Raw genomic sequence first — 144179 nt, 5'->3', positions numbered from 1 at the left:
CACAACAATGCAATAACTGTCAGCTCATTACAGAGAATAATAAAATTCACATCACAGTGTCACTCTCACAAATGCCAACTTCAGGCGCCAACTGTGATCATGCAGCCAATCCTTCCCTCTTTAACAAAGAAATTACAATGGAGCTTTGGGCAGAGGCCCATCTGCTTCGACTTCTTATCCCTCAGTCCTCTCTGTTCTATATGAGGGTTGGGTTAGATGAGAGGATGAGGTGGTGTTAAGTTGGTATCCAGACTGTAATTAAAAGCATCCAAAAATATGAATAAAGGCAGGGTTTTTGTGCGCGCTTTTGTATATGTGTCTTTATGAGATTTAATTGTTTTTTACTCATTTGTATTTTGAGGGGTTTTTTTCTTGTCATAATGGGGTTTTTTTAATACTTTTTTGTCAGATTAAATAGATGTGATAGTGTGTGTGACTTTTGGATGTGTCGCATCAGTGTTTGTGTTGTTGAAAACCTTTAAAAAATATATTTTTACGAATTCTACAAAAAAAAAAAAAAACATTGTCAACAAATCCCATGAAAGACTAAAACCAACAATGAATTCATCCCACTAACCAGTACAGTGTGTGTAGCTCATAGACTGTATACAAATAATGGACGTAGTCACCGTGACGTCACCCATTGGTTTGTGGCGATCGATTTCAGCGTTACACTCGCCACCATCTTGTGTCGCCATCTTGTTTCCGATACGGGGAGCAGACCATATCTGGACTGTGGAGGAGGAGAGGGATCTGATCACTGACTACAGCCTCTCTACACCTCAACCTGACTGAGAGAAGCTGCTGCTAATTCATGTTAGCATTAACTGGAGCATTAACTGGGATGTTAGTTTTGGCTAGCAAAAAACAAAAAACAAAATGTGTGTTACTGACCTCAGAAAACTGAGCAGCGACTCCTTGGAGTGTCTGTTAGTCCAACCAAACACTGAACAAGACATTTAATGAACAAAACGTTTTCGAAAGAATTACACTGGACAACATGTTTCTTCATTATGATCAACATAGGCATCATACTCAACTTTCCTGGTCCTGGAAAAACACAGTAAATTATTAAATATGTAAGGCAGAAAATAGTCCTCAACAAATGCAACATTTAATCATGTTTGATAATGTTTGCCATTTGTAAAATATGCCTATTGCACGTAACATCCGGTGCAGGCTGCAGCAGTTTAGCAAGGCAGCCATCACGTGCTGCTCATGTAGGCACTGTAGCCCAGTTGTTTGTAAATTATTTCAGGATTTGCAAATTGAGCAGAACTGAATTGGCCTCAAGCGGAATAACCTTATTCTTTAAACTGATTTCCATGAGTTATGCATCACATAATCTATTTAAATGTAGAATCTGTATGCCAAAAAACAAACAGATTTTAGTACCGGAAGCTTTCTGGTTTCCGTTTGGACTTTGAACTAGAGTTCCTTTTTTTTGCAGAACAGATGAGAGGAGAGTAAAATCCTTTTGACTATTTATTTAAGACAATAATGAAAGAGTGAGTCATGGTCATGGACCTTCTCTGTTCAGAAATCACAGGCTGCTAAGCAGTTAACCACCTCATAGAAAAGGATGCCTAACTTAGGCTGCGTTTACATGATGACAGTTTGAACAGAAGACGCAAAAGTGTCTTTACTTTTTGTTCCGCGTTTAGACGAGCATTTTCAGGAGGAAATCTGCTGCATACGGTGACGCTAAAGTGTGTGAATTGGATTGGGTATGCAGCCAGACGGTATCACTTAAAGCGATAAGAGCATCTTTGGGCATGCAGAAGTTTTCACACCACGCATTTTCATCAGCTACTCCTTCCACAAAGTTCTCCACCATCACTAGATCTCCCAGGTCTCGTCCAAAGCCTTCTGACTCGCCTCCGACCAATTGGTGCATCCAAAATGTGATAGAGGTAATTCCAGATCCTTCTCTGTTCACTAATACTATCTGTACATATCCTGTACATTTGGTGGAAAGACTCCTGTAAGTTTATTAGAGCTGCCAGAGCAGCTTGAAGGTCCGAAGCATGGAAATAATCCCACATGTTTCTTTATTTCCCTGTACTGGAGCATGTATGTGACGTAAACGCGTACGCGACGTGAGCAGATCTGAGCAGAGTTTTGTGTCTTGGCAGTGTAGACGACACGCTACGGAGGAGCGGATTACAGTTTTACACTCTGGAGGGTGGGTTCAGATTTTTGCGTTTTTAAGGCCCAAAAACACCGTCACCGTCTAAACGAAAGGCACTTTAAATAAAATATTTTGTCGTTTTTACCCGCAAGCATCCTTGTGTAAACGGGGCCTTAGTTTTACACAGATTTTTGTGAATGTGCGACTATCTGATTGGTCAAAAACTGTTGGGGCAGCACTATGGTTTAGACTTGGCCCGCCCGTTTTGTTGGCACGCAGGCTAGTCCTAGCCTCTTGGTGCTTCGGCTTCTGGACACGGCCCTGTGGAAGGAAAAAGCTAACAGCACACTTCTGTATCTTGCCTTGTGTTCTCCACCTGGGCCCGAGACCTTGAATTGTGTTGTTGTGTGCTTCAGTGTTTAATCTGCCTTCAAATATGTGCTCATGTGCAAAGTGTTATCAGCATGTCCTTCTGTTGATACTCTTTATTTCTGTGTGCTGTGCCTGGCATATGAAATGTGTTTTATGCTTTGCTAAATACATTTCTAAGCAGCATTTTACTAAAGGTCATAATGCAGATTATTGCTAATTTTATTAATCTCTAACAGACTATAGACATCTAGTTCTATATTTTTATACTTAATACATCTGACATTATCTCCGGTTTTATTTGGCCTATCATCATCAAACATAAACTGGCATGGAGTTTCTAGTCTGTACTTTAGAGGGAACCTGACAGCAGGAAACACGCTGCTTTGTTTTTATGTTATGACGTCATGAAGAAGTAATGCGCTGACCTTTTCGTGGACTCCAGAGGGTTTTAACCAATGAGCACACAGACGAGTTCATCTTGGCCTGGATACCTGTTATCCAGATGGTTACACAAAAACCCCTAGTAATATTTTCTGATGAATCCTCATCAGAACAATGACCAATGGGTGGGCCAATGGGTTCTGAGAGTGTGCATCATAGAACAGTACCACATTGTGATTGGAGTCTATTAATGGCAAAAGTATGAAATCTCTGCAAATGGTATTTTCATAATGATATTTTCTAGTACAAGTTCTGTTATTATCTCCCTGACTGTCCTTTTTTTCCTCAATTAAATCTGAACTAAATGAACCCAATAATACACTGGTTGAGTGCAGAACAACATCCTGTAGCCCAACTTAGACGATGCAGTGTGGTTCAAATGAATCTGTGGAGGCAAGTAGAAAATAATCTTGAGAATGATACACCAGCAGCATGGCCATCTCACACATACCGTAAAGAAGACAGAGAGAGAGAGAGAGAGAGAATAAGGGGCAGAGGGAGAGAGGGAGACAGGATCTCTGGGAGCACATACAATTTAATTATAGCTGCAATCAATCTGATTTACAGGCACACACACACACACACACACACACACACACACACACACATACACACACACACACCACAACAGCAAGTCTCTCTTTTCTTTAGCAATCTCAGACTTTCTCACTTTGCCTTTGGTCTTTTTGGGGTCTGCACACACACACACACACACACACACACACACACACACACACAGACAGACAGAGAAGACACCAGAATGTTTCTCCTTTATGAGCAGACTGGGGATGGACATATACAAACACTCTCACATACATACATGTGCATACATCTCTCCCAAGGGACCAAAAGCAAATAAAAATGTCTTGATTGATTGACACACAGACACACACACACAGACACACACATACACACAAGTATTGTTCTCAGCAGTAATGTAATCTTGCCTCAGCTGCTGGCTTCATCAGACTGATGTAATAGGAAACTGGTATTTATGTTTTTCAGAAAAGATGGATTGAGTGGAGGGAGAGAGGAGGTTACAGCCCTGAACTGACTCCACTCAGCCTAGCAGGCCTGAGGGGGGGGGTGACAGGGGTGAAGGAAAGAGGGAGGAAAAGGGGGAGATTGGATGAGAAGTGGAGAATGGGTAAAGAGTTGTTAAATGAAGGGAAGAGGAGAGAGAAAGGGTTTGAGAGAAAGATGAATAAATAACAGGAGGAAAGGTGGATGAAGATGATGAAAAAAGAGATTGGAGGAGGTGCAGATTAAACAGATTAGAGCGCGAAGGATTGTTTTTTCTACTCATTTCATGTTGGTTTTACTTGCAGTGTGTGTGTGTGTTCTTGTACTTCCTACATAGTGAGGGCCGGAACACGTTTTTAATCGACAGAGTGAGGACATTTTTGCAAAGTGAGGACATTTCGGCCTCTAAAGGCTTTTTTGAGCTTTTTTGAGATTTCAGACTTTGTTTTAGGGTTAAGGTTACATCAGGTTTATGTTAGGGTTGGGGTTGGGTATTTAGTGGTGATGGTGAAGCTTAGGTTAAGGGTTAGGGTAAGGGGCTAGGGAACAACGAAACTAAATAACGAAAACTAGAATTGAAAAAACATTTTCCTTAGCTAAAATAAAAATGAGAGTTTTAAAAAAAAATGTTAATTAACTGAAACTGTATTTTGTGGATACAAAACTAACTAAAATTATTGTGAAAATGTCCTTTGTTTTCGTCTTTATCAACTTTTTTCATACATCATGAAGATGGATAAGACAAAGGAAATAAAAGCAAAATTTACTGTGACCCCTTTTATCTCCCACCCAACCAATACCCCATTACAAACTAACACTAAAACTAATAAAAACTAAACTAAAACTAAAACATTTTCAAAAAATAAATGCTAAACTAAAACTAGCAAACTCACTGTTAAAACTAATTAAAACTAACTGAATTTGAAGAAAAAAAATTCACAATGAAATTAAAACTAAAACTAATGAAAAATCCAAAACTATTATAACCTTGCTAAAGAATTCACTGTTCCAATGAGGGTCCTCACAAAGATAGAAGTACAAGAATGTGTGTGTGTGTGTGTGTGTGTGTGTGTGTGTGTGTGTGTGTGTGCAGTCATGAGTGCAGTGTAGGAGCAGGGCTATTACATGGAGGAAATCCCCCCCGGAGGGAATTGTAATGTGTAAAGAAATGTAATACTATGTCAATAGATACAGCGTGAATGGGACTATTTGTGTTACACAGATGTAATAATGATAATGAATACAGGGAGTGCACCGCCCGGATCAGCCAGCTGTGTGTCTTCACGTATGTGTGATGTGTGTGTAAGTTCGTGCTAGGGGGATCGTCAATGGTTCCTCGGTTTGGTTGGCCAGTGTACAGATGGGATGATTCCAAAAGATCTTTAATTTATTCCAATAAATTAAATTGGCAAAGCATGATAATGTAATTAGTGTGGTTCTTATTTTATTACTGCTGATTTGGACCACATGATACGGCACTTAATGGTAATTATTATACTGTAAAACAATCTCAAGGGTTTGGATGCTTGGAAGTCTATCTAAATACAATATGAACATGCTAAATGTACTTTCAAGAGAGCGAAATATCACACAACATTTCCTAAATGTAATATCTGTGAATTTGACTTGATTTTTATTCTCTACATTTGTTTCCATGGATCTTGATTTTTCTTAAGCTGGTTAAGTAGTTTTGATTTGCTTGGTTCAGATTCCCCACACATGGTATTAGTAAAATTGGAAAGGAGCAATCCCTGCAGAACACTGAAAACGGAGAGAGGAGCTGGGCAGAAAAGAGTGAGACGTAACCACCAACCAGAGGTTTTGGTGACCAAATATTTTCAGTCATTGACAGATTTTTTTTAACCCTATAAAGCCTGAACCATGAAATAACTGCCAGGAATTCTATCTTTTTAAAATTGGAACGTTTATTTCACCTGCTGACAATTAAAAAAAAAAATTTGCATATATGAATTCTAATTTGTATCATATTTAATATATCAGGTCTTTATGTGCAATTTGTTGCTCACAGATTGTTTTGTTTTTTAACTAACAAAAACAAATAAAACCTAACATTTTTATCCTATTAAGACTTTGACTTTCCTTTTAACATTTTCCTCAAACATGCAAAATAACAACATCATACATCTGCTGATATGAAGTTTTCATGCAGCAATGACAGATCCACCAGTGGAACCTGCGTATCATTTTTGCTCAGTTTTTTTTAATCTTCAACACATGTATACATCAGGTTTTTCAGGGAAAAAAAATCACACTGATGATGTAGAGATCCCAAAAACGTATATGATACACTTGGCTTTATAGGGTTAATAATGAGAGCAAACTCTTGACCCTTGGGTGATCAACTATACTTAAAGTAATTCACACCCTTGTCCATCTGGTGGTGTGTGCATATCAAGTACCAACATCTATTTATTTTTTTTAATGCTGTCTCATATGTTTTTATGTATGTCACCTTGTTTTTCACCTTAAAATCTACAGACATTTTTCACAGTGTATTGCAGGTAAGCGCTGTGTTGAATCAGACAAACAAATGGCACAAGAAAAGATATCAGGAACTGCCCTTTAAAAGATGTTCTGCTGTGCTGTCATTTAGGTAATAGAAGATCTTCTTCCCAATGGCATCCACTTTCTCCCATTTACTTTTCAAGCTATTTCCCCTTAAATAAATCAAAGTATGGCTGAATGGTGCCAGTTTGGATAATTTGCTCCTCTTTCTGGTCGCTGCCTTCTCAACAGCTGGGCTCCAGGGCCATTTCTGTTTAAATAGTTGTATCTTTGTTCAACACAGTCAGCATTTTCTCTTTTCATGCTCTTATCTTTGGAGTGGCGTTGCCCCTGGCCTTGTTTCATATAGTCTGTTCATTACACCATGTACTGCTATCGACTGGCTGCCTCGAACGCCACTGGCAGGAGGAAACCCATTCAGCAAAACGTGGCAGCAAAAGCCAGGTGGGTTGCCATGGACACTGCAACGTCCACTGTTAGTTGTGCTTGTGTTGAACCAATGAAAGTGCATTTTCCAGCCACTTTTTTTGGAAGAGGGGGTGGTAAATCTGTTTTTTGAGATAAAGAGTCTTTAGGGTTTTTACAAACGCATTATCTCATTTTTACCGTTTGTTGTTTGACCAGCTTCACTCCCTGTCCCCCAGTTTTCCCCGTGTCCGTCATGGGACAACAAAACCTGCATGTCGGAGCCGTGATTTATAACACTGAGGGCACGAGATGCTTTTGTGTGCCTACAAGATAGGTTTGTGTTGACATTTTAAGTGAAAAAACTGACACCTGACGGCAATGTGTTGTTTTGTTTGATTGTGGAAGGCTTTAAATAAATGATTAGGTCTTGTTAATGAAGTTTTACCTGCAGTAAACAAAGTACAAGTTATAACTGTTGCAAATCTTTATTATTATTAGATACACCTGTTCAACTGCATGTTAATGTAAATCTCTAACCAGCCAATCAAATGGCAGCAACTCAATGCATTTAGACATGTAGACCTGGTGAAGACGAGCTGCAGAAGATCAGAACGAGCATCAGAATGAGGAAGAAAGATGATTTAGTGACTTTAAACGTGGCATGGTTGTTGGTCTTGGTCTTCATGGACAGGATCTCAAGGCGCAGCCGGGGGGAGGAAGGGATCCGGTTTGGTGACCTAAGAATTGCATCTCTGCTTTTTGCAGATGACGTGTTTTTTTTGGCTTCATCAGACCGGGACCTCCAGCACTCGTCGGGGTGGTTTTCAGCCAAGTGTGAAGCGGTAGGGATGAGAGTCAGCACCTCCAAGTCTGAGGCCATGGTTCTCTGCCGGAAAACGGTGGACTGCACCCCTCTGGGTGGAGAGAGGTACTGCCTCAAGTGAAGGAGTTCAAGTATCTCGGGGTCTTGTTCACGAGTGAAGGTAGAACGGAGCAAGAGATGGACAGGTGGTTTGGTGTGGTGTCAGCAGTGATGCGGGCGTTGTACCGGACCGTCGTGGTGAAGAAGGAGCTGAGCCGGAAGGCAAAGCTCTCGATTTACCGGTCCATCTATGTTACAACCCTCACCTATGGTCATGAGCTTTGGGTAGTGACCAAAAGAACAAGATTGTGGATACAAGCGGGTGAAATGAGCTTCCTCTGTAGGGCGGCTGGGCTCAGCCTTAGAGATAGGGTGAGGAGCTCAGACATCCGGAGGGAGCTCGGAGTAGAGCCGCTGCTCCTTCACTTCGAAAGGAGTCAGCTGAGGTGGTTTAGGCATCTGACGGTGCGTTCAGACCGGACGCGTAGCGAATATTTCGTGCGACAAGATTACATACAAAGTCAATGCAAACACGCGAATAGAATTTTTGCCGGCGGCGCGAATCGCGGGTTTCGCGCGAATGCCGCGATTGACGCGAATGTCGCGGCGCGAATGAAACAATGCGAATTCGCGTGAGTTCAATAAATTCAACTTTGGCGAAATATTCGCGTGACGCTGTGTCGGGACAGCCTATCAGCGTTGAGATTCTGGACGACAGTGTCCGAGATACATACATGAGAGAGAGGAGAAAAGAGGCAGGAAGGAGGAGTGGGTCGACAGGAGGGACAGGAAAAAGGTGGAAGTACTCTGCGGTCCTCTCTCCGTGCTGAGTGCGCCTCCGGATGATGTCACTCACCCAGACACGACGGCGTGTTTTCCGACGTATCTCGGACTTCCAAAGCAGGTACAGGGACGCTATGCTTGTCATGGTTGATGACAGAATGAAATGGAGGGAATTATTTGGCGCTAAATAGTCTCTTGGGCGAAAATTCGCGAGTTATTTACTTGCGCGAATGACGCAAATTAAATTCAATTCTCGCGCGAATCAACTCGCGCGAGTAACGCGACGCGAAAATTCGCTACGCGTCCGGTCTGAACACACGGTGATAAGGATGCCCCCCGGGCGCCTCCCAAGCTGTTGGGTTAGCTCTCTTAAAGTCTGGTTAGTGACATGCTGGCTCCACAAGATGCCTTCAATCCTTCTGAGGGCTCTGGAATCAAAGCCATCTAGCCTGGTCGCCAGTGTGTTATTGAGCAGCCAAGTTTCTGAGCCATACAGGAGTACACAGATGACAGAGGCTTTGTAGACTCAGAGCTTTGTCTCCCTCGATATGTGCCGGTGTCGCCACAACGGCCTCCACAAAGACTGCATCACAGAGGCTGCTAGGGCACCACGTCTGTTCACCTCTATTTTGAGGTCATCGGTGTTGGACACTGTCGAGCCGAGGTATTTGAAGGTGGGGACAAAGTGGACAGGGGTACCATCAAACAGGAAGGGTGGTGGGTCTGGTCCATCACCTACATGCATAAGTTCAGTCTTGGACCAGCTTATCTTCAGGCCGAGCTTTTTGGTCTCCTCGACAAACACACTGAGGGTTTCACTGAGCTGCTCTGCAGTCTCTCCAAACAGGGTGGTGTCATCCTGTAAACACAAAAGTTTATTTCCAAAAGCCATGTAACTAGAAAAACTGACTCAGCAACCCTGATAAGATGCAAAAATCGTGTCGGTGTCAGACAGTGACAAAGCTTTAAGTTGGGATGAGAATGTATTGATGACCTGGATGGAAAGCACTCCTTTTTTAATGTAGTAGTTAATATAAAGTGACTATAGAGTTACAGCTGTGTGTAATAAGTCCAACCCTCTGTATTGAGAAAGATCAATGATGGAAAGATAAAAATAAAAAAGACTAATTGCTGCCACTTGCACTCCACCAGAACGACCAAATGATGAGAACTCAAAAGGCTGAGTACCATGCTGTTTGTTGACGAGACAAAATAACAATGAATAAACACATTAGCATAAATGTCATATTAGATGGGAAGCAGCAATAAAATGCCATGAGTCTGCAATCTTGTCACACAATCTTGAGGATATTTGCAGTAGTTTATAAAGATGATTGACTATTGTCAACCCTTCAACAAATTGTGTAACATTCGAGTAGAAAGGACATTAAATGGGTTTGACTGGTGCATATTAATGTTGCACTAAACTTTGAAAAAAAATATATTAATAAACCTTGAAACTTGAAAGCTTAGGGTTTATGCTTTTAGTTTGTTTTGTTTCAAACCCAGCTGTCTTGGCCCATTTCCAACAGCAGGCAGCTGTCAGTAAAAAAGCTCTGATAAACCAAATACATGTCACCTGCCAACGACGAACAGCAAACAGACAAAGTTACCAACTAGCCATTGAACACAGTGGAGCATGTGGCAGCTAAAGAGACACATGATTCTTTTGCAGCGTGTATGATTTAGGGGGATCTATAAGTAGAAATTAATTATAATATTCATAACTATATTTTCATTAGAGTATATTCACCTGAATCTAAGAATCACTCTGTTTTCATTAGCTGCGAATGAGCCCTTCATACCTACACTAGAGCTGTATCTCAATGTCAAGGAAGGATTACTTCATCGACATCCACAGAAGGACTGTCCCAATGTCCAGGATCCTCCATCCTTCTTCTGCCCAAATTACAAGGATGCATGAGTTTATCCTCCGTGCGCTCCGACTACCCATAATGCCTTGTGCACACTGGTCTACTGGGAAATTTAAAAATGGCGAGCGTAGAAACAGCGGCGGCACGATATGCATTTAAATATAAAAGTATTTTCAGTTTACACTGAATATTTGTTATCACATAACTTACAAAACTTGTGTTCAAAGTCAAGCAAAACATATGCATGAACAAATGCCAGAATATTTAGCTAAAAGATGATAAGCATCATCTTGATACATTGCCAGTTAAGTTAATTAATGCCATCTCAGTCGCTAAAGTTATTGTTAATTCATTTCTATGCGTCAGATAATGTTGTACTATGTGCAAAGTATATTTCACTATCCCATTCAGAAAATTGTACATTTGTTTATTGTGTTAACAGGGACAGACAGTCCGCTATAATCCTTCATTGTTATTTATAAATAACTGTTTTTAAACTGCAGCGCTGAATTTAAGCAGGATATCCAATCACGCAATGACGTACTCCTGCACACTAGGAAGGCTGTTCCTCTTGTGCATTACACCAGTGATAGGAAGGACTCTGGCTTCGTCTCTGGAAGACCCAACTCTGAAGGAAGGATCCCACCAAGGAAGGATCCTTGACTTTGGGATACAGTCAGAGAGCGGTCCTCTTCATGGAGTCCGCCATGTTTCTACAGAGGGTGGACAAACCACAGACTGGCTCTAGAGAGGACCTGAAGGCTTTAGCTTCTCTACACACTTGGAATAGGAGGGGTGAAAGAGGTAGTCATTGGTTTGCAATCTGCAACCTCACGGCTAAATGGCACTAAATCATGCACCCTGCTCCTTTAACATTTGTCAAGTGGCCTGAAATCTGACTCCAACAGTTTGTTATGCTGCTCTACCTTGATAACTAGGCTTAGTTGCCATTTTGTTTCACTTCATTACTCTGATATCCTGTTCATGTTAGCCATTTTCACTTTGGGAGTGGTTGTTAACCAGTCAGTAAAGAGTGACGTATCCATTACAAATGTCATGTGAGGTGGTGTTTTATTTTGTGTTCTGGTATCGTTATTTCCTGTTTTATTTTGAAATAGTAACTCTCCTCTCGTTTCAGGTCACTTGCCCTTCCCCGTGTGTCATCTGTCTGATTGTCTCCCCTAATTACTGATTGTGTTCACCTGGTGCTCCCTTCCCTCCATGTGTTCCAGTAGTCTGTGTTCACCTGGTGCTCCCTTCCCTCCATGTGTTCCAATAGTCTGTGTTCACCTGGTGCTCCCTTCCCTCCATGTGTTCCAATAGTCTGTGTTTTCCTTTGTCTTGGTCCAGTGTGTTTGACCCCGTCACCATACCAGCCACTTATCTCCTTCTTGCCACAGCTTGTCTTGTTTTCCCCCTTTTGGATTCCTTGCAAGAGTGATTTTTCTTTGTAATTTATTAGTTAAGTGCAGTTCTTAGTTTCATAACTTTTTGATTCAGCCGGGTTTTTTTTCCTCCTTTTGGAGTGATTTTGTGTTCTTTATTATTTTCCCCCTTTAGTCCTGATCCAGTTTTTCATAGTATTTTAGTAGAATCTTTTTTTTTTCCGCTTTGGAGCGCTTTTAGTTTGTAGGTGTTATTATTTAATAGATTATTTTAGATTAGGTTTTTTATTTCTAGTTTGTAGTGTAGATAGATTCAGTGTTTTTCCTCCTTTTGAGCAACTTTTCTTTGTCTAGTTTTTACTCAGACTCAGATGTTTCATAGCCCTTTTCTTTCACTCTGTGAGGACTTACCTGCTGCATTCTTTGAATAAAGAAACTTTTAAATTCAACTGCTCTGCATCTGAGTCCTGACTTGAGCCCGGCCTGACACCAAATAGGTCATATTCAGTCAACAAAGAAGACTTCTAGAAGCAGAGACAGTTTACTTGTTGATAAGTAGCTAGGAAGTAATTTAAGAAGTTGACATCCCACATACAAGACTTTGTCAACTGACCTTTTGCTAATTCCCGCCCCGCCATCCGCCCACCCAGGATGTGGATAGCTGTAGCCCAACTAGCGCTGCCCAAGAAAAATCAATAGGCGCAGTGTTAAAGTTTTTATAAGGGATCGTTCTAAAGCATAGTGTTCTATTACCGTTTTTTACACAGGTGTACGGACTGTATGTTAACATATAATAGGCACAAGTTCTTGCTTCTTACGGCCACTTTCTTTCCACTTTGCTGTGTAATGTGTGAGTGTGGCGCAGAGGGGAGGAGGTGTCAGGGGGAGCAGAGCAGGTTAAACCCCTCGCTCTGGTTCCTCTACTTGTCCCACTGGGCTCTTTAAGAAGCTCAAGGCTTACACAGCCACAAGCCAGAGAGGAAAACTCACACACTCACACAATCATCCACACACACACACACACATTCTCAAGGTGGTGATAAGGAGCTACTTAAGGGCACTTGAGCTTTCCCACTTGAACACTTGTTTATAGGCTGTAAGCACACCGAGTCCTGCAGCTGGGCTCACTGTGTATTCTTCAGAGCAAACAACGCAGGAGGAAACAGAGAGGTGTAAACAAATACACACATGACCGATTCTTACATACACATATGCTTACATGCGTTTTGTCAGAGAGAGAAATTCCTTTGCTGGCAACACTTTTCCCTCTTCCTTGTCTTCGTCCCTTAATGAGGCAGTGAGCAGTGATCTGGTCAGGCTTTTGTCAGCGGGTGGCTGGAGCTCCACAGACAAATTAAAACTCAATTATGTTTTCATTTCACGCTCTTTTATTGGGCCCGATAATAAAAAATTTGGAATAGCGCCTCAAGAGGGATGAGGGAAAGAGGACGGAAGGAGGAGGCTGAGGGGAGGAGAATACAGGGGGGGCTATAACTGTTAACTCCTCCCTTATGATTTTCTTCTATATTATACAGTCTGTTTCTATCTCTGTGTGTCTCATTCTCTCCTTGACAATAGCCACGAAGCCTGGAAGGACATTCATAAATATAAAGGCCATGCAGTCCTACATACCTATTATAAATGTAATAGTACTTCATGTGACCTTCATTCGTACATATACATGTAACCCTTTCAACAACAGCTTGTAAAGTAAACACTTTATGTAAATAAAACCTTCAAACCCTTTTAAACCCAAATACCTATGTTGGCATATGACGAAAGAGACATCTCATTGTAAAAAAAGTCTATTCAAATGGCAGCCCATGGGCCCCATGCACTCCAGGATCAACCCCAGGGGACCAGGTTGTGGTCCTGCCAGAAAACCATAAAAAGAAAGAGAAAACACACATTTTTGTGAGCCTTTAGAAATTCCTAGACCATGAATGCAACATTCATAGCCTAGCAATATTTATCCCACAATACTGCGCTTAATTGTGAAACTAAAACTCTATTATCTCAAAATAAAATAAAAGATTATTCCTACTACCTCAGATCCTAATTAATTGTATCCCCTTTTTACATTTAGATGTGCCTCTGTCTGATGTGACACAATTAATAAACATTACTTGTTTTTCATTACATTCATTAGTGTTGGTTTAAAATTTGTCATTCTCCGCTGCTTACTAATAACTGCAATGTCTGGCCCAACTAAATATCTTGCTTTTCAAATTTGGGCCCATTCCATTTATAATGGAATAGCCCTGATCCAGGCCAAGACATAACATCACTCTTAAATAATTAAAGGCTGAGACAAATACTTCTAGTTAATAAAACCTTAACATCATATAAACACAATTATATTAATTGACTGTTTAACTAAAACACCACAAAGTAACCCACAAGCACAATATATCTGGTGTTGAATTTGTAATAACTACTTGCAATAACTTCTGTTTGACCTGAGTGCACTCTCCTTTCAGATTTTTGTTTTTTATTTTAGCAAGCTTGCATTTTGGGTCTGGAGCTAGTGGAGAGACTGAACCAGTGCTGGAATGTAACAAAGTTCATTTTCTTAAGTATTGTGTTTGTGGCGTGGTTTGAGCCACCGTGAGTTCTCCTCAGCAGGTAGGACACGGAGTATAATCAACGTTCAGGATACTTTTATTTAATGCAGTTTATCAACAGGTTACCAACAGTGTACAGAGCCGTTCACAGGCTTTATGCTGCCGTGCTCTGTCTCCTTGTCTGGTCCAGACTGTGTGTGTGCTCCAGTCATTCCGCCTCCCAGGTCCAGCACGCTACTGTGTTTTAAAAGGGAGAGAGTGATTAGCTAATGCTGTGCAGTTGTGTTAATCACTCTCACCTGGCGCTGCTCTCCTGAGCCCTCTCCACACCTCTCTCCTGCAGCTGATGCACCACGCCCCCTCCACATACCTCCACCGCCCGACTTAGGCCGGGGAGCCGTCCGGCCTAACCTACTCCCCCCCCCCCCCTCCCCATGGGAGCGGGAAAGGAAGTCGGCCACAACCATCTGCGCCCCCGGCCTATGGATCACCTTGAACTTAAACGGCTGTAGTGCCAGATACCAACGGGTGATCCGGGCGTTGGCATCCTTCATGCGGTGGAGCCACTGGAGGGGAGCATGGTCCGAGCAGAGGGTGAATGGGCGCCCCAGCAGGTAGTACCGCAGAGCATCGACCGCCCACCGGATGGCCAGGCACTCCCTCTCCACTGTGCTGTACCTGGCCTCCCTTTCGGACAGCTTCCGGCTGATGTAGAGCACCGGGCGGTCAACGCCCTGCACCTGCTGAGACAGAACGGCCCCCAGCCCTCTGCCCGATGCATCAGTCTGCAGGACAAAAGGGAAAGAGAAGTTAGGTGTGTGGAGAAGAGGCTCCCCACAGAGGGTCTGTTTAACCCTCTCAAGCGACACCTGGCACTGCTCCGTCCACTGGACCGGATCTGAGGCACCCTTTCGGGTGAGGTCAGTCAAGGGGCTGGTCAGCTCCGCGAAATTGGGGATAAATCTCCGGTAATAGCCTGCCAGCCCCAAGAACCGCCGCACCTCTTTTTTGGTCTTGGGCCTTGGGCAGGCTGCAATAGCAGCTGTCTTATCTACCTGTGGACGCACCTGCCCGCCGCCCAAGTGGTACCCCAGATACCGTACCTCCCTCCGTCCAACTGCACACTTCTTCGGGTTGGCCGTGAGCCCCGCCTGCCTCAATGAACCCAGCACTGCAGCCACCTGCCGCACATGCTCCGCCCAGGTGGTGCTATGGATGATTACATCATCCAGGTAGGCGGCAGCATATGCAACATGTGGACGCAGCACGCGGTCCATGAGGCGCTGAAATGTGGCTGGGGCCCCGAACAACCCGAACGGAAGTGTAACAAATTGGTACAAACCGTACGGAGTGGAGAAGGCCGTTTTCTCCCTGGACTCTGGAGATAGGGGAATCTGCCAGTAGCCCTTGGTTAAATCCAGTGTCGTGAAAAAACGAGCAGTGCCCAGGCGATCCAGGAGCTCGTCGACCCGAGGCATTGGATAGGCATCAAACCGTGAAACATCATTCACCCTGCGATAGTCCACACAGAACCGGATGGACCCATCCTTCTTGCTTACAAGAACGATGGGGCTACACCAGGCACTGTTGGACTCTTCTATTACCCCCATCTCCAGCATCGCTTTCAATTCTGCCTGAACCACTTTTCTCTTGTGTTCAGGTAACCTATAGGGCCGTGAACGCACCGTCACGCCCGGGTGAGTCTCAACGTTGTGTTGAATAAGACTTGTGCGTCCTGGCAGGGGGGAGAACACGTCAGCGTAACTCTGTTGCAACCTGGCAATATCTGTTCTCTGGGACGGTGAGAGATGGTTTTCACAAAGGAGCGAGGCAGGATTGGCCGATTTTGGAACCTCTGGCCCCAACTCATCTCTCTCTGTAATTGCCGTCACCAGGGAAACAGACTCAGCCTCTCTCCAAGCTTTGAGGAGGTTGAGGTGATAAATCTGCGTAGCCCCTCCCCTGTCAGATCGCACAAGCTCATAATCGACATCACCACTCGTCGTGTGACCACAAAGGGTCCTTGCCACTTGGCGAGTAATTTGGAGGTGGAAGATGGGAGTAATACAAGCACTTTATCTCCCGGTGAAAATTGTCTTAGCTTAGATCCTCTGTTGTACAGCCGCTGCTGACGTTCCTGGGCCCGGAGCAAATTCTCCCGTGATAACCGCCCCAATGTGTGGAGTTTTGCTCTCAGGTCCAGGACGTATTGCACTTCATTTTTACTGGGGCTTGGACCTTCCTCCCAGCTTTCTTTAACAAGGTCCAAAACCCCCCGTGGTTTCCTGCCAAACAGCAGTTCAAAGGGAGAAAATCCCGTGGAGGCCTGGGGTACCTCGCGCACTGCAAACAGCAGAGGATCTAGCCACTTATCCCAATTAGGACTATCATCGTGCACAAACTTACGGATCATGGACTTCAAAGTCTTATTCAGGCGCTCAACGAGGCCGTCAGTTTGCGGGTGGTAAACACTGGTTCGAATAGACTTGATGCCCAATAATCCGTACAGTTCTCTCAGTGTTCGTGACATAAACTGGGTGCCTTGGTCAGTCAGGATCTCTTTCGGGATCCCGACTCGGGAGATAACTTGAAACAGTGCCTGCGCCACACTCTTTGCAGAGATGGTGCGCAGCGGAACTGCCTCTGGATATCGCGTTGCGTAATCCACAAGAACTAACACAAAGCGATATCCCCGTGCGCTCCGGTGAAATGGCCCGATGAGATCCATCCCAATACGCTCAAACGGGATCTCAATCAGTGGTAATGAGCGCAAGGGCGCTCTCGGGACGGCCGGTTGGTTAACCAACTGGCATTCAGGGCAAGACGCACACCAGCGGCGCACGTCTGCCCGAATGCCTGGCCAATAGAATCGGGCCATTACACGGTTCAGTGTCTTTTCATACCCCATATGCCCAGCCATCGGGTTAAAATGAGCCGCCTGGAAAACCATTTCCCGGCGGCTTTTTGGTACCAACAACTGGGTAATTATGTCATTTGTCTGAGTGTCACGACTCACTCTGTATAATCTGTCCCTGCGCAGTGAGAAGTGGGGATACGTTAACGCTGCGTTAGGGCGCACCATGTGACCATCAATTTTTATCACTTGGTCAAAGGCAAAGCGTAGAGTATCATCACGAGACTGCTCGAGTGGAAAATCTTCCATGGAGGCAAACACGGGCACCGGTGGAGCCTCCGGTGGAGGCACCACCGGCTCCCCCTCCCCGTCTGCAGTGTCGGACAACCTCGCGTCACCACTGAGCACAGCGCACATATCCCATGTCCCTGTCGGTCGTGAACGCACCCCCACACACTGTCCCACTAATCTGTCAAACCCCGGCCAATCAGTACCCAGAATCAGGGGGTGCGTCAGGCGGGAACTAACCGCAGCCTTAACACTATGCTTTTTTCCCTTAAACCGAATTTCCACTGGTACTACAGGGTATCTGTGGATGTCCCCATGCACACACCTAATATCCACCCAGCCCGCCTCCATCAATGCCCCGGGTCGAATCAGACTCTGGTGGACTATGGACTGCGTGCAGCCAGAGTCCACCATTGCCCGATGTGTACCACCCTGGATCCTTACCGGAACGCTGTACGTCCCTCCTAGACCGGGGGAGGGTGCTGGAGGTCCGACAACCCGGACCACTTGACCGACCTCCATGAGTGGACACTCTCGGCGGAAGTGTCCGGGCTGTCCACACCTCCAGCACTCCTGCCCTGCCGCCTGAGGAACCCTCTGTGGGTCGAGAGCAGCGCCCGTAGCGGCTGGAGCCTGGGAAGGATAAAAAAGAGAGGGAGGATTAGTGCGCGGGCGAGGAGAGGGTCTAGCCGGCGTGGAGGGCTGGGGACCCGGCACCGGTCTCCTGCGGGGCGCCGGTATGGGACGGACGGGAGAGACTGGCCGACCCTCATGTGCCCGGCCCCAGGAGAGAACAGCCAGATGGTCCTCCGCCAGGGTTATGGCAGCCGCCAGATCCGCCGGGCGGTGGCAGCGCACCCAGTCCGAGGTGGCCGTTGGGAGCCCCTCCACGAACTGCTCCAAAACCACGGTTTCCAGCAGCCGCGCCTCGCCCGCAGAGCTCCCCGGCTGAAGCCACCTGGTCGCCGCATCCTTCAGCTGTTGCGCGTAGACAAATGGCCGATCCGCGGGACCCAGCTTGGTCCCCCGGAACCTGCGCCGCTGGTCTTCTGTGGAGAACCCCAACCTGTCCAGAACTGCCCGCTTGATGTCCCTGAACCGACACCGGGAGGGTCCGGGTAGGCCGAATGCCGCCGTCTGCGCCTCTCCCGACAGCAGAGGAAGCAGGCGCACAGCCCACTCTTCCTCCGGCCAGTTGCATGCCGTCGCCGTCGCCTCGAACATGTCCAGGTACGTCTGGGGGTCATCATGGGCCGCCATCCTCTGGATCGTGACACCAGCGAACGAGGGGGCTGACGACGCCCCCCCAACCCGGTTAACCATCACCTCCAGAAGCTCAGCTTGTTTCTCTGCCTGGAACTGGAGAGCGGCCAGTTGTTGTCTGTTGAGCGCTGCCTGGTCCCGGCTCATAGCTGCAACCTCCGCCAGCATCTGCGCCAGCGTGGTCACCGGCGTTTGTGGCTCCGACATCTCTACCTGCTGAGTCCCTGTTCAGGCGCCAATGTGGCGTGGTTTGAGCCACCGTGAGTTCTCCTCAGCAGGTAGGACACGGAGTATAATCAACGTTCAGGATACTTTTATTTAATGCAGTTTATCAACAGGTTACCAACAGTGTACAGAGCCGTTCACAGGCTTTATGCTGCCGTGCTCTGTCTCCTTGTCTGGTCCAGACTGTGTGTGTGCTCCAGTCATTCCGCCTCCCAGGTCCAGCACGCTACTGTGTTTTAAAAGGGAGAGAGTGATTAGCTAATGCTGTGCAGTTGTGTTAATCACTCTCACCTGGCGCTGCTCTCCTGAGCCCTCTCCACACCTCTCTCCTGCAGCTGATGCACCACGCCCCCTCCACAGTATTTAAGTATGATTTTGAGGTATTTGATTTGTGTGTTTTCCATTTTATGTAGCTTTTACTTCACTTTATTGAGGCAAATATTATACTTTTTATTCCACTAGATTTAGCTGCCAGCTTAAGTTACTTTTTTAGACCAGATTTAACATAAAAACATTATCTTTTTTTTTTTTTTTTAAATTAAACCTCATAACTGTATATTAAGCCATTAAAATGAGCTCTATCTTTACAAAATGAAAACACTGCTTACAGGAACCCATCAATCTAAATAATCTATTTAGAATATAGAACAATCTGAATAGGGTCACTCTGCAGTACTTAGTAAGTTTTGAATGCTGAACTTTGACTTGTAGTGGAGTAATTTCACAGTGTGGTATTAGTACTTTTACTTAAGTAAGGGATCTGAATACTGTTTCCAACACTGTGATCAGATCCCTCTCCAACGAGAGGGATCTGATCACTGACTACAGCCTCTCTACACCTCAACCTGACTGAGAGAAGCTGCTGCTAATTCATGTTAGCATTAACTGAAGCATTAACTGGGATGTTAGTTTTGGCTAGCAACAAACAAAAACAAAATGTTACCTGAAAACTGTCTATTAGTCCAACCAAATAGTGAACAAGACATTTTAATAAACAAAATGTTGAAATAAACTGTAATTATTTAAAAAATATAGTAAAAGGGTCAAAGTTATGAGACCAAACCGGTAAACAGCTTTTTTTTTTTTTAAACTTTATTGACACGTTGCCAGTAAAAAATACAAAATCTGTTACGCTTCCCCTAGTGGAATGGCGCTGAACTTCATTTACTCTATTTAATTTTTTTAGGTACCTCCCCATAAACACTCTTATGTACCATACATAACTGCCAATTGAGCCGACACAACTGTTGACATCATGTGATAGGATGGTCTCACCAGGTTATCTCCACGTACTCCCCAGCAGAAACACCCCTGGCTTGGATTCACTACTCTACATTACACTGATGACTGGGATAAATAAGCAGACATACACATGCACATGCACACTGCATAACACATACTGTACTATCATCATGCATTGTCATGAATTGGTGTCCTATGAGGGAAAACCATCTCACACACACACACACACACACACACACACACACACACTCCTTTTGCCCTGCAGTAGACTGTCTGCAGTAATTGATTGATTGAACAAGAGAACACAACAGACACAATTAGTTCACCCCGGTCATCTCGTTAGTTATTCCCTGGGGACCCTGTTGACATGTTAGACACCCACTTTACACACACACACACACACACACACACACACACACACACACACACACACACACACAATTCCTTTCCTCTATCTTCCCATTTCCCCATTTTTATTCCTCCTCCACATTCCTCTTTCCAATCAAACTCAAGGCTCTGACTTCTGCCCTTCCCCTGCTTTTCCTCCCGCACGCCCCCTCCACCTCCCACCCCACACCCACCTTCGCCCTGCCCGTCAATCAATCACCCCGCGCATCGTCACCCGGCACCTTCCCATCCTTGCGTCCCTCCCGCTGCTGTCGCTGCAACACTTTTAATTACGGCGAGTTAAAAATTACGAGCCCGGAACACCGAGTCGCTGGCAGGTTGGCTTTAATTACCTTGTGTTGTAATTCCGGACAGAGGAAAGGGGAGGCCGGGGAGGGGGGGGGAGGGGTGGGGGTGGGTCACACTTGGGTGGCAGTGAGAGAAAGTGAGAGAGAGAGAGAGAGAGAGAGAGACATTGACTTTCAGATGACCTCCTTGATCAATCGACAGCCAATAGTGTAGTCGAGCGCTGCGGTTGCTTCCTCCCTCTCACTCAGTCTCCCCCACCCTTTATCCACTAATATCCCCCCCCCCCACACACACACTCCCACAACCCCACATCTAAATATTGGCGATGCAGTATATGACGCCTGTATTGAATCTGACGGAAATTTTCTCCATCTGATGTGAATAACCGTCAGATTTCCCCAAGTAAGCCCGAGCCCCGGCCCTGTTGTTGGTTGACTGTGCCTCGCAGCTTGAAGCTAGTGTTATTATGAAAAAATCTTTTCAGCAGTTACTAACTGGCACCTCTCTTGGTGGTCTGCTCGGTAATTAAAATGAAATCTCGGTGGCAGGCGCCTTTGGCCACCTTCCCTTTCTGATTCAGAACAAAGCAACAAACACACACACAGCAGCCTGGACTACCAACCATGAATGCATTATGATTTGAAAAAAAATTCTGAGGAAATAAATCGAGTGAGAAGTTTTCTCATTTTGTATTGAAATGAATGGACCCAAATGCTTCTGCAGGCACTTCCTGGTTTGCCTCACTACTCAGACCTGGAGGTTGCTGCTTGCGCCCAAGAGGCTGCTGTTGCTCCTCTGATGGTCGGACGTTGGTTCAATGCAGGCAACGTTTCTCCTTCGATTATCGGCTAAGCTAACTCTGCTAGCTCACTTATCGAGAAAAAGAACAAGCTCTCTATCTCCAGTAAATAGTCCCAAACATACTCACTTCTTCTTTTTGATGTCCTAGGTTATTTATGTATATATTTGTACCAGAAAAGGTTTGGACACACCTTAAGTTTTTTCTATATTTTTATTATTTTCTACATTGTAAATTTTTACTGAAGACATCAAAACTATGAACAAACACACATGGAATTATGTCGCGCCTTTGGCCACCTTCCCTTTCTGATTCAAAACAAAGCAACAAACACACACACAGCAGCCTGGACTCCCAACCATGAATTCATTATGATTTGAAATGATTTACTGCTCCACCCTCCCTCACGTGGAACCACTCTGATATATTAAAATGGAGCGCACCCCTCCACCATGGTCTTAAGTGGCATGGTTGGCCAACCTAAACAAGCCATAAAGCTCTTCTAGCTTCAGTAGCTGGTGGTCTATCTGCAGCTGGATGACCACTCCACTCTGGCCTGTTCTCTGCGGACTCCACCCATCTAATGATCAAGATATATTTGTGTCCTTTGCTGCAAATGTGCATTAAGATGTAGGTCGCTGTGGGGCTAAGTGAATGTGTGTGTGTGCAGATGGTGACAGTGACAGAGATGTAAGCGGCGGTGGCATCTGACCAAAAGATCCATATAGGGATGACATCACCCCTGGAAGAAAAAAAGAGGAGGAGGAAGAGGAGGAGGAGGGGTTTTTAGCAAACTATGAGCTCAGAATATCAATGTAGGAGGGACGGCTCAAAGCACTCCTGGCACTGAAGCTGCAGCCCTCTCCTCCCTCCAGCCTCCCACCCCTCACTGTCTATAACTCCTCTATTGCCAGCCTTTTATCATGGGGCCCTGACACCTGTCCTTTTCCCACCCTACCTCATGTTCACGCATCTTTCCCTCCAAATTCAGGTTGTTGGCTGCTGCTCTGATCTGTGCCTGACCCTCGCCGACTCCTCGACACTGAGCTCAGTACACCTAATCAACAGTGTCGAACAATGTTACGCAAAATTAAATTCATGGTTATTATCATGTTTCCATAATTCCTCCCCTGGGACTGTTGGCAAATTATCAGACAATGGGCCCCTTTCCACAGACATGCAAAAGGCCCCGTCGACGTTTTTTTTTTTTAGGGTTTTTTTCTTTGTTATTTTGTTTTTGGTCTGTGGTCATTTTTCATTTCTTTGTACTTGTTTTGTGTGTCTTTGTGGTTGTTTTACCTCTTTTTGTAGTCATTTTCATCTGTTTGTAGTTGTTTAGTGTCATTTTGTAATTTTGTCTTTCTGCAGTTTGTGTAACTTTGTAATTTTGTCTTTTTGTGGTTGGTATTGTGTTTTTTTTTGCCCTGTTTGTTACTTGTTACTTTGTTGTCATTGGGATTCTCTCTGTGGCTCTTTGCAGATTTCCATAGCTTTTGTTTTGTTACCTTTGTCGAACAATGTTACACAAAATTATATTCATGGTTATTATCATGTTTCCATAATTCCTCCCTTGGGACTATTGGCAAATTATCAGACAATGGGCCCCTTTCCACAGACATGCAAAAGGCCCCGTCAACTTTCTACGGAGCGAGATACCCACAATCTATGTTTGTAGTTGTTTAGTGTCTCTTTGTAGTTGTTTTGTGACACTGTCATTTTCTCTGTCTTTTGTAGGGTTTTTTTTTTTTGGGGGGGGGGGGGGGGGGGGGGGGGGGGTTTCTTTGTTATTTTGTTTTTGGTCTGTGGTCATTTTTCATTTCTTTGTACTTGTTTTGTGTGTCTTTGTGGTTGTTTTGCCTCTTTTTGTAGTCATTTTTCATCTGTTTGTAGTTGTTTAGTGTCTCTTTGTAGTTGTTTTGTGCCACTGTCATTTCTCTGTCTTTTGTAGGTTTTTTAAAACTTTTTTTTTTAGTTATTTTGAGTCTCTTCATAATTTTGTCTATTTGTTGTTTTTGGTCTGTGGTCATTTTGTCATTTTCCATTTCTTTGTACTTGTTTTGTGTCTTTGTGGTTGTTTTGCCTCTTTTTGTAATCCTTTTTCATCTGTTTGTAGTTGTTTTGTGTCACTTTGTAATTTTGTCTTTTTGTAGTTATTTTGTGTCCCTTGGTTATTTATAGTTGGTTGGTATTGTGGTTGTTTTCTCCTGTTTGTTACTTGTTACTTTGTTGTCATTGGGATTCTCTCTGTGGCTCTTTGCAGATTTCCATAGTCTTTTTGTTTTGTTACCTTTGTCGAACAATGTTACACAAAATTAAATTCATGGTTATTATCATGTTTCCATAATTCCTCCCCTGGGACTATTGGCAAATTATCAGACAATGGGCCCCTTTCCACAGACATGCAAAAGGCCCCGTCGACTTTCTACGGAGCAAGATACCCACATTCTATGTTTGTAGTTGTTTAGTGTCTCTTTGTATTTGTTTTGTGCCACTGTCATTTTCTCTGTCTTTGGTAGGGTTTTTTTTTTTTAGTTTTTTTTTCTTTGTTATTTTGTTTTTGGTCTTTTCATTTCTTTGTACTTGTTTTGTGTGTCTTTGTGGTTGTTTTACCTCTTTTTGTAGTCATTTTTCATCTGTTTGTAGTTGTTTAGTGTCTCTTTGTAGTTATTTTGTGCCAGTGTCATTTCTCTGTCTTTTGTAGGTTTTTTTAAAACTTTTTTTGTAGTTATTTTGAGTCTCTTCATTATTTTGTCTATTTGTTGTTTTTGGTCTGTGGTCATTTTGTAATTTTCCATTTCTTTGTACTTGTTTTGTGTGTCTTTGTGGTTGTTTTGCCTCTTTTTGTAATCAGTTTTCATCTGTTTGTAGTTGTTTTGTGTCACTTTGTAATTTTGTCTTTCTGCAGTTTGTGTCACTTTGTAATTTTGTCTTTTTGTAGTTATTTTGTGTCCCTTGGTTATTTATAGTTGATTGGTATTGTGGTTGTTTGCCCCTGTTTATTACTTGTTACTTTGTTGTCATGGGACTATCTCTGTGGCTCTTTGCAGATTTCCTTAGTCTTTGTTTTGTTACCTTTATCGTTTATTTGTGTCCCCCTGTAGTCCTTTTATGTTTTGGTTATTTTGAGTCTTCCTGGTTGGTATGTGTCTCTTTGTAGGTGACGGCCAGGGCGGCCCCTGACACTTTTGGCCCCTGGCCATGTGCCCGTTAGGCCCGTTCAGTAATCCATCCATGCTTGGGACAGTTATATGTTACATAGACCGTCTTCTCTTCAGAACCCGGTAACCTCACCTATGAATGATTGTAAAAACGAAATTGAATGTACGCTCAATCATCTTTTTAAATAATAAAATAAAATCTGCAAAACTGCGAAGGACATCAATCTGCCAGAACCTTTCCACATGCTGATAAACGTCCTCTACTGCTGACCTCAAAGATGACGTGAAGGAACATGTTCGAGTCTGTGTAGCCTTCAGGTGTGTGGCAATCTGGACCCTGTAAAGCCCACCCCTCAATCCAGAGAATAGGGTGAACCCCATTATTATTAAAGAGCTGCACTGCAAAAAAGGTGTGTCTAAAAACAAGATAAAAACACTAAATCTGAGGGAAATGATCTTGCTGCATGGACAGATAATTTCACTTGACAATATTTCTTAAATTAAGATTGTTAAATCTAGAAATAAGCATTTTGAATGCTTCTTTCCTTTCTTTTCTCTCTTTTGTGACTGCTTATTTCTTTTTTTGATAAATAACAGATTGTACATTTTTAATTTTTAAATTAACTTAGTATAACTCTATTATCAATTTTCTTTCTTTCTTTACTTATTGTTTACTTTGATCAATGTTTTTTTTCTGATTCGTTACTTCTGTTTTAATGACATGTATTGACCGAAATAAACAGAAAATGGAACGGCAAATAAGAAATTAACTCTTAAAATAAGATAAATTATCCAACACTTCTAAATCTAAAGTTTTTTTTATCTTGGTAAGAAACAAATAATTCACAGTGCACTCTGCTCGGGCCAGTTCATCGCTGCTTGCAGCTTTGATTTATCTTTTTTAAAGAGTTAATTACTTATTTTAAGCGTGCAACATGCTTATTTCTAGATTTAATAATCAATTTAAGAAATCTTGTCAAGTGAAATTATCTGTCCAAGATAGCAAGCAAGATAATTCCCTCAGATTTAGTGTTTTTATCTTGTTTTTAGACACACCTTTTTTGCACTGTGGACTCTTAGTCACCTGGGGAGGCTCTAGCTGAAGGATGAGATGCTCCTGAAGCTGGCTGGGAGGTGACATGAAGAACTTTGAGATGTCTTTGAAGATAGCCTGTGGGCTTTCTCTCCTTAAAAAAAAAGAAAGAAAAATGACAATATGAGCTAGAAGCTATCTAATATTAAATGAAACATAGCAAAGCATATATAGCTTTTGGATGATTGATTTTTTTTTTTTTTAAAGTTATTATGCAAGTGCAACACCAAAGTGGCAGGTCTATGGCGCACTCACTGTGTGGGTGTCTCCAAGTGCACCTGCTGCTCCGGTTAATGTATGTGCAGCCACATAAAGTGCAGAAGGGCTGGGTGCTGTGGATGAAGTGATTAATAAATAGACTCTCAGGCAGCCACATCAATGGTCTCATCAACCTGAAACAGCTGAGCCAATCACAGAGAAGCAGACAAAAGCAGCTCATGGTTTATGAATAGTGCAGATCAGCACGAACACACAGAACCATGGTGTTTTTTCAGTTGTTTGGTACAATGGTGATAAAAATAAATTATATGATTTATAAATTATATGGTGACATTTGCCCTGATTAACTTTGGCCTTACTTATAAAATCAACAGGCAGGCAAAGAAGCTTTGTCGCTCCAGATGTCCTACTGAGGTGCCTGTTATTCAAAGCCCAAATTTCCACATAAAGATCAAGAACTGGCGTCACAACACTTCATTCAAATGAGCCCAACTTGCAAACCTTTATTCCCACCTGAGCACCATGCACCGCTCTTTCAAGGAAACACTTAAAGCTCCAACTGTTATTTTCCACTGTTGCCCATTACTTGGGGGAAAAAAAAATATTTCTATCTGATAGCCGCTACACTGCAAAAAAGCCAACTTGTATGTTTTGGCCTAAGACAGTGATTTAGGCCCCGTTTACACGAGGACGCTCGCGGGTAAAAACAACAAAATATTTTATCGGAAGTGCCTTTCGTTTAGACGGTGACGGCGTTTTGGGGGCTTAAAGACGCAAAAATCTGAAACCACCTTCCAAAGTGGAAAAGTTAAATACGCTCCGCCGTAGCGTGTCCGTCTACACTGACAAGACGCAAAACTCTGATCTGATCTGCTCACGTCACGTATGTGTTTACGTCACATACATGCTCCAGTACAGGAAATAAACAAACATGGGATTATTTACATGCGTCGGACCTTCAAGCTGCTCTGGCAGCTCTAATAAACTTACAGGAGTCTTTCCACCAAATGTACAGGATATGTACAGATAGTATTAGTGAACAGAGAAGGATCTGTAATTACCTCTATCACATTTTGGATGCACCAATTGGTCGGAGGCGAGCCAGACGGCTTTGGACGAGACCTGGGAGATCTAGTGATGGTGGAGAACTTTGTGGAAGGAGTAGCTGATGAAAATACGTGGCGTGAAAACTTCCACATGTCCAAAGATGCTCTTATGGCTTTAAGTGATGCCGCCTGGCTGCATACAATCGAATTTCACACACTTTAGCGTCACCGCATGCAGCAGATTTCCTCCCGAAAATGCTCGTCTGAACGAGGAATAAAAAGTGAAGATGCGACGCCACTTTTGCGTCTTCTGTTCAGACCGTCCTGGTGTAAAGGTAGCCTTAAGTTGGTAAAACTTGGAAATATAAATTATTGACATCTAGGGCAATAATGTAAGTTAGTACAAGAAAGCAAGCCAGTTGTCTGCTCAAAACTGCACTTGAAGTCTCATTGTGGCTGTCACCTGAGCTTGAGTCCACACAGGTAATCAACCCTTAATTAAATTAATTAAAATGATACAGGAATTTTATTCTGAGCTGTGTTGTGCAGTGTTGTACGTCGTTTGTTGGAGAAGGCACATTATCAACATTTAAACACAAACAAGTTTTGGGTCATGAGCGAAAGCTAGCGGCTAACTGATGCTAGCGGCGCTGCTTGTTACAGCTACTAGAGTAGCCATTAGCGTATCAATGCTAACTCAAAATTGTGGCCGCAACATTAGCTGACATTTCATAGCAGCGTTACAATTGTGGCAATTCAGAACATTGCAGAAGTTAGCAGAAGTAAGGATTAAAAGTTATTACAATGTAAAATTATTAATATGTATAATTTAAAGTTGAGTTGACAAAAATCTGAATTCAGAGTTGAGCAAACTCAAAAACAAAACTTAAAATATTTAGTTTAATTGTCCAAGTGAACTCAAATCAGAGTACTGCTGAAATACAAGCCACAACAGCATTTTATTGACGTTAAATACCGTATTTCCTCGAATTAAAGCCAGGTACCTATTAATGACCGGTCTCATTTAGTAACCGGGTGTAAAAACAATTTTTAGTAAATAAAAGCCGGCCTCTTTTATAAGCCGGGTGTCTTACCGGTGTTATGTCAAAGTCTGTTCCCCCGTCGATATGTGTCCCCCTTACCTTAACCTGCACCAGCCTGACCCCTGACCCCAACCAGTCCTCCTTTAAGTTGTTAACATGAGCCCAAGTTTACCTTAACCCCAAACAGTTCTCTCTACAAGGCCTAACCTTAAACTGAAATCCTAACTCCAACCTTAGAGGTGATGCTACGGAGAACACCATTCAGGAAACATCATTTGACAGTAACAGATTTCCACACAACACCTGTATTTTGAACCTGTTTCGCCACACGAGTTAGTACTGTAGGTAAATATGGTTGTTTCTCCTGCTGTCCTAGTCATTCTCTGTAAAGTCGAGCTGTTTACACACGTTCTTCTGGGCTTTTTAGTAGTTTAGACATTTTAAATCCTGCTTAAAATGAACATTCAGCTGTTCATTGTTTGTTACATCCGAGTACTTCCAATATGGCCGACATCCAGGTAACTGGCTACAATGCGCTGTGTAAAACACTCTAAAAAGTGCCGGTCAGAGCTGCTCTGATTTTCTTTTTTTAATAAAAGCCTCCTCCAAATAATAGCCTGTGCCTATTATTAGCCAGGTCCCAAACTGATTTTTTACTAATAGAAGCCCCGGCTACTATTTGAGGAAATACGGTACATACATTTCTAAAATGTTTACATTGTGAAGTACGTTTGTATGACACTACTTCAATCAATCAATCAATCAAACTTTATTAATATAGCGCTTTTCATACATATAAATGCAACTCAAAGTGCTTTTACTTCACTAAGATTAGGGCAAAAAAGTGGTAAGATGTTACAAAAATCTGTGAAAAAAGTAAAATAAATACACATAACGGCCAGAAGTAGGGTAGTAATGTTGTTGACGTAAAGTGCAGTACACTGAAGTAAAGTTACTTCACTTCAGGTAGCATTATTTTTGGTTTCACATGACAGTGTCCCGTGTTTGTTTGACCCAAAAGTGGAACTTCCTCCTTTCATTTTACACTTCATAATGTCACTTCCGCTTTGGCATCCCTAACTACAAATGTCAATATTGGGTAGTTTATGGGACTCAGGCCCCGTTCACATGAGGACGGTCTGAACAGAAGACGCAAAAGTGGCGTCGCGTCTTCACTTTTTATTCCGCGTTTAGACGAGCATTTTCGGGAGGAAATCTGCTGCATACGATGACGCAAAAGTGTGTGTAATTCGATTGTATGCAGCCAGACGGCATCACTTAAAGCGACAAGAGCGTCTTTGGGCATGCAGAAGTTTTCACGCCACGCATTTTCATCAGCTTCTCATCCACTAGATCTCCCAGGTCTCGTTCACAGCCGTCTGGCTCGCCTCCCACCAATTGCTGCATCCAAAATGTGATAGAGGTAATTCCAGATCCTTCTCTGTTCACTAATACTATCTGTACATATCCTGTACATTTGGTGGAAAGACTCCTGTAAGTGCTTGAAGGTCTTGAAGGTCCGACGCATGGAAATAATCCACATGTTTGTTTATTTCCTGTCCTGGAGCATGTATGTGACGTAAACACATACGTGACGTGAGCAGATCAGATCAGAGTTTTGTGTCTTGTCAGTGTAGACGACACGCTACGGAGGAGAGGATTTAACTTTTCCACTTTGGAGGGTGGTTTCAAATTTTTGCGTCTTTAAGCCCCAAAAACGCCGTCACCGTCTCAACGAAAGGCACTTCCGATAAAATATTTTGTCGTTTTCACCCGCGAGCGTCCTCGTGTGAATGGGGCCTCAGTTTCAAATTAGTTAGATCTTTTTTTCCCGCTTTCTCTAAAATCATAAATGAAATGATTATCCTGCTGCTTGGTTCCTTCATGCTCCTCCACACCCTGTTTGTCGCTCGTTCGGCTCCTCTTGCCTTTCTTCCATGGAGCTCCGTCTTTCTGCAGTCATTGACATTTCCTTTTGACAGTTTTCACATCACATGACGGCACAATCCCTTTTAAATCATCAAAATGTCATTATCGCATTAATTCTGATACCTTTTGTATAATTACTAGTAAACAAATTACACCATGATAGCTGGGTTCTATTATTTACAAAATTTAGAGCAACACTGCAGAAAAATGAAGAGGCTTTTGTGCTATAATCAGTGGTGCTCATTGTAGAAATATAGAGGCTGGTGGAGGCTGCCAATCATTTAGGAAATGGTCTCATTTGTTCATAGCAATTACAGCAGCATCTCAACGTTAATGTGCTGCTGATTTACTGAAGCAAAAAGGCGACATGTACATCTTAAAGTTGCTTCCTGTGTTTTTTCTTCACAGCGTTTTTCCCGTGTTTTGAAGCATATTTGTTCTGCCTCTTCCTCCACACTCTCATCCACCTCTTCATCTCTCCGTCCCTCCATCATCTCTCTCTGAAGCCTCTTTCCATCCATCTCTTTCCTTCCAGCCATATCTCTCCCCCTCCATGCCTCCCTCCCTCCCCGCTTGTTTGAAGGAGAGCTCTTTGAGGGTCCGCTGACTTAATTACTGTAATGGGGTTTCTGACACTTGAGACTAAAGAACTAAAAAAGACGGAGAAGAGGCACTGGGGAGGGGGAAATCGAAGGGACATTATTATTAGTTTTATATAAAGGCCTTGGTCCATGAGCATAACAGAAAGTACTCCAAGGTTCCACAGAGAGACATTCTTTCGCCGACGTTTGTTGCACTTTTCATCAGTCCTTCGTTATTGTGAAAGTTTAATTGCATGTTCGTGTGTGCAGGAAAAGAATGCACAGCTGTGTGTGTAGCTGATTTTTTCCTTTTTTTTTTTTTTTTGCACTTTTGCATCCAAAACGTTTAGAAGTGTTCAGAAGAGTCTCTTGGAAAAATCAAGTAATTATTGAACATTGCAGCTGTGACTCATGGGAGGCGTGCTGGCGTGTTATTTGAGGTTCTTATTTTGCAGGTTGTTTATGGCGGCAGTTCTTAAACTGCGGGTTCAAGGATTTCTGGAGATCCTTGAGGGGATCAACAAGGATTTTTGCAAACAAGTTTTCTTATTTTTAGCAATTTAAGGAAAAGTTATCTCAACATTTCTGGGAATTCTCCAGGGAAAACCTCACACATGTTGAGCCCTTAGTTATTGGGATAGTTTATGTCCTTTCTGCTTGATTAAATAAATGAAAGACACTGACATCCCCAAGAAATCCGCTTTTCTGTGTTTTTTATACAGGAAAATGGAATTGACCCTCGTTGTTACCAGCTTCACAAGCAGGGGCCTGGACTCAAATGAGAAGAGGAGGAGGAAGAAAAGGATTTGCACAAGAAAAAAGAAGATAGGAAGAAGAAAGATGAGGAGGAGGAGGCGGAGAGAATGAGAGCCAAGTTCTTGTCCATCTTCATTATGGTTCATTTCAATTTTATCAGTCACAGAGACGTCCGAGACGTCTGGCCCGATGGCCTGGCACACACACAAACATGGACGCCACATGGATATTTAGATGAGGCTCGGTTTAATTGAATTTTTAAATGTAATTAAATCACAAACTGAATTTTACTCAGTGTTTAAAAAAAAGTGCAAAACCTTCAGCACAAAAAGCGTTTTTGAATTTGTAATTATACAACTAAGAATGAATTCACTGCCAGTATTAGAAAATGAGAAACATTCTTCTACACTGCGTCATCATTTCAGTGAGCAGAAGGAGACTTGGCTTCACAACACATGCAGATATAATTACAGTCACTTTACATTCCTGCAAGTACATTGAAACTTTTCTTTACTGCTCATTAAAATCCTATTGGCATTATGAATGTGCTCAACGGAGCTCATAGTAATATGTCACTTAGACTCTGTCATATGCTGTAAAAAAAAAAAAATACACTTCAGTCAATATGGCAATCTGGCTCCCTAATCCTGCAGCACAATCACTATTAATCTAGTTCCTTTAAAATGAAACTGAACTTTGACTTTGTCCTTAAAGAACCTGGTCTCACAGGAATCCGTGAAATAGCCACGGATTCGCTTAACTCAAAATCCGTGGAATAGCCACGGAATAACTCAAATTTCCGTGAAACTGACACGGATTTCGCTACAATGCAAGTTAATGAGAGTCATATCCCGTGGCTATTCCATGGATATTTTTTCCTATTGGTTTGTTCCAAGTCACGTGACTTTCAAGGTCCCGGCAGTCAGAATAAAAACATGGCAGACAGTTCTCTCATTTTTAGTGAAAAAATCAATATTTTGACTTAGTTTCTGCATAAAAATGGATTTTGATCACATTTCTAGCGAGAAATATATGTTTTATTTTCTAAATATTCACTCAGTGAATGTACATAATCACTTTGTATGTTGGAATAGCCACGGGATATGACTGTCATTAACTTGCATTGTAGCGAAATCCGTGTCAGTTTCACGGAAATTTGAGTGATTCCGTGGCTATTCCACGGATTTTTAATTAAGCGAATCCGTGGCTATTTCACGGATTCCTGTGAGACCAGGTTTCCTTAAAAAATCAGCAGCTATGGTTGCCAAAACTTTACTGTAATAAATATGTTTTTTTAATATTACAGTAAAGAGATGATGCCGCTGTTGATTTCCTGTTTCAGATTTTATTCAATATTTTACCATAAAAGATAAAAAGTTTATCTTGACAAGAAAATACTTTATAAATGCCGCATAAATTAGAGATTTTACCATTAAATATTACAGTATATTTTTATTAGAGATATGCTGTTTAGTACATTTAACAATGAGAAAAAGTATTTTTACAAAAAATACATGCAAAAATGATGGCTTGTATATATATTACAGTATATTTTTGCTACAAACACGGTGCCAGTGTTTTTTACAGTGGAGTAATGTATTTAAAAAAATTTAAAAATAAAAATACTGTTTTGGCTGATATATACATTTACAGTGTTTCATTTTTACTGAAACTGAATTAACCCATTTATCATTTTACGTCTTTTACTTTTATGGTTTAGCAGTTTTTACTGTAAAATCTACAGACATTTTCTACAGACGGTGTAGTAAAAGTCCTGCATTCAAGAAGTACAAAAGTATCAGCATCAAAATGTACTTAAAGTATCAAAAGTGAAAGTACTCATTATACAGAATGGACCCACTCAGATTGTGTTTACTTAAAACTGTATAAATACTGTATAAACCGTATAAATACCTTCTGTAGCTGGGGAGTGGCTGCATACTAGTGCTCCTAGTAGTTCTCCTAGTGCTTCCCTGATGTCCTGATAGTTATCCTGACATTTTGATAATCCTGCCACCAATCCAAGCCTTTTCACAGTTTACATTTTGACCTGTCCAAGCATGAGACTGTCCTCCACAGAGAAAAACTATGAAAAATAATAATCCAATAATATATTTAGAACATAAAACAATCTGAGTGGCATTCTGCATAATGAGTACTTTTGATACTTTAAGTACATTTTGATGCTGATACTTTTGTACTTTTACTTCAGAAAGTTTTGAATGCAGGACTTTTACTTGTAGTGGAGTCATTTCACAGTGTGGTATTAGTACTTTTACTGAAGTAAAGTGATCTGGATACTTTTTCCACCACTGGTATGCCCCATATTTAGAAATTTAGGAAACACGCCTGTGGGTCTTATTAGAGTATAGGAACAAATAACCTGTGTTTGAATGGGTTGTAGTGTCAGGCCGGGCTCAAGTCAGGACTCAGAATCAGAGCAGGTGAACTTAAAAGTTTCTTTATTCAAAGAATGCAGCAGGTAAGTCCTCACAGAGTGAAAGAAAAGGGCTATGAAACATCTGACTCTGAGTAAAAACTAAACAAAGAAAAGTCGCTCCAAAGGAAGAAAAACACTGAATCTATCTACACTTAAAACTAAATATATAAATCCTAATCTAAGATAAGGGGGAAAACTAACTAAACTCTCGGGGAGAAACTATTAAATAATAACAAAACTACAAACTAAAAACGCTCCAAAAGGGAGGAACAAACCTGATAGGAAAAATAAAAGATTCTACTAAAACACTATGAAAAACTGGATCAGGACTAAAGGGGGAAAAATAATAAATTACACAAAATCACTCCAGAAGGAAGAAAAACAAAACTGCTGACTCAAAAAGTTATGAAACTAAGAACTGTGCTTAACTAATAAATTACAAAGAAAAATCACTCTTGCAAGGAATCCAAAAGGGGGAAAACAAGACAAGCTGTGGCAAGAAGGAGATAAGTGGCTGGTATGGTGACGGGGTCAAACATACTGGATCAAGACAAGGAAACACAGACTATTGGAACACATGGAGGGAAGGGAGCACCAGGTGGACACAATCTGTGATTAGGGGAGACAATCAGACAGATGACACACGAAGGGCAAGTGACCTGAAACAAGGGGAGAGTTACTATTTCAAAATAAAACAGGAAATAACAAGACCAGAACACAAAATAAAACACCACCTCACAGCGGTGTGACATGTAGGACTTGTTGCACAAACTTACTGAGCCCAAAATAGATTCTGCTTGCTTGGATTAAGTTATACCTGCATAAGTAAAATTCTCTGCAAAATATGATTCATGTGCATCAAAAAAAAAGTCTCTTTACGTAAAATTCCCAGTGCATGTTGAGGATTTGGGCACAAAAACTAATTGGAAACATGTGGTTTCCTCGTCCTGGCATACACACTGACCCTGACAAGGTTCAACAGAAAGTGTGAGGATTTATAGGAAATATGATTGTAAACTTTATCAAGATAAGTGCCAACACCACTGTCATGAGGCAGGTATTGTTATGGCAATAATACTGATTATATTAAATTAGTATTATGATGATGTATTGGCATTAAAAGATGCTACATATTAAAATGTGTTCTCTAAAACAAGAACTCACCCAAAACTTATTCCTCATAAGAACAGAAGTATAAGGACTCACACACACACACACACACACAGACATGTAAGCCCTCCGGGGGGTTGAATGAGACAGCTGAGGTAGGGTGCCGGCGGGGGGGCGAGGAATATAAATGGTCCTCCCAGTTCCCCATTAGTCTGTCTGAGTGGAAGATGTAGGGGGGGTGGATGCATGGGGTGGGGTCAGGCTCAGGTGCTGAGCAGACAGGAGAAAAAACATCCCTCCCTTCTTCTCTTATCTGAGTTGTTGCACCTTTGAGGCGAGCTACCTCTATCCATCTTCAGTTTGGCTAAACCCGAGTGCTACCTGGAGGCTACCGCTGTAATTCTATTACACCCATCCCGGGGAAGGTGGAGTATCTATCACTGGTCATACCGCCTAATATGTTCTCGTGAAATCAGCGCACTGTGTGTAATGTAAGTATCATCATCTCTTTCTCCGCCTCAACTTCCTCTGCGAGATGTCGGCTTCATCAGGGACCTCGCAGAATCGAGTGAACCAGGACAGAAAGGAATATTTTTAGACGCTCAAAAATAGACTGCAGCTCATATAGACTCTTCGATTATCGTCAAGAGGAAATGTTTTGGGGAGTTTGCGCAGATGTTTGCTTGCAGTGTTGCACGTGAGAGTGAGTTTCTTTGCCCATCCCTGTGGCAGCAGGTGTGTAAATAACACCCTAATAAAAAATGAGGATGAATCAAAGCGGCGAGGGACCGGAACGCCGCTCATCCCTCCACCTTCTCTTCGTCGAACTCCGACATTGATCCCAGCTCATCATCAACACCCCCCCGGCCTCCAGCCTCCCTCTCCCTCCTCTCCTCTCCGCTCTGCTGGGGCACTCGTTATAATTCTGGGTCTGTAGGCCGCGAGTGTCGTGGCATAATTTTGCCAAGTGTCCTGCTTCTGTGCGCTCTGACAGCTGAACCCAAATCCACTGCTTCACTGAGCCGGATTATAGGCCAGTGTGCCTGGCTCGCCTCGTTTCCCTCACTGTTGTTACCTGTTAGGGAAATAAGCCCAGAAACTGCTGGGGAGAGTTGGGAGAGTAAAAATTGCCCCAAGCTAAAGGTAAATTAGCTAAGGAAATCACATCCATAAGAGGAAGGAATGAAACACTCAGTACAAAGTCATTTGCGGTCGAGGAAAAATGAAAACAGGGCAAACAGCCAGAAATCACCATGAAGTAATCAGTGAAGTTCACTTTGATTATTAATGTGTCTATACTGAGGGAAACAGTGTCAAACTGTAGTCTCTAGATTTAGGAGTAAATTGATTTCATTGTATAGTGCAGCTTTGTTCTTACTACATATGGAATAATATGCCTTCAGTATCGACTGGAATCATGGAGCGAATGTTTTGTCAAAAGCCCCAAATCTTATTTTTTATCCTCTAACCCTGAAACCTGCAGGTGGGTTTGAAACGTTTTTTTTCTTGGAAGAAGAATCACAAAAAATACACAAAACTTGTGTAAAATCAGGGATTATTACCTGATTTTCAACTTTCCAATGGTCCTTGAATGCATCATGTGTGACTTCTGTCGGAAAAAGTAACAACGTATGGATTATTACCTGATTTTCAACTTTCCAATGATCCTTGAATGCATCATGTATGACTTCTGTCGGAAAAAGATACACAGTAAAAGCTTAAAATGAATCAAAATAACTTTACTCTTTATGTCTCATGTCTATATGTCACCAAAACAAACAATTTGCACTACAGGATGATTTAATTTGATCAATATAAGAATGAATTTGAAGTTTTTTAATGTCCCCCTGACAAATGTAAGTTTTGTATTTATTCTCCGATTGGTTCTGTTTCAGCTTAAGTGGGTTTATTAGAGCCTCTTCATTGAAAACAGCAGCCTGAGATTGATAGAAGCTGTAAGATGGAAACAAAGCTGGACCTCACGCTAAAGTTGTGGGCTGTAACCAAAACAATGAGCTTTAAGATGTAAACCCCACGTAGAGCTGAGTGGAACTGCTGAGTCAGGTGATGATTCAGTGTGGATTCGTCACTAAGTTCCCCCTCATAAACTGTAAAAAGAAGCCACCAGTCTGTTTGGTATTGTGGAGCTAGAGGCGACTATATTTTTATGACAAGTTATCAGCTAATGCTACATTATCGTCTATATTTTTTTTTTCTTGAAAGAAGAATCACAAAGAATACACAAAACTTGTGTAAAATCAGGGATTATTACCTGATTTTCAACTTTCCAATGGTCATTGAATGCATCATGTGTGACTTCTGTCGGAAAAAGTAACAACGTAGAATTTTTAATTAACCAAATGAACATCATTCTGTATTGAAGAAGGCTTGAAACTAACGATTGAGACCTAAAACTCAATATGAAAATGTTTACTTTGAGAAGTACACTGTTAAAAAAAACAGTTGTTTTTTTATGGTAAAAAATCGGCAGATGTGGTTGCCAGAACTTTACCGTAATAAATATGGTACTACTTTTTTTTATATTACGGTAAAAAGATATTGGCACTGTTGATTTCACATTTAGGATTGCCATTTTATTCCAATTTTTACTGTATAAATAAAAGGTTTTTCCATCAAAAGAAATGCTGTTTTGCCAAATAATTGACAAGAAAATACTTTATTTATGGTGTTTAGTACATTTAACAGTGAGAAAAAGTATTTTTTACAAAAGATAAATGCAAAAATTACAGTGGTGGCTTATATATATATTACATTAAATACATATTACAGTGTATTTTACAGTGGAGTAATGTATTTTTCAAAAAACAAAACTGTAAAAAAATGCTGTTTCGGCTGATATATACATTAACGGTGTTTCATTGTTACTGAAACTGAATTAACTCGGCCTTTTACTGTGATGGTTTAGCAGTTTTTCACCGTAAAATCGACAGACATTTTTTTACAGTGTAGGGTCATTTTCTCACTGACATCCAGACTTCTTTTGCAACCAGTGTAGTCGCCCCCTGCTGGCCAATCAAAAGAATGCAGGCTACTTGGTTTCGCTTTTCAGGCCCAGAATTCGCCCTTTTTTTTCTGTTTTTGGTCTCTCTTCTGTAACCCTGTCTGTTGTCTCCTGCTTGTATTTCTAACCAGCTGCCTGTTTGAACCAAAGATTTCCACAAAGCATCCGCCAGCAGAATATCCTCAACAGTGGCGGACTCAGAGGGGGGGCAGGAGGGGCGACCGCCCCCCCTCATGCCTCCGTGGTTGAAAAAGCGCGCGAAAGTGCCCTCTAGAGTGGTGAAAATAAGAGAAAGTGCCTTATTGGCTGCCCTTTACACATGAAAAAACGTATTGATTGCCCTCTAGGGAGCCCCTTTATACAATAAATTATGAACCTGGTCTCACAGGAATCCGTGAAATAGCCACGGATTCGCTTAACTCAAAATCTGTGGAATAGCCACGCAATCACTCAAATTTCCGTGAAACTGACACGGATTTCGCTACAATGCAAGTTAATGACAGTCATATCCCGTGGCTATTCCATGGATATTTTTTCCGATTGGTTTGTTCCAAGTCACGTGACTTTTAAGGTTCCGGCGGTCAGAACAAAAAACATGGCGGACAGTTCTCTCATTTTTAGTGAAAAACATCAATAATTTGACTTAGTTTCTGCATAAAAATGGATTTTGATCATATTTCTAGCGAGATATATATGTTTTATTTTCTAAATATTCACTCAGTGAATGTACATAATCACTTTGTATGTTGGAATAGCCACGGGATATGACTGTCATTAACTTGCATTGTAGCGAAATCCGTGTCAGTTTCACGGAAATTTGTGTGATTCCGTGGCTATTCCACGGATTCCTGTGAGACCATGTTGTAAATTATGATGATGTGCCCTCTAGAGATTCTATAATACGGTATCATCCAACTGTGAATAATGTCTCATTTAGCTCTCAAAATGCACAAAATAGATGCATTTTACTTAAAAATGTACAAATTTTCTCCCGGGGGGGGGGGGGCGGGGGGCATGCCCCCGGACCCCCCTAGATGAATTAGTTCCATACTTTTAATTGTCAGTACCATATCATTAATTACTTTCATCTGGATCTCCTTTTGACTTAATGCTAATATTTCATCATACATGATGCATCATAGCTTTTTGCGTGCTGGTGGGCCCCATGTTGTGCAGAATGGGCCCTTTTTATTTTTTCGCCCCTGCCCTTCTAACAGTCTGAGTCCGCCACTGATCCTCAACAATGATGTAAACCTGACCCATCAGAGGTCTCCGCTTATAGAATATCTATTGATCTTCTCTGAGAATTAAATATTAGTTGCAAGAAACAGGACACCCAGCCTTTAAAGTGTGCAGTTTACGACACATATCCCTTCACAGATGTAAAAATTACAGCAACCACTGACACGCCCACTCCCCCACAGCACTGTCAGACGGCTGGTCCTCCTCCTCCTGTAGATCAATGCTTTTCAGCCTTTTTTTAGATGTTTTAAAACCTAGATATAGCATCTGACAGTCATCAAGAATACATATTTTTCATGTCTCTGCAGAATGGGTTTGGCTGAAGGAATTGCTGCATGTATTGTTACAATATGTCTTTTTTTTTTCCCTTTTAAACCAATGAAATGCAACTTTGAAAACCAGCCCCTTTCGGTTGAGCAGTTTTCTATTTTGTATAATATATCGAAACAAGGTAAAAAAAAAAAGAAAAGGTGGTTGAAGCTCTTTGTCTTCTCTTTGCTCTCAGTAAACAATCAGAGTAATGAAACGGTCAATAAGTTACTGGACTGATTTACATAATAATAATATTCAGCCGACCTTTTGGTTTGATTAGTTTGGTTTGTGCGACTTTCAGGCTACATGGAGATTAATGTTTCCATAGATAACGTTTAGTGGTTGAAGATTTATTCAAATAGACTTTGTGATTTGATAGTATCATAAAACGTTGCAGCCCAATAATATCAATCAGTGGAATAGATTCATTCATTTGGGAATGAGTTGATGTTCTCTCTCTGAGCTGTTCAATTCACATATGCTTCTTCATTCACTCATTTTCACAACAGAATAGTTTAATTATAGGTGAAAGTCCGCTTTTATTCTATCCACAAATCATGTCCATGCAGGTATCCTTGTGAATTATTAATAATAAAATAAACAATACAATTTATATAGCACTTTTCTAGACACTCAAAGACGTGTATTAGTATGTATTAGTTGTTTTTTTTTTATTTGTATTTCTTGTGAGGTTTAAGATAACTTGCATCTCCTAAATGTAGATGTATGAACTTAGTGGGTCAATGGGTTTTCCCTCTATGAGCTGAAGATGTTTTGATGCTAAATTGAGCATCAAAAATCTCAATTTTCTCCAAAAACAGGATATAATGAACAATTATAAGTGGTTAATTATTTGCTCCAAAAATATTGAAAAATAATATAAAATCTGCCTTTGACTTTGTAGTGACTCCCACAAATACAAATTATTAAAAAAAAAAAAAAAAAAAAAGCAAATTAAAGAGAATAATAAAAAGCCAGTGGAAGGACAAGGATTAACATCTGTTCAATTTGTGAGACCCTGTGTGTGTGTATGTGTGTGTGTGTGTGTGTGTGTGTGTGAAAATGAGTGTGTGTGTGAGTGTGTGTGAGTGTGTGTGTCTAGCCTTACCTCTCTCTTTCTCCCTCCCCATTCTCTCTCTCTCTCTCTCTCTCTCTCTCTCTTTCTCTCTCTCTCTCTCTCTCTCTCTCTCTCTCTCTCTCTCTCTCTCCCCTCCTTACATCGGAGGCTGTGAGCTGCAGCGGCGGCAGAAAGCGGTGCGGATCCCGGTGTGTGTTGATCTCCGGAGGGGGACAGGATAATCCAGCCGGACCTTCAGTGGAGTGGATCTCCGCCATCCGCACACTCACAGCAAAGGCACTTTTACGTTCCCACGGGGGGATTTTGCTTTACTCACCAAAGGTATGGTCTTTGTGCATAAGTTTTTTATTGTTTTTTTTTTTTATATATCGCTCTGGGGCTCCACACCTCTGATGAGCGGAGCTGCTCCTCCAGCAGCCACTGAGAGGATGTTGTGGATTCGTGTTAATCCATGTTTCATCGTGTCGATTTTTTTTTTATTATTATGGAAAGCGAGAATAAAGGGAAAAACTGCCACATATTAACTTGTAAGTCACGTTTTCGCAGCCGAAATATGAGAGATCCGCTCATATTTGACGCACATGGTCTTTTCCTCACTGTGAGCATGGGCGGGTCTGGAAGTTTTGATGGTCAGTAATAAGATTAAGTTGTCAAAACACTGAAAATGAAAAGATTAATTTGAATGTGTGGATGCTGAGCCGGTCTGGTCTAGAAAGGACTTTAGTTGACTGCCGACTGACTGATGGCACTTTTTATAGGATGATCTCTCTCGTTTTTATCATATGAAACATTTATTTATTTCCGTTTACATGTCGCTGGTTTGGTGATGAATCGTCTGATGAAATGAATATGTGGAATTCATCATAAGCAGTAATACATGGGCTCAAACGTGGAAGATATTTTATAAAGTGGAACTAACCGCTATTTGTGTTTTACAACTCTGGCTCTTTTTGCGCACCAGCTGCAGCCTGGTCTGCGTCTTTACGCACCACGAGTTTTAACATCACAAAAGTTTGAAATCATAACAGTTGTTCTCTAATGATATTGACTCCACTCCACGTCTCATATCGCAGTTTTTAGACCTCTGTAGACCGCTCGCGACGCGCTTTTCTCACGTATAGAATCCCGCTGTAAATAAGGGTAATTGAATACTTCTTCACTTATCTCTAAACTGAAACACCTCATAGAGCAGAAATTAACATTTTACACACATATAACCACCGACATTTGATTCGGCTTATAGAATAACCCATAACAACCGCTTTTATTTGGACAAAATTATAAAAATAAAAATAAAAAGTTGAATTTCTCAGTCAAGTGCCCCTCCTCTGAAATACACAGCTGGGTAAACATCTACGGAACTTTGAATACAGTAGTTGAGTAGAGATAGCGCAAGAAAGGTTAGTTTATAGATGTTGTGTAAAAAAAAAAATCCCAATATTTTAATTGAAATTTGGCATAGGCTATTGCTCTATCCAGAAGGAGTTTGGAAAGTCATTAAGGTTAATTAATGAATTAATCAGAGTTTTAGTAAGTTACTTTGTTCATGTCTGTGTAATATAGAGGGAAGGGTGTGGTGAGTGGAGAGTTCTTCAAGGGTTTTCACTCTTTTGCATCTGTAAAAATGACAAAAATTCATATGTTTTTAATAATAAAACTGAAGTAAAGTGCCCATTGTGCTCCTTATATTTTGACAGGGGACATTTCATACAGGCACAACACTTAAAAAGTTGAATTCATGGCACCACAATGGGGCTTCTGCCCTGGTACAAGCCTAAGAAGTATCTCCTGGTACTATATGGGACCCTTGAGCTGTGTGTCTAAATGTGTAGCCCATACAAACGCACCGTAGCACTCTACTGCAGCCTCTGGCGACCGGTGATAAGGCTCGAGGGGGCTGACTCCCACACTGAACCCTCTGAGTGCCGTGAAGCTTTGGGGGCAGGCTCTGTGACCACTTTGATTAGGGGATAATAAACCCATTTATAGCAGGCTTTCAGGTGACGTAACTTGCCTGAGAGGAGATAAATGTAGAGAGTTTCCCACTAAGCTCTTATTTCTGGCTACCACCAAATATCATCAGAAACTGCAGGGGGAGAAAAAAGAGTTTGTGAATTCATGTTAATGGTTCAGTTAGGCTGTCTGGAAAGTGACGGAAACATTCAGAGTAGACTGTTTGTGATAACTGTTGAGCAAGAGCAGTTTTCTTCCTGTCTAGTTAAACTTCAGATGTGAGGCTGAGCAGGTTATGGATCTGATTACAGAGCAGAAGGTGGAACATGTTTTTTGTTACTATTGATTCAACAGTAAATTATACGGACAGAGTTATATTAAAGGCTACCTTTTATGGTCTTTTTAATGTGCCCTCTAGCAATCGTTGGCAACTTCGCAACTCTGTTGTGAGTCGATGTTGACCGCAGGTGACTTTATGTCTCACTAGCAACAAATCTGGCTGCTTTCTCCGACCAGGGGAACAATTTCAATGTGTTGATGTGTTAACTGCCAAAGCTCTAAAGCCTGAAATTCCTAAAGCACTGAAAGTCTTTGCTTTTATTTGCCATGAGAAGAAACTTCAGGGATTTTTTTTTGGATACAAATCTACACCAGAAAAATATCACAAATATCACTTTTACTGAATCAATCAACTCACGCCACTGCTACCTTTATCTGTGATAACGCACGCAGCTGATATTCCATTCGACCTCCTACATTTATGCAGGGAGAGCTGTGATCCATCTGCAGAAACAGCGATGTGACCCTGACCCATCAGAGGTCTCCACTTATTGATTATCCATTGATCTTCTCTGAGAATTTATTATCAGTGATTAGAGAAGCAAGAGAAAGGTCACCCGGGCTTCAAAGTGTGCCGTTTGCTACACATGCCCCCTCCACAAATTTGCAACTGTTGACACCCATCTCCTCCACTGCAAATCTATACTTTCAGCTTTGTTCCCCGGACAATTTAACGGCTAAATATAACACAAGAAAATCATATTTTTCACATATTTATCTCAGTTTTAATGTCTACTAGTACAGCTTCTGGTATTGTTGCTTGCATCTTTCTCGAGATGCACATACAGAAAAGTTCACATTTGACACTGATATAGTTGCTTCTTCGAGCAATGCTAGAATATATAATTTGCTAGATTTCATTCTAAAAGTTATATCGATGATGCTTAAAATGTTAGTGTTTGCTGCAGTGTAACATCTCCGGTCTTTCCTTCTTCATCTCTTCTTGAATGGATAGAGCAAGCTGTACCAAGAATGCCATTTGTCGAGCAGTTAATAGGGGTCCCCTCTCAATACACAACACAGTGTGTACATATGCATTACTAATAATTATGTTCTGTAGATCTCAAGAGCTCAAACTTGAACTTGCACTTCCAACCGTGAAGTAAATCAGATAAAAATCAAAGGACAGTCATGCATACAGACAGAAACTCCTCCTATTTAGTTAGATACCAATCTTTTTAAATCTTTGTGTTTATATACAGGGGTAAGACTGGAGATATACTGGCCTTTAACTACGTGTTTAACTTGGTTGTGCATGTCATCAGAAATGAATGCGATGCCTTTGCAAGATGCTGGATTTTGTGACACTGTTACTTACAGTGGTCACAAAATAAAATATATAGTAACCTCCTGGCGTGTTGCTGGAATATTTATGATTTACATCCTGCAAATCCGGTAGTTTTCTACGGTCTAAGTTCTCTGTTGTGCCCTGGATTGGAATCCTCCCGTAACATGTGTTGCATATCGGCAGCTATGTGAACAATTCCCGCCACAACACAGCCAATCATCTACGGGACCACATGGAAATTTAAAAAAACTATTATATCTCCAGCCAAACACATGGTTAGTGTGGTAGTCCAGGGGCAGAATGGTCCAGAAAAGGATGTTATTGTGGTGGTCTAGAAAACAAACTCACTTGATTTTCTTTGGAAAAAGTAAAATAATATTTGTAGCAATAAACAGTTTGATAAAGGTACTTTACATTTAATTTACTTTTTACAAAAAAATTTAAAAGTGGACTAAATCTTGTGGTTCATTTGGATTTAATAGAACCAGGACCCCAGAAGGTCCCCGGACCACACTTTGACAACCACTGCTGTAAGTGAGTAAGACATTGTCTGTTGCTGGTAAGATATATGGGTAATGCTTGACAACTGACAAAGCGCTATGTATCACCAGGGTGTGTTTTTGATGCATTTTAAGTGTGCATGCATGTGCTGTGTGTGAGTGTGAGAGAGAGAGTGTGTGTGCAGTGTGTGTGCAGCAATATTAGTATAACTCTAAGATATTAGGCCCTGTCATGTTCGGTAAATAGCCATTCATCACACAACCTCTCCCTGTGATGGTACCCACAAGATTCAATCCATTAGCCGTACGCTGGGTGTCCACTCAGAGTGTGAGTGTGTGTGTGTGTGTGTGTGTGTGTGTGTGTGTGTGTGTGTGTGTGTGTGTGTGTGTCCATGCATGCCTCATAATTTATTATAATGCTTAAGGAGTTATGATATGCTGCATGTGAAAATGCACCTGAAATGTATTTGAAAGAGAGAGAGGGAGAGAAGTTGCAAAGAGATAATGCATACATTTTGAGCAGTAATTTAATATATGTATATAATATTTGCATTACAGAAAGTGATATGACTATGTACTTGTGGTGACCGGACATGGTGCCTTAGATAGAGCATGTTTTGAATTGTGTGTGTAACAGGGTGGAGGACTGATGGATGATAAGCTGAATGGGTAATGACACCACACAGACACACTATCCTCCTCTAAGGAACGCCTGCTCCACTCTGCTCTGCACTTGTCATCACTGTTACTGTTGTGTGAGTGTCGGCAGACATGTGCTGCATGTCTTCACAAGCTGCTTCTTTTCACCAGGACGGGGACGTCACGAACAGGAGGTCCCCTACAGTTCCTCTGTCTATGATGCCAACACCAAGAGAAAACAGTAGGCAGCGCAAAGTGGTAGCAAGACAACTCTATCACCAGACAGAAAGTTGGATGATTCTGCAAAACCCAGAATTACATACAATTAGGGATGTGACGATACTCTGAGCTCACGAGACGAGACACGATATTGAGTTCACAAGAACGAGATGAGACGAGATTTTAAGAAAACTACAATGACACAATATATGACTCGACCAACAGACTTTTATTTAACCAAGTTGCACATGCATTTGAAATGTTTTATTATAACTCTTTAGATGCATGATGTAAGCATGAGCTTTTAATAAACTTCTTCCACATATTGAAACTTAAACTAAAATTTAAAGTTAAAATCAACCCAGTGTTTCCTTTAGGGGGAAGAGTGGCCACCGGGAAAGTCTCAGGCCACGCCCTCTCAAATGTCTCAGGCCACGCCCTCTCAAATGTCTCAGGCCACGCCCTCTCAAATGTCTCAGGCCACGCCCTCTCAAATGTCTCAGGCCACGCCCTCTCAAAAGTCTCAGGCCACGCCCTCTCAAATCTCTCAGGCCACGCCCTCTCAAATCTCTCAGGCCACGCCCTCTCAAATCTCCGCTCACGCTGCGTGTCTCCATTACAAAAAGGCCCCCAGAGGGATTTAGAGACTCTGGAGGTGATGTATGGTTTTCCATCGTCACGTAATCGCTTAGCAACAGTTTCGACTGTGATCACATAAGCGATGGATTAAACACAGCAGAAGCAACTGTGACCGCCACAGCTAACTGTGCACAACATCAGCAGCTGATCATTAACAAAGCAGCATGGCTAATTATGTACAGCATCTCCGCTGATCTTAAACATAGCGATCTTGAATTAACCGGCATCGCTAACTGTGCAGAGTGTAAACAAACAGCAATCGCTAAGTGAACACCTCCTCCAACACACTGAACTGCTACAGAGCTAACTGTTAGCCTGTTAGCAGGACTGTGCCGATTCGATTCGTTCTTACTCTTCTTAACGAGCTGCCGGCCCCTGTGACGTCATTCTGGCTGCTTGCTGCTTCTCCTCTTTCTCCTCCTCTTCTTCTTCTTCTTTTCATTTTACTACCCCCACAGGTCACAAAAAGAAGTTTGGATAGCTCATTTATTTCTACAATAAACTGTACAATAGACTGGGACGACTGAAACACTAACAGGTTAAAGTTGCGTGTCACGGGGAGCTGGTGTCGTTTCAATCCATCCACCACCTTTACCTGCAACCTCAAAAGAGCATGTGTATGGCAGTTACATTTTTGCTGACTATTTTTGAATGCTTACTGCAGATATTTTAGCTTTCTGGATCCATTTTCCCACCATTTCTGTCAGCCTCTAGTCGCTGATAATTTCCATAAAAGAGGGTTTTTTTGCTTTCATGGTGCCCTCCGTTTTTGCATTAAGTTGTGTGGATGCTCTTAGTTCTCACAGAATCACAGAAAGTGGTTATTTTTTATTTGCTTCAAACCTTTTGTATTCCTATTTATCCTGTTGTACATGCATTTCAGCATGTAATATGTCCTATATGTGGCCCTGTGGTAGTGTCGATGAAAAATTGTGGCCCCCTCCAGCATTTAGGTTCCCCTTCCCTGTTTTAAACAATAAAGCAATCATATAATAGGCACTCCGACAAATAGCTTCAAATCTTCTTATCTATCTTACAACTTGAATACACGTCTTGTCCTTCTCCTTAGCTTGTTGAATGAGCCACCAAACAAAGTGCACATTTCACTTCCATTAGCGGGCTAGTAGCTGCAGCACATTAAACAGGATATAAAGAGACCTGCAAATGTCACTCGGGACCTATTGTGCTGGTGTGGTCCTAACTTTTCAGTCAAGTCAAGCAGTCTTTATTTTGTCAGTCAGTGTGCAGTGTGTTCCTGGGGACATTTTGGCCACCAAATCCAACCAGATCTCCAACCTAAACGACAAAATAGACAGTTTGTCAATACCACCCATAATGACACATATGAGCGTTTCTCTGATTAGAGCTGAGCGTTCTAAAAATAGCACACACATCGTTATACATACACGTACAGCTAGTGGTTTAAAAAGTTTAGTATTTAGGTTACAAAACCACTTAGCTAGTTTTAGGGCAAAAAACGTCCTGGTAAGGCGTTATAAAAGACAGTTTAAACAGTAAATAAATGTACATAAATGCCTGAGAACAGTGAGAAGTAATTTTTTTCACATGGATTTTTAGTATACCATTGAATAATGACTGAATACATAAGCTTAAGTTCAAGTCCAACAGACCAGTGCAGTTTTTTCCATTAAGTGTAGCAATAGCATATTTAGAAATATAGTACATTTCAGAAATTCAGGTAGCCTATAGGTAGGTAGACCTTCTGTAAACCGGGGCCAACCAAAGGTCTCATCAGCTTCTTCCTTCATGTTCACTGTGGTTTGTTGTTGTCTGAACTCATGAACGCTAGTTGGTGCTCCAGTATAATCGGTCCTCCTGAAACTCATCCAGTGAGAAACGTTCCTCGGTGCAAAAATAAGTGGGATTAAAATGCGTCAATTTTTTTGACGCGCTAATTTTTTTTTATCCCACTATTTTGTAACCCATTTTATTTATCACCCAGCTACCTCGTCCCTGTCGGTCTGGGAAGAGCCCTGAACTGCCACATGCTTCCTCCGATACATGAGGAGTTAGCAGACCGCTTCTTGTCACCTGACAGGGGGAGATTCCCTGTTAGGAAGTAACGCGTGGGAGGATCACGTTATTCCCACCGGTTCCTCCCCCCCCATCAGGCGCCCCGACCGACCAGAGGGAGGCACTATAGCAACCAGTTGCATGTTTTTGTGAGAGGTCCCTGTAAGGGGATCCTCGATGGACACGGGGATAATATGCAAACTCCACACAGAAAGGCCCTTTTGCCGACACCGACCAGCGTGAGATCGCTACCAACTGCGCCACCGTGTCCCCGAAACGCGTTAATTTAAAGTCTATATATGTTGTATTTTGCTGCCCGTACAAACGCCCTATATTGATGTTTTTGAGTGGAGACCAGTCTCCCCAAATCTGATTGGACTGGCTGAATTCTGAGTGGGGAACAGCTCTACACTCAAAAACAATGATTCAAGCCCTTCTTAGATGTGACACATTAATGTATTGTTTGTCTAATGAAAATATATCAATTAAAATCAAATCAAAAGTAGTTTAAGAAGTGTAACCTAAAATGTATTAATTTACTCCCCTGTCCTTCCCTTCAACCCAAAAAGAACGAGTTTCAGTTTTCCAATTCTATGTTTTTAGGTTGAACGAACACAATTTCTTTATTTTAGCTCTCCTCGACATAAATGAGTTGAGGTAACTCAACTTAAATACAATACATACATGTTTTTAATTTGAGTTCGACCAAATGTAAAAAAGTGAGCTACATTAACTCAAATACATTATATTGCATCGATGCACTTGTTTTGAGTTTGGGCTACATATATTTGTTGGATGGAAATTCTGCCCACAATTGAATTGAGTTCATCCAATGAGTTAGTTTTTTGAATGTACTGCTGAGTACCACTTACAACACGCTGCCTGCCCATGACATGTAGGTTACAGCGTCCGTGTGTTTACTTTGCCTCTCGTTGCCCTGCTGGGGCTCAGCCTGCCCATCGAACACACACACTGACACGCCCCTACAGCTGCACGGGAGGAAAAGCCAGACGATGTTAAGTGTTGGAAAAAATAAATCCTGCAAAATGGCTTGGTGTCATGTAAAGTATCGGACGATATTTATGTTGTGCAGGCTGCACTGCTACAAGGAAAGTTTCTTTCAGACTTGCCTTTAAACCTTGCTATCTGAGGGGCTCACTACTTCCTGCCTTGGCACTGAACACAAATCAAACATTTAAGAATCATCCAACAGGAACATTTTTTGTTGGGCTGTTGCAAGAAGAACCCCTCGTTGGCTTTCCACCAACACAGTCAATTGGGTTATTGCCACTGGGAGTTGAACCCCAAATATCTGCAGTGGTAGACAATAGTTTTATCTCCACACCACCTATGCACTCTTTCCCCTCTAGTCTCTCCATCAGCCTTCCCTTTTCCCCCAAAACATAATAAACCACTCACCAGCTATTTTCCATCCCCTCATGATTTTTATTACCACCTCTCTCAGGAAGAGATACCGCGTCTCATCTTTCTGTTTACCTGTAAAAACTACATTTCTTTCTTTCTTCCTTTCTTTCTTCCTTCCTTCCTTCCTTACTTCCTTCCTTCCTTCCTTTCTTTCTTTCTTTCTTTCTTTCTTTCTTCCTTTCTTTCTTTCTTTCTTTCTTTATTCCTTTCTTTTGACTCTCTTTCATTCTTTCTTTCTTTCTTTTTGACTCTTTCTTTCTTTCTTTCTTTCTATTTGACTCTTTCTTTCTTTCTTTTTGACTCTTTCTTTCTTTCTATTTGACTCTCTTTCTTTCTTTCTATTTGACTCTCTCTTTCATCCTTTCTTTCTTTCTTTCTTTCTTTCTATTTGACTCTCTCTTTCATTCTTTCTTTCTTTCTTTCTTTCTTTCTTTCTTTCTTCCTATTTAACTCTTTCTTTCTTTCTTTATTTCTTTCTTTCTCCTCTTATCTACATACAGCACTCCCATAAGGCGAGGGGAAAGCTTGTTAAGGACATCAGTGCTGAAGTTTGCTATTCTCAGAGGAGATAACAGGGATCAATTTTCACAGATCGCCTTCACAGCTTTCAGCAAGTCCACTGCATCTAGCCACTGAGAACGCACAAACACACACACACACACACACACACACACACACACACACACACACAGGCTTGCAAACTCACATTGGGACAGCATCCAAAAAACAATTTATCAGTCAGTCTCTCTGTCTAAAGGCTTGTGATATTGCCTAAAGGCTGTATGTTGAGTGCATCAGCAGAAGCAAAGGAGAATGCAAACAGCTAAAAAGTATTTTGTCTTTGTCTGCATTTATCTGTTGTTTTTACAGCATGACATGGAGGCATATACAGGACATGCTATGACACCAGTGTATTTTAGGTCTTTGTGCTCAATGTATTTATCTTCTGTAACACTTTGGGATGCATGTGATTGATATTTTGGCAGCTGCTCGTAATATGATCGCTTGTTATTGCTTTAAAACCTCCATAGAAGATCAGCTGGTGCCCTCCGTGCTGCAAGTGTTCAGTTCGGTGAGACAGAGGACATAAATTCTCGCCGTCCCTCTGTAATAATAAAAACTTTTACATCAATTTGGACTGACACAAGCTAAGTTATGGTGATTGCCACACCTCTCCATGCCCAGCTGATGCTCTGCTCAGCTCCTGTCCCCATTGATCCATCTGAAAACCGTGAGTCACCCGGGGACATCGTCTCCGTACAGGATGACTATCACCAATCAATCCAACAGGATGAGACAAAGTGGGGGAAATGTGCCCAAAAAGATGCTATTTTATCCGTCTGTGCTGTTGTAATCAAAGATTCAGTTACTTGTATATATATCTCTGTCTCTCTCCACTTACAGCCCTTCCCTGTCTCACTTCTATTTTTATCGACAGGTCACTTGTAACTGGTTGGAGAAAGGGAGCAACGGAGAACAAATGGAAAGGGAGCAGAGCGAAAGAGGATGAGAGAGAGAGAGCAGGACTCAGGAGATTCCTCACGCACAATGGGAGCCCCTTGCTCTGCCGGCTTTTGATTTGAAAAGAATAAAGGGGACTTTGCCTGAAAGAGGGCCAACAGGATTTTGACATCACTTCAGTGTGTTACCCTGTGGTGGCAGTCCTCTCTTTTGTCTCAGTAGGAGTAGTCATGGCTGTACACGACACATAAAAAAATCTTTCATCCCTTTCACCCTGCTCCTACTGCCTGGTGGCAGTCCATTGCCATGGAGAAGACATACTCACTTACTGCCCACTACGATGAGTTCCAGGAGGTGAAATACGGTGGTCGTTATAGCAGTGACATCCTCAGCAATGGCATGACCCTTCACCTGGGGGGCAGCCTGGACCGCCATATGGGGCGTGGCCGGGGGGGAACCCTATCAAACGGCCGAAACAGAGATCTAAGCAGCAGCAGCAGCAGTGGAGGGCTTCCTCGATGGAGCCGGAGGGAGATCTGCCTCCTCTCTGCTCTGGTCTTTGCGGCGGGCATGTGCGTCATCTTGGGCAGCATGCTGGCGCTCAAGTACATTTCCTTGGACGCCCAGCAGGACCCGCAGTGCCGACAGGACTGCCAACGCAAACGCTCCCTGCTGCGGGCGGCTCGCTTCGTTCAATCCAATATTGACCCAACCATTCAGCCCTGCCAGGACTTCTACTCCTTCGCATGTGGCGGGTGGCTAAGGCGTCACGGCATCCCCGAGGACAAGCTCAGCTATGGCATCATCACGGCCATAGGAGAGCACAACGAGGAGAAACTGCAGCAGCTTCTTCTGGAGCCGATACGAAGGCGCAGCCCCGAATCAGCAGAGCGCAAAGTCAAGGAGTTCTATCGATCCTGCGTCAACATTCAGGAGATCGATAAGTTGGGCTCTGACCCCATGATGGAGGTGATAGACAGCTGTGGGGGGTGGGACCTGGCGGGGGCTCCTCCCGGCGCTGCTGGCTGGGAGAGGGAGGGTGCGGAGCAGAGGCCGGACTTTAATGAGCTTCTGTACAGGACCCAGGGGGTGTACAGCACCGCCGTCTTTTTCTCCCTTACTGTCAACGTGGACGACAAAAACTCCTCCAGGAATGCAATCAGGGTGAGAAAAAGCATGTTGGAGTACATCTGTGAAACGTGTTTGTTTGGCCACGAGTGTATTTGAGTTTGCTCTTCTAGAAATTATTTCCTGGAGACTGTTGTGCCCCACGAAAACGACCCCATAGCTTGTTTGTACACCACCCTAAAATGACCGATGTTAACAGTTAACAGTAGTATGTGGCGCCCTCTAGTGGCAAAGGGGGAGGTGAAGATACAGGGTATAAAGAACAACATGGTCCACTTGTGGAGCTGAATGGGTCTTTTTGAAGTAAAATAACTTAACTTCCGTAACTGCATCATGCTTAACATTAAAACTACTCCCATTCAGACCAAGGTTATTATAGTTAACGAAAACTAACAAAAAATAACGAAAAATTACGAAAAATAACGAAAACTAGAAGTGAAAAAATATTTTCGTTAACTGAAATAAAAATAGTTTAAAAAAAAAACGATAACTAACTGAAACTGTATTGTGTGGTTACAAAACTAACTAAAAGTATAGTGAAAATGTCCTTAGTTTTCATCTTTGTCAACTTTTCTCATACATAAACCTTTTTGGTTGATATGAAATATATTTCAAAATGATCTAACACTTCAAAATCTAAAGTTTTTTTTATCTTGGTTAGAAACAAATAATTGTCAGGTCACTCTGCTCGGGCCAGTTCATCGCTGCTTGCAACTTTAATTTATCTTGTTTTAAGAGTTAATTTCTTAGTTTAAGTGTTCAACATGCTTATTTCTAGATTTAATAATCTTAATTTAAGAAATCCTGTCACGTGAAATCATCTGTCCATGCAGCAAGATCATTTCCCTTAGATTTAGTGTTTTTATCTTGTTTTTAGACACACCTTTTTTGCAGTGTAGTACTGCTGACAGAACGTAAAACAGACATTTAGAATCTCACCTCCAGTTCTCACCAAAGAGTGGCCAGCTGGTGCTGACCGTTACTCCCCAAAGGTTTTTTTTCATCCAGACACGTTTAGCCTTCTGCTTTATATTTTGTTGCACTATGTCAGTCTCCATTTTGTTTACACCTGCTTTTCTGTCACATAAATCACATAACGAGGTATTATATATCTTGTTTTAGTGAAGCACAGTTTGACAAGAAGTAATAATAACCAAGACATTAACTTACTATTTGCAAGGGAAATATCCAGCATTGGAGCTGGCAACTATTCATGAGAATGGGGGAAAAAAACATGTTATTAAACACACGTTTTTAGCTATGTGAAAAAACATTTTATATAAACAAATAGGCTTTAAAGGGATTCATTTGGCTAAAGAAGAAGAACATGAAGGAATATTTAATCATTCATCATCGTTATCTCCAAAACTCTAAGTAAACTAATTTAGAGATGCGTGGTGTGCTCTGAACAGTGACAATATTAAAGCTGAGTAATATTAGTTGTACAATATCTGAAATTTAATTTAATTTGTGTGTATGTGTGTGTGTGTGTGTGTGTGTGTGTGTGCAGATTGATCAGGAGGGGCTCACACTGCCTGAGAGAAGCCTGTACCTGGGACAGGATGAAGACAGTGTCAAGGTAAACAATTTGCCTCACCTCTATCTTTAATTACATCATCTAAATACATCCTTCCTTTTATCCCTCCCATCCTTCTCTCCTTTTCTTTTTCCTTTTAGTCCAAATATTAACCCTTCCCTGTCCCTGCCTACTTCTATCACCTTCTAACCTCTGCTTCCCTTTACCTGGTAAATATAAAAGAAGTGGATGTAGCCTTAAATATGATGCCGTAGTGCCTTAAACCTGCATTCTGCCCCATCATCAGTAGGGGGCGACTCCACTGGTTGTAAAAAGAGTAGTGGGTCAGGGCAGCTACGTCTGCTTTGGAAATAGGAGTGTGGAGTGTTGCAGGAATGAGTCATGAAACCTAGAAATGACTTTTTCCAATGGGTTTTTAGCCTGGGTATACCCATACTGCCTTGCGCGCTCGATTTCATTTCGAACCTGCAAGCCGTCTGGAAACTAAGACCTTCTTTTAGTTTTAGTTTCTTAGCCCTGTTTTAGGGATCCAATCACAGAACAGGGAGGGACGGCAAGACGATGATGCATACTATTCGACAGATGGAAGCTTGTAGTTTTGTAGTTTTCTTACAGATCCAACATGGCTGCAGCAGACGCAAAACTCTCTTTCGATCTAGCTGTAGACGGCGTTTTAAATAGTTTAGAGCCAAAGTTTATTTTAAAAGAAGAACAATGAAGAAAACACACACGCACACACTGCCGGTAGACTGTGAGCAGCCAGAGTCAGAACATGCTGCAGAAAAATGTTGCAGAAGCAGAATTGAGCATTTTAGTCCCAAAGTAGAGATGGGCTGGTCCGGCTATGTAAACATCAATTTCTGTCGCTCTACATACGTCATCTGGTATAACTGATACAATTGGCTAAGAGCTACGTACAGACGATTTTTATAGATATTTGTAGCACAATAAACGGCTCTGGAGGATCGTAAACCACGCCTCCTCTACGGAAAAATGAATTGCTGGTTTCCAGACTATCATCATTTGTGATATAGTCTGGTGTTAGCCAGGCTAATGGGTTTTAGTAAAATGCCCAAAATAAGGTCTTTGCTTAGCACAAGCTTAAATGTTCATGTTTTTTATATGACATAATACCAGACTCAGTGCCTTTGCACTGTGGTGTAGTGGTGGTGTCATAAACACATTGGCCACATTAGGTACACCTGTGCAGCGGCTCATTTACGCAAATATCTAATTAGCCAATCACAGTCGGACACGGGTGGTCGTTATATTTGCGGCTCAGACCACGTCATGCTTTATTTCTCACAACGGCTGGCAGCTCAACCTTAAACAGTACAAGTAAACACTGCTAAAGGAAAGTCTAAAGGCGGGTTCTCAGGCTAAACAACAGATGCCTTTGAGCTAGCGCTCTATACACACATTAAATGGACTTAGAAATAACTAAAAACTCATCAGACAGTGCACGTATCTCCTATCATCACATCTAACAACAGCCGTTAACATAACAGAATACAGACATTGATTCGCTGCGCACCTTTTACAGTGCTTACCTTAAACAGTACAAGTAAACACTGAATGAAAATGGCGACCACGGCAAACAGAGAGCGCAAAACAAGGTGTCTCAGAGGGGAAAAAAGCCTGGTGGACCTGGTGAAGACGAGCTGCTGAAGTTCAAAGTGAGCATCAGAATGAGGAAGAAAGGTGATTTAAGTGACTCTGAACGTGGCATGGTTGTTGGTGTGAGTATTTCACAAACTGCTGATCTACCAACCATCTCTAGGGTTTACAGAGAATGGTCCCAAAAAGAGAAAATATCCAGAGAGCCTTGATGCTTGTTGATGCCAGAGGTCAGAGGAGAATGGAGACTGGTTCAACAGGAACTCTAATAACCACTGGTTACAACCAAGGTCTGACAAGACCATCTCTGAACCACAACACCTCCAACCTTGAAGACCACACCGCCACTTTATTAAGTAAAGTTTATTTCCTGCAAAAATTCAAAATCCAATGGAACCAGGGACCATGTAAACTCCCCAGTTGGCCTACAAAAATATGTCATCCCTGCAGCAAAAACACAGTCTGTGCCCGATACTTGACTTCTGTTTGCCCTCCCCTCCTACTGCCCTCCTTTCTTTTCCTAATCTTTCTTCCCTCCTTTCTTCCTCCCTCCACTCCTCTTTTCGCCCTACTGACTCGTCTCTCCTCCTCATCAATCCACCTGTTTTCCTCTGTCGCCCGCTGTGCTTTTGTTATCCTGTCCACTTTGCCACATGTCACCCCAGTCACCAGCCATTACTGATGATGTCGCAGCTTCTCCTGTCTATTAGCACTGATGTCATTGTGCTCCTCAGATCCTGGCAGCGTACAAGGCCCTGATGGAGCGCTTGCTGAGCATGCTGGGAGATCAAAATGCCACGCAGAAGTCCAAGGAGATTATACAGCTGGAGACGCGTCTGGCCAATGTGAGCTGATTGCACGTCCATGCATGTGTGTGTGTGTGTGTGTGTGTGTGTGTGTGTGTGTGTGCAGTGTTGAGTAAAATCTCCTCTCTCTCCAGATCACTGTGTCAGAATATGATGACCAAAGAAAGGACATCAGCACCATGTATAACCGCATCACCCTCAGGCAGCTCCAGCGTATCGCTCCCAGTGTGAGTGCTGCACACACACACACACACACACACACACACACACACACACACACACACACACATTCCCGTCATTTACAAGTATGTGTGTGTGCCATGCATCTTGGGTAGAAGCATACGTGATGGATTAAGATTTGAACTCCAACTGAGCATTTTAAGTAGTGTGGCGACGACAGTCTGTGTGTGTGTGTGTTTGGGGATGGAGGGAGTGGTGCCACACACACACGCACACACACACACACACACACACACATAGAGGCAAGTGACTCACAAAAGCTGTCCGCCCTGCAGTGGTAGATGGGGAGGGTGAGGGACGGAATGAAAGAAGCAGGTAGAGAGAAAAGGAGAAAATGAGGATACATTGGGGGGGGTGTTGGAACTGATGGAGGGAGAGGAGAGGAGAGGAGAGGAGAGGAGAGGAGAGGAGAGGAGAGGAGAGGAGAGGAGAGGAGAGGCCACTGGAGACTCAGACAGAGAGGGAGAAGAGAGGGAGGAGGCTCTCCTCTGAAGCAGCCGGAACACTGACATGAAATCCTCACGATGTTTCATGGTGGAGGCAGGGATGGGAGAGGGATGGAGGGATGGAGGGAAGGAGGAGGGATGGAAACTGGGCATGTTCTGAGAGGAAGATGAAGAGTTTGATTTTTAGCTTGTCAGCCAAAAAAACTACACCAACAGAATAAGTGTGAATAAAAGCTGCCTGAGAGATGCTGACAAGAGAAGCATGGAAAGAGGCAGATTAGAGGATAGAGATCCAACCAGGAAGTGATAGATGGCTTCAGTGTGTTGCTGCTATTTATTTACTTGGATCCAGAGTCCAAAGGCATGTAAAACCCTCCTGGAGTCACCAAAGGCCACTGGGGCTATTTTGGCAGTTTTCATTCTGCCACTTAAAAAAACCTATATAACCATGTAATTGTTGTTTCACTTTGACTCACTGGATCAACATTTTGAACAGAAAGGAAACAAAAAAACACATAAAATCTGATTTTGAAAATCTTTACTTTGAAAATGCACAATGAAGAATTTTAAATGTTGGTTAGAAATATAATATATAAGAGGTAAAATGGGAATCTAGTTTTGTATTTTTATATTAAATATATTTGACCTTATCTCTGGTTTTACTTGACCTATCATCATCATCATCAAACACAAACTGGCATGGAGTTTCAAGCCAGAACTTTAGGGGGAAGTTGGTAACACTTTACAATAACCAACTAAGTGATGTTTATAGATGGTTTATAGACCAATTATTAACCATTTACAAAGTGCTATACATATTTAATCTTTAAATGTTTTCAACCAATTTCTTAAAGGTATATGAATCATTTCAAAATCATTAACATGCTTAATATGGTGTGAAAAATGTTAAAATGAGTGCAACTAAAACTATTAATAAACTATTAATTATAATTGAATTGTTTGTTAATGGTAAAGTAACTATAAACTTACATTGATATACCATCTTTTTGTCATTTATAAATGATTTAGTTAGTTAAACATTAATAAATTATGTATTTACCATTCTAAATGACCTATATATGGTTTATAAATGATGATTTAACATTAATAAACTATCTGTTTACCATTTATAAATGATGGTTATTGTAAAGTGTTACCGGGAAGTTGACAGCAGAGAGACACACTGCTTCATTTTCAATTTGTGACGTCAAGAAGAAGTCATGCGCCGATGATTTCATGGACTGCAGAGAGCTACATCTAGTGTTTAATCCAGGGGTGTCCAACCTGTGGCTCCAGAGCCTCATGTGGCTCTTTAGGCCACCTGCAGGGGCTCCCCGTGGCTGAGACATAAAAAATTATAAACATATTTTTACATTATAATGTTCATTTATCAATGGTGTAGACCAAAAGCTATTTGTATTCCTCAATTGTAAAATTGTATAGCCTTTTTACAGCATATTAAAAAAGTTTTGACATTTAAGTCAACTAAAATGTGCTTCATAGTTTACGAAAGTCTCCGGCCCGGCGCCTTAACCTTTAAGTTTTGCCAACTTTGAGTTTAGTTTTGAGTTCCCCGAGATAGACTAGTTTTCAAAATCATATTAATAAATGCTCAATATGACTATTAATAATGTTGGTAGGCTAATTTAGACTTATTAGGCTGTTTAGTTTTCATTTTAGGCTCAATATAAGGTTTGCGGCTCCATTCTGCGATTTTCTCTTTTTTTTGGCCAACAGTGGCTCTTTAGTTAGTAAAGGTTGCCCCCCCCTGGTTTAATCAATCGATTGGGTCGATGGGGGAAAAATCTGCATGTTATCTCCAGATTAACTCAATCACTGTTTCGTCCTGAGATCGAGGTATTATTTTAATCCTTTGCAAAAGGAGTGCCGTGTATTTACACTGCACCTGTTCTGCACTGAGCGCTGCGTTTGGTTTGTATTTCTGGTCGGCGAGATTAGAAAAGTGTTTGAACATCTGAAAACCTTAATTACCTTTTACTGTCCAGCCAGAACCATGTATCTCCAGACGTGTTCATTTTGAATGTTTGTGATAAACTGAAGGATGAAGCGTTCCTTAATGTGTTGAGGAAATTCTCCGACTTCTGGAGCCAAAAAAATGATAAAAAGTTGGGTGCTTGGGTCCCCAACAACAGAAAACAGAAGCAGAAATCAATGACGTGAAGTTATTAGGAACAAATTGATAAAAAAAAAAAAAAGTCATGAGAAATTGGAACGATAGACTAAAAAACCTGCGAGATATGACAAAAAGTATACAAGGTCTGCAAGGCAAGGCAAGTTTATTTGTATAGCACAATTCATCAAAAGTGTGCAGGCATTATTACTGTTTCTATTGATAATCTCTATAAAATATGACTGCCTTGCATTCTTCAGTTCCTGATTATAGTTGCAAAGACATATAAATGTCGTAATATACCTGGAGTTTGTTCTTTCGCCACCTGCGTTCTGCTTGTCTACATACTTTTTTCTGTGCTTTAATCAGAGTGGCGTTTCTCCAGGGTGACTTTTTCCTTCCCGACAGAACTTTGGTCTTAATTGGGGCTATAGAGTCAATAACAGTCATAACATTGGAACTTAAACTGCAGGTCATCAACTAGAGCTGAGGGCAGGGTTGGTGATGGTGTAAAATCCTGGGTGAATAATGCACAAGTGTTTTCATTTATATAGCGCTTCCTGATTACCTCTGCTTCACCTTTTGTTGGATTGGCAAGGGTGGTCATTTTAATCAAAACACAGTAGTGATCAGAAAGAGCAACATTGTTCACCACAACCTCAGAGATATTAAGACCTTTGGTAATAATTAGATCTAAAATGTGTCCTCTGTTATGTGTTGGATCTGTGACATGCTGAGAAAGCCCTGTTGTGGCAATTTTGACAACTGCACTAAGTTAATGGGTGAGCTGGCCAAAAACAAAGCACTCAATACTCTGTTCAGCAAGATTTATTAGCACATTCGTATTCCATACACCGCAAAATCCCGAATGGCTCTACAGTACAACAAGTCCCATACACTGCTCGACTTATGTCTGTTGTAGTTTCCAGCATTGACTCTTTAGTGAGCCTCAATGTGGCCCGATCTTCCTGCCCTATGCATCACATCAGGACAGAGCCTACTGGTCAACACGTTCCCCTCTCTCATGGTGTTATCATTGTTAAGTTCACAGAGTCAGTTCCCACAATGCCTTGTGTCATGAATATCAAGTAGGTCGCCGCCTACCTCATGTCCCACCATGCAGGAAACACCAAATTTCCTTCACAGCCCAAAGTTATCCAGAATACTCACATGACATGTACTCTAAAAGAATGTATGTTTATTTTTCTGGTCTCATATCCCTGAAGTACTTTTGCACAATCACTTTGCACCCTCACTTGCAAGTACCCTGCTGATAATTAGTTAGTGGTAGTAATAGTTTTGAAAAAAGGACTTTGACTTCAGTAGATAATCTGAATATTTCTTCCCCCACTGCCGACACTGAATAACAGCAAAATAAATCTGCCTGGCATTGCCACTGAGCTCCAAATTAGAACAAACTATGAAACTATGGAATAATTAATACATTTAAACTTTGCAGTTCAGCTCCTCCTCTGCATGTTTTAAAAGCCTCCTTTATGACTTTACAGTCATAATAAACATAAATGAGTGCATGTGCTAAATATTTTTCCTTATTTGTGAAAAACAAAAAATGACCTTTAACAGTCCCTATGCCATTAAACAAACTTTTAAATTACTAATGAAGGAATCCACACTGTGCAAAAACTATACACAATTACAGAGAGGTCCACGTTTTTACTTTACTCTGCACATATCTCTGTTGTTTCAGTATTTTTTTAATGTATTCCCGGAGCTGTTGTTTGCCTCTTTAACCTGCTGACCCCATCAGCCCACTGTCACCACTCAGCTTTGTGTTTTTACACCTTGGGTCACAGCTCTGGCATTAATCGAGTGTATCTGTGTCCCCGAGGTTCTCTGTTCCCCACCAATATCTCCTAATATGACTCATTAAGAAGACTTTTCAATGGTCTTATGTTCTCAGCAAAGTTTCTTAAGTGGCACAATATAAAGCAGGGATGGGCAACTGGAGGCCCGGGGGCCGCATACGGCCCGCACCCTCACTTGAAGTGGCCCTCAGTACAACTACATGCATTTGAGCATGAAATCTTAAAAGTGCACTGCAGAAATGCACAAAAGTACTTCTTGCAATTAATGTTGGTCTGCTATTCTTGCACTGAAAAAAAATAAATGGTGGTTATTTTTTATTTGCTTCAAACCTTTTGCATTCCTGTTTATACTGTTATATATGCATTTGAGCATGAAATATGTTAAGTTTCTGCACTGTAAGCATATTTAAAATTGCAGTTTCATCATATCTGGTTAAGTGCACGGTCCTATATGTGGCCCTGTGGTAGTGTCCATGAAAAATTGTGGCCCCCTCCAGTATTTAAGTTGCCCCTAGCCTGCTGATACTGAAACCTACACACCTACACTTACATTTGTGGGCAAGACCGGCCTAGTCTCACTCCAATATACCAATATACAATGCACCGTGTGAAATGTCGTTATTTGGAGTCAACCTTTTTAAATGCAGCAGTAGACAATCAACAATCAGATCATAGAGGTGAGGTTGTGCTGAAAAAAAAATGATACCATGGTATGGCGTGGTAACAGTTTTTTTAAGTGTCACAATATAAAGTAATAAAAAACTGACAAAATAGACTCCAAAGGGTTAAAGCACAATTGACAATGTAGTTTTGTTGCATAGGAACATAATCAGTCATTATACTGTATGTCACAAAGTGGACCAAAATGTCCTGCATTTAACAATAACAACAGTTAAAGATTAGATAAAAGTCAGAAAAGATGAGACCCATACTGATATTTGTTCCAGTTCCATGTTACATGAAATAGTCCTGATTTTATTCACGGTTGTGTTAAGTTGGGATTTAACTTGTAAGTTAGTACAGTGAGAGATATTTGGTGTAAATTTTTACTCTAAACCGACATCAATCCTCCTCTCACCACAGCTTCACTGGAAACGCTTGCTGGACAGAATCTTCCACGACAACTTCTCAGAAGACGAAGAGATCGTGGTGCTCGCCACTGATTACATACAGAAAGTCTCTGACATCATCAAGACCACTTCAAAGAGGTAAGGACAGAGAGGACGGGTGGCTGGGTGGAGCTGAGGGCTGAGGGTGTGGAGAGGGGAGAGAAAGATGAGGGTGCGGAGGTGTATGGAAAATCGATGAAATGAGACGCAGGCATTTTTTGAGTCGGTACTTTTTGAGTGCGAGTAAGCGCTTTTGTTTGAGGTTGTTTCGTGCATGTGTGTGTGTGTGTGTGTGTGTGTGTGTGTACTTCCTTAGGTTTAGGGCTGTCACTAGAGTTGGGCTACAACATAATGTCACGAGGTGTATGGATTGGTTTTTGAGTGCTGCTGTGCATGTATTTGTGTGTGTGTGTGTGTGTGAGGTAAGTCTCTGTTGGGTGAACTTCCAGTTCTACTGCAGCTGATTATTATTGATCTACACACACACCTTTCTACCACCTGCAGATTCAGACAGACGCACATGGACGGGCACATGGACGGACACACACACACACACACACACACATACTTTCTTTCCCCTTCTTCTTCTTCCTGACTGACTCCAGGGGAGGCCTCAGAGGGCTGCAGCATGTCAGGGTGTGTGTCACAGCAACTGACAGCTCGCCAATAGTCACTGTGCTCTACACAAAAACACAACAACACTCAGCTGTGTGCATGGCTGACTGGCTGACTGGCTGCTGACTAGCGACTGGATCACTGGCTTGTCATTTATGTCTGACGGTGTGTTCAGACCGGACGCGTAGCGAATTTTCGCGTCGCGTTACTCGGGCGAGTTGATCGCGGGAGTAGTTGAATTTACTCGCGTCACTCGCGCGAGTAAATAACTCGCGAATTTTCAGATAAATATGCCGGCCGGCGAAGGGTGCTAATGCTAATGCTAACTTTGTAGAGAAGTAGCTACAACAGATAGCTGAAATCACATTGTCACAACTTACCAGGCAGACCGGTGACCTCACTCACCCTCCTCCAGGCAAGATCTTTATGGTTCCGGTTGCGGTAGGAGGGTGATGATGTGTCAAAAAGCTCGGGAAGCCCACAGACCGCAACAATAAGTTTCTCCTCAATTTTTCCGGAATAGGCGGGTTCCCGGGATGCATGACGTCACTGTCGTCCAGAATCTCAACGCTGATAGGCTGTCCCGACACAGCGTCACGCGAATATTTCGCCAAAGTTGAATTTATTGAACTCACGCGAATTTGCGTTATTTCATTCGCGCCGCGACATTCGCGTCAATCGCGGCATTCGAGTCGCGCGAAACCCGCGATTTGCGCCGCCGGCAAAAATTTGCGTCTATTCGCGTGTTTGCATTGACTTTGTATGTAATCTTGTCGCGCGAAATATTCGCTACGCGTCCGGTCTGAACGCACCGTGAGACTGGAAACATGTCTGTCTGTCTGTCAGTCCGTCTGTATGACCCATTGAGACTTTTTGGTAATTTCACCACTTCATGACAGTATCTTCAGTGTTGGTCATTTTATTGCTTCATCTCATCACTTCACTTGCACCAGCTCACCATGTTGCATCCTACAACCTCTGATTGATTTAGTGCAGCAGTGTAGTGTTGATCAATCATTCACTGGATATGTAATAAAGTAATCGATCAAAATGCAAGAGGTGGCTGACCGTCTGACTCTGTGCTGAGAGCAGTTAACGTTTACATTTTTCACCCAGCTCGAAGAAATATGTTGGTTTAAGAGGTGTTCTTTCTGTACAGCTGCATCAATCTCATGCACACTTCACTTACCCATTCACAACACAAACATGTTCCAAACTAAAATTGAAATGGTGGATTTCTACTGTAAATGTATTCATTAATGTCAATGCTTGTTGCACACGCATTTTAAAGCTAGATCATTGTCTTCAAAATAGGTTAGATGGATTAAAAAAATACTTCTTCTTGCAACTAAGTACAAACCAAAAAAAGGTGCAATCATTTTAGACTGGTCTCGGGCGTCTCCGGTGGCACACCTGGTAGAGCGTATACCATAGATCAGTGGTTCTCAACCTTTTTATAGTGATGTACCCCCTGTGAAATATTTTTTCAGCCAAGTACCCCCTAACCAGGGCAAAGCATTTTTGGTTAAAAAAAAAAATGACTTAAAAACAGAGCGCTGTGCCATCAGTGTCTGATTTATTAAACTTTGGAACTGATAAACACATACAAAATTCAAACATTTGGAAAAAAAAAAACGATGTCAAACATTTTAAATGTTAATAATCCATGACTAAATGTATTGCAAATATTTCTCATCACTAAAATGTAGTGATTCAAACTAATGTAGTAACAACAGTGAGCATCAACATGATCTCACAGAAATCCCTGAAATAGCCACGGATTTCGCTTAACTCAAAATCCGTGGAATAGCCACGGAATCGCTCAAATTTCCGTGAAACTGACACGGATTTCGCTACAATGCAAGTTAATGACAGTCATATCCCGTGGCTATTCCAACATACAAAGTGATTATGTACATTCACTGAGTGAATATTTAGAAAATAAAACATATATTTCTCGCTACAAATGTGATCAAAATCCATTTTTATGCAGAAACTAAGTCAAAATATTGATTTTTCACAAAAAATGAGAGAACTGTCCGCCATGTTTTTTGTTCTGACCGCTGGGACCTTGAAAGTCACGCGACTTGGAACAAACCAATAGCCACGGGATATGACTGTCATTAACTTGCATTGTAGCAAAATCCGTGTCAGTTTCACGGAAATTTTAGCGATTCCGTGGCTATTCCACGGATTTTGAGTTAAGCGAAATCCGTGGCTATTTCACGGATTTCTGTGAGACCAGGTTGGTGAGCATATAACCATTTAAAACTATAATTGCTACGCTTCAACCACGACTCCATCTTTGAGTTTTCTAGTGATTGACAGGTGATGCCAGGTGGCATATGACAGGTTGGGTCCAACCATCCTGGTATGGGGGAGACTCTGGGTTTTTAGGAGAATGAAATTGAATAGCCTACTGAATATAAAATTAATTTTATGAACTTATACTTATATTTTCCTAAAATATTTATTAAAACATTTTTTTTAAAGGATTTTTGCATGGATGCTACTTTTTAAATGTATATTTTAAAATCTCACGTACCCACATTTGAGAACCACTGGTGTAGAGGCTCAGTCCTCGTGAGTGGGCGGCCCGGGTACGAATCCGGCTCGGAGCCCTTTCTCTATCAATAAAGCTATAAAATGGCCAAAAAATATCTTTAAAAAAAAAAAGACTGGTCTCCCCTGAAAAACGTCAATATAGGAAGTTTGCTGATACAGCAAAATACGGATACGGGCAGATGGGTCGAACAAACAACGGACTTTCACCCAGGAGAACAGGCTTCATGTCCCATGAGAAAACAAAACTAAACGACTTATACACATTTTCACTCGTCTTGTCACCCTCGTACTACTTCACTTCCGGCATTTCTGTACATTTATTTACTGTTTAAACTGTCTTTTTATAACATGTACAGCACTTTGTATCAGCTAACGCTGTCTTAAAGGGCTCTATAAATAAAGTTGAAAGTTGATTTGATGTAACCAGGAAGTTTTGTGCCCTATACCTCGGTCAGTGTTTTTTCACAGAAACTGCTGCTTTTTTTATAACCATGAACCCTACGTGTACGTATATGACGTGTGTGCTATTTTTAGAACGCTCCGCTCTGTACCGGGAGCTGCTTTTGACAAACGCTCATATGTGTTGTTATGGGTCCATTCTGTCGTTTAGGTTGGAGATCTTGTTGTTAGTTGAACATTACCAGCGCTAAACGAGGAGTGTGGACGACTCATCTACAGATCTCTACAGTGTCTCACTGACTCAATGTTTATGTCCTGGTGTTTAGCACAGAATCAGAACAAGATCCAGACATATCCAGCAGATAGAACTAAACAGTTTTTCAACACTGCTGAGTACAGCTGTCTGCTGAGGGAAGGTGTCCTGTCTACAAAAAGGAACATGATTTGAGCAAAGCTGTGCTGGGATGTGAGTTTCCCAGCAATCATTTCTGGTGTGACTTCATCACTTATATATTGCATAACATTGGACTGGTCCAGGGGTAGGCAACCTGCAGCTCTGGGGCCACATAAGGCTCTTCAGGCCATCTACAGTGCACTGCAAAAAAGCCAACTTGTATTTTTTGGCCTAAAACAGTGATTTAAGTTGGTTAACTTGGAAATATAAATTATTGATATTTAGGGCAATAATGTAAGTTAGCACAACAAAGGAAGCCAGTTGTCTGCTCAAAAACAAGTTGGTGAGTTGTTGTTACTTATATCTTTAAGTTGGGGTTCACAACAAGGGACAATAGTTCTGCTAACTCTTATTTCTTTGTTGTGAAATGCAGGAAAGCGATGAAATTCGATCATTAGCGAAAGCTAGCGGCTAACTGATGCTAGCGGCTAACTGATGCTAATGGCGCTGCTTGTTACAGCTACGAGAGTAGCCATTAGCGTATCAATGCTAACTCAAAATTGTGGTCGCAACATTAGTTATTACAATGTAAAATTATAAGTTAGTACAACTTACAGTTGAGTTGACAAAAATCTAAATTCAGAGTTGAGCAAACTCAAAAACAAAACTTACAATATTTAGTTTAATTGTCCAACTTAAAATTTTATCGAAGTTTGTTGCCTTGAAATTTTGAGTTCACCAAACTTTTCTTTTTTTGCAGTGTGGCTCCCTGTGGTTGCGACAAAAAAAAAAAAAAAAATTCTATTCTCTTTCGTTTTAATTTCCATTGATTGTTGGTGTAGTCCCAAAGCGATTTGTATTCTTCAATTATAAAAATGTGTTGCTTAAATTAACATTTTATGTTATTTTTACATTTTAGTCAACTAAAATGTGCACCATAGAGTAATAAAGTCTACGGCTCGGCATCTTAAACTCGGATTTTTGAGTTTTTGCTTCAATTCCAAATCTCCTGAGATATTTCTTCAGTGTCCAGTCTCTCATTTGCACTTGGGTCCTGGCTGCATTCTGACAAAATCATACTAATAAATGCTCATTATTGTTAATTGTTAAAAGTATCCCCATTAACTGTCACCATAGTGGGACGAGCTGGTCTTCCTGGGGTCCAAAATTATAATGATAATGTAAAAACAATGGAAGATTGTAGACATCATTAAAAATAATCAGAAATTATTCAAATAGGTTATTAAATTCACACGTATTACATTCATTATTACATTCATACGATCCATTCCCTACTCACAGATTCAAAGAGTTCATTCTCAAATGGTACTTGAAAGATAATTTGCTATTCAGTTTATTTATATTCAGTACATGATGACCTATTAGTATTATGTGTAGGTTTCATCTTCATAGTAAGGCTCAAAATAACGTATGCGGCTCCATTATGATATTTTTCTCTCATTTTGGCCAACAATGGCTCTTTAGTAAAGGTTGCTGACTGTTGACCTGGTCCAAAAGTCCTCTGTGGCATCATGCAACATGCAGAATGATTTACTGACCTGCTTTTGGCTCGTTTTTCTTTCCCCTTTTGCATTTTTTCCGGATACAAATAAATATTATTCTTCACTCTAAAATTCTTAAGTCTAAGTGTTTTATACTGCTTATCAGCTATGACAAAAGATAGGATCTTTTTGCAGTGATTTAGCTCAGCTCCCATCAGTGTAAACCTCTCTTCCATATCCAATTTTCTACTATCTGTTTTGTGCTCCAGTTTTGGGGTCATGGGGGGAGGGGGCTGTGTTCCTGATCTCTTTTATCTGGTCTCCTGCAGCTCTCCGTTCTTTGTGAAATGTACTTTTTAATCACAACACTCCATATGCATTGGGTTGAGTCGTATCATTAAGGGATTCCTAATCCTCTTTGTAAAAGTACAGCTCCCATGGCCGCTGTCACATCCATTAGCTGTGGGTTCACTTCTCGGCAGGTTGCAGGAGTCGGAGTTGATGCTCTGTCTCTTCCCTTGTTGTTTACCAATCTTCTCTCTGAGTTGTCTGTCCATCCATCCCCCCTGATGGCTTTAGTAATAGATTCTACACTATGTTTCAATCATCCCCCCCTCCCTGTGTGTTGTTCCCTCCACCTGTGTCTATCTGACTTCCTGTCTTCTCTGCCTTTTATCGCGCCTTCAATCAGTCGGCTATAACACTCGGCTCATATGGGCTTTAGTGTGGAGCTGCTTCCTCCAAGTTAAAATTGACTTCTCATTCTTCTTCTCTTGTATTTAGTGTGGGAACCAGATGCCACTCACATCTTAAGCAAGTGACTCCAAAAGATGCTGTATTTATCAGACTTAACATGCAAAATGACCAACCAGGATTCAACAACATTGTGCTAAAATGACACAACATCTTTTGTAATAATAACAATAAAAAAACATGTGGCCTGGCCCCACCCAAGACAGTAGAGTAATAAAGTCTACGGCTCGGCATCTTAACCTCTGAATTTTTGAGTTTTTCCTTCAATTCCAAATCTCCTGAGATATTTCTTCAGTGTCCAGTCTCTCATTTGCACTTGGGTCCTGGCTGCATTCTGACAAAATCACACTAATAAATGCTCATTATTGTTAATTGTTAAAAGTATCCCCATTAGCTGTCACCATAGTGGGACGAGCTGGTCTTCCTGGGGTCCAAAATTATAATGATAATGTAAAAACAATGGAAGATTGTAGACATCATTAAAAATCATCAGAAATTATTCAAATAGGTTATTAAATTCACAAGTATTACATTCATTATTACATTCATACCATCCATTCTCTACTCACAGATTTAAAGAGTTAAAGAGAGACAAAACATCTTTTGTAATAATAACAATAAAAAAACATGTGGCCTGGCCCCACCCAAGACTGTCTAGAGTTTTACGAAATCACCCCTTTGAAATGTTATCAGTCCATTAAATGGCTGTTGTTATAGTAGTATTAGCCTCATAAATATGGTTTAGAAGTTGCTTACAAAAACAAAATAGAACAGACACATATCAGTGTGAAAGTGGAATCAAACAAACTGAACGCCACATTTAAATCAATTCTTCAAACGGGAGCTATTTGGTGTGTTCTGCTCCAGCTACTATATATGCAGAAGGCGATAGTCAGGCCATTAAATGGACGGTTGTGGATTTTTTTAGGTTTAACTCTAGAAAAGATCATGGTTTGGACACCAAATGTACACACATGATGATTTGAAAATAACAAGTACATGATACAAAAAGGATTCATAAAGTTACTTTTCATTCCACACAAACCCAGGTCTCGTTGAAGTCGTGTTTTTAAAGAGCCATCTATTACCACAACCAGTCCTTGTGTGGACAATTCTTATACAATTTCACTTCCTCCTTCACTCCTGTAATAATTGCTTCAGCCACTAGAGGTCAGCATCCAACAATAAACGTCAATATGACAGCACATTTAACGGCTTTCTGAACCTTTAAGGCAGAAAACAACTGATAAGACCCATTGAATCATGTGAGGTCTGCAATGTGAAGAAGAGGATAAACTAATCTCTTAAACGGGGTGGCCCGTAGCGTAGTGGGTTACACAGGCACCCCATGTGCCGGGAGCCGGGTTCGAATCCGGCCTGAGCTCCCTTTGCTGCATGTCCTCCCCTCTATCACCCCCTTTCTATCTGTCTCACTATCAATAAAGCCTTGAAAATGGCCAAAAAAATATCTATAAAAAAAAAAAACTAATCTTTTAAACCAGTGATTCCCAACCAGGGGGGCCCGACCCCCCCAGGGGGGCGCCAAAGACCCATGGGGGGTCGCGAAGACCTCTTGATTTTAAGGGGTGTAATAAATCTAATGGGTTAACGATATACATCTATACCTAGAAATTTGAAAGAAAAAAAAGCCAATCTACAAACTCACAACACATGGCAAGGCTTCATGCAAGTTTGAATATCTGCGTTTTTCAAAAGTAAGTAATTTAGCATAGAAGTCAGGGATGGGCAACTTAAATGCTGGAGGTGGCCACAATTTTTCATGGACACTACCACAGGGCCACATATAGGACCGTGCACTTAACCAGATATGATGAAACTGCAATTTTAAATATGTTTACAGTGCAGTAACTTAACATATATCATGCTCAAATGCATGTATAACAGTATAAATAGGAATACATAAGGTTTGAAGCAAATAAAAAATAACCACTTACTGTGAAATTTTTTTTTTCAGTGTAAGAACAGCAGACCAACATTATTTGGTAAAATAAAAGTAATTTTGTGCATTTTTACACTGCACTTTTAAGATTACATGCTCAAATGCATGTAGTTGTACTGAGGGCCACTTCAAGCGAGGGTGCGGGCTGTATGTGGCCCCCGGGCCTCCAGTTGTCCATCCCTGATATAAGTGTAAATTTAACCTCTTAAAACCGAAAGTCCACACAAACTTGGTGTCCCGTGAAAGCAGAAACTACGCTGATTACAAAGAAAACGCAGAAGTTTACAATGGTAAAATTGTGGGTCCCTCAAGAAAAAGGTTGGGAGCCACTGTTTTAAACTACACTAGTAGAAGAACATTTTGCCAGGAAATATGGGGTAAAAAAAAAAGATGAAAAATTAGAAATTATGAAGATGAATTTATAAATTGCGTTTTAATTTGAGAAAGCCATGAATATTTCCCCCTCTTGTAATTGCCTGGAAGGAATGGGTTTCTACACAGCACCAGTGGGAGGTAGCAGTTTGAATTTTTAAGACTTCCTTTGTGACTTTGCGTCTCCCTTCACCAAACTCTTTTCTCTTCAGGCTCCTGCTCCCCAGCTCTCTCCATCTGTCTCCTCCTCCTCCCTCAACACATCTCTCCTCTTCAACTTTGCATGATAACCCTCTTTCCCCCATCACCACTCCTACTTATCTCCATCTGCACATCTTTCATTGTTTTCCTTCCATCCTTGCCCTCGTCACCTCTCTACCTTCTGTGAACCCCCCCTTACCTGCTCTTTCTCTCTATTTAATATTTTCTCTCTTTTGCTTTTTCATTCTCCATCTCTCTCCCATCTACAGTCCGTCTCCAGTTCTCTGTCTCGCAGGAAGTGCTTTCTTGTGGTTTAAACAAAGGTTGGCATTGGCAGTACACACACACACACACACACACACACACACACACACACACACACACACAGTTATACACATACAAATGGAGGAATAAAGCTATTCCATTTCCTGAGGGGTGTTGCTCATTAGCATAGCTTATGAGAACTTGGTCAAAAATGCCCCGGTTTCTCACATCAAGGGGTCTCTCCACCGCCGCCTGTTATTCGCCAGTCACACAGCAAGCAACAAGCCTCATGCACGCAAATAAATACAGACGCTGAGAAACTGAAGTTAGCACTCACAGTGGGATAACACTGGGGATCTGAACCTGATGGAGCAGAATCCTGTCAGAAAAAAAATACACTTCCTGCTGTTACTGCTTCATCTGTTGGGTAGTTAAGTATAACAGTTATGTGTTTACTATTCTTAGTCATTCATTAACAAAACACTTCAACGGTTAAGAACTGATAGTAACAGTAATTCCATATCTTGATCGCAAGCGTTTATGTAATGTAACATAATAATCATATTTATTTTAACCTAAAGCAACATTTATTTCCTAAACCTAACCAAGTCCTTTTGTTTGAAATCACAACATCAATTGTGGCGGCTGTGGCTCAGTTGGTAGAGCGGGTTGCCCCCCAACCGGAGGGTTGATGGTTCGATCCCTGACCAGGGCAGCCTACATGTTGAAGTATGTGCAAAGTGCGTGTGTTTGTGTGCAACGCGCCGGTCAATTTACGTGCACGTGTACTGGTCCTATGAAAAACAGTGAACACATTTTCGTGAATTTATAAAACCCGGCCGGACACCCCGGACAGGACGTAAAAAGTGGACATGTCCGGGCAAAACAGGACGCTTGGTCACCCTAGCCTTAGGTCTGATTGGATTCCATGTCAGCAAAAAAAATCTGATTTGGGCAACACTTGCATGCACTCTGAATGCAGCCTTAGAGTCACCAATTTACCCTAGCTGCATGTATTTTGACCCCCAACCCTCTTGCTGTGAGGCGTGAGAGCTAACCACTACTCCTCTGTGTCGCCCATTGAATGACTCAATGGCAACTAAAATAACATGACTGCAACCAAATCAAGTGCTCATATTTGATAGTTATGTTTAAGGTCAGTCACCCCCTGCAATTTGAATTTCCCTAAATACACATCTGCTCTAAAAGCACAATTTGAACCTTTTTTCTTAATGTGGAGAGTTTAGAGAGTTTTTTTCTACAGTACCAGCACATGTGCTGGACAAAACTAGAATGATTAACCCACCCGCCTGATTGCTCCAGCTGCTAATCCATCGAGGCAAAGCATGCAGTCATAATGAGATGTGCAAAAAACAAAGAATTACAGCAAATTGCATGTCTATGTTGATATAAATCTCCTGCACATGTAACCACACAGAAGGTATGAGTCATGCAACACACACAAACACACACACACACTTGTACTTCTATCTTTGTGAGGGCCATCATTGGAACAGTGAATGCCCTTGCAAGGTTATAATAGTTTTGAATTTTTCATTAGTTTTAGTTTTAATTGGGTTGAAATGCTTTAGTTTTAGTTTGGTTTTTATTAGTTTTAGTTTTTTGTAATGGGGTATTTGTTGGGTGGAAGATTAAAAGAGGTCACAGTAAATTTTGCCTTTATTTCCTTTGTCTTATGCATCTTCAAAAAGTTGACAAAGATAAAAAAAAAAAAAAGCAGGACATTTTTCAGTTAATTATCTTTTTCTCTCATTTTTATTTTTATTTCAGTTTTCGTTATTTCGTTTCGTTTTCGTTAACTATAATAACCTTGTTCCCATCACAACTAAATGCCCAACCCTAACCCTAATACATGGTTACCTTTACATAAACCTGATTGTAACCTTTCCCCTAAAAACTGAAGTCTGAAATCTCAAAAAAGCCTTTAAAGAACTGAGGACCGGCCAAAATGTCCTCACTTTGCAAAAATGTGCCGACTCAGTTGGTTAAAAACGTGTTCCGGTCCTCACTGTGTAGGAAGTACAAGAACACACACACACACACACACACACAGACAGCTAAGGCCATTGTTTGGCTTCATGCAGGGGGAGTCAGGGGTCGTGGCAGAGGTGTTGGCCCGTTGTCTCATTGTCCAGTAGAGCAGATGGAGAGGCCGTCTTGTTCCTCTCAAGGCCACTAATGGACCACAGAAAAACTCTTTTGTACTATTTCGTACTCTGCTGGATTCTGTCACTCATCCGCACACACACATACGCACACATACACACATGTACTGTCCAAGAGTACACTTGAAACTATAACCCAGTTGAAGAGGCCTTTACAGGCTGACATCCGTATAAACAGAGGAGGAAAGTTTAGATTCTTGTTAAATTGGAACAGTGTGAATTGGCACTCTGAGAGGTGAAAAGGTGACGGAGAAGTAAAAAAGAACTCAGACAGGTGCTTCATCTGTCTGTCAGACAATTGTGTGTTTTAGGATGACATGATGGATGGTTAAAAATGAATGGATCCTCCTTCTACCAATATGTTGTCCTTTGTTGACCCCTGTCTTTCTTTCCCATCATGCTTTCTTCTCTTTTCACTTCCTTTCACTGGGTTTCTGCTGCTTCATTATTTTGTTCTTTTTTTCTCTAGTAGTCTTCAAATCTTCACTTTCATTTTTTCTTCCATATGTTTTTTCTTTGCATCTTTTCCACTTTAAGTGTTTTCATCCATCCATCCATTCGATCCACCCATCCATCCAATCTATCCATCTATCATCCATCCATTTGATCCATCAATCCATCCATCCATCCACCCATCCATCCATCTATCCATCCATTTGATCCACCCATCCATCCACCCATCCATCCATCCATCCATCCATCCATCCATCCATTCATTCGATCCATCCATTCAATCCATCCATCCATCTAACCATCCATTCGATCCATCCATCCATCTATCATCAATCCATTCGATCCATCCATCCATCCATCCATCCATCCATCCATCCATCCAATCCATCTATCATCCATCCATTCAATCCATCCATCCATCTATCATCCATCCATTCGATCCATCCATCCATTCATCCATCCAATCCATCTATCATCCATCCATTCGATCTATCTATCCATCTATCCATCCACCAATTCATACATTCATCCTTCCATCCATCCATCTATCCTTCCATCAATATATCCATCCATCTATCTATCACCCATTCATCCATCCAATCCCATCTATCTATCCTCCTCCTCTCCTTTTACTACCCATCCTTCTCCTTCTACACATCATTTCATTTCTCTCTTCATTCTCAGTGCTATTGACAACTCCATCTATCCATTGCACTCCCATTCTCTCCCCTCCGTCCATTTCTCAATCCCTCCATCAATGAGAATACACACTGTCCATCTTTACGGGCACCTATTGACCAATTCCTCTTCTTCATTGTTCTCTCCCTCCACCGCTCTCATGTTCTCCCATTGATGGCTTTCCCATCACAATAGTCTACTGATAGGAGCAGTCACACCTCCATCTCCTTATCTTCCATCCATCTTTCTTTTCTCCTCTCTTCCTCCAGTGTGTGTGCTTGTGTGTGTAGTCCCCACGCGCTGCGATGACTGCAGCCAATCCCATTAGCCAGATGAGCAGGCCTCCAATGAAGGGGAAAGCATAATGACAACACCAGCGTCTCCCACACACACACAGCCGTCCCCCGCCACCGCTCTCCCTCTCTCCCTCTCTCTCTCTCTCTCTCTCTCCGTCTGCTCCCTCCATCACTCTTGAGGGTCTGTAATGCGAGTGTGGGAATTCAGTCTGTTATTCTTCCTGAGCAATTTGAGCACTCACAAAAGAGTCTATCATTCCACGTGTGTATTTAGGTGTGTTTCAGTGTACACTGTGTGTGTTCACAAGGAATCTATAGAAGTGAAACAGTCGCAGTCGAGGATTCACTTCTCGCTGGGTCCACTGCTTTTAAAAAAACACACTCACGGTAGTTGTAAAGCATTTTCAGATGAAGCTGTTCCCCAAATGGTGGATTTCATGGAACTATAGCTTTCAGCAGTCGAGGTTTGAATCACAGCAGGGCGTCCTGAGCTGAAAATATATGCAGTCATGCTACAGTGAGGTGCTTCGGAGAAAAGTCTCTCCACCGAAATTACAAATATATGTGGGATTTTTCTGTCTCTTTTGTTTTTGTTTGCAGTTTAAAGGCTTGTGTGTAGTGTGTGATTAATTTCATTGTATTGTTTCACATATAAGATGATGACATTTCTTCTTAGTGTCAGTGTGAAATGACAGTGCAAGTCTAGTGAAGTTCAGAATAGAAGCGTGCCTCCCTCCTCCATTACCTACAGGGTCATTACCTGTGGTAATGTGTTGATGCAGTGCAAGGGGACAGTGTCTTTTCATCTCCCTAACTAGCCCCATTAAAATCCATTCAGCTAATGAGCCTTCACTCAGTCCTCCGGTGATTAAGACCTACTGCTTGATCTGTACAGCGCTCTCACCGTCAGGCCCTCCGCTTTCATTTAGCTCCGCTGTGACTACATTACAGCACAAAGCGCACATTGGCACATACACATGTGACTGTGTAGAGGAGAGTGGGGTGATTTGAGCCTGTAAGGAAGCTTCTGGGGAGCCGAAGACAAATTGATTGTGGGTTACATGTTTTGAAAGAGAGTCTATAGTGATCCAAAGTTTAGAAAGTTTTAGAAAAAGGCTGTGTCATTTCTTTTTTTTAATACTTTATTGCAAGGCTTCTTACTTTCACAAACATAATGAGTCATTTTGTTTTCTTTACAATATTGTACCTTGCATTTTTCCCCCCCCCTTTTTTTCAAGGTATATATTCACAAAGTAAATAACAAAAACATAGGGTAAACAGACAAACATATATACAAGGCAAACTGGTATTCCCCAAATGAGGATCTCTAAGAAAATAAAAAATAACCAACAAACTAATGACACAAAACAAAAACAAAAAAACAAAAAAAAAACTGGCTGTGTCATTTCGAGTGAAGGCTTTATGTTGATGGAGATGTGGGTAACGTTAAAAATGTAGTTAGTCGACGCTGCATTATTAAGTTTACCGGCTTAAGATCTAAATTGGTTTAAAAAACCCAGGTGATGCTCGTATTTCACAACATCCTGAAATCAACACAGAAATCCATGAAATAGCCACAAATTTGCTTAACTCAAAATCCGTGGAATAGCCACGGAATCACTCAAACTGACATGGATTTCGCTATTTCATTAACTTGCATTGTAGCGAAATCCGTGTCAGTTTCACGGAAATTTGAGTGATTCCGTGGCTATTCCACGGATTTTGAGTTAAGCAAATCCGTGGCTAATTCACGGATTCCTGTGAGACCAGGTTCCCTGAAATATATGTGAATAAACAACGGCCAGCCAGAATACTTGTAAATTTTTAGGTGCATTAAATCTGTAGGAGATTTTTATGTTACAAGTGGTATATTTTATGTTACTTTTAATTTAATAATTAAGTGTTCTGCTTTAAAAAAAAAGGGCCCCAGTCTGAACTTTTGTTCAGAACAGAACTGTAACAACTGATTCAAACCAGAATAAAATACTGTAGGATCTGGGATTTGCGTTTGGAATTTGAATATAAACAGTATAGGTTGAATTCCTTTTAAGGTTAAAAAGTAGACTTAGCAGCGTGCTCGTTCCCGGGAAAACGTGCCCATGCGTTGGATGAGGGACGTTACAAACAGAATGGTTTTAATATTCTTACACACAGACATAAAAGCTAGAGAGAACACGGGCTTTATTTGACTCGGGGACACCTTTTTTCAGCAGCCTTGAAATTGACAAAGTTCTCCTCCGCTGTATCTAGGCAGTGTATTCTGATGTCTGGTAATAAAGACAACTAAAAGGAACTTTGACTAGATCTTTGATTGATCTTCTCACTTAGAGAGGTAGTAAATTTACACTACAAAGCCTACTGTGCAGCTGCACCAACAAACTTCATTCCGATGTGATATAAAACATGTTTTGGAAAATATCCTTTTTTAAAATACAGCCACATCCCAGTGGAATAAACAAGATAATCCCGGTTGAGAAGATTTTAAATCAGGTCTTTAAAAAATAGCTGTTAGATAATATTTAGATCTATTAAGTGTCTGTTATTATTATTATTTCCTTTGTTTTTAGTCAAGTGATGTAATTCTTACTCGACACATTATTTTAATCTGCCATCTTGTACTGTTATAGAGGACCACAATGGAAATAAGCCCTCAAATGTTTCCGATATGAAACTAGTATGATCAGCTTGTCATGCATTTGAAATTTTGTAAAAAGAAAAAAAAAATCTTTTAATCTATCTATATGCCATGGCTAATGTACAGCTTCTCAAAAACGCAACAGCACATCAGGGCTACAGAGATTTGGGTTTTCTCCTACAAGTTTGTGATACCAGTTTATGTATTCGTATGAATGTGTTTGTACACTGACAAAATTTCATAAATTCACAGCCCCATCTGTTCTTCACGTGATGGTTGCAAAAATACCTAACTTGAGGCTTAAAATTGCCAAGTAATGGGTGACACCACAGTGATTACATGCAGTATTTTTAAACAGTCTATGGTCCAAAGCACAGGGGGACCAGATGCATCAGCCCAAGCAAATAAAACTATGAGTTCACAGACTTGACAGACACATTGCATGAAATAATGTAAAGGGCGGTTACAGTGGGAAATTTAATTACATCACAAATTAAAGTGGTGAAAATTATTAGTGGTGGTGCGATCACCAGGGAAATCTGAAACCTCTCTTTAACCCCCTGTGTCAAGTTTGATTCCAGCTTCACTTTGAAATTATTACTTTTCCTCAAAGATGCCTCAAGTAAAATGTTCTCATCCCTCCCACACATACAGTGGAGGAATGCTGAAGTTTTACTATTATCATATAGATGACTTCCATGCATGGAGCTGCACACACTCCCACACACACACATACAGTATAAACTCAGACCTGTCCAAGTGTGACGATAGGACTAATCTGCAACAAGCAGGTGACGACTAAGTAACACAAAGCAGCTAATCAAGCAAAGCAGCCACACCTGTAACACATGTTGATTAGTTGATGGTTGTGATGATCAAGGACACCACCTGAGTCTCTCATTCATTAATTCACCCTCCCTTCCTCCACCTCCTGCCTGGCTCTCTCCCTTTTCCCGTCAATTAAATTCACTTCACAAGTGCTTTGTTGGCGGGACCTGGGGGTGCTGTTGCCAAGGCGCTTTTGATTTAATATCTGTCATGCATAGGGAAAATTAAAAAACAGGAGAAAATAACAACAACATGCCTCGAGGTCTGCATGGAGCCTCGCAGTGGGAGACGGGGGCATTTGTCCCCGCAGGGCAGAGTAGATGTGTGCACCCAGTGGGGGCACGAGGACACACCAGCACTCCATCGTCTGGGGGAGAAGACACAGCGTGACTGCATAAATGAATGATCCATTTTCTCTCCTCCCGTCCTCACCCCTCTGCTGACGCTCCGCTGTGACTCACTCTGGATTAGAGGGAGCTGCTCTTAAACTGTTGGGCCCTCTCGACTCCTCACCATTGGCTCTCGATCACTGTCTTCCTGTTGTTTTCCCTCGAACTTTTCTGACTCTTAAGTGGCTCAGAGGGCAGATGGAAAAACAGAACTGTGGGCCAGATGGAACAAGATTACAGTTAGACACAGTAGATGTCACTTTACAAAGAAGAAAACTCGAGAGGAAGTGGGCTACAGTCTTAAATTAAAGAAAGAATACACTGCAAAAAAGGTGTGTCTAAAAACAAGATGAAAACACTAACTCTGAGGGAATTGATCTTGCTGCATGGACAGATAATTTCACTTGACAAGATTTCTTAGATTAAGATTATTAAATCTAGAAATAAGCATGTTGAACGCTTAAAATAAGAAATTAACTCTTAAAACAAGATAGATTAAAGCTGCAAGCAGTGATGAACTGGCCCGAGCAGGGTGACCTGACAATTATTTGTTTCTTACCAAAATAAAAGAAGAACTTTAGATTTAGAAGTGTTAGATAATTTATCTGTCCATGCAGCAAGATAATTTCCCTCAGGTTTAGTGTTTTTATCTTGTTTTTAGACACACCTTTTTTGCAGTGTACAGCCCAGAAACATGCTAATGAATGTTCACTGAAGATTGCATGGATCCGGCAGCAACATCAAATAAAACATTAAGTGATAGGACAGTTGTTGCTGCCTGGATATTAGTTGAAGGTAAAGAAAAAGACGAATTGTGTGACAAAATCAAGCAAATCACAATGTCAGCTACAACAACAACAACAACCAGAAAATCAGAAATATTAGCAGATGATTTACTGTCACAGCTTGATGCACATATTGTGAGAATGGCACTAAAGGAACTGTGTGGTGTTTATTTTGCTTGATGGACATAGGGGTAGGCTATTGGATGCAATTTAGACATTTTAAGGTTCAGACCCCCAGTAACTGGACCTCTAGATCTGTCTAGCATCTCTCTCTTATGCAAAGCTGTTACAGTGTGCTCAGAGATATCTTTATTATTCCCTCCATCCTAGGGTTCTCCATAATTACATGCTGTGGCGCATTGTGGCCGCGCTAAGTGAGCACCTGTCCACCGCCTTCCGCAGCTCCATCCACGAGTTCTCCCGGGAGATTGACGGGACGGAGCAGCAGCTGGAGCTGGGCCGGCTCTGCCTCACGCAGGCCAACAAACACTTTGGCATGGCGCTGGGAGCCCTGTTTGTCCAGCAGCACTTCTCCTCACAGAGCAAGGCCAAGGTATGTAGAGGTGGACTAATGGGTGGTGGACTGTGTATGGATGGATGACTTCTTATGTCTACTGTTTTGTCTTGTTTTCAGAGAAAATATGTGTATATGATGATATTTGTGTATCTTCATTTCGGCCCCTTCGGACGCTTGCGGGTAAAACAACAAAATATTTTATCTGAAGTGCCTTTCGTTTAGATGGTGACGGCGTTTTTGGGGCTTAAAAACGCAAAAATCTGAAACCACCCTCCAGAGTGTAAAACTGTAAGAACCTGGTCTCACAGAAATCCATGAAATAGCCACGGATTTCGCTTAACTCAAAATCCGTGGAATAGCCCCGGAATCGTTCAAATTTCCATGAAACTGACACGGATTTCGCTACAATGCAAGTTAAAGACAGTCATATCCCATGGCCATCTCAATGATATTTTTTCCTATTGGAGTCAGAACAAAAAACATGGCGGACAGTTCTCTCATTTTTAGTGAAAAATTTAAATTTTTGGCTTTGTTTCTGCACAAAAATGGATTTTGATCACATTTCTAGCGAGAAATATATGTTTTATTTTCTAAATATTCACTCAGTGAATGTACATAATCACTTTGTATGTTGGAATAGCCACGGGATATGACTGTCATTAACTTGCATTGTAGCGAAATCCGTGTCAGTTTCATGGAAATTTGAGCGATTCCGTGGCTATTCCACTGATTTTGAGTTAAGCGAAATCCGTGGCTATTTCACGGATTTCTGTGAGACCAGGTTGAACTGTAATCTGCTCCACCGTAGCGTGTCCGTCTACACTGCCGAGACACAAAACTCTGCTCAGATCTGCTCACGTCACGTACGCGTTTACGTCACATACATGCTCCAGTACAGGGAAATAAACAAACATGTGGGATTATTTCTTATTGTTGCTGTGTGTCACTTCCAGAAGTCATGGTGTCCTCGTAACTACTACGTAACTACTACGCTTAGGGCATTTACACCATTTGTTTACCCGTTAAACTGTCTTTTATAACACCTAACCAGGAACTTTTTGTGGTTTTGTAGCCTAAATTCAACCAAACTGCAACAATGAACAGTTCGCTTATGTATAATGATGTGTCCGCTATTCTTAGAACGCTCCGCTCTGTACCAGCATATGAGTCGTTTTTGGGTGGTGCTGACAGAAGATCTATTCTGTCATTAAGGTCGGAGATCTTGTTGCAAATTACACCAAATTGGTCATTAAATTTGAAGTAAACTGAAAAAATTTAAATGAACTGCAATGTGTCGAGTTCTGCTCGGGTCTAAAACTGTAACCCAAGTTGTCTGAACCCGGCTGGTACTGCCAAATTTGAGACCTGAACCTGGGGCAAAGGCTTCTTTTTTCACTTCACATCATTCATTCATTACTGACTGTTGGCTCGTCAAGCTAATACAACCTGTTGGCTCCATATTACACTCAAATCCTGCTGTAAGCAGGATTTGAGTTTGTGTTCACAGTGGGATTATCAAACTTTATATTCTAAAAACAAGCAGGTTTTACAACAAACAGTTCCCTGTCTTTAAAAAAAAAAAACATTTTCTGAGACCTGTCCAGGACATTTTTTAAGGAGTCTCAGAAATGGCCGCATAACTTACCAGTAGCTCTAGTATTGACATTTAATACCAGTTTTAATCCTTTTTTAATGATGCAGAGTTCATAGCCTTCATCTATCCAAGTTACCCTTTTATTTGATTAAAAATATAGCAGAAACTGCTTGTAATGTTCAAGTGTCTCTGTTTCAATGTCTTTCAGTTTGTTATGAAGTGTCTCAAGGCAGAAATCTGATAACTTGCAGGACTCATTCACATCTCTGACCTGTGGGAGCCTTGAACTTCAGCATCAGCTATCTGACATGATTTAGTAATCTAAAGATCTGGTTTCCACCTTATCATGACCAAAACACTCCAGTTTCATTTTTAAGGCCTTGCTCTGGCTGCCACTATACTTTTCCTCCACTGTGTCATGCAGTCACATAGTAAGCCCATTAACCCAATTTCAGCAAGATATTGTGCTGAGTTGACCATAATTCACAAAAATAACATTATGCTTGAAACTAACGACTGAGACTTAAATGTCATTAGGAAAATGTTCACTGAGCTAATAAATCAAGTGAGAAGGCGGGTCATTTTCTCATAGACTTTTATCAAATTGGACTTCTTTTTGCAAGCAGTGGAGTCGCCCTCTGCTGGCCATTAAAAACAATGCAGGTTTGAGATCCTTTAGCATTGGCACTGTATATACTCTGATGTTGTGTGTGGGCTTTGACCTACACAGTGAAACAGTGCAAGGAACACTGAACAAGATTATCATGTTCTAAGTGTCAGATCTATCACTACATGTTTAATGCAGGTGTTTCCATTACTACGTACTTTTTTTTCAGTACTTAAAATCTATGCAGACATGAGCAGAATTTCCATTGACTTCATATAAGAATAGATGAACAGCGTAAGGCCGGGCTCAAGTGGCTCAAGGACTCAGATGTAGAGCAGGTGAACTTAAAATCTCTTTATTCAAAAATGCAGCAATGAAAAACCGCACAGAGTAAAAGAAAAGGGCTATGAAACTCCTGACTATGAGTAGAAATCTAACAAAGAAAAGTCGCTCCAAAGGAGGACGGCAAAAGATTCTACAAGTACACTATGAGAAACTGGATGAGGACAAAAGGCCGGCTATGAAACTAAGAACTGCGCTAACTAATAAATAACTAAGAAAAGACAAGCTGTGGCTGTGGCAAGAAGGAGATAAGTGGCTGGTATGGTGACGGGTCAAACACACTGGACCAAGACAAGGGAAAACACAGACTGTTGGAACACATGGAGGGAAGGGAGCACCAGGTGAACACAGACTATTGGAACACATGGAGCGAAGGGAGCACCAGGTGAACACAATCGGTGATTAGGGGAGACAATCAGACAGATGACACACAGGGAAGGGCAAGTGACCTGAAACGAGAGGAGAGTTAGCAACCTGGTCTCACAGAAATCTGTGAAATAGCCACGGATTTCACTTAACTCAAAATCCGTGGAATAGCCACGGAATCGCTCAAATTTCCGTGAAACTGACACGGATTTCGCTACAATGCAAGTTAATGACAGTCATATCCCGTGGCTATTCCAACATACAAAGTGATTATGTACATTCACTAAGTGAAGATTTAGAAAATAAAACATATATTTCTCGCTAGAAATGTGATCAAAATCCATTTCCAGAGTTACTATTTCACAATAAAACAGGAAATAACAAGACCAGAACACAACATAAAACACCACCTCACCACGGTGAGACAAACAGCACCAGACTACATTAAAAGACAGCAAAAGGAAAAACACAAAACTGACCTTGAATTTAAATTCATGACTTTTTTATTATTTGCGTAATTAGTGTATCACTTAAATCATTGAACAACAATGTTTCACAAATATCTTATCAGATATGTATGTACCTATTTTTCGGATAATGTTTCTTTATTTTTCATTCTTCATCATTTTCTTTGGCGGTGTGGGGGCCTGACTGTGGTTTTTGACATGGCTGAATGACTTTAATTGATTCCTGTGTTAGTAGCTGGAAATAGCACCCATGCCAATCAGAACTGTCTCTCGTCTCCACCTCTCACTCAATGCTTTTTTTGTTTCTATTTTGCTCTAGGTCAGTCAGGACTAATCCCACACCTCTGGCCTTTGCTCCCCTTTCTTTCACCTTAATCCTCCCCCATATGTATTCTTATCTCAGTCTCGTGTCCACTCTAGGACATGGGGATATGATTCCCAATGAGATTTCTAACCTCTCTAACCCCATGCTCTTTCTTTAAGCCCTCCATCATCTCCCTTTCACATTCTTCTTCTTCAACTCTCACGGTCCATCCCACGCACTTTATCTTACATCGTGCTGCCTTTCTTCTTCTCTTGCAAACTTTTAAATCTCTGCCAAAGCTCAGGACTATAAAGCATAAAGCAAGTCTGACACAACTGTTCTGGGCGCTAATTACTTTCTATGTACTGTACCTTAATTGAAATTTAAGTTCCCAAGCTCCTAATGTTCCATTTAAGATTCTAATAAGATACCAAGTGTAAATTTCAATAATGCTTCAAGCTAGTGGAGCCTTTCTGATTAATTAAAGAATAGAGAAGAGGGATTTTTAAGATCACGCCTACAGTGTGGCAGGTTGATGCAAAAAGAAGTGGGTGCTAATCCCATAAGCATCAAAACGGAATTTATACTACCTTATCAGGCGGCAATCTCCTTATCTGAGCATGGAGGCAAACCAGGAAGTGCCTTAAGCCTGCAATCTACCGAAAATTCCAGCAGGGGGCGCTAAGTTTGGCTGAAAAAAATCTACCCATTCATTTCAGTGCAAAATTTGAAAACTTCTGACTTTATTTATTACCTCAGAAAATGTTTTCAGGACGACAACATGGTCTCAATCGCTAGTAAAAAATCATCTTCAAGACAATTTGATATCAATAGTTCTAATAATGGCCCCATTTAGAAGAAAATAGAAGATAAAGAATCGTATGATTTGGGGCGTGGCTACAGATCACTGACGAGGCAAGGGACGAAGCAGAGCAATGCGTATCCACGGCAACGTGTCAATAAAGTCATACATAACGTTATATAGATAGAAAAGAGGACGTTTACCGATTTGGTCTCATAACTTTGACCCTTTCACACTGTATTTTCACTTAATGACAGTTTATTTGAACGTTTTGTTCAGTAAAAATGTCTTGTTAAGCGTTTGGTTGGACTAACAGACACTCCAAGGAGTCGCTGCTCAGTTTTCTGAGGTCAGTAACGTACATTTAGTTTTTTTGCTAGCCAAAACTAGCATCCCAGTTAATGCTCCAGTTAATGCTAACATGAATTAGCAGCAGCTTCTCTCAGTCAGGTTGAGGTGTAGAGAGGCTGTAGTCAGTGATCAGATCCCTCTCCTCCTCCACAGTCCAGATATGGTCTGCTCCGCGTATCGGAAACAAGATGGCGACGAGTATAACGCTGAACTCGATGCTTCCAACGGGCCACAAACCAATGGGTGACGTCACAGTGCAACCTGGTCTCACAGAAATCCGTGAAATAGCCACAGAATCGCTCAAATTTCCGTGAAACTGACACGGATTTCGCTACAATGCAAGTTAATGACAGTCATATCCCGTGGCTATTCCAACATACAAAGTGATTATGTACATTCACTGAGTGAATATTTAGAAAATAAAACATATATTTCTCGCTAGAAATGTGATCAAAATCCATTTTTATGCAGAAACTAAGTCAAAATATTGATTTTTCACTAAAAATGAGAGAACTGTCCGCCATCTTTTTTGTTCTGACCGCCGGGACCTTGAAAGTCACGTGACTTGGAACAAACCAATAGCCACGGGATATGACTGTCATTAACTTGCATTGTAGCGAAATCCGTGTCAGTTTCACAGAAATTTGAGCGATTCCGTGGCTATTTCACGGATTTCTGTGAGACCAGGTTGCACGGTGACTACGTCCATTATTTATATACAGTCTATGATCCTTATATGTAATGTGGAGAGGGTAAAAAAGTGGCACTTATGGTACTTTCCATGTCCACATTGATCATTTCCCATTGCCTAGACATCAGTCCTGTCCAACGCTAGCGTGGCCACACAAGTTGGAAACCTCATTATCAATGCGAGAGGTAGCGGACCTGCAGCCAGTGGCAATGAGTGTTCGCCTTGACGGGCTCACTGTTGCTGCTTTCCTCAGCATGGGCAGGATTTAATGAGTCTCAGGAGCTGAAGCTGAGAGACAGGAGACAGGGCGGGAAAAGACAAGCGCCCTTGTTAGCCTGAATCACCAACGTAGAGGCAGCTGAAGGACACATCATGGCCCAGTGTCTTTTAGAGAGCAGCTGATACGTTTGCAGTTGCTTGAGAAAAGCACCAGGATCAGAAAAGTTGGAAGACTGTGTGAATAAAATCAGAATGTATCAAATTCAGAATGCAGAGTTGAGATTTATGAAAAAAGTTTAACAGTTTGCACACTGTAAAAAAAGATAAATAGCTACTCAATATAATTGAGGCAACAGATTGCACGCAATGTTATTAATGAAATCTAACTACGTTACAAGTTGAGTTAATAACAACTTAACAGGAAGTGCCTGTCAATTAAAAACTGACTAATTCTATTGTGTTGGATTCATTCAAAATTATCTTGATTTAGAATTACATACACATAAAGATTATATTTAATGTGGTCAAAATAAGTAGATTCTATCTCAAACATTTTTACATTTAAGTTACTTAAACAACTGCCTCAAAATCAAGGACACATTTATATTTAATACATTTTATCAAATATATTAAGACATAACAGAACTACTCGTTTACTTTGAGGCAACAAAATTACTGGGTTAAAGGGCAAGTCAATTATTTATTTTTTCATGTTACTGTGTAGCTTCCCATCTGTATTTCTTATGGTTCTTAAGGTAAAATGCATTATCAGTAATTGTAGTTTCACTGTGGCTTAATAGCTCATTACATATGAGACATGGGAATTCACATTACACAGAACTGATATCAAAGGTGAAAGTAAAACCAACCTTGGTTGGCAAATAATAGTCAGTTTAAGCAACATTTTTCAGAAAAACACAAGCACTATCTTCTGAAGTGTGCTTGACCCTGTAGACTTTAATTACACCAAATCAAACCCCTGAACATTTTCAGTATGTCTCTAAAATATTCAGAACGATATAAAAGGGACAGAAAAGAGGCAGTACAACTGTACTGTGAAGTAACACACTTTAATGCAGTTGGCATCCACTAACTCTGACAAAGAAAATGCTGGACTCATGCTGTTGTTTTTGTTGTTTTGATTGACGTCCTGTCAATGTTCCAGTAGCTCAGCCTCAAAGTGGAGGGAAAGAGAACGACTGTGTGGTTAATTTCAGCTCGACGTCACAACATTTTATAAAAGTAGGAAGTGGCGGTGGCAAAATGAATGAAGGGGAAACCCTGCAGCCTTTTTTACACTCATTATAAGTGGCTCAGACAGCCTGATACAGAGAGGGCAGAAAGATTATCAGCAGCTTGTGAAAAGTGCTGCGTGCTGGTGAGTACGGGCCCACTATGAGCACTGATACTTGCTTTATAGGGACACTAACTGCACAGGGTTGAGTGTGTATATTTAGGGGCCTAGGTGACAGGAAGTAGGAGGCACAGGTACACTGTAAAAAAATATCTGTAGATTTTACAGTGAAAAACTGCTAGACCATGACAGTAAAAGACCGTAAAATGCAACCTGGTCTCACAGAAATCCGTGAAATAGCCACGGATTTCGCTTAACTCAAAATCCGTGGAATAGCCATGGAATCGCTCAAATTTCTGACACTGACACGGATTTCTCTACAATGCAAGTTAATGACAGTCATATTCCGTGGCTATTCCAACATACAAAGTGATTATGTACATTCACTGAGTGAATATTGACACTGTATATATATATATATATATATATATATATATATATATATGTATATATAAAAGACAACATTTTTGCATTCATCTTTTGTAACAATACATTTTCTCACTGTTAAATGTACTAAACGTATCTCTAACAAAAATATCCTGTAATATTTAATGGTAAAATCTTTAATTTATGCAGCATTTCACTTTATTTTTTTACGGTAAAATATGGAATAAAACTGCAATCTTAAACAGGAAATAAACAGTGACAATATAATTTTACTGTAATATTACAAAAAGTTGCACCGTATTTATTAGGGTAAAGTTTTGGCAACCACAGCTGTCGTTTTTTTACTGTAAAAACAACTTTCTTTCTTTTTTTTTCAATGTGTGAGATATTATTAAAGAACACTATTAGGCAGTTGGATAAATTGTCAACAATGGTGTCTGAGACATCATCACCACCAACTATGCTATATACTATAGTACTAACCCTAACCACAACCCATAATGACATGATACTAACTTTTTTTTGCACATTAGTATTTAGTATTAGTATTTAGTGCATTTTGTTCTAACTGTGGTTAAATAAGAGTTACTGTGATTTACAGCAAGAGGCTGACTGAGAAAATTTGCTTTCAGGGCTTTTAAAACTTCTTCCAATATGATGTGCTCTCCCTCCAGGTGCAGGAGCTGGTAGAGGACATAAAGCACTCCCTGGACCTGCGGCTGCAAGAGCTGGACTGGATGGATGAATCCACCAAGGAGGCTGCCAGAGCAAAGGTTCAGCACCTAACTCAGCTTGTGCAACACAAACACCGCTCCCGCCAGATCCGATTAGTATTTGAAAAGGATTTAATTATTTCTTTGCAATTCCTTTCTTTCCGGGGGTTTGATTGATTGCTTGGTTAGATGGAAGTGTGTGATAGAATACATCAAGGGCTTGACATTGAGAAGTGAGGATCGCCTAATCCGGATCTCTCTGCGGTGCTGATTTAGGGTCTGCACTGCAAGATATCCCTTCTAATACTTTTACAATCTGAAGTTATAATCCTTTTAGAGGGCCATGCTGAATATAAAGAGCTTCCCTGTAATCCTATTACATTGGGTTTGCTTGATTAGTTGATGCGGATGTGTGTGTGTGTGTGTGTGTGTGTGTGTGTGTTGTTGGGTCCAAAAACAGTGTGTATGGGTGCTTATTAGTTACTGAAAGTGGAAGTGGAGTGATGTCGAACCATGTTGTTTCTCCTCCACTTTCTCCCTCCCTAAAACAGTATTTTTTACATAAAAAAAAATATATATATATACATTTCTCCACTGTAAAATACACTGGCACCATGTTTGTAGCAAAAATATACTGTAATATATATATATATACATACAAGACATCATTTTTGCATTCATCTTTTGTAAAAATACATTTTCTCACTGTTAAATGTACTAAACGTATCTCTAACAAAAATATACTGTAATATTTAATGGTAAAATCTTTAATTTATGCAGCATTTCACTTTATTTTTTTACGGTAAAATATGGAATAAAACTGCAATCTTAAACAGGAAATAAACAGTGCCAATATAATTTTACTGTAATATTACAAAAAGTTGCACCGTATTTATTAGGGTAAAGTTCTGGCAACCACAGCTGCGTGTGTATGGGTGCTTATTAGTTACTGAAAGTGGAAGTGGAGTGATGTCGAACCAGTTGTTTCTCCTCCACTTTCTCCCTCCCGACATCACACACTTCTTCTTCTTCTTCTCTCCCAGCTGAAGCACATGATGGTGATGACAGGATACCCAGACTTCCTGCTCAAACCTGAGCTCATAGATCAAGAATACGGGGTGAGTCATGAGCCTCTTTCTGTGTTTCACTCTGTGCTGTCTGGTCAGTCTCACCACGCACGAGCACCCACACACATTATAACAACAACAACAAAAAATTCAATTTCTCAGCATCCCTTTCTGTCTCTGTCGCTAGAATGATTTTCCATTAGACATTGCAGTGCAACCTGGGTGATTGTATTCAGATGGAGCAAAACCACATCATGTGCCGGGGCAAATGAACCCAGGGCTTTGCTGAGACTGCTCAAATAAATAATGTACTTTAAGTATGTGGATGCAACCTAGAGGCAATATGTAAAATTTATTTTTTAGCCCCATGAGGAATACATGTTATCTCTGCTTCTGGTCAGACTAAAATAGTAATTGCATCCCATGCAATAGGCCTCCTTGCTGTTTTTTAAAGGGTCAGGAGTGGATCAGACTCATGTTACAGTCGCAACGATGACTGCGATTCGCACTTGAGGCGATACAAAAACGTCCACTTTAGGATGGAGAGAAGTTGCACAGTGTTGGCAGATACACAAGTTAAATTTTGTGCAAATTAGCACAGAATAATGTGTCGTTTTGATCAGTTGCTCTACACAGTTTCATCTGAACATCACTTAAAACTGCTCGCTCCATTTATTACTTCCTGCCAGTTTTTAACCCATGTGTCTTTTCATAACAAAACGAGCCAAAATGTCTCCTGGAGCTTCATATTTTTTAATTGATGAGAGACAGTCGTCAAATCTTTTTTGAAAACATCACCCTCTTTCTGTGGAAATCACACACTGCATGGATGTATGATAAGAACTGGATACTACCTACCTACCTACTCAGTCTAATGAGAACTACTCACCTGGTGCATGCAGCAAAAAAGTTTTTTGCGTCTGGATTTACGTTTATGTTATGCAGCCCACTGAATTTGCAGTCTTTTAGAGTCACTTATCAGCATGAGGAAAGCTTCACAAATATAAAACCTGAAGCAGACATCTTTTATGTTATGGTGGTGTATGAAAAAGGGCCCGATACTGATTTTCTGCATTCAATACCGTGAGTGGACACTTGAAAAATTGCCTGCAAGGCTGAGCAGTGGCACCCACTCTCCATCCTACAATACTTTAATGGGGGATTAGTTTACATCTCTGGGGCTTCGGTGTAGCCAGCGGATATCTGGGCCAAGATTTCCCCCTCCAAATCATCAGTAAACACAATGTGCAATATCACTGTTATGCCGACGACACATAAATTTATCTTCCACTACAAACCAGTGAAAAGGGCAATTTTAATGAACTTTTATCCTGCTTAACGGATATAAAATCCTGGATGACACAAAATCTCTTACTGCTGAACGAAGACAAATCTGAAATAATCCTTTTTGTTCCCACGACAACCATTCCTACCTTACAGAACCACCTTGAATCCCTGTCTTACACATTGTTAAACCCACGGCCAGAAACCTAGCTGTTACATTTGACAGCGATCTCACATTCGAGAAACAAGTTTCAACTGTCATGTTTTTATCATTTAAGATGCATCTCTAAGGTCATTTCTTTCGTGGCCTGATCTTAAGAAGGTCATCCATGCTTTTATTTAATCAAGGCTAGACTATTGCAACTCTCTATACTCTGGACTAAGTAAAAAAAAAACATATATCTTGCAGAATCCAGCTGCTAGACTTTTAACCAACACCAAGAGATCTGAACATATTATCCCTGTTTTAGCCTCTCTTCACTGGTTACCAGTCCATTTTAGAATTGATTTTAAGATTTTACTGATTACTTTTAAAGCACTTCATGGTTCAGCACCCCCCTATATATGCAAGCTGTTGCTGCCATATGAGTCAGAGCCTCAGATCCTCTGGAAGCCCCAAAACTCTGGAATTCCCTGCCTGATGATCTTCGATGTGTGAAATCAGTGACATCTTTTAAATCTCTTCTTAAAACATATCTATTTAACAGAGCCTTTTATTAATTTTACCACATCGCCTAATTTTAACGTCTTTACTGTCCTACTGTCCTATCTATCATTTTTTATTATCCACTGTTTACAATCAAATTAGCAACATAAGATACTAGAATGGAGTTTAATTTCAGAGAGGACATCTCTGACTGGATTGTTACACAATAGCCAGTTTCGCTACGCTAATATACAGCTGAAAAGATGCCAGACGTTAGCTGATGGGTTTCCAGATTGCTTTTCAAGCATGTGTTCTGCCTCTTTCGGACCCCACAAGGACTTTTACCTGCAGCTCAGACGTGATTGGTCAATACTACTCAGCCTACAAACAAACAAGTGGAAACAGATGGACAGGCTAGAGAAGGGAGATAAAAATTTAAACAAAGACCCGGAAAAGTAAAGAAACTAAGCAAGAACCGTTAAACAGACTATTCGCTGTTTTCAGACTTCAAGATCTTGCCATTGAATTCAATAATCACCAAAATGGAGCTGATCCAGGCTCTGCCTCAGTTTTATACCACTGTAACAATAACAGAAAGGTACACCCCAGGGTGGCCGTGATGTGGGGCTCTACACCACCCACTGCCTGCAAAGCACCACTGTACAAAACCTGTCTGATGCTGGCCTGGAGGCAGAGGAAACCATGTCACTGAGGCGGCATAAACGTGAATCGTCCTTCAATCTTCGGCACCAAAACAACGAGACAGCAATATCCTAGCTTCAGGCACTATACAATTAAAATACAGGAAGCTCAGTTGTTGAAAACTAGTGGGGGTAACTGTATAAACAGATGAATGTACTGGGGACAACTGGGATGAGGCTTTGCTTCAAATGTCATCCAAATTTGAAAACTGTGAAATGATCGAGTGCATCGTGACGTTTCTGGGTGTCCGGCTTGTTTCGGCTTACCTGATTGATAAGAAATTATTTTGGTATGTAATTTTGTGTGAAATGTACAAAGACAATTAGAGTATTAATGTAATTCCTGTGGGCAAGCATATGTTGATCAGGGGCCTCATGTATCAAAGAGTGCGTAGCTTTCATATTTAGTGAAAATACAGTGTGGAAGGGTCAAAGTTATGAGACCAAACCGGTAAAGATCCTTTTTTATTAAAAAAAAAAAAAAAGCCACGCCCCAAATCATACGATTTTTTATCTTCTGTTTTCTTCTAAATTGGACCATTATCTACACAATATTGTCTTGAAGAAAAAAAATATTCTGAGGTAATAAATCAAGTGAGAAGTTGAGTCATTTTGCATTGAGATTAATGGACTCAAATGCTTCTGCAACAGCCGTCAGCACCCCCTGGTCGAATTTTGGGTAGAATTATCATTTTCTTTAATGCGATTGATCTGACTCTAAAGGAAACACGTCACAGACTTTGAGACAACAAGTTGTGTAGTGGGAACAGTACAGCAGGTTGACAACTTTGAAATTCATGTAGTGTGAACTAAGCATTAAAGGAGTAAAGAGTCAGCAGTCAGTGACGTTATAAAACAGGGCAGGCAAATATTTTTGTGTGAGTCACTGCAATTACAAGAGGTCCTTGAGCTTCATCTCTTGGTCATAAATGTGCAAAAAATATAAGCAGACGGACTAAAACGACACAGACGCACACAGAGATTATAGTAATCCTGTAATACAATATCGCAACAATGTCAAACTCCTCCTTTAACACAAAGCATGCAGCAAAGGTCACAAAATGCCTTCATATCTGTGGTTTTGCAGTTCGAGGTGGACGAGAAGACCTATTTCAAGAACATCCTCAACAGCATCAAGTTCAACATCAAGATGTCAGTGAAGAAGATCCGGGAAGAAGTGGACAAGACGGCGTGAGTGTCATATCTCCTCACATTACACGAGCTCACAGCGGCCGGCTATCTCCGCTACTGACACGTGGTGCAAAGCAATTAAAGAAGGTTAATACATTTGTAATCCAGTGAGAGCTTGTGCAGCTGAGGCCCACACTGGACACTGCTGCAGCTGTGAGCGGCTGTCTCTAATATGTTTGACATGCCTAACATGTGTCCCTGTGAATCCTTTTTTTAGTTTGACACATTTGTTGATGCGCCTCTAAATTAAACCAACAGATACCAAATCGACGTACACAGCTGGAGAGAATCCATTTGATTTACTTATCTGCAGCAGCCAGGCAGCAGGAAAGTGCTGTGGGACATGAGCTTCATTTTTCTAAAACACAGCCCTGTGCTCGTGGATTGAGTGCCTCTCTGCTATGACAACACATTACAGTCACATTAGTATTCCAAGGTGCTCAAAACAACTGTATCATTAGCCCACACTCAACGCCCCGAAGACTTAAATCACATACTCCCCCCCTTTATCACCAAAAAGTGAACCTTTCATTACTCACTCTGTCTTGGATATAAAGAAAGAAACCCTCCTCCTCCTTGGTTTGTCTCCTCTTCATCTCTCCACAGTCCACCCAGAGCCATCAGTCTTTCACTCCTGGAACAAGGGCATCTCACACTTTCAGAGTTAGACATTTGGGGGATTTTGTGCCAATCGATTGGTCTGGCTTTAAGTGGATTAGCATAAAGGAACTGTCCGTGATTTTAGATGCAGAGAGGAACTTTGGCCGTGGGACCACACACAGCGAGAGTTTCTCACCAGGGGTTTACAGGGAGAGATAGGCAGAGGTGTTTGGGATTCTGTTCAGGAGCGGGGTGTGTTTCGAGGAGGTAGATTGGTGATTTCAGCGTGTGTGTGTGTGTGTGTGTGTGTGTGTGTGTGAGGGATCCTATCTTTAAAACCCTGTTTGTTTGACAATGTTTTTCTCTTCAGGTGGCTTCTCCCCCCTCAGGCTCTTAATGCCTACTACCTCCCTAACAAGAACCAAATGGGTGAGTGCGTGACTCTTCATTGTACATACTGATATTTGTGTTCTCTCAGTCACCTGTCTCCACACACACACACACACACACACACACACACACACACAGACAGACACACAAACACATACACACACACACACACAGACACACACAGATACGTACACACATACAGACACACACACAAACACACACACAGAGAGATACATACACACACACAGACACAGACACATACACACACACAAACACACACACACACAAACACACAAACACATAAACACAGACACACACACACACACACACACACACAAACACACAAACACATACACACAGACACACACACACACACACACACAAACACATACACACACACACAGATACGTACACACATACAGGCACACACACACACACACACATGTTTGTCTCCATTACTTTGGGGGACATTACATTGCCTAACATACATTTTCTGGAGACACATCCAAACCCAAACACATATCTGCTACTTGCCTAATCCTAATCCTTATCCTAACCTTAACATAGTCATACAATCTGAAAGTCCTCAGCTCAAAATGTATTGATTTACCTCATTGGGAATTGCAGTTTGTCCTGACGAGAAAGACAAGTCCCCACAATGTAGCTATATAACACGCGCACACACACAATCCTTCCCCCATTGACATTCTGCACCACGACATGGCATTAGTTACACGCAATTACACCATGTTGCCGCCTGTTTTCAACAAGTCAAACATGTCGGCCGCTTTGATAAAAGCGAAAAAAAAAACGTCCACCTCCTCATATCATATTCCTTCTCATTGCTCACTTTCTACTTCGATCTCCACCTCACATACTTAATACCCCCCGGAGGAAAAACAAGCAGTAACATCGTCCTGAGTTTTAACAAATCTGGCCTTGTGCTGTCACCCCTCCCTCTTCTCCTCTCCTCCTCTCCTCCTCTCCTCCCGTGATCGGCCCGCTGTCTGTGTCCGCCTGCCTGCTGGATTAAATCTTTCGCAGAAAAATCAATGTTGTGCTCACAAGCTGGTGCTAGAGGACAGGAGGAGTCAGACAAACACAGTCATCAGAGCCCCATGGGTCATTTTCTTTTAACCCACACATTATTCCTCACACTTAACCCAGCCACTTCACTTCTCAACTCTCTCTGTGATCATTTTCATACCTTTTTTTGAAAAATATGAAATGAATATTGCCCACTGGAAGCTTTACTTCCATCTCTTTGGCTTCTTTTATTTCATGTCTAGATCAAGTTCTGTTTGAAGATAAAGAGACATGGGCTGAGATTTAATTAAAAGTAGCTTAGTGGATTTTTTTTGTCTTCATGGGCAGTTTTGGCTCACTGACACTGATAATGTTAAATCCTGACCAGCTATATAGGCATATTTTCTGGCTTCAATTATAATTATTGAACATACCAATTCATTTGGAATCATTTTTAAAAATTTGCCTGTAAAAGTAAGAAATGTGAACAAAGAGTCTAAATCCATGCTAGCAGCTCTGTGAGGCTGCACAGTCGTGTCTTGATTTAACCTCCTGTGACCCTGCGTCCTCATATGTGGACATTTCATGTTAGGTTTTATGGACCTTATACTTAATTCTGCTTAACTATAACATGTTGTCCTCAGTAGTACACACTCTAGAAAAAGCACAATACACCAATTAGTGTAAAAACAAGATGGCAGCACCTTGCTAAAGTCAATCAACAGCTTATCCCTAGACAAAAGTGGACCAGGTACAAAATCTGACCAGATTTTATGGTTAAAACTTGTTAATTTGTGCTTAATAATGTTTGTAGTTTGATATTCTGTGCAAGTTTGACTATTTTTAGCAATAGCAACAAGCTACGATTCTGCTAATCAGGAAGTTCTCATTTGAGAACGAATAGACTTTTACTGTCGTTCTTCCAAAGAGAGGGAGTAAATGTAAGGAAATAAAATGTTTATACACTGGTGAATTAATTATGTTATACAGTAAAATTAACCGATTTGTTGTTGTTTTTTCAAAAACTACTATCGTTCAAAGACATTGCTTAGTTTTTGTACTTATCATGTCCTACAAATCCAAAATATCAAATATCTAGTAGAAACTAACAATACATACCAAACAAAAGTTTGGGTCTCAGGAGGTTAAACTGCATGCTATCAGCATAAAGTAGACATATACTATATGTAAAGATGAGACTTGTGGGGACCCAGAGAGCCCATTTTCATTCAGATATAATGACGTCAGAGGTCCCATGACCGCTTTGAAAATGACCATGCCAAATCAACACTTTGCAGTGTTGTTTCTGCAACTTCCCGACATGATATCCTGACATTCTTGGTACCAATAGATTCCTTAAAACTGAGCTGATTCAGCCTCCAAAATAAGCAACAATCATAAGCAGTGATTGCCATGCAAGGTTATAATAGTTTTGGATTTTTCATTAGTTTTAGTTTTAATTTTGTTGTGAATATTTGTTTTCAAATTCAGTTAGTTTTAGTTCTAGTTTTAGTTTAGTTTTTATTTTTTGAAAATGCTTAGTTTTAGTTTAGTTTTTATTAGTTTTAGGGTTTTTTTTTTACAATTAACTTGCATAGTAACGAAATCCGTGTCAGTTTCACAGACATTTGAGTGATTCCGTGGCTATTCCAAGGATTTTGAGTTAAGCGAATCCGTGGCTATTTCACGGATTCCTGTGAGACCAGGTTCATTCAAAACGTATGATGGCATAGAAGAGGTTAAGAAGTTAAGCCATCACTGGTAAATGCAGCTTCCTCTGCATGAAGCAAAAAGTTGCTGCTGCAGAGACTGATTAGTATTTTGCTCTCAGTGTGTGCTGAGAGAAAAGCATTTGGGCAAATAGAGAGACTTTCTGTCATTGTCCTCTATAGCAGCTTCTCTCTTTCACATCAACATATCCTGGGTAGTGCAGCTTGAAGGCATCAGTGTTTTCCATTTCCTCCCTAACTGTCGTTTTCCCTCTAGAAGAGACTGTATCAATGTGCTGACTTTGATAAATTAAAAAAAAAACTTATATATGAATATCACACACTCAGTCTATCTGGAAATGTTCACTTCCCTCTTGTTTCTTTATCTCTTTTCCAGTCTTTCCTGCCGGCATCCTGCAGCCCACTCTCTACAACCCTGAGTTCCCACAGTAAGTAGCTCTCCTCCTGTCGCTGCTTCTCAGTCCGCAGGGAGGCAACGACATCATCACGCCACAACAACAAAGGTCATTAAAGGCTACGTTAGTCTGGCCAACCTCTGCTTCACCCAGGTCCCAACACACCTGATTAAACCAATTTAACTACCCACCAAGAGCTCAATTATTGAACAAGGTCCTGCTAATGGAACAGGTGTCATTGAGAGGTCGCCTCCCTAAATTTAAGTCCACCGTGTAATTTGATGGTGCATGAAAGCAGATAGTCTCCCTGTCCGTCCCATTTATCTCTGTGAGCTCTTTGTGATGGGAAATTCACAGTGTTATTGGATACAACGGAAACACTTTACAATAACCAACTAAGTGATGTTTATAGATGGTTTATAAACCAATTATTAACATTTACAAAGTGCTATACATATTTAATCTTTAAATGTTTTCAACCAATTTCTTAAAGGTATATGAACAATTTCAAAAATCATTAACATACTTAATATGGTGTTAAAAATGTTAAAATGAGTGCAACTAAAACTATTAATAAACTATTAATTATAATTCAATTGTTTGTTAATGGTAAAGTAACTATAAACTTACATTAATATACCATCTATTTGCCATTTATAAATGATGTAGTGAGTTAAACATGAATAAATAATGTATTTACCATTCTAAATGGCCTATATACGGTTTATAAATGATGATTAAACATTAATAAACTATCTGTTTACCATTTATAAATGATGGTTATTGTAAAGTGTTACCGATACAACTATTCATTATGTTAAAATTAGAACTCAAATGATTTCTTCTGCAGTTTTGTATTCGGTAACACTTTACAATAACCATCATTTATAAATGGTAAACAGATAGTTTATTAATGTTTAATCATCATTTATAAACCGTATATAGGCCATTTAGAATGGTGAATAGAAAATGTAATAATGTTGAACTATAATTTATAAATGCCAAATACATTACTTTACCATAAACAAACATAATTATTAGTTTATTAATAGCTTTACACTCATTATAACATTTCTAACACCATATTAACTATGTAAATGATTTCAAAAATGATTCTTATGCCTTTAAGAAATTGCTTGAAAACATTTAAAGATTAAATATAGAATTTTGTAAATGGTTAATAATAACTGGTTTATAAACCATCTATAAACATCACTTAGATGGTTATTGTAAAGTGTTACCTTGTATTCATTTTATTATATTTTTTTTTACCAGGGATTGACAGATATGGAGTACACTGTAAAAAAAAATAACTGTTGTTTTTATGGTTAAAAAAAACGGCAGCTGTGGTTGCCAGAACTTTACCGAAATAAATACGGTGCAACTTTTTCCAATATTACGGTAAAATGATATTAGTACTGTTGATTTCACATTTAAGATCGCCATTTTATTCCATATTTTACTATAAAAATATGTTTTTCATCAAAAGAAATGCTGTTCTGCCATTTAATTGAGAGAATATTTTTTAAATGTCGCAAAAATTAAAGATTTTACCATTAAATATTACAGTATATTTTTGTTAGAGATATGGTGTTTAGTACATTTAACAGTGAGAAAAAGTATTTTTCCAAAAAATAATTGTAAAAATTACAGTGATGCTTGTTTATATATTACAGTATATTTTTGTTACAAACACGGTGCAAGTTTTGGTGTGGTTTAAAAATGGTCAGTCAGAAACCAGAGCACTGCAGCACTGACAAATGTGCAGGTAAACAACTATTTTTCCACTCAACATAGCCTTTGTTAACCAAAGCTATTCACTGAGGAGCAAACCTGCTGCTGCCAGTATTCAGTATTATTCTAAGCCAACGTATACAATTCAGTCCAAATAGCTGCACCTCCTGCATTCATTGCCACCCCCCAGAGCACACACACACACACACACACACACACACACACAAACACACAAACACTTCTCAATTAGCAGTTTGTGTACCCAACATTAGCTAAAACTTCTGTGTCTTCATTAGATGTGATCACCACTACTTCCACTACCTGCTGCCATGCATGCTAATCAGCATTAATTAATGATGGAGTTAAGTGTGTGTGTGTGTGTGTGTGTCTGTGTACGTGTGTGTTTGTGTGTGTGTGTGTGTGTGTGTGTGTGTGTCTGTGTGTTTGTTTGTGTGTGTGTGTGTGTGTCTGTGTACGTGTGTGTTTGTGTGTGTCTGTGTGTGTGTGTGTGTGTGTGTGTGTTTGTGTGTGTGTGTGTGTGTGTGTGTGTACGTGTGTGTGTGTGTGTGTGTCTATGTGTGTGTGTGTCTGTGTACGTGTGTGTTTGTGTGTGTCTATGTGTGTGTGTGTGTGTCTGTGTACGTGTGTGTTTGTGTGTGTCTATGTGTGTTTGTGTTTGTGTGTGTGTGTCTGTGTGTGTGTGTGTGTGTGTGTGTGTGTGTGTGTGCGTACCTGTCCCTCGAAGTTATTACTGCAGTAGTCCTAACCTCCTATAAACTCTCTCTCTCTCTCTCTCTCTCTCGCTCACTCCCACACACACACACAAACACACACACACACACACACACACACAGCTCTCCGCCACCACGTTGAGCATAATGAAGCTTCAATCAGCCAGTTAGTTTAGCGGGGGAGTGGGGCCCGGTGTGAGGCAGTGTATCGACTAGCTGTCAGAAAGTCATTTTCAGATGTAGCCATGTGAATAGCCCTGAGCCTGCCCTCTCATCGCTCTCAATATCTGCATGTGGCGCAAAGACACCACTGCAACTCAGCCCAGGGTCAAGGAGAGGTGGAGCCACCCGCTGCTTTGACACACAGGGGCCACGTGTGGGTTGAGGGCCAGCAGATGATTACACAAGGTTGCGATGTCATACAGGGTGTTGTTTTTCTGCAAACAAACAACTTTGGAAATTAAGATTTATGTTCACACTGCAGCTGAAACGTCCCAATGCTGATGTTGTCTCACATGTGAACCAGATATCTGATGTTTTCTAATCAGTGTGAACAGAAAAAGTGGCATTGAGCTTCTTTTTTATTCAATACCAATCTGAGTCACATGGATCCAAAATTAGCTCCCAAGAGCAACTTGGATTGTATCTGACTCACCCGAGCAGAATTAGCAATGAGGACAAGAAGGGAAGAAAAGCACAGAGCTCTTAATGAGACATCAGATCAGTCACAAGGTTTATTGTTTTCTTCTAAAGTGGAGTGGACAGGTATAGAGACAGATCTAGCATCAACTTTCCAACTAGATTTTCTCTAAATGACGACATATAGATCTGTGTCCTACGTGCTAAAGACCTTTATAATAGTTTATTTATTTTGGGAACTTTTTTACTTTTAGTCCACACTGCAAAAAAAGAAAAGTTGGGTGAACTCAAAATTTCAAGGCAACAAACTTCGATAAAATTTTAAGTTGGACAATTAAACTAAATATTACCTCAATACACCATCTATTTGCCATTTATAAATGATTTAGTTAGTTAAACATTAAGAAATTATGTATTTGCCATTCTAAATGGCCTATATACGGTTTATAAATGATGATTAAACACTAATAAACTATCTGTTTACATTTATAAATGATGGTTATTGTAAAGTGTTACCAAATACATTACTCCACTGTAAAATACACGTGTTTGTAGCAAAAATATACTGTAATATATATATACAAGCCATCGGTTTTGCATTTATTTTTTGTAAAAATACTTTTTCTCACTGTTAAATGTACTAAACACCATATCTCTAAGAGTGTGTTTTATTGCTTCAGTATTCAACTTTTCTTGGAGGGTTCATATAGTCAAATTATAAATATGGGCAATTCCAGACTTTTTAAGCACCTGTAGCTACTAAGAAAGTTGGTAACACTTTACAATCACCATCTAAGTGATGTTTATAGATGGTTTATAAACCAATTATTATTAACCATTTACAAAATTCTATACATATTTAATCTTTAAATGGTTTTAAGCTATTTCTTAAAGGTATACGAATAATTTTGAAATAATTTACATACTTAATATGGTGTTAAAAATGTTATAATGTGTGTAAAGCTATTAATAAAATAATAATTATGTTTGTTTATGGTAAAGTAATCTATTTGGCATTTATAAATTATAGTTCAACATTATTACATTTTCTATTCACCATTCTAAATGGCCTATATATGGTTTATAAATGATGATTAAACATTAATAAACTATCTGTTTACCATTTATAAATGGTCTATTTACCATCTATAAATGATGGTTATTGTAAAGTGTCACCAAATACATTACTCCACTGTAAAATACACGTGTTTGTAGCAAAAATATACTGTAATATATATAAAAGCCATCAGTTTTGCATTTATTTTTTATAAAAATACTTTTTCTCACTGTTAAATGTACTAAACACCATATCTCTGAGAGTGTGTTTTATTGCTTCAGTATTCAACTTTTCTTGGAGGGTTCATATCGTCAAATTATAAATATAGGCAATATTCTTGTGTTTGTTCTACTTCTACCTGTATCTTTATTTTATTTGTTTTTTATTTCATTTTATTTATTTTAGTTTATTTTTTGCCTCTCTTTCTATATATTATACTGCTGTCATGTATGTTCTCTGTTTTGTGTCTGTTTAAAAATGAATAAAATATTGGTTAAAAAAATAATAATAATAAATAAATATAGGCAATTCCAGACTTTTTAAGCACCTGTAGCTACTAAGAAAGTTTTAGTTTGGTGTAATGTTCCACATGTCTCTGCTGCTGCAGGTCTCTGAACTACGGAGGAATAGGAGCGATCATCGGCCATGAGCTGACACATGGATATGATGACTGGGGTAAGAATTACAACCTCTTCACCTATAACTTACCATTTTGACTGTTACTCCCGCTACTGCATCGAACTATTCCATTTCACAGAAAGAGCAAGGTTTCCCTGATGTTTTGTGCAATTTCATGACATTTGTAGGATGCCCGCCACTGCAAAGTCTATTTTGAGCCACAATCTCTAACTTTCATTTCCAGTCAAAAGTGCTGCCCTTTAAGAAACATCAGAGGACTTTAATGAGGGTTAGGTCTGAAATAGCTGCCAGCCACCTACCAAATGCTGGAATAACTTCAAGTGTGACTGGTACACTGTAAAAAATGTCTGTAGATTTTATGGTGAAAAACTGCTAAACCATGACAGTAAAAGGCCGTAAAATGATAAATGGGTTAATTCAGTTTCAGTAACATTGAAACACCGTAAATGTATATATTTTTGAAAAATACATTACTCCACTGTAAAATACTCTGGCACTGTGTTTGTAACAAAAATATACTGTAATATAGATAAGCCATCACTGTAATTTTTGCTTTTATTTTTTGTAAAAATACTTTTTGTCACTGTTAAATGTACTAAACACCATATGTCTAACAAAAATATAGTGTAATATTTAATGGTAAAATCTTTAATTCATGCAGCATTAATTTAAGTATTTTCTTGTCAATTATATGGCAGAACAACCTTACTTTTGATGGAAAAACTTTTTTTTTTTTTACAGTAAAATAAAATAAATTAGAATAAAATGGCAATCTTAAACGTGAAATCAACAGTGGAGAAGTGCTCCACAGGCACAATACTTGTTTTTTTTTTGTCAAATTTTTAGTAGTGTGCTTTTAGTTTCTTTAAATGTTATGTGAATTTTTTTTTTATGTTAAACATTATGCTCCTAATAACTAACGGGGTGTTTCTAGTGCAACTGATCGAAAAAAAAAAAAAAAAAAAACTTTACAAGTGATATCCTTTCACTGTAATATTGGAAAAAGTTGCACCGCATTTATTACGGTAAAGTTCTGGCAACCACAGCTGCTGGTTTTTTACCGTAAAAACAGTGTTTTTTTTACAGTGTGGGTTTGTGCACTACCACCTTTTTTTGGCAGACAGTCATTCTACAAATTTAGTTGGCTGGAAAGGCAGTTCAGTTGGCTCTTTAACGGGATACATCAAGCCAAGGTCAACCCATCATCATTTAGCCTCTAAATGGTTTGACTCCTGCTGCAACAAAAAGTTTAAACAATGACGTGCTGGGCAGCTTTTTGGACTGTGAAGGAAAGTCGCAGGTTGTGTTGTCTCCATGCTAACGCTGCACCCCCCTGCCCTTTTGCCCTTCATCTTAGTGATGCAATGGTTCATGTCCCTAGGGGGCCAGTATGACCGCCACGGGAACCTCAAACAGTGGTGGACAGAAGAGTCCTACAGAAAGTTCCAGAAGAAGGCTGAATGTATCGTCAAACTCTACGATAACTTCACAGTTTACAACCAGAAGGTGGGACTGCAAACACACACACACACACACACACACACACACACACACATTCTTGTCCTTCTATCTTTGTGAGGACTCTGTATTAATCAATGCATTCCCTAGACCCCTTACCTTAACCATCACAACTGAATGCCTAACCCCAACCCTAACCACCTAACCTAAACCTGATTATAACCTGAACCTTAAATTCAAGTCTCAACCCTCAAACAGGCTTTTAAAGAAAAAATGTCCTCAGTTTGCTGGCTAAAGCCATGGTCCTCACTATGTAGGAAGTACGAGAAGACACAAACACACATTCTTGTATTTCTATCTTTGTGAGGACCCTCATTGGAACAGTGAATTCCCTAGCAAGGTTATAATAGTTTGGGATTTTTCATTAGTTTTAGTTTTAATTTCTGTTGTGAATTTTTGTTTTCAAATCCAGTTAGTTTTAATCCGTTTTTAGAGTGAGTTTGCTAGTTTTAGTTTAGTATTTATTTTTTGAAATGCTTTAGTTTTAGTTTAGTTTTTATTAGTTTTAGTTTTTTTGTTAGGTGGGAGATTAAAAGAAGTCACAGTAAATTTTGCCTTTATTTCCTTTGCCTCATCCATCTTCATTATGTATGAAAAAAGTTGACAAAAATGAAAACGAAAGACACTGTAATTTTAGTTATTTTTAGTTAGTTTTGTACCCACACAATACAGTTTTAGGTAATTATCATTTTCATGTAACCTTTAACCCTTAAAACAAAGTATGAAATCTCAACAAAAAAAAAAAAAAAAAAAAAAGAAGTGAGGACTCGCCAAAATGTCCTCACTCTGTTGGTTAAAAACGTGTTCTGGTCCTCACTATGTTGGAAGTACAAGAACACACACACACACACACACACATTCTTGTACTTCTACCTTTGTGAGGGCCCATATTGGAATAGTGAATTCCCTAGCTCCTTACCCTAACCCTTAACCTAACCTTCACCATCACAACTAAATGCATAATTGTAACCTTAACCCTTAAACACACACACACACAAACACACACACACACTGCACAACTCCTTATTCTCACATACAAATGTCAGCAAGTCAGTGTGCTCCTCTGTTGTTTGCAATATTTTGTTCAGATGAAAAAGATTCAGATGAATACATGTATATTCCCTTAAAGTAGCACTCCACCAAGTTTACATATAAAGATCTGTTTATTTAGTAACTCTCTGCAGAGGTGGAAGAAGTACTTTTACTTCAATAAAAGTAGTAATAGCAGAGTCTAAAAATACTCTGTTAGAAGTAAAAGTCAAATTATCGATGTGTTATTTTTTCCATCACTTTAATGTTGCAGCTGTGTAAGTGTGTGAGTTCATTTTAATTACTTTGTATACTCCTGGGCAGTTTAATCTGTAATCATACATAATCATTTATTTCATTATTATTATTATGATTATTTCTAAATTAATAATAAATTGTTGCAAAGTAACTCATTTTATTAAATGAATGTAAAGAAGTAAAAAAAAGAAATATTTTCCTCTGAGTAATAACAGTTGAAAGAAGAATAAAGTAAATGAAGGTTTCAGTCTGTAAAAACAGTCGTATGATGTCTTCAATGGCCCTGGAGGAGCTTTGTAACCCTGATGATGTCATAGTGATGTCATCAGGGCTATCTCGGATTGTGCTTGAAGATTTATAACAGAGATCTTGCATTACAAAGTGGGAAAGTAGAGTTTGAAAAAAAAAGGCAGTTAAATAGACAAGAAAGTTTTAACAAAACACCATATTGAACTGCATTACGGCAAAATTAGGATCCATCCATATAAACAAAGATTTAACAAAGTGCAATACCAAATTTTACAATACAATTTTGAAATAAATGAATTTGTAAGTTTTGTGATCTGATATTTAACCACCTTTGCATTTCCATTTATTTCAAATTTCTTGTATTTAAATGATCAAATGTGAATTAATTTCACATTGTATGAAATACACATATTCACTTTCTTAGATGAGTAGGCCATTAGGCTTGTAAATCTCCACTTGTAGCTTATGGTTATGGTTTTTGTACAGATTAAGCTAACAGGCAGCTGTTTTCAGTCCTTATGCCAAGCTAAGAAATTGAAAATGTAATTAAAGTGATTGAATCATAAGACAAAAGCAGCGAGAAAGACATTCACCAAAGAAATTGCTAATATTAATCTTTAAATCACATGCCAGATCCTAGATGGAAGTCAAGCCTTGCATGCATGTACATATTTGAACAAAAGTATAGGAGCTCAGATGTAAAGACCTTTTAGAAGTTTCCTCTCTGTATGTTTAGGTGAATGGTCGTCTGACACTGGGAGAGAACATCGCAGACATGGGCGGGCTCAAGCTCTCGTACTATGTAAGTAATATTTAACCCTACATAGACTTGGGCTGTTCAGTCAGTTTTTGAATATTTTTCATTCTGCCACTTTACTAATGTTTACCTTGCCATGTTGGTATCATTTTTTTCAGCACAACCTCACCTATATGACCTGATAACTATTCTGTTTTACTTAAATTTACTGGATCAACATTTAAAAACCCAAAAGAAACACAAAAAAACATCAAATCAGCTATCTAAAATGTTTTTTTTTTTTTTTTTACTTTTGTCGTAGAAAATGACCAGGTAGATTCGAATTACAGCCTTGTGCGGGATTTATTGTAGGTATCAAAAACAGATACAGATGTCAAAGGTGACAGACAATTCCAATGATCAGAACAACTCTTGTGTTGTCTTTTTAGTTTGCAGGTTTGTGCGTCATTATTTCTGTGTAACTAAAGTTCAATGTCCTGTAATGTCCTGTTATGTTCCACTTTTGATATAAGAGCACACTTGGGAGGTCAGATTCCTATTCTGATGTTATCGTATCAACCAGAGCATCCTGTTCGGACATGCTAAGCTGACTTGTCTAATGAGTTTTTCCTTTCCCATAAAAACTGAAATCCTACCTTGTGCCAGATCATGCATTAATTTCTTATATTACATATATATTTTCAACGGATTTACACTACTTTCAAAACATAATCATGCTCAATTAAGAATTTTTAATGTTGCAAATGTGAACACAGGTTGCAAATATAACATATAAGAGATAAAAAAATTAGGTTCATATCTAGTTTTCTGTTTTTATACTAAATATGTTTGACATTATCTCCGGTTTTACTTGTAATCATCAAACAAAAACTGGCATGTAGTTTCAAGCCAGGACTTTCAAGGAAAGTTGACAGCAGGGCACGACACCGCTTCGTTTTTAAGGCCCCGTTCACACGAGGACGCTCGTGGGTGAAAACGGCAAAATATTTTATCAGAAGTGCCTTTCGTTTAGACGGTGACGGCGTTTCGGGGGCTTAAAGACGCAAACATCTGAAACCACCTTCCAAAGTGGAAAAGTTAAATACGCTCCGTCGTAGCGTGTCCGTCTACACTGCCAAGACGCAAAACTCTGATCTGATCTGCTCACGTCACGTATGTGTTTACGTCACATACATGCTCCAGTACAGGAAAATAAACAAACGTGGGATTATTTCCATGCGTCGGACCTTCAAGCTGCTCTGGCAGCTCTAATAAACTTACACGAGTCTTTCCACCAAATGTACAGGATATGTACAGATAGTATTAGTGAACAGAGAAGGATCTGGAATTACCTCTATCACATTTTGGATGCAGCAATTCGTCGGAGGCGAGCCAGACGGCTTTGGACGAGACCTGGGAGATCTAGTGATGGTGGAGAACTTTGTGGAAGGAGTAGCTGATGAAAATGTGTGGTGTTAAAACTTCTGCATGCCCAAAGATGCTCTTATCGCTTTAAGTGATGCCGCCTGGCTGCATACAATCGAATTTCACACACTTTTGCACACCGTATGCAGCAGATTTCCTCCCGAAAATGCTCGTCTAAACGAGGAATAAAAAGTGAAGACGAGACGCCACTTTTGCGTCTTCTGTTCAGACCGTCCTCGTGTGAACGGGGCCTAAGTTGTGACATCATGGAGAAATGATGCTCTGCTGCTTTTGTGGACTCCAGAGGGTTAAATCCATCGCTGTTCAAATACTACCAGGCTATGTGGCTTCACAAACTCTAAATATTAGAGTTTGCTCGATCACTGCATTGCACCTCTGTCTGTTCTCTGTCTCTTTATTCTCCATAACCTATTCTGCTGTATTTGTATAAAAGCAATGAGCAGAAGTCCGCCAGAATCAAGATGAAGGATAACTGTGAACCCCCTTTCTCTGCTTGTATCTGTGTGTGTGTGGTTTAATGGACAGCACAGTATATTTGGGCTGCTGCATAATTGGATTCCATATTGAGCGCCAGTGGTCTATATTGCAGTGTTTTGTGTATGCATGAAAATAAAGTAGAAGGGGAAATAGTGAATTTGTTTTAAATAAATCAAACGTTAAAAATGCAGCAATATTGTCATAATGTCTGTTAGTTTAACTCCGAGAGAATCAGCGAGGGATGTTGATGTCCTGTCCTCCATTATTCATCCCTCTCTCACTGTCCAGGCGTATCAGAAGTGGGTGAGGGAACACGGGCCAGAGAGGCCGCTGCCCGGCCTCAAATACACACACGAGCAGCTGGTCTTCATTGCCTTTGCACAGGTACAGAAGCCTCATGATAGCTTCACACTATCATAGATCTTTCATTACATTTATATGTTAAATCATTTTTGGCTGCCACTCTCAGCTGGAGCGCCTGATCACAGAGAGCAGGTAGGAGTTCTTTATTATCCCAACATTAGCTGATGGATGCACGAACCATCGGAAGGATGACGGAACGCAGCGCTGATGACAGAACAGTGGCTCTAAGCACTAGACCACCCTGCTCCCAGTAACTATTACCACCATCATTGAGATTCAATGGTTTCATTGATATTCACGACTTAATGGAACAATGGTAAAATGTAGTCACACTTTTTAAACGCAATTTGCAGTTTTTAAGCTCTCAACTCTGAAACTCGAAAAGTAATTTGCAAAACCATCTATATGTGCATACATATATGCATTTATATATAATATATATCAGTGGTTCTCAACCTTTTTTTAAGTGATGTACCCCCTGTGAAATATTTTTTCAGCCAAGTACCCCCTAACCAGGGCAAAGCATTTTTGGTAAAAAAAAAAAAAGGACGTACGAAGGTAGAAAGTGGTGCTACAGTGCCGTTACAGTCATTCCCCAGCTGCAATGATGGTGTAGAGACACAGAGTGCACGTGTGAATACAGAAACAGAAAAATGTGTTTTATGAACATTAAAGCATGTAAACATGTTCAAGAAAAACCCCAAATGCAAGAATGCATCTGAAAATTCCCTTTAAATGAATCATCAGAAAAGTTTAGAAGGTAAATCAGTCTGGGTGGAACTTGACATGACAAGTGGTTCCAACTGTTTTTGCCTAACGGTTGGGAACCCTTGTTTTCATGTGAAAGTGTATTTTACAAGGGAATCATATTTGTTCTACTTTAAATCTTATCTGAACAGTACTTAGAGTCTATAGTTCTTAAAACAAATGTGTTGCAGTAAAAAGTACAATAATTCTCTGTGAAATGTAGTAGAGAAAAGTAAACATTGTGCAGTACACTGCAAAAAAAAATAATTGGGTGAACTCAAAATTTCAAGGCAACAAACTTCGATAAAATTGTAAGTTAGCCGCTAGCTTTCGCTAATGACCGAATTTCACCGCTTAACAAAATAAGAGTTAGCAGAACTATTGTCCCTTGTTGTGAACCCCAACTTAAAGATATAAGTAACAACAACACACAAACTTGCTTTTGAGCAGACAACTGGCTTCCTTTGTTGTGCTAACGTACATTATTGCCCTAAATGTAAATAATTTATATTTCCAAGTTTTACCAACTTAAATCACTGTTTTAGGCAAAAAATACAAGTTGGCTTTTTTTGCAGTGTACTTGAGTAAATGTCATTCGTTAGTTTCCCCACAGGGAGCCAACTGTCCCTCTCCACTCCATATTTTGCCACTTTGGCTGAATCATTTTTCTAATGTTGTCTTTTCAGAACTGGTGTATGAAGAGACGATCTCAGTCCATTTACTTGCAGCTGCTGACTGACAAACATGCCCCAGAGCACTACAGGTACAGTTTACTCCAGAGACATCATTATGTGGATCTGTTCAACCAACATTATCTGGCTCGGGATTTGGATAGAATACTGAAAATGGCTATAGTTTATAGTAGAACTCATGTTAAAGTGGGCAAATGTTGCATTTTGGCAGTGCAGTTTTTGTGTATTCAAAGGATGAAATATTTAACATTAGCATAAATTTAATTATAAAACATATTAGCTTCACATCCTGGACACATCGACATGTAATATTAATCGTTGCTTTGTTTCCCCAAATAATAACAAGGTAGTAGAAATAGGGTCTCCATCACATTATTATGTGTGCTTTTCCCAAATAATTTATTTGTATTCAAGTGCATCTCTTATGGCGCTTTCACAACCCAAAGTTTAATCCATTTCGATCGACCTCTAGTGCGGTAAAATGCTCATTAAGGTTTGTTTGGTCATTTGTGAATCATACTCTGGTGCGAACCAAAAATAAATTGGGAGGAGACCACTTGCATTTCAGTCTGACCCAATTACAGGAAATGAACCAAAATGCAGCATATTGTGGACTACCTGCACAACAGAGCGTCAGATGTAAAAGGACTGGGAGAGGACCAAGGTTATAATAGTTTTGGATTTTTCATTAGTTTTAGTTTTAGTTTCGTTGTGAATTTTTGTTTTCAAATTCAGTTAGTTTTAGTTCGTTTTTAGAGTGAGTTTGCTAGTTTTAGTTTAGTTTTTAGTTTTTGAAAATGCTTAGTTTTAGTTTAGTTTTTATTAGTTTTAGTGTTAGTTTTAGTTTTTTTGTAATGGGCTGTACGTTGGGTGCCAGATTCAAAGTGGTCATAATAAATTTTGCATTTATTTCCTTTGGTTTATCCATATCAGCGCCAATAAGGTTATTAACTCTTACAGTTCTGGGTGTTTAGAATTTTGGTTGGAGTGTAAACATCCCAGTCTCAGTAAACATATTTACCATGTGTTGCATGTTCAAATAGAAACACTGAATTATGAATGAAAAAAGTTGACAAAAACGAAAACTAAGGACATTTTCACTATAGTTTTAGTTAGTTTTGTAACCACACAATACAGTTTCAGTTAGTTATCGTTTTTTTTTTAAACTCTAGTTTTTATTTTTATTTCAGTTCACGAAAATGTTTTTTCAATTCTAGTTTTCGTTATTTCGTTAGTTTTCGTTAACTATAATAACCTGGGAGAGGACTGACTTGGACTTCTGCTGAAACCTGATGTTTGATTCACATCTGGGCTGAAGAACACAAACAGGAGAAAGTCCACAAAAACAAAAACAAAGACGTTTATAAAATCATTTGAGATCAGCTGGAGAAGACAGATCAGTGCAGTCAAGGAAAAAAAACTTTACATCAGCATTATTTCATGGTGCATTCGGCTCCATGTTGCTTTGTCTCTCCTCTGCAAATCTTATTTTTTATGTGGTCCCCTTACATTAACCCTTTGATACACAACATGGGTAAAAAAATGACCCACGTTCATTCCCCATGTTATTTAATGCTGGCTGTGTGTTTCTTTGCTCTATCTTTTTAAATCAATTTATTTTATGATTAAATAGTCCAAGTATTTCTTGAACATCTTTTTTTTAATTACAGTCGATCATTATATTTTACATTTTTCCTTTCATACTTTATGAAGAAAATAGTTTTTGTATTATTACATCAATTTTACACACATGGGTCAAAAACGACCCATTGATCCAAATTGGATGTAAAATTAAATGACCTAATACTAATAATAGTAATTTGTTTCAAATAGTTATTTTAGCAGTAAGAGAGGCCAAAAACTCATTTACTGAATATATTTAACATGTTTATGTATCATTTTGTCACACATACAGTGCATTTGGAAGGTATTCACAGCACTTCACTTTTTCCACATTTTGTTATGTTGCAGCCTTATTCCAAAATTTATTAAATTCATTTTTCCTTAAAGTTATACACACAATACCCCATAATGACATTTTTGACCAATGTTGTGCATTAGAAGCGCAGTGATACAAAACTGTTTTTTTATTAAAAAATTCAGAAATGAAAACAAAAACAAAAATTAGGATGTATGATGATCAAAAACAAGTTGATTGAGGAAAACCCGTCAGGTCACTTTAGACCCATGTTGTGCATCAAAGGGTTAATGCACTGTGAAAGCAAACCAGACTAAATACAAAACGAACCAATTGTATCAGTTTAACCCTTTGATGCAGAACATGGGTCTAATGTGACCCGACTGAGTTTTTGTGTTATATATCTTTGCAATAAATTATTTTCATCATTCAGTATTCCAGGTTTTCCTCAATTAGTTTGTTTTTGATCATCATACATCCTAATTTTATGTTTTCCGTTATTCATTTTTGAATAAAATCCCTTTTTGTGTCACTACTCTTCTAATGCACAACATGGGTCAAAAATGACCCATGCCCATTTTTTTAGCTTAGTAGCTTGCTAAGCTAACTACATAGCTAACTTCTTGGCTAAGTATTTAGCTACGTAGCTTGCTAAACTAAATACTTAGCATACTTCTTGGCTAAGTATTTAGCTAAGTAGCTTGCTAAACTAAATACTTAGCATACTTCTTGGCTAAGTATTTAGCTAAGTAGTTTGCTAAGCTAAATACTTAGCTAACTTCTTGGCTAAGTAGTTAGCTTTGTAAGCTACTTAGTAGTTAGCTATGTAATAATACAAAAACTTTTTTTTTCATAAAGTATGAGCGGCAAAATGGAAATAATGATCTGTTGTTATCAAAAACAATATATTTAAAGAATACTTAGAATATTCAATCATAAAAGAAGTTGATATTAAAAAATAGAGCACAGAAACCCACAGCAAGAATTAAATAACATGGGAAATGATTGTGGGTCATTTTTGACCCATGTTGTGCATTAGAAGGGGTCAATATGTTGTGCATCAAAGGGTTAACTCTGATTTGGACGGACCAAACGGACTTGTGTTGTGAAAGCGCCCTATACTCACTCACATAAAAACACAATCGCCCAGAGCTAGAAGTCATCAATAAGTTACATTTGTGGGCATTGCTTCAGATTTCAACTGTAGAATAGTCTTCTATTCCAAGACATTTAAAAAAAAGCAATGTGCCTATTTCCTGTGAGGGAAATTTACGAACAGCACACTCTAACTGCAGGCGCAGATGTTTCATGATCTCTTCATTACTATTGAACGTTGGCGTCTCTTCCCCTGCAGAGTGATTGGCAGCGTGTCCCAGTTTGATGAGTTCGCCCGTGTTTTCCACTGTCCCAAGAGTTCACCTATGAACCCTGCGGAAAAATGCTCCGTATGGTGACCTCTCCGCCCGCCTGTAGACCTTTGGATGGACTTCATCATCGCAGCATCCACACCCACACACACACACACACACACACACACACAACCTGTCCTACATCACACATTCATCACAGGATGAAACAGTGCATAAAGCCTATTCTTGCCTATAAAGGAGACAGGAAGGAAATGTATCTTTTCTTTTGTCAGCTTTCAATTAAGAAGTGTCCATTGTCTCTACTAACCATCTAAAAGCATGGGTCACATGACCATCGATCATGTACATATATATTATTTGAGTACATATATTTTTCTATGTTTAAATTTATTTTCAAATCATCTATTTTTCTATTTTAGCAGATATATCATTATGCATAGAATTCATAAGCTATTTTGGTTTTAATTCAACATGATTTCTCGACAGTTTTGTCTTCTTTGTAGCATTGATATCTAGAAAAACTTCAGCATATCAGAAGATTAAAGACTGGCAGCAGCAGTGATTTCAGCCCCCTGATGTGAACTGGACAATTTAAAATGAACTGAGATCAGTGTAGCATTCTTGTGCCTGCCAAAACTCTGGTGTTCTTTCAGTTTGGTGTTGGAGTGTGATTTGTCTCGCAATGCTGCGCTCTTGTGGCTGCAGAGAGCAATGGTCACTGTTCAACCTGTCATGGCTGTTGTATTGTTTGCCTGCATTGGTCTCTTGTTACTGTGAGTGTTTGTACGGTTTATAAGATTTGTCAACTTTTTAAAAAACAAAAACAAACAGAAGGTGGACTCATGGTGGATGTTTTTCTCAGGATTTGTAGCAGAGTGCAGCGCCAAATAGAGGATCTTTGCATCTCTATTCAACTATTGAGCCCACGGTAGAAACATAAAGGAGCTGGTTTACCTGTCAAACATTGGATGGAAAAAACAGAATGCTTTTCCTCACAGCGGGGGCAACAACTTGACCCGGTTGGATGATCTGATTAACCGGAACGGGAAAAAAATCTCTTCTACTGGATTATTCACATCTGTGTTTCCTGATGAACTCGCCAGGATTCAAGTGAGAGGGAGAGTCACATTATACAGTATATTTACAGTTAACACACCAAATAACAGGCTGACACTCTGTACATACGAAAGTGCATAGATGGTAGATGGAGAATCATACATTTGTACGTAGTGTTATTTAAAAAAAATTACTTTTGTATAAACAAAACAAAAAAAGAATCTTTGTACAGTGGAGAAGTATATCAGATGTTATGGTTGTACAGCTTGTTTTGATGAGAGTGCATGTTTCCCTCCTGACTATCATTAAATTTGGATCAATATAGCTGGAGGATATCACACACACACACACACACACACACACACACACACACACACACACATTCTTGTACTTCTATCTTTGTGAGGACCATCATTGGAACAGTGAATTCCCTTGCAAGATTAAAATAGATTTGGATTTTTCATTAGTTTTAGTTTTAATTTTGTTGTGAATTTTTGTTTTCAAATTCAGTTAGTTTTAATTAGTTTTTTAGTGAGTTTGCTAGTTGTAGTTTTTTGTAATGGGGTATTTGTTGGGTGGGAGATTAAAAGAGGTCACAGTAAATTTTGCCTTTATTTCCTTTGTCTGATCCATCTTCATTATGTAGGACAAAGACGAAAACGAAGGACATTTTCACTATATATACGAATACAGTTTCAGTTAATTATCATTAAAATGTAACCTTAACCCTTAAAACAAAGTCTGAAATCTCAAAAAAGTCTTTAAAGAAGTGAGGACCGGCCGAAATGTCCTCACTTTGCAAACATGTCCTCACTCTGTTGGTTAAAAACGTGTTCTGGTCCTCACTATGTAGGAAGTACAAGAACACACACACACACACACACACACACGTCTGACTCTATAGCTGCTATTTCACACATGGCTGCTATCTCTTCCTCTCTGTTGGTCATCGTTTACTGTTTGAATAAATACAAAGGATCACTGTGTCATGTTGCTTTAGTCTGTGCTCAGGTGTGTGTGTTTGTGTGTGTGTTGGTTTTTATCAGTCTGATTGTGTTGTCAGCTGTGTCCTCACAGGCGTGGGTCGTCCAGCGATGTGAGCCAGCTCTCTCTTGCTCTCCCACCGCTGGATGGTAGAAGTCCACCTCTCCAAATCTGACTCCCGTTTGTGCAAAACCTGCAAAACCCAGAATCAACCAACACATTTACAGTGCAACATCAGCAAGCTGTGCAAACTTGAGGGGTGGTTCATGAAACAAGATCACCAGTTAAACCTGTTACAATTAATCTGCCAGACTGAGACACTGTTCAGCACTGTAAACAGGGCGAGCATGTACTTTTTATGCATGGATAATCTGATTTTATACCTCTTTTTGGTTTAAAGTGCCCCCATTCCAGGATATAAATGTGCTTTTTAGGGCTGCAACTAACGATTATTTTCATTATCGATTAATCTGTTGATTATTTAAACGATTAATCGATTAGTTGTTTGGTCAATAAAGTGTTAAAAATATCAGTGTTTCCCAAACCACAAGATGACGTCCTCAAATCTCTTGTTTTGTCCACAAACCAAAGAGATATTCAGTCGCAGTCGCTAAACCGGCCTTTAGTCTCATCACATCAACTCTGACTCTGTTTTAAAAAAACGCTTCATCCTGCTTTAGTTTCTCAGACTAATTTAATGCCTTTCTTTTCACAATAAGCTGTGCTTTATAAAGAAGAAACCCTATAGAATCAATTGTTCATTAAGGTGATGTATGAGAGTTGTCAGTAATTTGTTGTCACTAGTTTACACCAGCTATCTGCTTTGACTGACCAAACCGGCACAAGACGAGGAGATCGGTGTCCCCACTTGATAAATCTCAACCTCTCTGCGTACTTGTGTCTACATCATTATAGCACTTATACGACAGATTCCTCCTTTATACATTCAGGTCGGCTGAAGCTTAGTTACTTCTAAGTTTGAACTCCAAAGAGTCTAATTCTACCTACGACTGTGACCCTGAGGCAGATCTGTTTGTCTTCTCCATACAGCTCTGTGGGCTAATCCTGTTTTAATTACCTCTTTCGCCTGCTGAAGTGAAGCAACTTTATTACAGCTGCAGTGTTGAACCAGATATAACACACTGGGAATTTTAACTAATGTCAGTTTTCAGTGGTGCAGTGCAACATCTCCTTTTTTGTTTGGTTGCTTTCATGCTTGGTTAGTCTTTTCCTACAAGCAGAAACCAAAATGTCAGCTTTTCAGGGATTAAAAAAGTTTTCTTTATAGCTTGCTGACAATGGGGATTTTAATGTATTGTCTTAAAAGGGTTGTACGAGTAGTTTTCCTGCGTAAGCCTGAGACAGTGTTGGCAAAATCGTCAAAAATAGTAAGATTTCAGCACGTGTGTGTGTGAGAAGAACTGAGCATACAACTGGTAAAGGACACTTGGACTATACTGCACGAGTTGTGTCAGAGTTTGCTGGTTACTTTAATTCATTAAGGATACTACACTTTTGTTTTCTTCAAGAATTCAAGGTGACAAGGGGTGAGTAATTGTTATATACAGTGGCTTGCAAAAGTGTTCATCCCCCTTGGATGTTTCACCCTTTTATTGCTTTTACACATGAAATCATGGTCAATTTAATTTGGCCTTTTTAAAAAGAATTTGCAAAAAAAAACCCTCTTTAATATCAAAGTGAAAACAGATTTTTACAAAATAGTATCACTACATTAGAAATATATAAGGTAAAATAAATGATTGCATAAGTATTCATCCCCTTTAAAGTAACTGAACTAATTCAACAGAGTTCCAGCGAGTTGATGCATCAGAGTCACAGTTAGTGAAATGGAGATCACTTGAGTACAGTTGATGTGTGTCAAGTCATTATAGGATAAAAACTAGGGGCGGGACTCAATTAAAACAAATAATCTAATTAATTAGAGGCTATGTAATTAATTAATCGAAATTAATCGCATTTTAATCGCATGTAAATATTTGACCTGAGAACAGTGAGAAGTAATTTTTTCACATGGATTTTTAGTATACCATTGAATAATGACTGAATAAGCTTAAGCAAAAAAAATATTGTTTATTTTTGTTCAAGTCAAACAGACCAGTGCAATGTTAAGTGTAAGTTAATTGTAGCAATAGCATATTTAGAAATATAGTACATTTCAGAAATTCAGGTAGCCTATAGGTAGGTAGATCTTATAGCTAGCTGCTATATGTTTAGCATTGAGGTGATACTTGAGGCTGGATGTGCTGCGGTGATATGTGAATTCCTTGTTGCCTAGCAACACAACCATGCTCTTATGGACGCTTCCATCCGTTGGTTTTTAGTAACTAAATGTCCCATCATCCACGGGGCCAACCAAAGGTCTCATCAGCTTCTTCCTTCATGTTCACTGTGGTTTGTTGTTGTCTGAACTCATCAACGCTAGTTGGTGCTCCAGTATAATCGGTCCGCCTGAAACTCATCCAGTGAGAAACGTTCCGCGGTGCAAAAATAAGTGCCATTAAAATGTGTCAATTTTTTAAGTCCCGGCCCTAATAAAAACATGTGTCTGGGAGGTCCAATCTCTGGTTCATCACTATTCCTGCTACAATTGCAACATGAAGACAAAAGAACACTCCAAGCAACTCAGAGAAAAGATCATTGAAAAGTAGAAGTCTGGAGATTGCTACAGAGAAATGTCAGCTCACTGGACATCCCACAGAGTTCAGTTAAGCCATCATTAAGAAATAGAAGCAGTATGGACCTTGTTTAAATCTGCCTAGAGCTGGCTGTCCGAGTCCGAATCTGAGTGACAGGACAAGAAGAAGAAGTGATCTCCATTTCACTAACTGTGACTTTGCTGCATCAACTCGCTGGAACTCTGTTGAATCAGGTCAGTTACTTTAAAGGGGATGAATACTTATGCAATAATTTATTTTACCTTATATATTTCTAATGTAGTGATACTATTTTGTAAAAATCTGTTTTCACTTTGATATTTAAGAGGGTTTTTTTGCAAATTCTTTTTAAAAAGGCCAAATTAAATTGACCATGATTTCATGTGTAAAAGCAACAAAAGGGTGAAACATCCAAGGGGGATGAATACTTTTGCAAGCCACTGTATATAACAATTACTCACCCCTTGTCACCTTGAATTCTTGAAGAAAACAAAAGTGTAGTATCCTCAATAAATTAAAGTAACCAGCAAACTCTGACACAACTCGTGCAGTATAGTCCAAGTGTCCTTTACCAGTTGTATGCTCAGTTCTTCTCACACACACGTTCTGAAATCTTACTATTTCCAACGATTTCGCCAACACTATCTCAGGCTTACGCAGGAAAACTAAATTTTAAATTTTAAAGGTGAAATACTCCTTTAATTTGAAGTAAATCAACACGAAAGTGACTCAAAAGCCACATTTTCCACATTAAACAAATCATTACTATTATTATTAATTTTGATCATGAGTGAACAATATGAGTCTGATGAGAAAGTGAGAAATATTATGCAACTGAAAATATCCTCCATTCATATAAGGCAGGGGTCTCAAACTCAAATTAGCTGGGGGCCGCTGGAGTCAGTATCAAAGTGACCAAAAAAAGACACAAAATGACTATAAATAAATAAATAAAAAAGACAAAAAATTACCCAAAAAAAAGACAAAATTACCAAAAAAGACACAAAATGACAGAAAAAAACACTAAATTACTTTAAAAAGACACAAAATGGCCAAAAAGACACAAAATTATTTTTTTTAAAGACACAAAATTATTTTTTTAAAAGACACAAAATGACCCAATAAACATACAAACTTATTTAAAAAAGAAACAAAATTACCCCAAAAAAGACACAAAATTACAAAAAAAGACACGGAATTACCAAAAAAAGACACAAAATTACCACAAAAAAAAAGTAATTAAATGGACCTTCCACACACAACATGGTAAAGTGTCATTCATATAAAACTCACATTAAACTTTCACATCAAGGTGGGGGCCACAAAATATCGTCACGAGGGCCGCAATTGGCCCGCGGGCCGCAAGTTTGAGACGCATGATATAAGGCATCAAAAGTGACAAACAATTAACTAGAAGTGCTTTCAGAGACGAGTTTCAAACCTGTGCTCAACAATATTAGTGAAAGCTGATGATAGGAGAAAAGAGAAATGAGACTCTCTCACCTGCTGGGAATCCATCCTGACCCCCTGGTGCTCGCTGTCAGCCAGCTCTTTCTCATGCAGATTTCTGATTCTCTCATCAAATGTCTGTTGACAAAGCAGACTGAATATCTATCCAGACTCACTCTTCTAAAACTTCCATCTTCAAACCAAAACATACAGAATTTCTGGTCATAATTAACTCAAGTTAAGGATGTCTCTGTTGTTTACTGTATGCATCTGTACTGTACTAGAATTTACAATGCTCAGTAAATACTTTTCTGCCACTGCAGGGTTATTTTCTACGGAAGCCCTGAACCGCAAGTGAAGAACATTTTTTTTTAGATGTTATCTTGTTATTTCGAGATCATATCTCGTTATTTCAAGATAATATCTCATTATTTCGAGATAATACACATATGTAAAAAAAAAAAAAAAAGAATTAAAAAAAAAAAAATCTTCCAAATTTTTTTTTCTTCAGATATTATCTCGTTATTTCGAGATAATATCTCGTTCTTTCGAGATAACACACCTACGTAAAAAAAAAAAATATATTTTTTTTTACATAGGTGTGTTATCTCGAAATAACGAGATATTATCTCGAAATAATGAGATAATATCTGAAGAAAAAAAAAATTTGGAAGATTTTTTTTTTTTTATTATTATTTTTTTTTTACATATGTGTATCATCTCGAAATAGTGAGATATTATCTTGAAATAACGAGATATGATCTCAAAATAACAAAAAATTTTCTTCACTGGCGGTTCAGGGCTTCCGTAATTTTCAATCAATACATGACGAAAAAAATAGGTTTTGTCAAGGTAGTGTGGCTCCATGGATGTTGTCTTCACCAACAATGCTGTCACTCTTTAGCTGGATTCCTTCATTTTTTCGTTCAGGAGGTTTTAACCAGGAACCAAATTATCTGCCAGTGATTTAAACTGGAAAAAACACTGAATAAAGCAGCTCAATCGTCTGGAATCGAGCTGTCACTAACGTTGGCTTAACTTGTTTCTCTGACTAAAATCCTTCATCCAGTTAAAAGATCAAAGTTAAGAAGCAAGTTCTATAAAAGTACATTTTAAAAATGTGGCTTAAAACTGGAAAAAAAGGTCTAAAAATATATAAAAACTTCTGTCAGACAACTTCAAGAATTACAGATTTCTCTGATTTTAAATTGTTGGAAAGATTTGGGATAATGCAAGTACACAACTCAACAACATATATATCATAGTTCCAGTTCATTTTAAACATTTTAAGGCAAAAGAATGATATTATACTATTATAGTGTCAATATTATAATCAATAATCTACAGTAATGCATCAAAAGCTGATGTTTTTGCCGACATCTAATAGCTTAAAATCTGTGTTTTTAAAAACAAATTATTCTTATGATTTATTCAGGCTGGAGAAGAATGAAACTACAGTATGGGATACTGAAGTCTTCTTGAAACCACATTAAATCAGCAATTATGTTTCATAACTCAACAATAGTTAATGAGGAAAGGGAAATCATTAATTTAGACCAGGGATAGGTAACCTGCAGCTCCAGAGCCTCATGCGGCTCTTCAGTGGCTCCATGTGACTGTGACATACGGTTATTTCTTTATATTTCGATTTTAAATTATCATTGGTGTCAGCCTAACGCAATTTGTGTTCTTTAATTGTAAAAATGTAGCTTATATACATCATTAAAACATTTTTTTGTTGCAAAAAAAAATGTGCATCGTAGCTTACAAAAGTAAAAAATGTTCAATCTTCAGGTCTAAATTTGAGTTTCCCTAGCTGGGCTAGCTATCGATATTTCTTCAACCTCTTATTTGCACTTCGCTGACAAAAACATTAAGACATGCAATTAGGAAAAAAATATAATAGTAAATACCACCCTTGTTTGCTTCAATGTCTTGTTCATTTTAAGGTTGAGACATTTGTTTGGACAAATATAATGATAACAACTAAAATAGATCATAAGAGTTGAATTTGAGAGCTGGTATCTAGACATTTCCCATAGTTTTCTTGATAATGATTTTGTTTATTATCAATGTTAATTATAATGGTGGTAGGCTAATTGGGACTTCATAGGCTAAGCTCTTCTTCATTGTAAGGCTCAAAATAAGGTTTTGCGCCTCCATTCCAATATTTTTTATTCTCTTTATTTATTTTTTACAGCAATGGCTCTTTGGTTAGTAAAGGTTGCTGACCACTGATTTAGACAACATGGTCTCACAGAAATCCGTGAAATAGCCACGGATTTCGCTTAACTCAAAATCCGTGGAATAGCCACGGAATTGCTCAAATTTCCGTGAAACTGACACGGATTTCGCTACAATGCAAGTTAATGACAGTCATATTTTTCTGGCGAGATCTTCACCACACAGTGATTATGTACATTCACTGAGTGAATATTTGGAAAATAAAACATATATTTCTCGCTAGAAATGTGATCAAAATCCATTTTTATGCAGAAACAAAGTCAAAATATTAATTTTTTCACTAAAAATGAGAGAACTGTCCGCCATGTTTTTTGTTCTGACCGCCGGAACCTTGAAAGTCACGTGACTTGGAACAAACCAATAGCCACGGGATATGACTGTCTTTAACTTGCATTGTAGCGAAATCCGTGTCAGTTTCACGGAAATTTGAGCGATTCCGTGGCTATTCCACGGATTTTGAGTTAAGCGAAATCCGTGGCTATTTCACGGATTTCTGTGAGACCAGGTTGGATTTAGACCTACTCCATTTTTTGTGTGTGCAGGGTGAAGTAACCTCACCTCCTGCTGACCTCTGCTCCTCTGCTGCCTCAGCTGACTCCTCTGCTCTCTGATACGAGCTTTCTGTTTGGACACCAGCCGCTCCAGCTCGGACACCCGTTGGCGGAGCTCCTGGTTGGCTTCGGACAGGTCACCTGACCCTGTTGACGAGTCTTTAACTGTACGCTTTAGCTGAGCAAGGAAATGGGATTAACAGAAACAGAGAGAGAAAAAAGGATAAACCTGAGGCACAAGCGCTAGTGCAGTTTTGTATTCATTCTACACTGATGAATTGTTGCCAATTAATTTTGAGGAAAGTATGGATGATGTAAACAAAGAGTCTTATAATGAAGCCTGGCAGCTTTTTTGTGCATTGCATCAAAAGAAAACAGCACAGTCAGAGGTAAGGATTTTCAATAAGGATTATGCATATCCATGCATATTTACATATTTACACACTTCAGTAAATCTCTCAGCAGCTTAGAATTGTTTTTGGCTGCTTCCAACTTTTACTCTCAAGTCCTATTTGGAGGTCTTTCAACACCAGTTTGAGGCTGGGATACCAGCCCAGATAAATCAGGGACTTAAGATGTCTTTATTTACGAGAATTTTCTACCTGCACAAAATTTACAGCTGGAATCACTACTTTAAAAAAAATCAATAGAACAGAATGAAACATCTCTGCCATTTCGTACCTCTGAGATTTCTCGATGCAGTGTCTTCATGGAGGATTCATAGTCTTCTCTGGTCTGCAGCTTTACAGCGCCCAGCTCTTCAGACAAATGGTGAATCTTTGTTCGAGCCTCTTGCAGGTCCTCGTCTCTGCAATACATGGTGAGCAAAGATGTCTTTAAATTAGGGTGACCATATTTTGATTTCAAAAAAAGAGGACAATCGGCACGGCCTCGAGACACAAATTCAGACAGGCTTCTCGGAGGTTGATGAACATGCTTTATTATGCTTCAATGGTGCAAAATTAACTTCTGTAATAAAATAAAATGAAATCTGTAAAAACTTGTAACAAAATAATAGCTCTCGTAGACTCTTTTCAAATAAATGAATAAATAATATGAAATAATGTTCTAAATATGAACTCTTCTGTTAGAAAATCTAGCTTCAACAATATATCTCTTAATAACTGCAATAAGATAAATAATAGAAGAGTCTCACAAAGATACTAACTTAACAAACAAAAAGGATCTATACTTTTCATCTTTAGTTGTCTTTGAGCTTTGAGCTTTGAGCTTTGAGATCTCCAGCATCTTTATTAGACACTGAGACATATGTGCCAGCATTGCACACGGGGCACTCCGCCTCCCACCTGTCCCGACCGGGACGGTACGTCGGAAATTTTTTTTGCAGTTCATCTGTGAAGCTGCACTTACGCTTCGGCATTTCCCGTGTAATGCTGCTCCGCTGTTCGATATGCCCTCTGTCTGCTCTGCTCTCTGTCTCTCTGTGTGTGCACGGCACTGACCCGCCCACTAGGCAGCCTCTTGGTAATTACGTCTCGCAAAACTGTGTGCAAAGCGCCGGTCAATATACGTGCACGTGTACTGGTCCTATGAAAAACAGTGAACACCGGCCATTTTTGTGAATTTATAAAACCCGGCCGGACGCCCCGGACAGGACGTAAAAAGTGGACATGTCCGGGCAAAAGAGGACGCTTGGTTACCCTACTTTAAATGTACTATGTTGCCTTTAAGTGAATTGCAGTCAGCATCTGAGAAATAACCAAAACAGAGAGACGTGAAATACACGGGACTGACCAGCACCATGTTCATCTATCATAATGTTGAGCCATGATACTCCCTTGCTTGCTGTTGATACTTATACAGAGCAACCAACCCAAGATTCATGACATGTAGTCAAGATACAGCTAGCTGGCTAACACAGGCTTTAGTTACTGTTTGCTAGTTGTCCGCCCCTGCAGTGTATCTCTGTTGGCAGGAAGAAAGCAAATGTTATACACATTTGCTTGGTACCTTTACCTCATTTATAACATGTTGTGTTTGTGGTCAGGGGTTGTGGTTTGGATTATTTCTTGGCCAGGTGCAGTGATTTACTGGAGTTTTTTCTTCCAGACAACCAGTGGAGACTCTCCTACTGCTCCTGGCCAAGAGAAAGTCTGGCACACCCTGCAGACAGACAGTAGATTAGTATTGATCCTCTCATCTAACTCTTGGCCAGAAAGTGGATTTCCCAGTATTTCTATTTTCTCCTTTAAGGTTTCAGTTGATAGTCAAGATATCTGGCTAACACTGGCTCTAGCTACAGTTGTTGCTAGTTTGCCTAGCAAGGATGACTCATGTTTGTATATTCACATCCCTAATCATATTGTCTTGCATCGAGGCTTAGTTTTTTCCATTTAGGGTTGGGTTAGGGTTAGGTTATTTGCATATGCACGTCAAACAGCCCGTAGGCCTACAAAGTCCTTTTTGCCATGGAATTTGGCAGTAATGGTGGAAAAAGTAACAGACCGGGGAACATAGGACCCTTTTTGGGAAAAGCGGGGAAAAAGGGTCCTATGTTCCCCAGTCTCATACAAAGAGGGGAACATAGACACGCTCCCGTTTGCCTCCCTTGCAGTGTATTTCTCTTGGCCAGCAGGAAGAAACTGTTACTCTTACATCATTCATTTTTGTTAATAGGTTAGCATCACGTTAGCTGGTGAAGTAATTTAGCCAGCTAGCCAACTAACATATGTACTCTGATAATATTTTGCTATTGATAACATTAGAGAGAAAGCAAGGGAAAAAAGGCGAGCTAAGCTTTTTTCCAAAAGGTCGCCAGCACGGGGTCTATTTTGATCACCAAGGCCAAAAAAAAGTCCCTCCATGATTTGAATGCCCAGTTTTTCCTGATGTCAGTCACCTTTGGCCGGATGAGCTTCGATGGATAAAAGGTTGTGTTGGCTCTGATGGGTGACTCTATTTCTAAGCTAATGTTATGTAGTGTTGTACACCGTCTCAACAAAAGTGAGTGAAAGTCTCAGTTTTTAAGTTACATTACAGTCTGTTCACACATTGGCGATACAAAGTGATTAATAGTGTAAATTGCTTCCGCAAGTATCTTTAATACATGCTGTATGAAATATCTTGTTTAGAGCGTAACAGATATTATCAACCGATATTTGCCTGTTAAAGGTCTATGTGTGTCGTGTATCTGCTGTCTGATATGTGCCCTTATTACTATTATTTCCCGTTTACACAATATATCATGCAGAAAATGTTGCTTGGCCTGATTTTAAAATGGTGTTTGCTCTTTTAAATTATTTATTTTAAATACTCAGCAATCTCATATGGGTCGGGCTCTAGTCTTGTTGCCCCACGGTCACCTCAGTGTGATGGTAGCCTGATACTGGTCTCTGGCCTGCTCCAGTCTGAGGTGTAAACTGCTGTTGGTCAACATAGCCCGCTCCAAACTCTGGGCCAGCCTCTTGTTGTCCACTTTGGCTCTATCTGAGGCTTTCTGCAAGGACTCCAGCTGAAAGGTTCATGTGCACACACACACACACACACACACACACACACACACACACACACACACACACACACACACACACACACACACACACACACACACACACACACACACACACACACACACACACACACACACACATACACACACACACACACACTGAAAATCAGGTGAATATAAAAACAGTTACAGAAATGTAAATCAACATGTTGTGGCATTCCTCAGGGCAGCCTCCCGGAGCCTCTGATCTTTTCTATTAAACCTAATATAGATTTAAAGGAACAGTTTATCTGCATTGTGTTTTACTCACAGAGGACGTTAAGAAGCTGTTAGACTTGTAGATGACACACACACACTACTGTAAGAATATACACAGTTTTAATTATACAAACAGTTTGATCGTATGCAATCATCAACAGCCAAATGGTGCGTTGCATCAAATGTTACTTCCATTATCTAATTTCCTTTCATAAAGGGTGGTGTACTGTGCCCTATGTTAAAGAAGATAAGTAAGGAAGAATAGAAGCACATTTTCTTATCATATAAAGAACTCTAGCTCTTATCAATTAGATACTTCCAGGTTGTTTCCACAGAAAAAAAGATTATTTAACTGCAGCCATTATTCTCTTGAGGACTTATTAGGTTATCATGCTAAATCTGCCTTTGAGAAACTGTTCAGCATTCTGGTAAATAGGTTTATTCTCCTGAGAGTTTGCAGTGTTGGAGAGTAGTGAACGACATGTATCTGAACTAGTAGTTTAACTTCATTTTGCAGTAGTTTGCTGATAGTTTAACTACATGAATATAAATGCAGTTAAATTACTTTTTCTATTTTTTTCTTTTTTTACATTTTGTGTAGTTAAACAACTGAAACTACAAACTATAAATTGGGCCATTGTTTGATTGATTATTATTATTAATAATAACATTTTATAAATGCTTTTCTACTGTAATTGAACCCCTTTGTGTAACTTTATACCTAGGTCAAAATGATCAGTTTAATATTTTTTTCTTAACTCTTTTAGCTATGTTTAGTTGTAATGCAAAAGCTAAATTTGTTTACAGAAATGCTGTGATATTAAACACTTATTTATTTTTTAAAAGTGGGTTTGTGAATAAAGGAAGACATGTATAGTTTTATATCTGAAAATCTTTTTTTTTTCTAGTTCTAAATGGGATTTGTGGGGAAAATACACATGAAGAAATGGCAGTAGACATGAAAATCACCAAATTCCTTTTTCTGCTGTTCTGCTTGTTTTGATAAAAAACTCAAAAACATTCTGAGCTTGTATACTGATAATTATTAGGCAGTATGAGCTTCATAGGTATACGTTCCTTGCCAATTTGATCATTTGTAGTATTTTGAACTACTTTTTCTAAGTTGACCAGACTAGATTTCTCCCTAGGGTAGCTTTACTGTTTACTGTAGTTCAACTTCTTCTAATGTGAAGTAATTGGTAGCTTGCAAAGCTAGTTCAAATTAGGGAGTGAAATGAAAAAAAAACTGATACTCTTTCTCTGTCTTTCATGATGAATATGAAGCTACAACCAGCAGCTGCTTCACTTAGCTGAGCATAAAGAGAAGGAGACAGACCAAAGGAAACAAAAGCTCACTAATTAACAAATCATATCCAGTTTGTTTAATCCACACTAAGGGCGTGTTGTGGTTGTGGTCAGGGGTTGTGGTTTGGATTAATTCTTGGCCAGGTGCAGTGATTTACTGGAGTTTTGTCTTCCAGACAACCAGTGGAGACTCTCCTACTGCTCCTGGCCAAGAGAAAGTCTGGCACACCATGCAGACAGACAGGGGATTAGTATTGATCCTCTCATCTAACTCTTGGCAAGAAAGCTAGTAAGTGTATTCCCTAATATTACAAACTGCTCCTTTAAAGCTTCATTTGACATTTTGCTTCATTTACACATATTAAAATAATTTAATCCAGAACACGTCAGACTTCTGAGAGATACTGACACTGATTTTACAGAGATGGAATAGTAGTACACATGGCAGTGTAATGTGTGTGTGTGTGTGTGTGTGTGTGTGTGTCCTTGTGAGGACCGGAACACGTTTTTAACCAACAGAGTGAGGACATTTCGGCCGGTGAACTGAAACTGTTTTGTGTGGTTACAAAACTAATTAAAATTATAGTGAAAATGTCCTTCATTTTCGTCTTTGTCAACTTTTTTCATAACAATGAAGATGGATAAGACAAAGGAAATAAAGGCAAAATTTACTGTGACCTCTTTTAATCTCCCACCCAACAAATACCCCATTACAAAAAACTAAAACTAACACTAAAACTAATAAAAACTAAACTAAAACTAAAGCATTTGAAAAAAAATGCTCAACTAAAACTAGCAAACTCACTCTAAAAACTCATTAAAACTAACTGAATTTGAAAACAAAAATTAAAACTAAAACTAGTGAAAAATCCAAAACTATTATAACCTTGCAATGGAATTCACTGTTCCAATGAGGGCCCTCACAAAGATAGAAGTTCAAGAATGTGTGTGTGTGTGTGTGTGTGTGTGTGTGTGTGTGTGTGTGTGTGTGTGTGTGTGTGTGTGTTTGTGATGCATCCATTAAAGAAAAGTTGTGTCCTTACATCTCTGGTGCTTTTGGAGTGAGTAGATGTGAGGAGTCTCTGGAGTTTCTCCACCTCTGCTTGGTGTGTCCTGATTTCTCTCTGAGCCTGCAGCCTGGCAACAGTAAAGCAACATATAACATCCCTTGCACAAACTTTACCATGCAGTGTTTGTGAACTTCATTCAGCTCTGACCTGTCCTGCTCTCGCCCCCCCAGCACTTGCTGCAGGGTCTGACTGTTGAGTTGCAGTCCTGTGTGGGAGGCCAGGATGTTTTCAAGAGTTTGAGAGACAACAGGACCACAGACACCCTGCAAGGCCTCCAGCTCATTGATCTACAGCACAGGATGGGTGATGTTACTGCACAATTGTTATATTTTGTAAATACACTTAAACCAAGGGATTACTGAAGTTAAACTACCATTTGTATGAAAGGAAGTATAAATCTGTCAGTGTCCAACAAGGTTATAAAAGTTTTTTTATTAGTCATTTCGTTATGAATTTTTTTTCAAATTCAGTTGGTTTTAGTTCGTTTTTACAGTGAGTTTGCAAGTTTTAGTTTCGTTTCTATTTTCTGAAAATGCTTAGTTTTAGTTTAGTTTTTATTAGTTTTGGTGTTATTTTTCGTTTTTTTGTAATGGGCTATGTGTTGGGTGCCAGATTCAAAGAGGTCATAATACATTTTGCCTTTATTTCCTTTGGTTTATCCATCTCAGCCCCAATAAGGTTATTAACTCTTGCAGTTCCAGGTGTTTTGAATTTTGGTTGGAGTGTAGACATCCCAGTCTCAGTAAACATATTTACAATCCTTTTTCTAAAAGAAACACTGGATTATATATGAAAAAAGTTGACAAAGACGAAAACGAAGGATATTTTCACTTTAATTTTACTTAGTTTTAGTTCGTTTTGTAACCACAAAATACAGTTTCAGTTAGTTATCATTTTTTTTAAAAACTCTCGTTTTTATTTTTATTTCAGTTAACGAAAATGTTTTTTTCAATTCATCAATTCAAGTTTTCGTTAGCTATCGTTAACTATAATAACCTTGGTGTCCAATTATTCTTGTCCATCATGAGTAAAGTCTGTGAAAGCTACAATAAAATCTGTTGCAATGTTTCTTATAAACAATCCCGAAGTCTTGACAGTCTTTCATGAATAAATATAATCACAATCAAAGAAAATGCACTGTCCTTCAAAAACCACTCTGACAAGATTCAAATAGGGAAGTTCTTCAGAGTTCCACTGTGTTTGCACCATTTATTTGAAAGAAAAATCTCATTCTTAAGGCAGAAATTGAGGGGAAATCATCGCATCTATGTTTGCAATCATAATAAACCATCAGAATCTATTTGACAGTAACAAAGCTACAAGATCTAATGAACGAAATTGTTGCTCTGTAGTAGCTGGATGTCGCTGATTCATGTACATTTATTTACAAAATATGTTACATTGCACTTTTCTGTATTTTGCTTTTATTAATACACCAACAGCCAAACATAAGAAGTTGTTTGCAATATTTTAGGATTTAAACGTCTCCACTCCAAATTGAAAATGTGCATAAAACTGGTAGCTAGAAACATATCTAGTATTTGTGTGTGTGCTGTACCTTATGTTTGCCTTTCTCATAGGCTGGTTTGTTCTTGTCAGTTGGATCCTTCAACATCTGGTCCACCTGCTGCACTGCATGCTGCATACAAGCACACACACACACACAATCTGAAAAAAATGTGCCCATAGCCGTGTTTCGACTAGGTGGAGAGTCTCAGGCCACACCCTCTCAAAAGTCCGCTCACTCTGCGTGTTTCGACTACAAGTTAGCCCCCAGAGGGATTTAGAGACTCTGGAGGTGACATATGGTTTTACTGTGAATAACTTCAGCAGCTGAAAGCAGCATGGCTAATTATACACAGAGTCTCCGCTGATCATAAACATAGTGATTGTTAATTAACCGGCATCACTTACTGTGTGTCTGGTGCTTGTTGTAAACAAACAGAGATCGCTAAGTGAACTCCTCCTGTAGCAGCAGCACATACACACTGTACTGCTACAGAGCTAACTGTAGCTAACTGTAGCGCTCCTTAACAAGAAGAGTAAGAAGGAGTCGCTGGATTTGTCTCCAGTCGCTTTCTTGAAAAATAGTCGCTAAGGCGGTCTGAAAAGTAGCTAAATTTAGCAACAAAGTCGCTCAGTTGGGAACACTGTTTTGCCGGCTTTTACAAATGGCGTGTGTTGTTGTTGTGTAGAGCAGCTATTCTCAACCTTGGGGTCGGGAGATGATTTCTGGGGGTCGCCAAATCATTTTGGAAGTCAGCTCTGTCTCCACTGTGTTAAAGTGTTCATGTGTTAATGTGTTTTTGGTCACTTAATGTCTTTTTTTGGTCATTTTGTGTTTGTTTTTTGTCATTTTGTGGGGTTTTTTGGTAATTTTGTGTCTTTTTAGGCCATTTTGTGTCTTTTTTTGATCATTTTGTGTCTTTTTTATCATTATGTGGTCAATTTGTGTCTTTTTTGGTCATTTTGTTTCCTTTTTTGGTCATTTTCTGTCTTTTCTGGTCATTTTGTGTCTTTTTTGGTAATTTTGTTTCCTTTTTTTGGTCATTTTATTTCTTTTTTGGGTGATCTGAACTGTGCGTGTGAGATTCTGTTCAGTGAGCGGGGGTCACGGACAACATGCATGTTAAATTGGAGGTCACGACTCAAAAAGGTTGAGAACTACTGGTGTAGAGTACTACGTCACATCCTGCTTAGCAATCTATCCAATCAGTAACCAGGCTGTTTTCAGGGGAGAAAAAAGACCCTGCTCTTCGGACTGCTTGTATTCAAATTAGGGGCGTTTAGGTGAGTGAGACCCGCCTCATTCCCGGTATTGCCTGGTAGTGGAAACAGCCCTCATGTCCGGTGTTTCTGCACCATTCACTCATCCAAACACAATAAAATCCTTTAAGTATGTACCATGAAATCCAAAATGACAGCTAAAGAGCTTATTGTAATGATGACAGTTACAAGTGACCCGTCTCTCACCTGCTGTTGCTCTAAAGCAGCAACCTTTCCCATGAGCCTCCTGTTCTCATCCTGCTGGTTTTGTAAGGCTGAGCTCAGAGATCCCGCCTCCAGCTGTCAATCACAGGTTCACAGGCCACCAACATGGACAGAAGTTACAACCAACAGGTGAATGTATGAAAGGTATCACACTGCAAAAAAGGTGTGTCTAAAAACAAGATAAAAACACTAAATCTGAGGGAAATGATCTTGCTGCATGGACAGATAATTTCACTGGACAAGATCCCTTAAATTAAGATGATTTAATCTGGGAAATAAGCATGTTGAACACTTAAAATAAGAAATTAACTCTTAAAACGAGATAAATGATCTAACACTTCTAAATCTAAAGTTTTTTTTAATCTTGGTAAGAAACAAATAATTCACAGGTCACTCTGCTCGGGCCAGTTCATCGCTGCTTGCAGCTTTAATTTATCTTGTTTTAAGAGTTAATTTCTTATTTTAAGCGTACGACATGCTTATTTCTCTTATTTTAAGCGTACGACATGCTTATTTCTAAATGTATTAATCTTAATTTAAGAAATATTGTCAAGTGAAATTATCTTTTATCTATGGAAATTAGAACCTCGTCTCACAGAAATCCGTGAAATAGCCACGGATTTTGAGTTAAGTGACGGAATCACTCAAATTTCCGTGAAACTGACACGGATTTCGCTACAATGCAAGTTAGTGTCATATCCCGTGGCTATTGGTTTGTTCCAAGTCACGTGACTTTCAAGGTCCCGGCGGTCAGAACAAAAAACATGGCGGACAGTTCTCTCATTTTTAGTGAAAAATCAATATTTTGACTTAGTGTCTGCATAAAAATGGATTTTGATCACATTTCTAGTGAGAAATATATGTTTTATTTCCTAAATATTCACTCAGTGAATGTACATAATCACTTTGTGGTGAAGATCTCGCCAGAAAAATATGACTGTCATTAACTTAACATAACTTAACATAACTTGTCATTAACTTGTAGCGAAATCCGTGTCAGTTTCACAGAAATTTGAGTGATTCCATGGCTATTCCACGAATTTTGAGCTAAGCGAAATCCGTGGCTATTTCATGGATTTCTGTGAGACCATGTTGGGAAATTATCATGCAGCAAGATAATTTCCTTCAGAGTTAGTGTTTTTATCTTGTTTTTAGACCTTTTTTCATTGTATATAGGGATGGATGGTGTTGTGGCCAAGCTTACCTTGGCCTTACTGAGTTGGACCTCCAGATTGCTCCTCTCACACTCCAACTTTGTGACAACAAGACATAACTGGGAGCCAGACACAAATATACAGTGACTGTTTCACTTTATGGCACAACATTACCAATCATATCCACATTTGTGAAATATACCTCATTTTTTGAACCTTCCAGGTCTTTCCTCACTGCCTCCTCTTCTTTTCTGGCCGTCTTCAGCTCCCCCCGCAGCCTCTCAATGGTCCGCTCCAGTATTTCCCTCTTAGTGGCTGCTGTCTCTTGTGCAATGGAGGAGCTCTGCAGGATCTGTGCATGTTCGCCTTTGAGCTTCTCCCTGAAGAATCACAGATTTATATATATCTTAAAAAGATACTTTCAAGAACTTAATACACTTTTCAGGTTGTTTTTTTTAAGGTTTTTAATATTTCATGTCCAAACACACATCACTAGCACCAGTGTTAGACCATGAAATTAATCTGTCTACTAAATGCCAGACTCATGCAGTTATTTTAGGTGGCTGGGTTCACAGCACAGTGAGACAGGTTTCATTAAATAATGACACCAAGGAAAACCTGAAAAAAAACTGATTCATATCAGAGATGAAAAACAGAGACTGACTTTGATTTTTTTTAATAAAGTACAAATGCCAAATATCAGTCTGAGACTTTACAAACCAATATATCTGTCGAGCCCTGTCTAACCCTTTTAATGTTACTTTTTTCATCCATTTCCTATGAGACAGTGAACTTGGGGAAGGCCCAATCTGCTGTGGTTCTGTTTGGCTGGGAGGTTTATTAAATAATAATGTCCATTTTTTTCCAGGCACACATTAGTTGTCCAGCAATTATGATTTACTTATGGATTTTATTTTGTCAAAATAATAAAATACAAAGAAATATATGTCCATTGCCACTCTCATCACTGCAACACAAATAAGATGACAAAGACAAAAATGTGGAACTGAAAAAAAAAACAGTCAAACTAATGTCATATTTTGCTTTAATACATTATTGTAAAGCAGGTGGTTTCCAACAACTTAAAGCATTTAATGGTAGAGAAACAACATATCATTGACTTATCTGGATACAAATCAACAAAAAATAAATATAATATTCATTTTTAGTACCAAGGTCTGACAAGACCATCTCTGAACCACAACACCTCCAACCTTTATTAGATACACCTTACTAGCTAATAAAGTGGCTTGTAGAACCTGATAATGTAATAAATTCCCGATAATGTAATAAATCCGATAATGTAATAAAAATCTGCACTTGAGTCCATTGAAAATGTAATAAAACCTGATAATGTAATAACTTCCCGATAATGTAATAAAGTGCATTTCCCAATAATGTAATACACTTTTTACCAATAATGTAATAAAGTATAACATTAATCGAAGGTTTTTGATCAAATCAAAGATGGCGGAAAATCCAATATGGCCGAAAAACCCCATTTAGCTTGGATTGGCCCAAGGGTTCCAGTGATACATCCTTTGAGAAAAACGGATGAACGGGTCAAAAGTTAATAAACATTCAACTTTGACCTGTTGGTGGCGCTAGAGCTCTTGAGCTAGAGTTGATACACAGTATCACCACTTCAACCCAAGTAATGGGTGGTCTGCTGTTAAATTATTACAATATTGGGGAATTATTACATTATCAGGACTTGGGAAATGAAGGCTAACCTGATAATGTAATAATCTCCCATTAATGTTATACTTTATTACATTATTGGTAAAAAAAAAAAAAAAGTGTATTACATTATTGGGAAATTCACTTTTTTACATCATCAGGTTTTATTACATTTTCAATGGACTCAAGTGCAGATTTTTATTACATTATCGGGGTTATTACATTATCGGGAATTTATTACATTATCAGGTTCTACATGGCTGCAGAGTGTATCATGATTTAATAAAATGTTGAGAAAACAGCATCAGCACCCCCAGTTAGTAGTAACCATAGTGATTTGACATGATGAGTTAAAAGTGTAAAGTTTTTTTGTGCACATTTTCTTTTTACGTTAATGAGTAAGTGGTGGCTGGCTGTCTGTTGCTTCTGTTTTGGTTTATCTGTTTGTTTACCTTTATTTTATTTATTTTTTTCTCTGTTGGTTTTTTTCTATGTTTCTTGTACTGTGTGTGTCTGTATGTATATATATATATGTGCCAAAACTTTGCATAAATAAAATTTACACAAAAAACAAAAAAAAAAGTGTAAAGTTTTGAAGTGTAAGAGACTCACAGCTCCAGCTGCAGACTAACGTTATCTGTTAGCGCCACCTGCTGCTCAGTGTGGATGCTGCGCCTGGCTGCCTCCAGCAGCAGGGCTTCCTCCTGCAGTTTCTTGACAACATGACTCCTCTCAGCCTGAAAGACACAGAGAGGAGAGACAGTTGTGTGTGTGCATAATGCATTACCCTCACACACTGTAACTTTGGAGATGTTTGACTATTCCAGGCTCCCTGTGATTGCAGTGAAAAGCCTCTCAGTCTAACATGGTTGCATGGCTCTACAAAACAGATGAAGAAAGAGATTTCGTGGAAGGCTCCTGACCTGGACTCTGTCAGCAGCAGCTCTCAGCTCTCTGCCCTCCAGACGGAGTTTGCTGTTTTCAGTCTGCTGCCTCTGAAGGGCCAGATGAACATGTTCAACACAACACACACGTATGCAACAATCAACAACAGAAATACAGACTTTCACTGGACTTACACTGGAAGAATCTGTTAATAGACCAAATCTCAATGGAAAAAATGTCAGCATCAATTAATCACAATATACCCCGATGGTCTACATTTATTAAAAAATTCACCGTTACAAATGCCTGATCCCAATTCCACAGAACTTTGCAACACATCCTTTTTACCCCTGAAATATCCACACAGACACTACTGGTCAAAAGTTTTAGAACACACCAACTTTTCCAGAATTTAATTGAAAATTATGCAGTTTAATGTCTCAGTGTACTAAATTAATGCACATTTGCAACATTTAAAATTCTTTATTGAGCATGATAGTGTTTTGAAAGTAAAAAAAAAGATTCAAAATCACATTTTATGTTGGACTAAAGGACTAAAAAAAGACACAAAATGGCCAAAAAAAGACACAAAATGACAAAAAAATACACCAAAAGATACAAAATGACTAAAAAAAGACACAAAATGACCAAAAAAGACACAAAATGACTTACAAAGACATGAAAATAATTTCAAAATGGACAAAATAGCCCAAGACTCCATAGTTAAGTTGTTTACCCACTTCTTGTTCCCTGAAAAAGGCCTACTTGTATAATTCTGAAATGTACATTATTTTCCAGTTTTGGTTAAGCTTACCTTTTTTATTTACCTCTGGCAGTTCACCACTTACCTTTGTACCCTTTCAAGCTGTTCATTTGACTTGAACTGCTTGAATTTCAATAAAAAACTGGAAAAATTGGGGTGTTCTAAAACTTTTGACCGGTAGTGTATATACAAACACTTATATATACAAAGTACACACACACTTACACACACACTCACACACATATGCATCTGTAGCATTTACATAAAATTCCCCCATTGGTCTGTCTGTCTGTCTGTCTGTCTGTCTGTCTGTCTGTCTGTCTGCTGATTTGCTTATCAGTATAAGTGTATGGCCACACAATAACCCTCCTACCTATTAACTATCAGAAATCAATGTTAACAACACCTGGTGTTGTAAATATCTACTCTTTTTTTTTATTTATTTATCTTATTTCCTGTTTAAGTTCTTTGACATTTTCTTGTTCTGTAAATAAAAATAAAGTTATCCTCCAAAAGTGGGGGGGGGGGGGGGGGGGGGGGGTGATGGTGGGCCAAAAAAAAAAAAGAATTACAGACTTTCCTGAAGAAATGCTCATCTATTTATCCATCTATGTCTACAAACCTTCAGTTCAGTTTTCAACTCAGACGCAAGTGAGTCCTTCATTGCTGTGAAAATGAAACAAAAACAGTTCAAACATCATGTGTAGGTCTTGGAAATATTAAGAATGCAAATACTATTTGTGTATCTGACAAACCTTTTAGTTAGAACAGGTTTCAGATAATAAAAAAATAACATTGCTTAAAAACTTTAATCTACAATTTGCAAGGCAACGTACATGTTGGCTGTCTAACGATATCTATAACAGAGGTAATAGAGGCTACATTTCCTTCCATGAACAATTACTTGTGTAAGTAACTTATGAAGCAAAAATGACAAATAATCTCTAGTTTCAGATATAAAATGAAAAACATCAATTTCATTTTTTTTAAATCAAAACTCATGAAAGTATATTAAGTTGATAAATGAGCCCTACCTTGAGAGAATGGAAATGCTGCTCACATAAATGCATCAATAAAAATAATCTATTAATATATTTAGGATATATAAAACAACCTGACTGAGGCCATTCTGCACCAGTACTTTCACTTTTGATACTTTAATTACATTTTGATGCTGATACTTTTGTACTTTTTGTATGCATGACTTAGTAGTGGAATAATTTCAGTGTGGCATCAGTAGTTTTACTTAAGTAAAGGATCTGAAAACGTCGTCCATCACTGCCTGTAACCATAAGGGACTTTATGAATATTATTAGGGAGGGGGAATCATTTCTAAATGCTTGAGGATATAGAAAAAGTCTCTATATGTATATATGGACTTTGTTTTTCTCATGAAAGTTTGAATAAAGTTATCCCAAACTCTCTCTCTCTCTCTCTCATTTTATTGTGAATTTAAAATGTTTGACTTTTGGAATGTTGCTTGGACGAAACAAGCAGCATGCAGCATTGAAAATCTGACTTTGGCTTCTGAGAAATTGCAAAAGGCATTTTTCACTGTTTTCCACTTCATGACTCAGGTTGTTAGGGTGTTATTTTTCAGCTTCCAGAACAACTATTTGGCCCGTGAGCGAGGACCTGACCATGCAATACATCGTAGGTTATCAAATAAATTCAGCATCTGTTCTTTACTTTACTGACAGCTTGTGAAATAAACTCAAATTTGTACTTTTCTTTCCTCCAAAGCCTTACAGCAGCATTCTGATGGTTGTAGCACAGCCACAGCAGATTGGTTTTGTATCCCCTGACACTCCTAACCTGTCTGTTCTTTGAGCAGCTGACAGTGTTCCTCCAGCTGCCTGCCTCTGTCTCTTTCTTCCTCCAGTTGCTGCCGACTCGTCTGTACCTGCACACGCAAGACCTGGCAATCTGACTGCAGCAGCAGAGCCTGCGAGGCCAGAGGCAGACAACATGTCAGCCGCTGTTTACACATTCTTAATTACTCGGTGAGTGCTCTTACAATGTACCTGTCTCCTCTCCATCTCCAACACGCTCGCCATCTCCTCAAAGCGCAGGAGAAGCTGGCTGTGAGGTTTCATGGCTTCAGCGGAGCGGCTAGACTCCTGTCTCATCTGCTCTTTCATCTGACCCGAGGGGGGGATTGTGAAGATGGTTCAATTTCACATAGTCTGGGACCGACAGTGGATGTTTGGGGATAATAGGGACAGAATAAATGAAAAGAATTAGCCTCTCACCTCCATCAGTTTGTGACTCATCTCTGATTTGACAATCTTCAGCTCCTCAGCAGCCAAAGCCACATCCATCTGCAGCAGAAGACAAACAGCAAGATTCACAACACATCAGGCACTTTTTTGTTGTTATTGAATTTCCCCATTGTGGGATTAATAAAGTAATTAATCTTAATCTTAACCCTCCTGTACTCATTTTCAAAAAACAAATTCACTTTCATAGAATTGCGTGAAATGTTCAGCATATGTGCCCCTCTGCATCCTTTATAGATAATATCAATTTATAAATAATATAAATGAGGCCTTCATTTTGTATATTTGACTTAAATTGACCAATAATAATGAAAAATATATGAAAAATATATATCAATGTGTTGGATTTACGTCGCGAAAAATTCGTATTCTGTAGAGAAAAGTAATAGCACACTGATCCCGATCAAACCGCACGTTTTGATATATAATTTGTCCTGCAACTCTTCAAGTTGTAGGACTAGTAGCGGGACGAAATTGCGTCCGGAAGAGGAAGAAGAAGAAATCCACAGTATAACTGTAGGGACCCGAGCACTGGTCCCTACAGCTATTGCTGTATGGGACCAGTGCTCGGTGCGATTGCCCCGAGGCCCTAATAATAGCTTCAACCAGATTATCTGCACCAAAAAGACAAAACGATTCAAAAAAGATTAATCAAAAAGATTGATCTCCAGTTTACAGTCCTTGTGTAATAAGGTCATTGTATAAAATCTGAAAAAATGGCAAGGAACCAGAAATGAATTGTTAAATTAACTATTACCTTTTTATCTTTTTTTTAATGACAGTCCCACTGTATGTGCAACCTGGCACTGCTAGAAAGACCAGCTGAGCCAAGAAAGTCAATTCATTGATTTTCTGAGAATCAGTGAGCCATTTTAGGTTCACAGCAACATTATCCATTTATGATTAAAGAAAAAGATCAACATTTTGTAAAAAAATAAAAAATAAAAAAAAATGCTTTTTTGCCAAGCATTAGATGAGAAAACTGATGTGAATGTCTGGTAAATATGTAGTTGGAGCATGAAGACTGTTAACTGGGGAAAAGCTAACCTGCTCTATTGTAAGTTTTAAAAAACAGCCTACCAACACCTCTAAAGTTCACTTATAAACACTTGCATAATCCATGTAACATCTTGCATAATCCATGTAACAATCAAAAGTTTAAAAGCTGTGGTTTAATGCAGGTTTATGTGCAGGTTTATCAGCCAGGCAACCAGTGACCCCAGGATAAGAAACACAACAACTGTGTTGTTTCACACACAGTAGAGGCCAAAAAAAAAAGATTTGAAAGCTATGAAAGCTAGATAAGTAAATCAGATGCTCCTGAAATATCTATAGTATTATCTTAGTATTACCTTAGCAGCCGTGGCTACCCCCACAGCCTCTCCCAGCCTCTGCACCTGTATGCGAGCCTCATCTCTCTCCTGGCAAACCTGCTGAAGCTGCTCCCTGAGCTGGATCACCTCCCTCCTGGAGGCCTGATGCTCCTCCTCACTCTCCTGCTGCAGCGCCGCCAGCTGCTGCTTCAGATGAGCTACAAAAGGAAAATTCGAAAAAAATGTAAATGTCAGGTTGTTTTTTGCCCCACAACCCTATAATATATATATATATATTTCTATATATTTACGCATTTTGTATTGTATTAACTGTATCCATAGCTCAAGTGTTAATTATGAATTGCGTTGTGTTTAACCCTCACTCATTGAAATACTTGCAAATTCCAAATTTCAACCCTAGAGGATATTGGAGGATATTACATACTGCCAGAATGTGTAAAAAAAAACATACGAAAATAATATTTTGAGAAAAAAGTTTACGAGATTAAAGTGGCAAATCTATGAGAAAAAAATGTGCTGATTTATGAGATTTAAGGTGGTGAATCTGCAAGAAAAAAGTTGCTTTTTTATCGTAAATCTGCGACTTTTTTCGCGCAGATTTGCCACTTTAAATCTCTAAATCTTAAATCTTAAATCTTTAAATAAATATTACCTGAAGACCAAATATAGTCCTTTGCCTGATAAAGGGTTTAAGTAGCTCCAAGCTAATGAGATCGCTAATGTTTTCCCTTATCTCAGTTAGTTTCAACCTGGTCTCACAGAAATCCGTGAAATAGCCACAGATTTCGCTTAACTCAAAATCCGTGGAATAGGCACGGAATAACTCAAATTTCCGTGAAACTGACACGGATTTCGCTATAATGCAAGTTAATGACAGTCATATCCTGTGACTATTGGTTTGTTCCAAGTCACGTGACTTTCAAGGTTCCGGCAGTCAGAACAAAAAACATGGCGGACAGTTCTCTCATTTTTAGTGAAAAAAATAATATTTTGGCTTTGTTTCTGCGTAAAAATGGATTTTGATCACATTTCTAGCGAGAAATATATGTATTATTTTCTAAATATTCACTCAGTGAATGTACATAATCACTTTGTGGTGAAGATCTCGCCAGAAAAATATGACTGTCATTAACTTGCATTGTAGCGAAATCCGTGTCATTTTCACGGAAATTTGAGCGATTCCGTGGCTATTCCACGGATTTTGAGTTAAGCGAAATCCGTGGCTATTTCACGGATTTCTGTGAGACCATGTTGGTTAGTTTATAGGATCACATAACAACCATTACCCGTGTGAGACGGATCCAGCTCTCTCTCAGTCTCCAGGCGGAAGACGGTGAGTTTGAGGGTCTGGAGCAGACTTTCCATACGACACACCCGGCTGACTAGAGCGTCACTCTGCTGCCACAGCGGGCCCTCGACCCCATGGCCCCGACACATCTTCAGAGGACTTCCAGGCCTCTGAGTGGCATCCCTTCTCTGTACAGATCCCAAGATTTGGTCCCTGGAAACTCCCAGGGCCCCCATGTCTTGAATAAGAGCTTCAGCCTCCTCCTCAGCCAGCAGCAGACGCTGTTGGAGGAGGGACAGAGCCTCGGGGCCCCCAGGCAGGACGGAGGAGTGGGACATACCCAGACTGATAGATTGGTTTAGTTGGGGCTGGGTTGGAAGTGGGTGACTTGTGCCCCTTCTTAGGTTCTATCCATGATTACCTTTGGAACTTCCTGGAAAATGAAAATGTTATTGAGATAAATTTTGCAAAAATATACACCAACCGGCCACTATATAAGTGTAAGGTTCAGAAGTTAATATAATTTATATTTGAGTTAATTTACTAAAAGATGCTTTTACAATGTTATCATTTTCATCAATTGACTGTTTGTGTATTTATGTTACACATTTATTATTTACATATTTACATGTTGAATGTTTGCAGCTGCGTCTTTAAGACAGTTTAGGACTGGCTTCTGATTGGTTGATTCAGTCTGGTGGGATGTGAGAAACCAGGAAGTGAAGTTGTATTGAAGTTTGGTGACTGAGTAAAAAGGCTGTTTAAGAAAGTCATCTGTCTCCATCTTGCTGTCTCTCCTTATAAAGTGAGATCCAACCACCACACATCGAACCCTCACGTTACATAAGGTCCATTTTTATAACCTAGTGTGATCCAACACAATATCTCCATCCATAAATTCTGCCTTTACATTAATAATAAGAATAATAAGAATGTTCAGTTTTGATTGGCACCGTCAGAGTTATTAAATTAACTATATCTTCATTATAGAGGTTGTAGTTTGCAGGAGACGTCTGAGTTCTCAGTTTAACATCATTTTATTACAATACGTCAAGAAATGTGCAGAACAGAGTCTCTGGGTTCAATCTACAGGTCCCCGATCAGTTCATGGAGGTTGGACACAGTTTACTTTAGCTTGAACCCTTTTTATATCCTAACAGAGGTTTAATAAGAATGTAGGTAGATCTCTTCCAGAAGTGCCTCCTCTCGATCCGCTGATTTGTGAGTTTAATCAATATTGTGGACACTTCATGTCACCAAGCAAATCAACTCCTGCCTTGATAGGACTTGCAGAGATATTATTGGAGACACAGATTTTGCAATGTCCAGATAAAACATATCTTTTTGTGATTATAGAATCTTACTCTAAGTAGGACAGAGAAAGTTTAAGCAGATGCAGTAAATTTATTTAGTTTAATCATAGTTTAAAAACAATATTAGCACGTGATCAGTGGTGGGATGTAACTAAGTACATTTACTCAAGTACTGTACTTAAGTACAATTTTGAGGTACTTGTACTTTACTTGAGTATTTCCATTTTATGTAACTTTATACTTCTACTCCACTACATTTAGCTGACAGCTTTAGTTACTTTTCAGGTCGAGATTTAACGCAAAAAAATGTGATTAATTTAGAGTGATTAGACTCATAACAGTATATTAAGTAGTTTAAATGAGCCCTGGCTTAAGAAAATTAAAAGGCTGTTTACATAAAAGCATCAATAATAATAATGTAATAATATATTTGGAATATATAAAACAGTCTAAGTGGGTCTATTTTGCATAACAAGTACTTTTACTTTTGATACTTCAAGTGCATTTTGATGCTGATACTTTTGTACTTTTACTTCAGTAAGTTTTGAATGCAGGACTTTTACTTGTAGTGGAGTAATTTCACAGTTTGCTATTAGTACTTTTACTTAAGTAAGGGATCTGAATACTTATTCCACCACTGCACGTGATTATTGTATCAATGCATCTTGCATGCACAGAGAGGACACACACACATCTAGTGAATTACACATGCAACTATACTGCCCTACAAAGTCTAACTGCAGTAACTACACAAAGGGTAAAACTGAGAAAAACTGCTTTAAAGTTTTTTAACTGGCCAGCCAAATAGGTTATAGGTAGGTTAGTGATATGACACTTATTTCTACATGAATTGATGTAATTTTTATGCTAAAAAAATCATGATTTATTTGACCTTTGACCCCAAAAATGAAGTTACTGCACTCTTTAGCTTTTATATTTTGCTTTCAGTGAATAAACATTTCCAAATAGATTTTGTTATAAGTGTATTTAAAATTGTTCAACAACTCTATTCAAAGATTTGTGTATTTTAGACTTAATATTATAAAGAAATGTTATATTTTAGTCTAAATATAATTTTATCTCACTTTTTTACTTCATCACAATCTATGTAATAATTTCCCTATCAAATAAACTTAAAATTTATATTATTCTTGTCTTCACAATTCAACACAATGAAGAAACACAAGGCTACACTGCTTTTGTTTTGATGTTTAAATGCGTAAATATTTCCAAAGCACACCTTGGAAAGTGCACTTCTGCTTTGGTTTTGAGTTGGATTTTGTAGTTACTGCAATTTTTATGTCATTATTTCTCTGAAATGAAGCACAATTGAAATCTAAAACTCTGTCATAAAATAAAACAGACATCAAGGAGTTCACTTTAGTTATAACTCAATTTTGACCAAAAATGTAGTTACTGCAGTTAGGCTTTGCAGGGCAGTATAGTGACGTCATCACACAGAGACAGACAACAGAGGCAGAATCACAGATTATTCTAACAAGTGTTACATGTAATTCCCACCGTCGCTTTAAACCGAATAATTGTGAATTATGGCTGCAAGTAACTAACTTTAACTACCGTTCGGCTTATCAACAGTCTACCTGAATAACGTATTACACCCTGACAGATACAGTAAATGACCTCAAACTGAAGTTAAACACCAACTGGAACTGTCACGTCGAGTTTTATGAATGAAAAGAAAGGCGCGAACAAATCACGGCAACAGTGTTTTTCAAAATAAAACAGCAGTGCAGCGTCATGCTTCAGGACACTGTGTCAGAAAATGTTATTCTGCTTTATAGTCAAACAAATTATTGTCAGTAGATAAACAAAAACAACATAGAAACAAGCTCACCGTTACAGTTAAGTCGCTACTTACGGCATCTGTCTCCATAGCAACATGTCGTTATGCTTCCTGCTTTTCAAGTCGTTTTTCTGCTGCATTCAGTGACTATCGGAAATATCACAATTATGACTTAAATTATGTTGCTGCACTTTGGAAAATGTTATAATTGCTGGATATAACAGCATGAGGTATTACAATAAATTTGTAAATTGCCTATGAATAAAAAATCTCACAAATGTTTTTGTTATACGTATAAACTGCCCTACAAAGTCTATCTGCAGTAACTACGCAAAGGGTAAAACTGAGAAAAACTGTTGAGTGTTTAACAACTCTATTTAAAGATTTGTTTATTTTAGACTTAACATTATAAAGAAGTGTTATATAGTCTTATTTTTTTCTCTTTTTTACTTCATCACTATCTAAATAACAATTTGCCTTTCAAATAAACTTATAATTTCTATTATTTTTAAGTTTAAATTAGTATATCCAAAGCCACAAAAAAAGACACAAAATCACAGAAAAAAACTAACTTACTTAAAAAAAAGACACAAAATGACCAAAAAAAGACACAAAATAAATACAAATGTAAATGGTCTGCTACAATATATTTGTGTATGATTGTCAGTGCCAAGGGAAAGAGAGAAAGATGGCCTATATTTTGCATTTTGTTGTCCAAGTAGCTGTTACTTTGTTCAGTGACAATAAAGTTCAATCTAATCAATTCTAAATTCTTCGACTGTTGATTGAGGGTGGCTGGTGGCAGCGGGGCTCAATGTGGCTCAGCAGCCCTAAAGCTCTGACCCTAGACTGGCCCCTGTCTGTCAGAATAAACAGGTCGCCTCCAACAGGATATCTGGTCTG

The 144179-nt window shown here is 39.6% G+C and overlaps 3 protein-coding genes across 3 annotated transcripts; 1 reads left to right on the top strand and 2 right to left on the bottom strand.

Annotated features, from left to right (window-relative positions):
• Positions 1–9072: 9072 nt before the first annotated feature.
• On the bottom strand, positions 9073–19342 carry LOC131969869 (uncharacterized). Its single transcript, XM_059331094.1, has 3 exons — positions 17956–19342; positions 14669–15154; positions 9073–9405 (listed from the first exon to the last, which is right to left on the bottom strand). Exons 1-3 carry the CDS (start codon positions 18979–18981, stop codon positions 9073–9075), a joined length of 1845 nt encoding a protein of 614 aa, XP_059187077.1. The 5' UTR covers positions 18982–19342.
• Positions 19343–51125: 31783 nt separating this feature from the next.
• LOC131969647 (endothelin-converting enzyme-like 1) lies at positions 51126–113530 on the top strand. The gene is made up of 17 exons (XM_059330754.1): positions 51126–52426; positions 53901–53969; positions 56279–56389; positions 56485–56577; positions 62077–62201; positions 79708–79930; positions 88053–88151; positions 89135–89209; positions 92877–92980; positions 93951–94009; positions 97103–97154; positions 101890–101957; positions 103303–103427; positions 105712–105777; positions 107923–108018; positions 109431–109507; positions 112709–113530. The coding sequence occupies exons 1-17, from the start codon at positions 51569–51571 to the stop codon at positions 112806–112808; spliced, it is 2400 nt and encodes a 799-aa protein (XP_059186737.1). The 5' UTR covers positions 51126–51568; the 3' UTR covers positions 112809–113530.
• Positions 113531–114472: 942 nt separating this feature from the next.
• ccdc150 (coiled-coil domain containing 150) lies at positions 114473–140519 on the bottom strand. Its single transcript, XM_059330755.1, is given in 18 exon segments — positions 114473–114957; positions 118943–119059; positions 121691–121861; positions 122365–122491; positions 125007–125155; positions 127759–127852; positions 127933–128072; positions 129344–129424; positions 130759–130851; positions 131981–132049; positions 132133–132310; positions 134223–134347; positions 135881–135924; positions 137074–137203; positions 137283–137399; positions 137511–137579; positions 138890–139068; positions 140158–140519. Coding segments are annotated over 18 exon segments (2358 nt in total). The 5' UTR covers positions 140498–140519; the 3' UTR covers positions 114473–114822.
• Positions 140520–144179: the final 3660 nt, after the last annotated feature.

This window comes from Centropristis striata, chromosome 4, assembly GCF_030273125.1.
Source record: "Centropristis striata isolate RG_2023a ecotype Rhode Island chromosome 4, C.striata_1.0, whole genome shotgun sequence".
Classification (NCBI taxonomy): domain Eukaryota; kingdom Metazoa; phylum Chordata; class Actinopteri; order Perciformes; family Serranidae; genus Centropristis; species Centropristis striata.
The sequence above is the reverse complement of the archived record's forward strand: the minus strand, read 5'-3'. Positions and strand labels throughout refer to the sequence as shown.

Bases quoted from the DNA above. Each gene is read 5' to 3' on its own strand.
- LOC131969869 (XM_059331094.1), bottom strand. From the start codon at position 18,981: ATGTCGGAGCCACAAACGCCGGTGACCACGCTGGCGCAGATGCTGGCG. The intron at 15,155-17,955 runs GTAAGGATCCAG...TTTGTCCTGCAG, and splicing joins GAGGGACGTACAGCGTTCCG to ACTGATGCATCGGGCAGAGG. The intron at 9,406-14,668 runs GTGAGAGTGATT...TTGTGTTTACAG, and splicing joins GCTCAGGAGAGCAGCGCCAG to GATGACACCACCCTGTTTGG.
- LOC131969647 (XM_059330754.1), top strand. From the start codon at position 51,569: ATGGAGAAGACATACTCACTTACTGCCCACTACGATGAGTTCCAGGAG. The intron at 56,390-56,484 runs GTGAGCTGATTG...CTCTCTCTCCAG, and splicing joins TGGAGACGCGTCTGGCCAAT to ATCACTGTGTCAGAATATGA. The intron at 108,019-109,430 runs GTACAGAAGCCT...TTGTCTTTTCAG, and splicing joins TCTTCATTGCCTTTGCACAG to AACTGGTGTATGAAGAGACG.